The 133,814-nt window shown below is 43.9% G+C and overlaps 5 protein-coding genes and 2 long non-coding RNA genes across 35 annotated transcripts; 3 read left to right on the top strand and 4 right to left on the bottom strand.

Annotated features, from left to right (window-relative positions):
• Window positions 1-7,638: 7,638 nt before the first annotated feature.
• Window positions 7,639-10,055, top strand: LOC123579730. The gene is made up of 2 exons (XR_006702923.1): window positions 7,639-7,757; window positions 9,317-10,055. It is a non-coding gene; the product is annotated as an uncharacterized LOC123579730 (long non-coding RNA).
• Window positions 10,056-18,223: 8,168 nt separating this feature from the next.
• LOC123581154 (zinc finger protein 501) lies at window positions 18,224-40,683 on the bottom strand. 4 transcript variants are annotated; one of them, XM_045446936.1, is made up of 6 exons: window positions 40,573-40,683; window positions 37,131-37,382; window positions 33,218-33,306; window positions 29,472-29,577; window positions 28,886-28,972; window positions 18,224-24,902 (listed from the first exon to the last, which is right to left on the bottom strand). In XM_045446936.1, the coding sequence occupies exons 3-6, from the start codon at window positions 33,248-33,250 to the stop codon at window positions 23,632-23,634; spliced, it is 1,497 nt and encodes a 498-aa protein (XP_045302892.1). In that variant the 5' UTR covers window positions 33,251-33,306; window positions 37,131-37,382; window positions 40,573-40,683; the 3' UTR covers window positions 18,224-23,631. The 4 variants fall into 4 exon arrangements, with proteins under 4 accessions (XP_045302892.1, XP_045302890.1, XP_045302889.1 ...); XM_045446934.1 differs by lacking the exons at window positions 37,131-37,382; window positions 40,573-40,683 and adding an exon at window positions 34,351-36,414 and having other exon boundaries at window positions 33,218-33,389; XM_045446933.1 differs by lacking the exons at window positions 37,131-37,382; window positions 40,573-40,683 and adding an exon at window positions 34,351-36,414.
• LOC123581157 (zinc finger protein 2-like) lies at window positions 40,360-51,875 on the bottom strand. 10 transcript variants are annotated; one of them, XM_045446942.1, is made up of 7 exons: window positions 51,812-51,850; window positions 50,791-50,851; window positions 48,843-49,251; window positions 47,264-47,348; window positions 46,130-46,256; window positions 43,087-43,200; window positions 40,360-41,834 (listed from the first exon to the last, which is right to left on the bottom strand). In XM_045446942.1, the coding sequence occupies exons 4-7, from the start codon at window positions 47,294-47,296 to the stop codon at window positions 40,774-40,776; spliced, it is 1,335 nt and encodes a 444-aa protein (XP_045302898.1). In that variant the 5' UTR covers window positions 47,297-47,348; window positions 48,843-49,251; window positions 50,791-50,851; window positions 51,812-51,850; the 3' UTR covers window positions 40,360-40,773. The 10 variants fall into 10 exon arrangements, with proteins under 10 accessions (XP_045302898.1, XP_045302900.1, XP_045302905.1 ...); XM_045446944.1 differs by lacking the exon at window positions 50,791-50,851 and having other exon boundaries at window positions 51,812-51,875; XM_045446949.1 differs by lacking the exon at window positions 50,791-50,851 and having other exon boundaries at window positions 48,843-48,902; window positions 51,812-51,860.
• A 5,916-nt stretch (window positions 51,876-57,791) lies between these two features.
• Window positions 57,792-82,249, bottom strand: ZNF2 (zinc finger protein 2). 5 transcript variants are annotated; one of them, XM_045446962.1, is made up of 5 exons: window positions 82,094-82,249; window positions 64,381-64,452; window positions 62,853-62,979; window positions 60,241-60,354; window positions 57,792-59,711 (listed from the first exon to the last, which is right to left on the bottom strand). In XM_045446962.1, exons 2-5 carry the CDS (start codon window positions 64,411-64,413, stop codon window positions 58,705-58,707), a joined length of 1,281 nt encoding a protein of 426 aa, XP_045302918.1. In that variant the 5' UTR covers window positions 64,414-64,452; window positions 82,094-82,249; the 3' UTR covers window positions 57,792-58,704. The 5 variants fall into 5 exon arrangements, with proteins under 5 accessions (XP_045302918.1, XP_045302917.1, XP_045302919.1 ...); XM_045446961.1 differs by lacking the exon at window positions 82,094-82,249 and adding an exon at window positions 73,763-73,888; XM_045446963.1 differs by lacking the exons at window positions 60,241-60,354; window positions 82,094-82,249 and adding an exon at window positions 73,763-73,889.
• Window positions 79,336-92,349, top strand: ZNF514 (zinc finger protein 514). 10 transcript variants are annotated; one of them, XM_045446951.1, is made up of 6 exons: window positions 79,336-79,538; window positions 79,783-79,950; window positions 81,421-81,509; window positions 86,506-86,632; window positions 86,974-87,057; window positions 89,648-92,349. In XM_045446951.1, exons 2-6 carry the CDS (start codon window positions 79,932-79,934, stop codon window positions 90,631-90,633), a joined length of 1,305 nt encoding a protein of 434 aa, XP_045302907.1. In that variant the 5' UTR covers window positions 79,336-79,538; window positions 79,783-79,931; the 3' UTR covers window positions 90,634-92,349. The 10 variants fall into 10 exon arrangements, with proteins under 10 accessions (XP_045302907.1, XP_045302909.1, XP_045302908.1 ...); XM_045446953.1 differs by having other exon boundaries at window positions 79,347-79,471; XM_045446952.1 differs by having other exon boundaries at window positions 79,347-79,531.
• Window positions 82,294-102,100, bottom strand: LOC123581160. Of its 3 annotated transcripts, XR_006703645.1 has the most exons (5): window positions 101,943-102,100; window positions 87,853-88,036; window positions 83,458-83,550; window positions 82,655-82,774; window positions 82,294-82,337 (listed from the first exon to the last, which is right to left on the bottom strand). It is a non-coding gene; the product is annotated as an uncharacterized LOC123581160 (long non-coding RNA). The 3 variants fall into 3 exon arrangements; XR_006703646.1 differs by lacking the exon at window positions 82,655-82,774 and having other exon boundaries at window positions 83,462-83,550; window positions 101,943-102,096; XR_006703647.1 differs by lacking the exon at window positions 82,655-82,774 and having other exon boundaries at window positions 82,295-82,337; window positions 101,943-102,097.
• A 39-nt stretch (window positions 102,101-102,139) lies between these two features.
• On the top strand, window positions 102,140-131,754 carry MRPS5 (mitochondrial ribosomal protein S5). Of its 2 annotated transcripts, XM_045446937.1 has the most exons (12): window positions 102,140-102,401; window positions 106,271-106,351; window positions 108,595-108,732; window positions 113,231-113,356; window positions 115,006-115,239; window positions 118,212-118,246; window positions 119,938-120,028; window positions 122,039-122,085; window positions 122,792-122,849; window positions 123,134-123,196; window positions 127,931-128,067; window positions 131,385-131,754. In XM_045446937.1, the coding sequence occupies exons 1-12, from the start codon at window positions 102,344-102,346 to the stop codon at window positions 131,607-131,609; spliced, it is 1,293 nt and encodes a 430-aa protein (XP_045302893.1). In that variant the 5' UTR covers window positions 102,140-102,343; the 3' UTR covers window positions 131,610-131,754. The 2 variants fall into 2 exon arrangements, with proteins under 2 accessions (XP_045302893.1, XP_045302894.1); XM_045446938.1 differs by lacking the exons at window positions 102,140-102,401; window positions 106,271-106,351; window positions 108,595-108,732; window positions 113,231-113,356 and having other exon boundaries at window positions 115,022-115,160.
• The last annotated feature ends 2,060 nt before the right edge of the window (window positions 131,755-133,814 follow it).

Below are 133,814 nucleotides of genomic sequence, written 5' to 3'. Positions count from 1 at the left end.
CCACATACCCCAAGCCACAAAACCATCCCTTCTCCCTCATTCCTGCATCCAGCCACTCAAATGCATCCCACCTCCTGAGCATTTCTCCAGAATGGACCATTGAAAACGCGGATCAGACCATGTGACCCCTTGGCTTCAAACCCTCCCATGGCTCCTTCTCCAGCCTCAGGATGAAAGCGAATTCCTTAACTTGTCTCCCCAGGCGCCACCAGAGCCCTCGGTCCCCCCCTGGTGGTTCTCACAGTGCTCTGCTCTCATCTTGCACCTGCTCTGTCCTGTCCCTGCCCACATGGTCCCCCTGCTATATCTCATCTTCTGCTTTCACCCCATTTCTGTTCATCCTTCAAGACTTGGCTCAATGGGGGGCGCCTGGGTGGCTTAGTCGGTTAAGCATCCCACTTGGCTCAGGCCATGATCTCACGGTTCGTGAGTTCAATCCCCATATTGGTCTCTGTGTTGAGAGCTCAGAGCCTGGAGGCCACTTCGGATTCTGTCCCTTCCCCACTCATGCTCTGCTTCTGTCTCTCTCTCTCTCAAAAATAAATAAACTTAAAAAAAAAAAAAGACGTGGCTCAATGGTCATCCTCTCTGGGAGGCTCCCGGACTCCTCAGCCAGGCTCAGTTGGGGGTCCCTTCAGGCTGGCCCATATTTCCTGGTCATGAGTCTGTCACCCCAACATAGAAGTTGTATTTTATTCACCCTCATATTCTCCCCCTCCACCCTGGCCCCAGGCTCAAGCACAGAACCCAGGGTACAAAGTATTCTCCATAAATGTTTCCCTAGACTTGAGGAAAGCAGATTTCAAAACATGTAAAGATAAGACATTCTATATCAGCCAGAGAGTCTGCAAGTGAATGTGATTTAAGAATAGACGGGAGAGCCCCCAAGCTGAAATTCTGTGCGTGCATGGAGGTGAGTAAAGCGGGCAAGGAAGGGGTGGGGTGACTGGGAAGGGGAGGGGTCTCTTGGGTGAGTGGCACGTCCCTGGGAACATCTTCGTGAGCCTTGCCGAGCATTAAGGATGGTGTGCAGCCTGAAGAGAGGCCACAGGGAGCATGTGGGGTTTTCAGCAAAGCGTCTAGTGTCCCTGTGGTAACGACTGCAGGCCAGGTGCAGCTTTCAGCATGGGCGCCTGGGCACGGCCACACCCCAGAGGCAGCAGGTATTTCAGGACAGGCAGCTTGGTCAGAAGTAGTCGGAGTCAGGACGGCAGGGGCCCGGGCACACGGAGATGACTGCACTCTGGTCTGCTGTTACAGGGTGAACTTCTAAAGGAAGCAACCCCGTACCGAATAGACTCTCCAGAAGGACTTGCTTAGGAAGGATTCAGGTCAGCTGAAGACTTCAGTCCTTGCAGCCCAGGCCCCCTGGGCAGGCCATGAGCACTCTGCATGGCCAGGTGAGTCCCCTTGAAACGAGAGGGTCACCGTGTTCTCAAGACCCGTTGGTCTCTTTGTCGATTAGGAGGACAGCATCTTCTGGCTCAGGCCAGACCTCCTCAAGGGTACCCAGCATCCTCTTCCTCATTACTCACAGCCTCCTTGGCTACCTGTTCTCTCCAAGGCCAGGGGCAAGGGCTTATCTCAAGGTCGGGGCCCAGGCCACATCTGGCACTGACATCCGCTCCCTCCTCAACCCATGGCACTTGGGGAAAAGACTGAGTCTGGTTTGCAGAACCTCGGGAAAATCTGGGGTCTCGTGTTGTCCAGGAGTATCATAGAGGCAGGTCATGCCCCTTCTAGAGCCTGACTTAGAAATGAAACAGACACATGTTGGAAATGAGCTGCTGGCCCTATTGTAACATCCTCTGCAGTCCAGTCTCTTCCAGTCACCACATTAAGTGCAAAGGAAGGTTATTAATGTTCCCTCTTTGAGGGAACATTTGGAGGTGCCGTGTGTCCATTTCTTCATCCTGGGTGCTCGTGACAACACCATCGGCCAGACTCTCAGGAGCGCTGTCTGACCCCCAAGTCTCCTTTTTGGCATGTCCTGCCCAGATGCCCAGGAGCACCATGGCAAAAGCCTGAAGTAGAGTTTACACTGCAGCTAGAAAAAACTGGCTCCACCTCTTGTCCCCTTGAGAAGGCTCTGGAAGGACACGAGATGTAGTAGCAGAGGCTCCTCATGAGTGCAGGCCTGGAAGAGGGGGGCTAGGCCTGAAAGACGAGCCCACCCAACCACAATCAGGAGACTGAACTGCATGGTGTCAGGAGGGTCAATAAACAACATTCTCCTCTGTGGGAGAGTTTCAGGTGGTCTGTCGGGTCAGAACCTGTCCCTCTTGCCCAACGCTGACTACCAGGAGGATAGGTGCATGATCCTGTTGATGGAATGAGCAGTCGAAAGAATCTCGATCCACTGGAATGGTGGGTTCTAGCTTGCAGCAGGAAATGGAAGCAGGAGAAATGTGGTGGCCAATTCCCAAACAGATTTCCTAGCTTCGTAACTGTTTATGGAAACAAAAAGACCATAATGGATCAGCTGGCCACAAGTTAGCATATGTCAGTAATGAGGCCTGATATCTAAGATGGCTTTGTAATGCTAGACAGCCTGAGAGGTCAAAGGTCGTGCTGCAGAGGCCCAGGGGCATTGTCCTGTGCTGCTCAGCCCTGCTCTGGAGCTTTAGACAGCCAAGACCAGATGAGGTAGGGCCAGAGCAGCAAGCCGTGAGAAGCCACCTGTGTCCAGGACAGGACCACCTGAGGGTCAGGAAGGAGGGCCAGGAAGGGCAGGGGAAAGCCTCCATTGGATTCTGGTGTTTCCCACTGAAAGCAGCTGGGGACTTGCCCTGCCTGTCTCCTCCCACCACTTCTCACCTGCATTCTCTGAACCTCTACGGACCTGGCCACCAAGCCTCTGTCACAGCCACTGAAGGAGTCTAGACCAGCCCTCCCAGGGCTCTGTTCCAAACAGAGGGGCTCTGGTTCCCTGTCTCATGCACCCAGTCCGAGGATGGGGCAAAATGTGTCCAGGGTCCCCCTAGGCCGTGGGAGAGGACGTAGGAACACCTTGACACCCAGAGGTCACAGGCACACCTGCATCCCCACAGCCAGCCCCTCAAAAGTATTCTCCCAGGAGGCAGGGTGTTGTATGAAGGAAGCAAATGGACAGTTGCTTTTCTGGGTCTCTTTGAAAGGAAAGGTCTTTGCTCCCTGGGTGACCTATGGTAAGAACACTGCCCTCAGCCCCATTTCATTAGAGAAGGCCAAATCCAAAATGAGAGGCTTGTAGTGATAAGTGTCATGCAATGCCTTTATCCGATGCACAAGTACTGTTAACTGAATCACAGATACACAAAAACGTTAAATATACACACTCCCCAGAGGGCGGGGGGGAGGTGTGAATTATACACCAGTCTGTGTCCCTAAGATGTAAGGAGGCATCATCAAACTGTGGGAGGGGCTTCTGAACCACAAACCCTTACCCAAAGAAAAGCCAGCTTAAAAAAATTTTTTTTTTCTAATGTTTATTTATTTTTGAGACAGAGAGAGATAGAGCATGAACAGGGGAGGAGCAGAGAGAGAGGGAGACACAGAATCCGAATCAGGCTCCAGGCTCTGAGCTGTCAGCACAGAGCCCGACGCGGGGCTCGAACTCACAGACCGCGAGATCGTGACCTGAGCCAAAGTCGGACGCTTAACCAACCGACTGAGCTACCCAGGCGCCCCAAGAAGAGCCAGCCTTTGAGGAACAGGGACAACGGCAAAACTCTTCATTCCCACAGGAGACTTTCTTTTCCCGTTAAGATGCAAGTCCCCAAAACTTCAGTTTGGAAAACAGGTTTCTGGTGGGCTGTAAGGGAGCTGTCATCTGAGCACAAAACTTGCTGCTCAAGCAAGAAGAACAGGGAGAGAGCAGACATAAAGGCCTTGCACACAGCTAGCAGTTGAAGGGAGCCTTGATCTGGCTGCCCACCGAAATCACCTGTTGCACCCCCCTAAATGTGACTCTCCAGGGCCAGGTTTCAGGTATATGCAGGTTTCGTGAGCTCCCCACGGGTTCTGATGGGCCAGGTGGACTGAGAGCCACTGCCATGGGCAGACCTAGCCCCGCTCCAGGAGAGCAGCCCTTATCCTGAAGGGCAGGGGCACCCCCACCTCACGCACTCCTGAAGTTTCCTGCGGGGGCATGGAGTAGGGTGTCAGGATTCCACTCCTGCCTGTGGCCATCTCCAACCCCACCTTTCCCATGCACCATAGGCACGTCCCTCTGTGCCAGGCTTGGGGGACCAGATCAGTACAGGTCTGGGAGCGATACGTGAGAAGGAGGTGTAGGGAGAGAGCTGGGTCCCTCAGCTATTCTCGGGGTATGAGGGGCAGAAGGAGTGGGTCACAGGGAGGAGCCTGGGCCCCAGAAAGTCCCCAGAAGCTTTGGGGAAGCTTTCAGTTAGTTGCGAGTAGCTGGGATTTGGGGACACACACCTGTCCCCAGAATGTTTGGAGATGTAGAGAGCCCCCCGACAAGGTCCGGGCAGCCTCCGGGGTTGCCTGGGTCCCCAGCGGGGCCACAAGAGAGCTCTTGGGGATGGGCTAACGTGCCAGCAGGAAAACAGACAAGTGACCAGAGCAGTGAGGTCCCCGCCTTGCTTCAGTTGGTTCTTCCAACGTAGAGGACGGTGAGGGAAGGGCTTCAACATCAACACAATAAGGGGTGCCTGGGTGGCTCGGTCGGTTGGGCGCCCAACTTCAGCTCAGGTCCTATCTCACTGTTCCGTGAGCTGGAGCCCCCTCCGGGTTCTGTGCCGTCAGTGTCTCTGAGACTGAGAACAAAGCCAAAGCTCTGCTTTGGATCCTCCGCCTCCTCCTCTCTCTGCCCCTCCTGTGAGCACTTGCTTGCTCCCTCTCTCCCTCTCCCAAAGATAAACAAACATGTGAAAATAATGATGACATAATCGGACGATTGGAGCAGTGCCTTTACCTGGGGTCGCCGTTGCCGTGCTGGCTGTCAGCCGGGGCCGCCCTCTGCTCCTCGAAGCTGCTCTCAGCTCCCTGTATGTGGGCCCCTCCGCCCCTCAACCAGCAACGGTGCGTCCGATCCTTCTCACACTTGAAATCCCTCTGACTTCTCTGTTGTTTTTCTCTTGCCTCTTCCACCTTATCTCCCTGCTCTCTGGCCGACTCGTCTGCTTCCTAGACTGTGATTAGGGACCCAGTGGGGCCCACCTGGATGTTCCTGGATTGCCTCCTTGAGAGCCAGCTGATTGGTAACCCTAATTACATCTGCAAAGCCCCATCACATCACAGAACAGTATTTGAATAACCAAGGGACAAGAATCTTCAGGGGACATCATTGGAATTTTGCCTCCGATAGGTTTTTTTTATTGTAAAGCTTCTCACTGTCTTTAATGTGCTGATGTGAACTCTGACTCCCCCAGACGGAGGTGTTTTGTTTTGTTTTCTTTCTTTTTTTCCTATGTCAGGTGTATCTGTTAGGATTAGATTCTGTTGAATATTCAGAAAATCTAGGGGCGCCTGGGTGGCGCAGTCGGTTGGGCGTCCGACTTCAGCCAGGTCACGATCTCGCGGTCCGTGAGTTCGAGCCCCGCGTCAGGCTCTGGGCTGATGGCTCGGAGCCTGGAGCCTGTTTCCGATTCTGTGTCTCCCTCTCTCTCTGCCCCTCCCCCATTCATGCTCTGTCTCTCTCTGTCCCAAAAATAAATAAACGTTGAAAAAAAAAAAATTTAAAAAATAATAAAAAAAAAAAAAAAAAAAAGAAAATCTAAAATGACAGTAGGCATTCTCGCATGAAAGAAGACTGGAGGTTGGCCATTCAGGGCTCACCCGGCGGTTCCAAGAAGCAACAATAACACAGGCTCCTTCTCTGTTTTGTTTACTCCTACCCTTGGGATTGCTTCATGGTACAGATGGCGGCTGGAGGTCCAGCCATCGCATTCACATTCCAGGCTGGGGGATGGCCTGGACGGGTTGATATCCCTTCTGGATGAGGCACCACCTTCCTCTAAGCAGCCTTCCTAGAAGTCACTTCCAGACCTTGAGTGTACATTTCATCGCCCAGAGCTTGATCATAAGGCCACACGTAGCTACAGGGAGATTGGGAAACATGCTCTTTGGGCTGGGCAATCTGCTGGAATAAAGCCAGGGTTCTGTGGCTTAGGGAGAAGGGAAGTGAGACACTGGGTAGATCCAGCCTTCACTGCCCCCTGAGTATTTCAAGGACATTTGACTACAGATGGCTTTTTTTTTTTTTTTCACAGAGCACGCAGTTCAGAAAGTGTGGCTCTTTTCCTTTAACCTGTGGAGAAACGTATTACATCTACCTGCCCCATACATGTACACGTTCTACAGTGGGGAACCCAAAAGTCCCAAAGTGGGGAAAGTATTCTTTCTTTTAAAATTGAGATGATCTATTTATTCAGAGAGAGAGTGTGTGAGAGAGAGAGCGCTCACACAAGCGGGGGAAGTGCAGAGAGAGAGAGAATCCCAAGAAGGCTCTAAGCTGCAAGTACACAGCCCGACGTGGGGCTTGATGTCCCAAGCTGAGAGATCATGACTTGAGCCGAGATCGAGAGTCGGACACTTCACCGACTGAGCCACCCAGACGCCCCAGGAGTGAAAGTATTCTCAGACCAAGGTACATGGTACTGAAGAAAATATAAACAGAGAGTCAGAGGATGAAACCCAAGAGACTGAGAACATCAAGGCGTTGGTGGAAGGCGTTGGGACATCCCAGCAGGGTGTCCCATGGGATAAATTACTGCCATCTGAGGAAACAGACTCCCCTCGATGGCCAGGCCAGGAGAACACCTGGGTGAAGAAGGCGCTGGGCCCGGATGCAGGTTGGTCCCTTTAAAACTGTGATACATGGGGATCGTGGGTGTCAGCAGGATGGGATTCCCCAGGAGGGAATAAGCTGGAACCAAGGACCTAGGCTAAACCAGGGACCGGGCAGGAAGCGTGGGGTCCAGGTACACACTTAATCCAAGGTCAGTGTGAAGCAACGAGGTGGCCCGTGGCCCACCGGCGCGTGGACCAAAGTTTGGCACCAAGGGGAGGCAGCAGGCTGAGCAAAGCAGGGCTTAGGTGAGTGCAGATACCAAGGCACCCGACAGGGGGCTGCAAGTGTCAGCAGGCAGCGGGAGGTCAAGGGCAGGAAGGCCGAGCGGGGCAGCAGGAAGGAGGCCCCAACTCTAGTTTGTTGGGAGCCCCCCGGAAGGAGCAGGATCCGGGCATGCACGCTGGAGGCAGACGCTCCAGGGTCGGCTCAAGGACTCCACACTTCTCCACACCGAAGCTCTGATAGGGAGGCTCAAGCAGCTCTTCCTGGGGAGACGTCAGGCAGCTGGGAGCACCCTGGAAACTTTCGGGGAGAGACGGTTTCTGCTTCAGGTCGGTGGGTGGGCACAGCTGGCATCCCCTCTGGCGGAAAATCCTTGAGATTCAGCAGCACGGCCGCATCGTGGAGCAGCCCCGGGCCTCTGCACCTCCGTGTCAGCCGAAGGCCAGGGACGGCCTTCCCAGAGCAGCACCGCCTAGAACAGCGGCCCACAGATGGCCCCACTGGATCACAACGCTCCCCCACTTAAAACACCTCAGGGCTACTTGTGCCCCCTAATAAAGTTCTGCCCCCCCCCCAGTGTTTGTTAAATGCTATGACAGAGACAGTGTTCCGTGTTCACCCGGCCCCAGTTCAGCCTCCTCTCCCCGAGGTGGAGGAAGACTGCCTTTCCCAGCCTCCCTTGTGGTGGGGTTGGAGCCATGCGATGGATCCTGGTGGACAGGCCGGAAGCAGAGGTGAGGTGAGTTAGCCCCTGGCCAAAGCACAGCAGAGCACGTGTGAGGTCCCACAACTCTCTGCTCCCCTTGCATGGGGATGCTGAAGCCGCACAGCGGGATGGCGAGGTTACAAGATGGTGGGACGTCCATCAGCCTGGATCCCTGGGCCGCTTGGCAGAGACACAGAGACGAGGCACTGAGAGCTGTAGTTAATCTCTTCCTGAAACATAACCTAGACTATCCTAGCTAAATACAGCCACCAGATGGACCAGGGGTTCTCCCGCGTCTTCACATGCAACCCTCTCACAACCAACTGTTATCTCCAGCGCCACACCCTTCTATCCCCAGACACAGCCACCCTGAAGATGTCTCGGCCCCAACATGCCCTTCTGTCATGCATGTATCTCTCTGCCACGGGACATGCCATGCCATGACCCAAGTGCCCTCTTGTGGTTCTCTGTGGTTAAGCCTCCTGTGTTTCCCTGTGTTAAGCATTTTTAGGCAAGGGGTCTCAGGTTTCACCTCTATGCACAGAAGGAACGGCAACACAGAGCCTCTATTTGGGGGGTCCAAAGACTCCCTCAGCACCTTCTCCAGAGCACTTCCCATAATGCCTTCCTCTTTCCATCCAACAAGCTGGGGTCAGAGCCATCTCCCCACCACAGGTCATGATCTCCTCCCCTATCCTGAGACCTCTGCTTGTTTCTATGGTAACAACTTTCCAGACCTGACCCAATGGGGGACTGGGTGACAAGCCAGTGTGTGGGTTCCCTGTCCTGTCCAAGCTGCAGGAGTACAGAGTGCCCACAGGTGTCAGTTAGAAGCAGCCTGTCCCAAGCTGAGTAAATGGGTGTATTGAAAAGGAATGAAGGGGCCCCGGGGTGGCTCAATCGGTTGAGCATCTGACTTCAGCTTAGGTCATGATCTCGCAGTTCATGAATTCGAGCCCCACATTGGGCTCGTTGTTGTCAGCTCAGAGCCTGCTTGGGATCCTCAGTCCCCCTCTCTCTCTGCCCCTCCCCTACTTGCACTCTTCTAGAAATAAGTATGTTTTTTAAAAAAAGGAACAAAATATTTAAAACGTGTGTGTGTGTGTGTGTGTGTGTGTGTGTGTGTGTGTAAGGCTGAAACAAAGAGCTATAATTTGGAATCCTTATAAGAAACCTTGGATAAAGGTGTGCTTCCAAAAACTCAAACCAAAGATTCTGAATGTGACTTGAAGTTGTCCCTGGGGAAAGTGCATCTTTCCAAAACAATTAGCCCAACAGAGAACAGGATATGAGAACAGGATATGCCACATAATGAGGCAAACTGAAATTGGAACCAAAAAATAATTTCAGGTGCATTTTTCCAAGAGTTCAAAAGACCATTCAGTCCACAAACCTTCACTAAGCACCTGTTAGACGTCCACCACCATGCTGGGAGCACGGCTGAACGGAGGAATATTTCTGCAACTCCGTTCGCTTAAAAATAAAAAAGGAGCAAACCTAAATTAGTAGGAGCTATTGTAGGGATCAGGGTACAAAGATGTGCTAGACAATGACAAGAAAATAGAATCCTTTTTCTTGTTGTTTCTCTGCAGACAAGGCTTCTAAAGAGACAAGCCATCTTATTTTCTTTTGAAGCAGACAAGCTGGACGTCCCGGATCAAATGTCAGCAAAATCCATGGGATGTACTAAGACCGACAAACGCTGAACCGGTGAAGTCACTCCGGAGTTATGAAGACATGAAAAGCAAACTACCATCCTGGAAATGTCAACCCAAACACGTCTCCTATGGTTTTACTCGGCCGCTAGACCAGGAGAGTCCCAGGTCCCCTTGCCTTGCTTGTAACCCTGGAGTCCCATTGCCAGGGGCTCCCAGCTTCATATTTACTTGCACTGGGACATCACAGAACCCCTTTTAATCCGTTTCTTCGCTTGGAAACTTGGTGTATTCATAGCCCCTCCCTCCTAAAGAGGAGGTGATGTGATGAATATTCAGCACTTGAAGTCGTTCCTGCCACGTGGCAAATGTTCAACAAATGTTGGTCATTATCATCGGAACCTGGGGCTCATTAATACATCGAAAGTCATCGTGGCATGGCTCCGTGAAAGGGGAACCGTCGGAGGGAAATCATTTAGACTTCTCCAAACTCCTCCAAGGGGACTATGCCACAAGTCAGCCACTCTGGGAGATGACATTTCAGTATTTGGGGAACTCTTCTCCAGCCTAGCTTTCAACAGGGTCCTAAGCACATTCTCTTGAATACCTGCTGTGGTGGCACATTTGCACCCTAGATGCTAATTTTTGGAAAAAGATAAAAGTCGTTTTCAGCCAAGGTTGGTGAAGTGAATAGGCGACCGAGGTGACTCATGCCATCTATTCAAAAGTGGATTATGATGATGACGTAAGGAAACCAGTTCTCTTTAGCGGCTCCAGAGAGCACTGGGATTTCTAGGGACCCCTCCTGGGCACTCAGATGACTGGTGCAGCACTGCCACCTGGTGAAGCCTAGGGGAACTACAGGGCGGTTATTAAAAGGCCAATAAATCCTTAAAAGCACAAAACCGGAAGGCAGAGCTCCTAGACAGCAGCGTACTGGAGTCCAGCAACACTGCAGAGATCTCCTGCCCGCCCCCCTCTTCACCAAGTGTTCCCCTGAAGTTAAATTAATGCGATCTACTCAGCTAACTCTAAGCCTTTGCCAGGCAATTAGTATTTCCTTCCTTCCTTTTTATTTCTTTTTAAACCCAGAGACATGAATCACATGCACACACACACACACACACACACACTCACATATATTTAGACATTTTATATATACTGGATGCATAAATCTTAACTGTACCATTTTGACAAACAGATACGCACCGTGTAATCCATACCTCCATTGAGATAAGGAACATTTTCACCACCCTAGAAAATTCCCTTGTGCCTCTCCTCTAAGAGGCAGTGACTCTTCTATTGTCTGTCACTAGGGACCAGTTTTATTTTTTCTAGAGTTCCATCTAAATAGAATCACAGTCGGCACTCATTCAGGAACTCGTTCTTTTTATTGTAGAGTAATAATCCATTGTGTGAATATGCCATAATTTGTCTTTCCATTATACTGCTGATGGGCATCTGCACTGTTTCCACTGTTGGCTACAAGAACAGCCCTACATACGAGGAACATTCTGTGGAAGTCTTTTCTGGAACAAATGTTTTCACATCTTGGGCAAATACTCAAGAGTCAGCTTTCTGGGTCAGTGGGTAGGTATATATTTATCTTTATAAGACACTGCCAAACCATTTTCCAAAGTGGTGGTGGAATTGTTACCTTCCCACCTGCAGTATTTCCTTTTATTTCTAAAGTTCAATTTCTAAAGGAGTCCAATTCTATGGGAGCTGCAAAACAAGGCAGCTCACATAGAATAAGCCTTCATATAAACTATTGCGTCAGCATTAGGTGAAGCAGATGTTCTATAAAACTCACCATGCTTTGAAATGGAAACACTTGATTAAAGCATAATATGTCTACTCATAAGAATGTAACAGCTACCTCCAGATGTCAAAACCATAAAATAAAAAAAAATACATCACTTCTCACTAAAAAGAACCAAGGATCCTTGGAGAATGGCTGATTCCAGATTTGGTGCAAGGAAAGAATAAAATGAGGGGCACCTGAGTGGCTCACTCAGTTAAGTGTCTGGCTTTGGCTCAGGTCATGATCTCCCGGTCTGTGAGTTTGAGCCCCACGTCGGGGTCTATGCTGACAGCTTGGAGCCTGGAGCCTACTTCGGATCCTGTGTCTCCCTCTCTCTCTGCCCCTCCCCTGCTCATGCTCTGTCTGTCTCTCTCTCAAAAATAAATATTTTTAAAAAAAGAAAGAATAAAATGAGCCTGGAACCTCCTGCTAAGTCAGAAAACAAGGGCATACTCAAAGGAAAGGATAGAGGGGCCAGCCTGAAGGGCTCCCACTTATCTACATTTTGTCATAACAAAATGATGAGAGATAAAATTCTCAGTACAAATATCTTACAAAGGACTTGTGTCAAGAACATACCAAGAACTCCCACAAATGAATCAAAAAGATAGAATTATTTGAGGGGTGCCTGGGTGACTCAGTCAGTTAAGCATCTGACTCTTGGTTTCTGCTCAGGTCACTATCTCACAGTCTGTGATTTCGAGCCCCATGTCAGGCTCCGCACTGGCAGCGTGGAGCCTGCCTGGGATTCTCTCTCTCTGTTCTTCTCTTTCACTCTCTCTCTCTCTCTCTCTCTCAAAATAAATAAATAAATAAATAAATAAATAAATAAATAAATAAACAAACAAAAATTTAGGGAAAAAAAGAGTTAGTTTAAATGGACAGAAGATTTGAATAGTCACCTTCTAAAAAGTAGATACCCAACGTGGCAATGAGAAAGAATGAAATATGGCCCTTTGTGGCAACGTGGATGGAACTGGAGAGTGTTATGCTAAGTGAAATAAGCGATACAGAGAAAGACAGATACCATATGTTTTCACTCTTATGTGGATCCTGAGAAACTTAACAGAAGTCTATGGGGGAGGGGAAGAAAAAAAACCAAGAGGTTAGAGAGGGAGAGAGCCAAAGCATAAGAGACTCTTTTTTTTTTTAAATATATGAAATTTATTGTCAAATTGGTTTCCATAAGAGACTCTTAAAAACTGAGAACAAACTGAGGGTTGATGAGGGGTGGGAGGGAGGGGAGGGTGGGTGATGGGTATTGAGGAGGGGACCTTTTGGGATGAGCACTGGGTGTTGTATGGAAACCAATTTGACAATAAATTTCATATTAAAAAATTAAAAAATTAAAAAAAATAAAAAGTAGATATCCAAATGTACAATTAGCATTTGAAAAAGTGATCAATATCATTAGTTCTCAGAACAATGAAAATGAAAACCACCATGAGAGACTACTACCCGTGAACCAGGCAATTAAAATTTAAAAGACTAAAATTATAAAGTGTTGAAAAACTGGAACTCTCATACTTTGCTGATAGAGGTGTTGTAAATTGCTAAAGTCATTTGGACGCCATTTGACATTATCTTCTAAAGTTAAACATATGCCTTCTCCATGACACAGGAATTCACTCCCAAGTATCTATTTCCAAGAGAAAGACATATGCTTATGATGAATGTCCATAACAGTTGTATTCATTATGGTCCCTAACTGGAAACAAGTCAAATATCCATCAACAGTAGGATAGATAAACAAACTGCCATATATTCATACAACAGAATTTATACCATTAGTGAAAGACAGCAAATTGCTGATACATGCAAGATGGTTGGATTACACAAAATGTGGAGTGAGGAAGCCAGATTATATGATTTTTTTAAAACGATGATCAAAAATAGGTAAAACTAGTCAAGGATAGTAGAAACCAAAGCAGCAATTACCTCTGGGGACAGGGAGGTGAGACGATGGGAAGACGAGGTGGGATGGGGTGGATTGACTGGAAAGAGGAGGCAAGAAGGAGGCTTCTGGAATAATGGAAATGTTCTGTATGTTGACCTAAAGCTGGCCGGTGGTTACATGGATCTGTGTATTTGCCATCCGCGGATCCTCACCAGAGTAACCTCTAGAAGATGTCATTCAGGAAGAAAGAAAATGCCTCCAGAAGGAAGGTCTTCTGGAATGCAAGAAGGAATAGAGATAAACATGTGGGTAAATCCAAACAAACACTGATTGTATAAAACAGTGATCATGTTAGTACTTGTAAAAACAACACTTAGGATGGGGCGGTCAGTGCGGTATATCGATTGCAAAGACTGACCCAGTTCTTCGCCCCTCCCTGTGTCCACACCCTTTGTAATGTGATTGTTCAGCTCCTTTAATGCAGAGGTCGAGTCTGTTTTCCCCTCCTCTTGAATCCAGGCCAGCCTTGTGACCTGCTTTGGCCAGTAGAATGTGCTGAAAGTTTTGGTGCGCTAAATTTGAGCAGAGGCTTCAAATGGCCTTGCGTGCCTTTATTCTCTTGGACCTCTGGCACCAGGAGAGCATGTCTGAGCTAGCCCCCTGGAATAGGAGGGAGGAGAGCAGAGACATCCCATCCGAGGCCATCCTCCACCAACCAGCCACACAGCCAACCCATCCCTTGACTGTAGGGAGTGAGATCAGATCAGCAGCACCATCCAGCTGACCTGCAGATTCATGAGGAATCATATGTAGCTGTTGTTTTAAACCACTAAATTTTATTTAAAAAATTTTTTTAATGTTTATTTATTTTTGAAAGAGAGAGACAGCGTGTGAGCAGGGGAGGGGCAGAGAGAGAGGGAGACACAGAATCCAAAGCAGCCTCCAGGCTCCGAGCTGGCAGCACAGAGCCCGATGCGGGGCTTGAACCCATGAACCATGAGATCATGAATTGAGCTGAAGTCGGACGCTTAACCGATCTAGCCACCCAAGTGCCCCGAAGCCACTAAATTTTAGAATGCTTTGCTACGCACCAATAACTAACCGAGACAGGAGTGATTGAAGCTAAAATATCCCAAGGTCCTTACTGTCTTTGGAGGAATTACAATGAAATTGAATAAGAGTATGAATTAAGCATGCTTTAATATAATTCAGCTTGTTAAAATGTTAACAATAACCATGAAAAAGAATGGAAAGAGTATGTACACTTCAAACCTGTAAAGTAAAAACTAAAATTTGTTACTCAATCCGAAATAAAACAAGAAAGAAGAGGGGAACAGGCAAAAAGAAAGTACAAGACTAACCGGTATAATATAAAAACATATTAGTGTGACGGTTAATTTTTATAAATACTTCTTTAATGTTTTTATTTTACATCTCAAAATGTATTTATTTTGAGAGAGAGAGAGAGAGAGAAAGAGAGAGAGAAGCAGAGAGAGAATCCCAAGCAGGCTCCATGCTCAGCCTGGAGACTAACGAATGTGAGATCACGACCTGAGCTAAAATCAAGAGTCAGAAGCTCGACCGACTGAGCCACCCAGGTGTCCCTGTGATGGTTAACTTGACAGGGCCGGGGATGCCCAAATATCTTGTTAAACATTATTTGTGCATGGCTCTGTGAGAGCGTTTCCAGAAGAGATTAGTGTTCGAATCGAGGGGCTGAGTAAATCAGAGGGCCCTCCCCGGGGTGGGTGGGCATCATCCAATATGTTATCGGACTAAATAGAACCAAAAGCCAGAGGGTTAAATTGGCTCCCCCTGACTGACTGTTGAGCTGACACACTGGGTCTTCTCCTGTCCTCTGTGCTCTGGGTTCTCAGGCTTGTGGGCTTGGGCTGGAATTTACACAACCAGCTTTCCTGAGCCCTCAGCTTGCAGACAACAGGTCACGGGACTTCAGTCTCCATAAATGCATGAGCCAATTCCTTGTAATAAATATCACTATTTATCCGATAGAATATATATATATCTTATTGGTTGTGTGTCTCTGGAGAACCCTGACTGATACAGAATTTGGTACCAACAGTGGTTCTGGAAAAAACAGAATTTTAAGGATAAGTTTCCTGAATTTGTTCCAGGGGTCCTGGAATGGGCTCTCAAATCTGATTGTATTTAAAGACTCAGGGTGCCTGGGTGGCCCAGGCGTGAAGCATCTGACACTTGGTTTCAGCTCAGGTCACAATCTCATGGTTTCATGAGTTTGAGCCCTGCATCAGGCTCTGCACTGGCAGCACGGAGCCTGCTTGGAGTTGTCTCTGTCTCGGTCTCTGTCTCCGTCTCTGTCTCTCTCTGCCCTTTCCCTACTTGCGCTCTCTGTCTCTCTCAAAATAAATAAATAAACTTTAAAAATAAAATTAAAAAGCGGTGCCTGGGTGGCTCAGTCGGTTCAGCGCCCAACTTCGTTCAGCTCGGGTCATGATCTCACGGTCTCTGAGTTCGATCCCCGCATCGGGCTCTGTGCTGACAGCTCGGAGCCTGGAGCCTGCTTCGGATCCTGTGTCTCCTTCGCTCTCTGCCCCTCCCCCGCTCATGCTCTGTCTCACTCTGTCTCTAAAAAATAATAAATAAATGTTAAAAAAGATTTTTTTAAATAAAATTAAATTGAAAAGAAAGACACTAATGATTCTATTTCTAGGAGTAAAGAGAGACATGATCCGGCAATAGAGATATGCAAAATATCTGCGTTGGATATTCCGAACCAACCATTTTCTAAGAAGCAAGGAGCTAGAAGGAATATTTTTGGAAGACTAACTGTAGTCTAAGGGTCTGATATTAAGGTTTTGATAGCCAAGCATCCATTGCAGAGACATCCATCTCGAATACACATATTGCCAGCTGTGTGTCAGTTACTGGTAAAACAACTGGGTGAGAGACCCATGTTCCCCTTTCAGAAAGCCCTGGGTAACATAACTGACAGCTGGAGTGACCCCACTTTCCCCATCCTGTGCCCTAAGTCCTGCTCTTATGTTTCAAATTCACCAAAGAGTGAACCCGAGAAATCCTAGGCACCCAACCCTCAGACCCCAATAAAGGCAGAACCCCAGGTCAGCATCTTCTCTCCGTCTCTCTGCCCATGACCTATAAAGATTAGACAGAAACAAATGAACTTGAGAATAGGTAAACAATAGAAAAAAATCAATGAAACTAAGAGTTGGGTTATTAAAAAGTTCAATGAAATTGACGGGGGAGAAAGAGAAGGAAGAAACCGTACTATAAACCCACACACACAATTATAGTGGTGGTTAAATGGATATTACATCTGTAAAACTCACCGGACACTTGAAATGGGTGAATTTTATTTATGTAACGGATACTTCTTTATACAGTTAAAATCCCCAAAGTCCCAAAACTAGTCCTTTTAAAAGACTAGTAAAATTGGCAAACCTCTGGAAACACAAGCAAGAGAAAAAGAGGCTATGAATAAGCATTTCCAGGAATGAAAAAGACATAGCATAGTAAAACAGGGATTTTATTTTTTTTTTAAATTTTTTTTTTCAACGTTTATTTATTTTTGGGACAGAGAGAGACAGAGCATGAACGGGGGAGGGGCAGAGAGAGAGGGAGACACAGAATCGGAAACAGGCTCCAGGCTCTGAGCCATCAGCCCAGGGCCTGACGCGGGGCTCGAACTCCCGGACCGCGAGATCGTGACCTGGCTGAAGTCGGACGCTTAACCGACTGCGCCACCCAGGCGCCCCAAAACAGGGATTTTAAACAAAATACTGTAAAAATATTTGAAGAACTTAATGGCAAAAGAAAATTTTTTTAGGGTCACCTATGTGGCTTAGCCGGTCAAGGGTCCTACTCTTGGTTTTGGTTCAGGTCATGATCTCACGGTTTTGTGAGTTCCAGCCCCGCATCAGTCTCTGTGCTGACAGTGCGAAGCCTTCTTGAGATTCTCTGTCTCCCTCTTTCTCTGCCCCTCCCCTGCTCACCCTCTGTCTCTCTCTCAAAAATAAATAAACTTAAAAAAATAAAAATTTTTTTTAGAAAAACGCAATTTAAAAATTTTAGAAATAGTGGGGTGCCTGGGTGGCTCAGTAGGTTAAGCATCCGACTTCAGCTCAGGTCTTGATCTCACAGTTTGTGAGTTCAAGCCTGCATCGGGCTCCATGCTGACAGCTCAGAGCCTGGAGGCTGCTTCGGAGTCTGTCTCCTTCCCTCTCTCCACTCTGCCCCTCCCTTGCTCGCACTCTGTCTCTCTCTTAAGAATAAACATTAAAAAAATTTTTTTTAATTTCAGTAATAGAAAAATCTAAATAAGAAAAAAATAGAAGATCTGAAGAGCCCCTAAAACCAACCAAGGTACACACTCCACACGTAATAAATCCAGTTAACTAGGTGAATGCAACTAAACATTCAAGGAACACAAACTCTTCCAGAAGTGGGAAAAATCATGAAATTGGATAATCCCAAGAATGCAAGTATTCTTTGATATTAGAAAATCTATCATTGTAACTTACTACATTGGGGTGTCTGGATGACTCAGTTGGTTGAGTTTAGCTCAGGTCATGATCCCAGAATTGTGGGATCGGGCCCCATGCTGGGCTCCACGCTGCGCCAGAGTTGGCTTGGGATTCTCTCTCTCTCCCTCTGCCCCTTTGTCCCACTAGTGCTCTCTCTCTTTAAAATAAAAAAAAAAAAAAAAAAAAAAAAAAAAATTTTATTTATTTATTTATTTATTTATTTATTTTTAAAAAAAGGTTTTTTTTAACGTTTATTTATTTTTGGGACAGAGAGAGACAGAGCATGAACTGGGGAGGGGAAGAGAGAGAGGGAGACACAGAATCGGAAGCAGGCTCCAGGCTCTGAGCCATCAGCCCAGAGCCTGACGCGGGGCTCGAACTCACGGACCGTGAGATCGTGACCTGAGCTGAAGTCGGTTGAAGTCGGACGCTTAACCGACTGAGCCACCCAGGCGCCCCTAAAAAAAACATTTTAAATAAAAATTAATTAAATAAGTAAATAAGTCATTTACCACCTTAAGAGATGAAAGGAAACCATATGATCATCTCAAAAGATGCAGACTTTACTACTGTTTAAGAAAACTTATTTTTAAAAAAAGGTAAAAAGACACATTCCATCGTCATTTTTGACACATTGACATATTCATTGTCATTTTTATTGGGCTACACCATCATAAAGCATACATGATGGACATGTCACAAATGATTACATCAACAATACCTAATAGTTATGTAGCACTTGATAGCTTGCAAATTACTTTGCATCCATTATCTATATAATCTAGCCACTCTGAAGGAGGTATTACATTTTTAAAAACATACAAATGAGGAAACAGATTTAAAAGGATGAAGTGATTTGTCCCAAATCCCAATTATTTTCATTCTTTATTTTGTTGGTTCTCTATGATATCCCGTGTTATGTACCAAACAAAAATGAACAGATATCTACAAATAGATAATACATAATAGAAAAACACCACCAAAATTCTTAAGTAAATTCTCCAGTGGTTTTTACATGCTCTTGGAACAAATATAAAGAAAAAAATTAACCCTATAGTTTATATTCTTAGTCATATCTATCTTTCCTTCTGAAATTTGTAATCTACAATTAAATACTAGTGTTTCAACTTAAAAACTATAGTTCCCTAAAAGGTAGATGAAGCTTGCAGCCTGGTAGTTTCTACCTACCAACTTGCCAACTTACAGTTGAGGAACAAGTGAGCATTCCTCTTGGTCCTTAATCCTAACTGGTTGCAGATGACCTATCTACACCACAAGGCTTTGACAACTTGACCTGTGATTTTGGTGTCAAATGAAAGGATGTCATGGGACATGTAGTAGTATTTTCCCCTATTTCTCTAGAGTATGGATATTATGTATAAAACCACATAAGATGATTCTGAAAGGTGGAGAGAGTACAGACTGGTCCTTCTTCAAGACCTGGAGAACAACACAGCACTGAGTTCTTTGGGTTGTGGTTTTTGTTTTGTTTTGTTTTGCTTCATTTATCCCAGATCAGATTCTGACGAAGCTGGCAACTGAGAAATGTCAACGGGCACAGGCCAAAAAAAGGCCCAAGAAAAGTCTCTTCTTTCTAGACAAGGGAGGAGGAAAGGAGTGGCCTAGCAAGACAGGCAATTTTTAGACAATACCCATCCTACTCCAGCCAAACACTAAAGACCAAATGGGGAGCCTACACCTCTACCCTCTCCGGTCTGTGATAGGCTCCTCAATGCCCCAACCCCACACCACATTGGTGTCAGAGAGGGTCAAGTCAGGGACAGAATTTTCAAAACCAACCCCTTCCCCATTCTACCCTGGCAGTGTCATTGGAGACACTGTGGGGAGAGTAGCCCTCCAATTCTACCCAGAGACAAGATATTTCTCCCCTTCTTTACTGGTTTGGTGTCAGTAGAGGCCTAGTGGGGAGTTGTAACTCCCACCCCTACCCAGCAGTAGTGAGGACCCCGATCCAAGTGTCAGTAGAGGCCGGTGAACCTGCATTTCCAACACCAACTTATAGTAACAAGGCAGTCTCCCCTCAGCCCTTTCTTCACCAGTGCGGTGTCAGAGGAAGCCTGTCGAAACAGACGCTTTGAACAGGATGCAGAGTCTCATAACATAACACTCAAAATGTCCAGAGTTCAACTGAAAATCACCATCACACACAGAACCAGGAAAATCTGCACTTGCAGGAGAAGGTAACTCACAGATGCCAACACTGAAATGATACAGCTGCTAGAATTACCTGATAAATATTTGAAAACAGCCATCATAAAATGCCTCAATGGACAATTACAAACATGCTTGACACACGTTTAAAAAAGCCTCGGGAAAAAACAAAAACAAAAACACAGAATACAGAAAATCAAATGGAACAGAAAAATACACCTGAAATAAAACCCAGTGATGGACTCAACATCAGGCTGCAAGGGGCAGAGAAAGAATCAGTGAAGTTGAAGAGAGAACAATATAAAATACCCAACCTGAAGAACAGAGAGAAAATTACTATGGACTGAATTATATGTCAACCACTCCAAAACCACCAATTCATGTTGAAGTCCTAACCGCCCCCCACCCATGGGTGACTAGAGAAAGGGCTTTTAGAAGGTTGAGATTAAATGAGGTCATAAGTATGGGGTCTTAAGCTGATAGGATTGGTAGCCCTGTGAGAACAGGAAGAGAGGATTCTTTCCACACCACATGCACGCACAGAGGAAAGGCTGTGAGGACACGGCAAGAAGGTGGCCATCTACAAGCGAGGAAGAGAACCCTCTTACCAGAAACCAAATCAGCTGGCACCTTGGTCTTGGTCTTCCCAGCCTCTAGAACTATGAGAAATTAATTTCTGTTGCTTGAGCCCCCCAGTCTACAGTATTTTGTAATGGCACCCTCAAGCAGATTTGGGTACCTAGGAGAGGGGTGCTGCTCTAACAAATAACCTTAAAATGTGGACGCATCTTTGGAACTGGGTAACAGGTCGAGTCTGACGGTTTTGAGGTGCATACTAGAAATATGGATGTTAAAGCCCATTCTGATGAAATCTCAGAAATGAGGAACACATTACTGGACACTGGAAGGAAGGCAATCCTTGTAGTAAAGTGGCAAAGTACCGGGCTGAGCGGTGTTTTAGTGTTTTGTGGAAGGTACAGCTTGTGAGCAATGAAACTGGACGTTCAACACGGACTTCCAAGCAAAGTATTGAACGTGCAGCCTGGGTCCTCCTTCCTGCTTATCACAAAATATGAGAGGAGAGAGATGAACCGAAGAAGGAACTGTTAAGCAAAAACAAACAAACAAACAAACAAACAAACAAACAAAACAAAAAACAAAACCCTAGAACTTGGAGATTTGGAAAATTCTGTCCACCCATATTGCAAAACTGAGAAAACTGGTTCGGAAGAGGACACTTAGGGTGTGGCTTAAACAACCACTTGAAAAAGAGATCATGGGTGTGACTCATGGGTATGATTAAGTTCAGCCTTCTTCACAGAAGCCAGGAATAAAAATGGGATTATACCAAAAGAAACACTGCCAGCTGGGACTAAAGGGACAGGAAAACTAGACAAATGGAGGAAGACTGGGACTTCTTAGATCCTACAGGACCAGACAATAGGGCTACTCAGCTAGACATGCTCTATGCTTCAAAAAAACAATGACTCGAAAGCCAATTTCAGGATCATCAGTTTGAAACTACCTCCTCAGTTTCAGAGGGTGAGGACATCACCTCCGTTTCAACAGGCCAGATGGCCAACAACCAAAGTTTTGGAGGCAGGGATGCCCAACAGGGCCTTGGTGGTGGGACTGCTGTACCAGTGGGCCCAGAAAGTGGGATCATGGCCTCAGTGGGTCTGTAAGGTGGGCCATCAAGTCAAAGAGCATTGTTCTCAAGACTTAAGACTTCATGGAGTTTGTCTTGCTATGTTTTGGACTTGCTAGAGACCTCTCACTCTTTCCTTCTTTCCTATTTCTCCCTTTTGGAATGACAATATCTATCATATGCCTGTCCCACAATCATATTTTGTAAACACATAACTTATCTGGTTACACAGGTTCACAGCTGGACAAGAATTTTGCCTCAGGTTAAATTACACCTCAAGTCTCACACAGATCTGATTTATGTGATACTTAGGTAAGACTTCAGACTTGATGCTGGAATGAGTTAAGATCTGAGGGAATGCTGGGATAGAGCAAAGGTATTTTGCATGGTCATGAATTTGGGGGAGCCACGGGCAGAATGCTATGGACTGAATTGTGTGTCCCCCAAATTCAAGTTGAAGTGCTCTCAATGTGACTGTATTTGGACACAGAGCTTTTCAGAGGTAATTAAGGTTAAATGAGGTCATAAGGCTGGGGTCCTAACCAGATAGGACTTAAACCTTTACAGGAAGAGAAAGAGAAAGCTTTCCCTCACCTGTAAGCACAAAACAAACAGAAGAAGAAGAAAGAAAGAAAGAAAGAAAGAAAGAAAGAAAGAAAGAAAGAAAGAAAGAAAGAAAGAAAGGAAGAAAGAAAGAAAAAGAAAAAAGAAAAAGGGGAAAAAAAGGCTTGACACAGCAAGAACATGGCCTTCTGCAATCCAGGAAGAGAGCCCTCACCAGAGGCCAAAGCTGACACCTTGATCTTGGACTTCCCAGCCTCCAAAACTGAGAAATTCTGTTGTTTGAGCCACCCAGTCTATGGTGTTTTGTTATGGTAGCCTGAGAAGAGTGAGATAAAACATACTGGGGGGAAAAAAGGAAGAAAAACAGAGCCTCAGGAACCTTCGGAACTACAATCAAAGATCTAACATTCATGTCATCAGGGTCCTGGAAGGAGAGAAGGAGTGAGGGCGAAAAAATGTATTCGAATAAATGAGGGCTAAATGTTCCCCAAATATGGCAAAAGACATAAACCTACAGATTGAAGTTCATAAAACAGGATAAACTTAAAGAAATCCACATCAAGACACACAAACTTGTGAAAACTAAAAACACAGTACTCAAAATGTGTGCAATGACAAACCTTTGAAGTTTCAATGAAAAAAATATATATACAAAGACATCGTCTGCTTCTACGCAAGAGTAAAATGGTGAAAGGTAAGTATTTTGGGAGTCTTTTCAAGTCTTTCCCAATCCAATACGCAATGTCAGTTCAGGTCTACAACTAAATTTTCCTATGGTATGAATAAGCCTAAAGTACTAACTACAGACAATTGAGGTAACATCTTTATAAATAAGCACATTCTCAGGGAACTTAGCTTAAAATAGGTAGCTTAAAATAGACTGAAAACATCAAAGGTCCCTGCTGTACTTTCTAGGCTGTCAGTCTTGACCCTTGGAGTTAACGCGATTCTTAGCAGGCAGCAAATCAGCAAGCAAGATCTCAAAGACAGAAAGTGCAGAAGCAGACTGCCAGGCCAGTGTTCCTTGGCTTCAGGGTAGAAACTGCAACTGACCAACTGATGAATATTTCCCCAGTTGGGAGCACTCGTTTGAGCAGTTATCTCAATCAACATTTCTTGAGTTCATTCCCCCGGTTCTCTTTCTCTCTCCTTCCCATCTACCTCCTAAGTGCCCTTGTACTTGAGCCTAAGGACAACTTCCCTTTCACCTCCACTCTCAACCCTGGACAAACTCATTGTGAATTCTCAATCTCTTATTTCTGCCTCTGCAACTTCCCTAAAGAACCACTCATCTCTTTAAAACTCCATCTCCTTAGCATTAAGAGATGACCCAGCCCAGACAAGATGTCTTCTTTCCATCATCGCACACCCTGTTTCTCTCTCAAGGATTTGGAAGCTTACATACACATTAGGGTGCTGGAAATAATCTTCCTCTTTCCCCAGGGAAATTCAAAGTCCTCTGTTGCACTGAAAAAAATGTAAAACTCCTCCTTCACATTCTAAGTAAGCTATGTCCCATGTCAACAATGACTTCTCAATTAATATCTTGTTTGTGACACATTCTTAAACTCCTTTGTAGCGCTCATACCACGTTTAGTAAATGCTCAATAAAAATCTTCCAAATGTACCACATTTACATAGTCTTTATCCAGTATGAATTCTCTTTTGCTGGCCAAAGGCTGAATGCTCACTAAAGGCTTTTCCGTATTCTTTGGTTTTCCCTCCAGCATGAGTTTTCTGATGTTGAGAAAGGGATGAACTCTGGCTGAAAGCTTTTCCACATTCCTTACACTTATAGGGTTTTTCTCCAGTGTGAGTTTTCTGATGCTTTGTAAGAGATGAGCTCTGGCTGAAAGCTTTTCCACAGTCCTTACACTTGTAAGGTTTCTCTCCAGTGTGTGTTCTCTGATGACGAATGAGGGCTGAGCGGTCACTGAAGGCTTTGGCACAATCATTGCATTTATAGGGTTTCTCCCCAGTGTGAGTTCTCTGGTGTTGAGTCAGGGCTGAACAGTAGCCAAAGGCTTTCCCACACTCATTACACTCATAAGGCCTCTCCCCAGTATGAGTTCTCTGGTGCTGAATAAGGCCTGATCGATCGCTAAAGGCTTTCCCACATTCATTACACTTATAGGGTTTCTCTCCAGTGTGAATGACCTGATGCTGGGTAAGGAATGTGCTTTGGCTAAAGGCCTTCCCACATTCATTACACTCATAAGGTTTCTCTCCAGTATGAATTCGCTGATGTTGAGTGAGGTATGAGCTCTGATTAAAGGCCTTCCCACATTCATTGCATTCATAGGGTTTCTCTCCAGTATGAATTATATGATGCCGAATAAGGGCAGAGCGGTGACTGAAGGCTTTCCCACATTCATGACACTCGTAGGGTTTCTCTCCAGTATGAATTCTCTGGTGTAGCGTAAGATGTATACTCTGGCTAAAAGCTTTACCACATTCATTACATTCGTAGGGTTTTTCTCCTGTGTGAATTCTCTGATGCAAGACAAAAGCTGAGTAGTAACTAAAGGCTTTCTCACACTCATTACACTGCCAAGGTTTCTTTTCTGCACAAACTTTCTCGTGCCTCATTAGATCTGAATTTTGTTTTAAGTTCTTTTTAAATGAATCACAGTTATGTAGTCTCTCTCCTTGCTGTTGAACAAGTAATGACCTTCGACTAAAACTTCTCCCAAATTCATGACACTGGTAACTTCTCTCCCCAGAGGATTTCTTCTGAGTGACAACCTCCTGTATTAAATGTTTCTCATGGTTTTCCTGCTGACTCTCTGAAGAATCCTCGTATTCACTGGAACTTTCCTTTGGAAATCTTGCTATTAACACCCCAGGGGCTGATTCTTCTTCAGAAATATCCTGCTCTGGAGTTAGGTCCTTACTCTCTGGTCTTGTCTCCCAGTCTGAAAGAAACAAAAATACACATGTACCATTTCCTACACAGGAAAGAAAAATATTTGATGTGGTAGGAAAATAATGAAAAACAAACAAATGAAAAAATGCTTACAGGGAACACAGGAACTCGAAAGCTCTCAAAAATAGCTTTGCAATCTTGAGAGAACATGAGAAAACAAAGATGCGGCGGGGGGGGCAAAGAAGTTCAGCTGCACAAAAGGGAGACAGTGAGCAGGTACTCAAAATTCCTCTACCTAGTAGGGTAGGAGATGAGAAAGAATAACAGAGAAGACTAAACAGAGGTGATGTGGGGAAATGGCAGATAAGATTTTAGAAACCGGGTGTGGCAGAGACAGAGAAGACAGTCTTTCAGGGATTGCCCCCTATTACCCCCCCACTGGAGCTTCTGTGCTTCGTGCTTTGAGAATAGCCATCAGTAGCTGATCTCCTTGCCACCAATCCTTCCCCATCCTAGTATTTCCCAATCACTGCTAACAGACTAACCTTCAAAACTGTCGCTGTTAAACAAAAATCTCTGGTGGTTCTGTTGCCTCAAGATGAGACACAGTTTCTCTAAGCTGGCATTCAAAGTGGTCCAGATCGACAAATTTACACCATCACAAAGCTTGGTGATTAAGAAGTAACTGATTGGGGTGCCTGGGTGGCTCAGTCAGTTAAGCATCTGACTTCAGCTCAGGTCATGATCTCACAGTCTGTGGGTTCGAGCCCTGCGTCGGGCTCTGTGCTGACAACTCAGAGCCTGGAGCCTGCTTGGGATTCTGTGTCTCCTCTCTGTTCCTCCCCCGCTTACACACACTCTCTCTCTCTCTCTTTCTCAGAAATAAAGATTAAAAAAAAAGGAAGTAACTGATCACCTTTGATTGCCCAATAACAACAAACTATAAACAATTAAATGGAATGAAGTTTAAAAAAAAAATGAGGGGCGCCTGGGTGGCTCAGTCAGTTAAGCGTCCAACTTTTGATTTCAGCTTAGGTCATGATCTCGTGGTTTGTAAGTTCCAGCCCCGCATCGGGCTCTGCACTGACAGTGCAGAGCCTGCTTGGGATTCTCTCTCCCTCTCTGTCTAACCCTCCCCTGATCACATGCTCTTGCTCTCCCTCTTTCTCTCTCTCTCTCAAAATAAATAAATAAACTTAAAAATATATACGTTTAAAAAAATGAGCAGCATGTAGGGAGGAGAAGGCCAAATCTCTACATGCTCAGATTGGTCCCAACTTGTCAGGATACCCGCTCCAAATCCTAGGCTTCTGAGTAAGAATTTTGGGATTAAAGTTAAAAATGCTAAAAATGTTTATTTTCAGGCTTAAACGGTCTTTAATTTCTATTCCAACCATGACTCTACATAAAATAAATCAATATAGGGGCACCTGAGTGGCTCAGTCGGTTGGGCGTCTGACTTCAGCTCAGGTCATGATCTCGCAGTCTGTGAGTTCTAGCCCCGCGTCGGCCCTGTGCTGACAGCTTGGAGCCTGGAACCTGCTTCGGATTCTGTGTCTCCCTCTCTCTCTCTGCCCCTCCCCCGCTTATGCTCTGTCTCTCTCACTCTCAAAAATAAATAACTGTTAAAAAAAAATTTTTTAAAGGGGTGCCTGGGTGGCTCAGTCAGTTGAGCTTCTGACTTAGGCTCAGGTCATGATCTCACGGACTGTGAATTCAAGTCCTACGTCGGGCTCTGTGCTGACAGCTTGGAGCCTGGAGCCTGCTTCAGATTCTGTGTCTCCCTCTCTCTCTGACCCTCCCCCGTTCATGATCTCTCTCTCTCTGTCTCAAAAATAAACAAACATTGGGGCGCCTGGGTGGCTCAGTCAGTTAAGTGTCCGACTTCAGCTCAGGTCATGATCTCACAGTCCGTGAGTTTGAGCCCCGCGTCAGGCTCTGTGCTGACAGCTTAGAGCCTGGAGCCTGTTTCGGATTCTGTGTCTCCCTCTCTCTCTGACCCTCCCCCATTCATGCTCTGTCTCTCTCTGTCTCAAAAATAAATTAAAAAAAAAAGTTAAAAAAAATTTTTTTAAAAAGATAAATAATAAATAAATAAATAAACATTAAAAAAATAAAAATAAAATAACTAAAAAAATAAAGTAAATCAATATAATACAATGTTGTGAGCTACACATCATAATCAGGGAAGTGCCTGGGATTTTAAAAAGCAAATAGACAGAAATAAGTTAAAGGCAAATGGACTTTCAGCTAAGGGGAGTGGAGGAATTAAATCCCAAATATTTGGAGAACACACAGTTGGCGGAAGAAAATAAGAGACTGCTTGTCTGGTGTTAAGGGTTCGAGTTGGAGAATACAGAAGATAAAACGGTTAGGCAGGTAGTAACAAAAGCTTTAGAAGCAGGTAGAATAATAAAGAACTGGCAGAGTGGGGAATCTAGTAGTGATATGCTGCGTCAGTTAGATAAGGATAAGACCAAAGGAAGTAAAACTAGCTGGCAGTCTATTGCAGTATCTAGTTGGATAGAAATGATCAGGTCAAATTCATGGTATCTATCACAAAAAAGTTACCAGGACTTAATAGTTACCATTTACTTAGCATTTAGCTAGGTACTAGTCGAAGCATTTCTCTTGGATTACTTCATTTGATCCTCACAGCAAATCTAGGAGTTAAGTGCAATCATTATCCCCATTTTATAGCTGGGGAATTTGAGTCACAGAGAGGATAATTCACTTGTCAAAGGTCACAGGGCTAGTAAGTAGTTGAGACCGGCTTTGAACAAAGTGGTTTCAAAATCTGCACTCAACCACTATACTATGCTGCGTCCACTTACATAGAGAGAAAGGCAAGGGGAAACTCAGAGATTGATTTTTAGTCAATCTGTGACAATCTGGTCTGAGACAAAAAGTCACCTTATCCTGCAGAGATAAAAAATATATGAAAAAGCCTAGTTTAGAACCTAACACCCAAACATATAATTAACAAATATTAAAACGTTGATTTCATGGGAATGCAAGCTGGTGCAGCCACTCTGGAAAACAGTATGGAGATTCCTCAAAAAACTAAAAACAGAACTACCCTACGACCCAGCAATTGCACTACTAGGTATTTATCCACGGGATACAGGTGTGCTGTTTCGAAGGGACACGTGCACCCCCATGTTTATAGCAGCACTATCGACAATAGCCAAAGTATGGAAAGAGCCCAAATGTCCATCGATGGATGAATAAATAAGATGTGGTATATATATATATATATATACACACACACACAATGGAGTATTACTCAACAACCAAAAAGAATGAAATCTTGCCATTTGCAACTACGTGGATGGAACTGGAGGGTATTATGCTAAGTAAAATTAGTCAGAGAAAGACAAATATCATATGACTTCACTCATAAGAGGACTTTAAGAGACAAAACAGATGAACATAAGGGAAGGGAAGCAAAAATAATATAAAAACAGGGAGGGGGACAAAACAGAAGAGACTCATAAATATGGAGAACAAACAGAGGGTTACTGGAGAGCTTGTGGAAGGGGGGTGGGCTAAATGGGTAAGGGGCATTAAGGAATCTACTCCTGAAATCATTGTTGCACTATATGCTAACTAATTTGGATGTAAATTTAAAAAATAAAATAAAAATAAAAGACCTATAAAAAAAAAAAAAGAAAAAAGAAACAATCATGCTTAGTGAATTTTCAGGATACAATTATCCCCAGGTAGGAAATAAACACGGTTTCAATGGTGACTCATCAAAAAAAAAATGTTGATTTCATTGTACCTTATTTGGGTAAAAGAATTGGTCTGAAAGGGTGGAAAGTATTACTTTCTAAAAAAAAAATTTTTTTTTAATTATGAATTTCAATAGATGACCATCCACAGAGCTGGAATGTGGCATGGGAGAAAGGGACTTCACTTCAACTTTTTCATGGGTCTAACGAAATCTGGAAAGGCTCCTCCACAAGCACTTTGAAGATGCTTTGGTCCATTTGATCCCAATGACCATCTGGGTTTTATGTCATCACTCACCTGAAAGAGCTGCTTTTGAGACTTCTCTCTCCAGCTCCTTTCCGCACTCCAAAGGAGAGATCGCATCAGGCTTGGAAATTGGAAGCCCTGCTCATGGGAAAAGAAAAATTAGTTTGGTCAAGAGTTCGGTATGATTTCCTTGGTTGTTAGGAGAGACAGCATAAGAGAAAGAAAGAGAGAGGCTGGTTTTGGATTTCTCCCTCAATGGTGCTTAAAAGAAGGGAGTAAGAGGATATGGGGTCTATCTGAGCAGAACAACTGAGTCTCTATTAAAAGAATAGCTCTATTAAAAGAATAAGCATCCATTTCTTAAGAGGTATCTTCACTAGAATTTCATCTCAACATCCTTGGTCATGGAGTAGAGAAGAAGGATGCTACCACCTAGGCAAATATAATCAAAAGGTGTCCATCTCTAACTGTGGGAGGGTTAAACGTATATCCAGAAACAAAAGTAGACATTGCCTGTCTCAGGACTTACACGACGATGAAGAATCCTTGAATCTAAGAACCTCAGAACTCCTAGGAACTAAGGAAGCAAAGAAACCACACTGGGTAAGTTCAAAGTGGAGGAGGGAGCTGTCCTTACCCAGCAAGACCAGATTCCTGTGCTTCTCAGGCACATCTCCCTGAGGAGGGTTCAGCTGCTTCCACTGGGTGAGAGCCTCGGCCATATCCCTGATTACCAATGACTCCTGAAAAAGCAAACACACCAGTGCTCACCAAGGGATCTTCCAGAAGCCTTCCAGTGCTCTGAGCACTCAGAGCAGAAAGAGAGGATGGACACGAGGGTTAGACAAAATGATGTCTAACATCCCTTCCAACAGTAAGATTCTCTGGTGTATCTGTAGCCACAGACTCACTCCTTGCCTCAATGTATCAGAATTGCATGTAACCGGAAAGAAGGAAGGAACCTTCGTTGTAAAATCTGAAGGCACCAAGTCATTAGTTTATGCATTGGTAAGTTAAATTCTAGAACTACAGACATCGTTACCATTTAGACATGGGAAAGTGGAGAAAATATAATTATGAATTAACTATGTTCTTTGTGATATGGTTTTAAAATATAAGGGGTTCAAGAAATAGGAAACAGTTTTCTAATTCTCCTTTGAGAACACAATCAGTCCAATATGTATTAAAAATTAAGATGTTTGCTACACATCACAGAATATATATTTTTTTGTAAAACAGTGTCTCAAGCCCAAAGTATGAAAGTTCCTAACGTGTTCTCACCATTTCTCATAGTGGCCCTGATCAATCTGATAGCCCCCGTCCTTTGCTCCATCTACTTTCTAACCTATCTTACACGACTCCTCCCATGTTCCCTGTGTTCCAGTTGGTGGCTGCCTTTCAGCTGCTTGAAATGCGTGCCACATTCCCTTTTACCCCTTTCTACATGCTGCTTCCTGTTCTTGAATGTTCTTCCCCATCTGATCCTTTGAATTATTTAAAAAAAAAATTTTTTTTTAATGCTTATTTATTTTTGAGAGAGAGAGAGAGACAGAGCATGAGCAGGGGAGGTACACAGAGAGAGAGGGAGACACAGAATCCCCAGCAGGCTCCAGGCTCTAAGCTGTAAGCACAGAGCCTGACGCGGGGCCTTTCAGCTATTTTATTTTATTTTATTTTTCAACGTTTATTTATTTTTGGGACAGAGAGAGACAGAGCATGAATGGGGGAGGGGCAGAGAGAGAGGGAGACACAGAATGGGAAACAGGCTCCAGGCTCTGAGCCATCAGCCCAGAGCCTGACGCGGGGCTCGAACTCACGGACCACGAGATCGTGACCTGGCTGAAGTCGGACGCTTAACCGACCGTGCCACCCAGGCACCCCTATTCAGCTATTAATCCTACTCACACTTCAGATCTCAGCTCAGGTGTTACCTCCTCAGAGAAGCCTTCCCTGGGCTTGTAGGGTTGTAGCACCAAGTTCACTTCTCTTGGGTTTTGCACACACTGAGGGGAGTTTGTGATTAATGTCTGTCTCTCTCATTAGACAGTGAGCTCCATAAGAACAGAGGCTAACCGGGTCTAATTTTGCTCACCGAAGCAACCCTAGTTATCTGGCACAGCGCAGGAACACTAAGTATGTGTCAAACAGCTGAATGAAGGAAGGAACACAGGAAGTTTACACGGGATGTTCTATAAAAGTGTACATGGGAGGGGCGCCTGGGTGGCTCCGTTAAGCATCTGACTCTTGATTTCAACTCAGGTCATGATCTCACAGTTCATGAGTTTAAGCCCCACATCAGGCTCTGTGCTGATAGTGTGGAGCCTGCTTGGGATTCTCTGTCTCCCTCTCTCTCTCTGCCTCTCCCCCACTCACTCTCGCTCAAAAAAAAAATATGCGTGGGAACAGAGGTGGAGAGGGGAACAGAACATATCATACACTGAAAACACTGCAGGAAGGCAAGCCTAACCTTGATCTAGATGGCAGGCACAAAGTTCAGACTGTCTACTAAAATGTAGGGAAAGGGAACAGAGTGGGTAATGGTCCTCTGAATCTATAGCTGAATCGATTTCCTGCTAAGACAGATGTCTAATAATTTTTCTAATTCTACAGGAAAAAAACTTTCTGTACAACTTTAATTGTGATACATTAAAACAGACCAGTCTCTGGGATGCTAGCAAATGAAACAGTCTTGTCTTGCTTTGAACCACCACTTTTGCCATAGCTCCCTGAGCGCATAAATGAATATACTGGGTGATTTTGCTTGTAGTCAGCATTCTAACGTTTATGACACAGCCCTCTAAAACAACTGGTAAAATAATTCGCATAATAAAATAAAGTTAAAAGAACTACCTACTTGGAAAATCTCCTGCTTGAAATAATTTAACTCTTTATTTCCCACATTTCATGACCTGAGCTAAAGTCTGAGGCTTCACAGACTGAGCCACCCAGTTGCCTCTATTTAAGTTTCTGGTCCCTTAAGACCATATGCCTCGGGAGTGATCACACAGCGATACAATTTTTATGGTCTTCTCTCTTTACAAACAATGCTAACAGTAACAGACTAACTGGCATTCCTTTTAGACTTTAGTTCCCTGAGAGAACCGCAGCAGTCAAACTCGTTTATGGAGTTGCTGCCCTGCGTGCATGTGCTGGAGTTGGAAGACACAGGAAGATCAACCGGAAACTGTCCAGCAGATGCTACTTTCTCTCCCCTGTTTTCTGAAAGAGATCTACAAATTCAGATCAGAGTCCCCAGTGTTTCACAGTGCGCTGTGAGGCAGGTCTGAAGTTGTCAAACAGTCCCAGTGCCTTTCCCACAGAGTCTGCCATTGTCTCATCATCCGAGGCCAGATCCAGCAGAAGCATCTTGACTAACTTCCCTTCAATCCGAGAGAGGCGTGTTTCATCTTGCCGGGCCTCTACAAACTTTCGTGGGGCTTTATTTACCTTTGGAATGAGACCCAGTGTAGGTTTTCTTGCAGTCTGGCAATGGAACTAAGCTTCCCTTACCACACTTCAGGTCACTCTGCAGTGACACACATAGCCTTTGAAGACCTCCAACTCACTTATAGACTTTTGGCCAAAGCCAAAGCAATACAGAATAATTCTGTATTCTATTCTCTAATTACCTACTCTCATATTTTCCAAAGTGCAGCTTTTATCCTGGTATTTTTTATCCCAAGTTCTGTAGAGGATGGGGGGGGGGGGGAGGAAAACCTCTTCCAAGGCCTTTTAGGACTTGTCTGTACCAGTCAATTCTGTATGAAATGACTTTCATTTTTGCGGATTAGCTATCTTTTTTTTTTTTTTATCTCTACCTTATTTCCTCAGTAAATTTCATGAGGCAGGGAAACTGGCTTTTATCACTTTGCATCTGACCGTGAGGCCAATGACAGTACTGAAGAGCTAGTAAGAGTGAATCGAGTACTAAGTGGATCAAGAAGTAATGCTGAGGGGCGCCTGGGTGGCGCAGTCGGTTAAGCGTCCGACTTCAGCTCAGGTCATGATCTTGCGGTCCGTGAGTTCGAGCCCCGCGTCAGGCTCTGGGCTGATGGCTCAGAGCCTGGAGCCTGCTTCCCATTCTGTGTCTCCTTCTCTCTCTGCTCCTCCCCCCTTCATGCTCTGTCTCTCTCTGTCTCAAAAATAAATAAACGTTAAAAAAAAATTTTTTTTAAATAAAAAAAAAAAAAAGAAGTAATGCTGAAAGGAAAGTTCTGCACAAGTAAGGAGCATTTACTGTCAGGCTCGTCACTCATCATTTTATCAGGATGAACCCAGTGGTCTAGGAATCAGGGCTGAGCAATTCCATAACAATGGCAGAAACTGTATTCCTGTTCTGAGAACAAAAGAAAAAAAAAGAAAAAAAAAGAAAACTAAACCCACCTGGGATGCAGCGGTCAGCAACACAGTGATCATGCCATTTTCTTTAGGGTTTTCAGCACCGGGAAGGTCTGAGTCCTCAGAAAGCGACCCTACAAGTGGAGATAGGAGCCATGACGATTACTCTTGCCTTGCAGTAAACTTGCAGAAACTTCCATACACAGCTACTTGTCACCTAAGAAAAGTCAACACAGGAAATCAAGGCACAATCCCGCAACATCCCTGAATCAAGACAAACACGACCTCCCATTCCTCCTATCCTCTGCCCTTAAATTCTAGTAGAACTCTGCAGTGAACATCTAGACACATAAATTAAATACATTATTTCTATCTATCATCTGCTGAATGACAAAGTAATACTCAAGAGTCTGTCCATCCATTCCTCACTTAATGGTTCATTCCTGTCCTATTCCAGAATCACAGGCTGAAGGAAAACTAGTTAAATTCCTTTGAACACTGGCTTTTCAGATATAATACTGGCATTCTTAGAAAAGCGATGGGTCTTATGGGAGGAAAAAAATCCAGTCCTCTAAACAAATCCTGTGACTTCTAGAAACCTCACTTTCTGCATCTGTAAATGGGCACAACAATCTTCTTCCTACCACCTTACAGGGTTCTCATGAGGACAAAACGAAGTCATTATCAAAAGCCAAATTGTCGGGGTGCCTGGGTGGCTCAGTCGGTTAAGCGGCCGACTTCGGCTCAGGTCTTGATCTCGCGGTCCGTGGGTTCGAGCCCCGCGTCGGGCTCTGTGCTGACAGCTCAGAGCCTGGAGTCTGTTTCAGATTCTGTGTCTCCCTCTCTCTCTCTGACCCTCCCCCGTTCATGCTCTGTCTCTCTCTGTCTCAAAAATAAATAAACATTTAAAAAAAAATTAAAAAAAAAAAAAGCCAAATTGTCAAATCTGGTGATTTGGGGGACAAGGGAGGCACACATCATCCTAAAGTCGCGCAGGGCAATGGGGTAGCGGGCTCTCCCTCAAAACCCTAACGGGAAACCAACCAGTTGGAAAGGGCTGTCGTCTCACAGAGAAGAGGTGATGCTTCTCCTTCCAGAGCCTGCCCCAGCCAGAGGGCAGCCTTTCCCTTCTTTTCTCTCCAGCAGGCTCTGCGGCTGCATCCCTCCGAAATTCTCACCTCTGCCCCCAGGCTCCATGGAGACTCCCTCCCCTGGCCCGCGCAGGCGACGACGGCCGCGGAAGAAGGGCGCAGCGAACGCGCGAGGGACCCCGGGGGTCCGCCGCTCTGGTGCACTCAGAGGCCCGGGAACGCGCGCGCGACCCTCGCAGGGCAGCGTGGCGCCACCCCGGGGCCCTCCCGCCGCCCTCCTTCCGTCCACTCAGACTTGGAAGGACCCGCGCTTAGGCCTCCTCGACCCCAGGTTCGACCTTCCGCACCACGCAGAAGCAGCCCCGGCCTAGCAACAAAGGCATCTAAGAGCCGGCCGGGCCAAGTTGAGCCGGCCCGATCTCGAGGCTGAACTACGACTCCCAGAATCCTCCGCGAGGCGCGGCCTACGTCACCTGTGGCCGCTTCCCAGAGGACTCTGCGGGATGTTGGCCAGGCGGCCGTCTCCACTCCGGGCCGGCACTGGACCGCAGTCGCGCACTTATTGGGTCGCCGAGAGAGATAGGCCCCTGAGAAACCCTTCCAAGCGTGTTAGGCCCTCCTTCTTGGATGCGGACGCTGGGCCCCGGCTCAGAAGATGTATTCGGCCTTACTAACTCCCGCCTCGCAGAGGACGTTCACTGCCCCGCAACTGTGACGAGCCAAGGGCGCCACCCCCGACCTACCCTGGATTCCCTTTCTACCGGCGGTGCTCCCTCAGGAGGGGAGGCAGCCGCATCGCTTCCTTTCTGCGCCCATTATCAGTCCGCCCATTGTGGCGGGAACAGAGATGATATAAAGTGACCGCAGCCTCTAAACCAGTGGTTCTCAAACTGTACCATGACCGCCTGGAAGTTTTGTTAAAACAGTGCTAAACTCAACCCTTATTCGGGAATCTGGAGTGGGACCTGAGCATTTGCATTCCTAACAAGTTCCCAAGGGATGCTGAAGCTGCTCATTTGGAAACCAACTAAATGTTGGAATCCCTGGACCGCTCTTTTTTCTGTGAACGCTTCTCAGTAATCTTGTTCAATCTAGATGTTCTAAATACCATCCAAATGTGATCAACTCCCAACTTATATCTCCAGCATGGGTTTCTCCTCTGACCTTGAGCTGTCTCCTCAACTCCTTACTTGTTTAATGAATATCTCTAGTATAGGACGTTCAAAACTGAATTTTTGAGATCCTTCCTCCCCCAATGCCGTAACTCTTACTCCCGTCGTTTTCCCTACTTCAGTAAATGGCAACTCGTCCTTCTAGTTGCTCAGTTCAAACACCTTGTGGTCATCCTTCTCTTTATCACACAACCCACATCCAGTTCCTCTGCAAATCCTGTTGGCTGTACTCTCAAAATACATACAGAATCTGACCAGTTCTCACCACCTCCAGTGCTGCCACCCTGGTCTAAGCACCCATCATCTGTTGCCTGGATCACTACAAATGCCTGCCAACTGGTCTCACTCCTACTCTTGCCCTGTTTATCCTATTCTCAACACACTTGCTCTCCTATCTCCAAGCAAAGCCAAAGTCCTTACAATGGCCCACAGAGCCCTTCAAGATCTCCATCATCCACACCAACTCTCTGATCTCATCTTCTACCACTTTCCCCTTATTTGTTCTGCTGCAGCCAGACTGGCCTGCCATTCTTCAATTGAGTGAAGCATGCTTCCACTATGGAGCCTTTGTGCTTGTTCCTCTGCCTGGATAGACACCCTGGGTAGATACCCCCAGGTATCCACAGAGCTTGGTCTCTCACCTCCAGACCTTTTCCATAGCACTTTTCTATTTCTAACATGTAATTAATTTTGTTTATTGGGGGTGTCTTTCAACACTACAGATTAAACTCCATGGGAGGAGTATCCCAGAGTATTTACTGCTACTTAGATAAACAGTAACTGAGTATATTCTCTGTACTTGTAGAGAAGGTACAAATGCCCGAAACTAATACTGTCCTTGTTGCTTTTCTTGGCTTTCATTTGGGGTGATTTTGGAAAACTTGGACGTCCTTTGTAACCCTCCTTTTATTTACAGAGGCCCTACTTTAAAGTTTTGGGGATTTTTTTTTTTTTTTTAGAATTGGGGAGGGGCAGAGAGAGCGGGGGGGAGGGGGAGGAAGAGAGGGAGAATCCCAAACAGGCTCCCTGCTGTCAGCATGGAACCCCAACTGGGGCTCAATCTCACGAACCGTGAAATCATGACCCGAGCAGAAATCAAGAGTCAGATGCTTTAGTGACTGAGCCACCCAGGTGCCCCCAGAGGCCCTACTTTAGAAATAAGGTAGCCCTAGACACTACCAGCTGGCCCAAGCACATAAATTGGTGTCCCACAGTAGAGTGGAGCTGGAACACTTTAAGATAAAAATCCCCAATGAGTCCCCATTGTCTCTTAAGGGTAGATGGTCCTTGAGTTTTCCTAAATTTACTGAGGGCTTCTGTTTCCCTTTAGTCTGTGTTTGCCACAACATCCCACCAGGAACGCATCTTTGCATTCCTTAAGAAGCTGCCTTTAAAGGCCATTTACTTTGATGTGAAAGTTGATATATAGAGAGATATCAAAGGATATGCAGAGGATATAAAAGGAATCCTTTAGTGACCTTGGAAGAGGGCAAAACCGGAAATGTAAAGGTAGGATCTGGGTGGCAAACAGATGGAGGTTTCAGGGACATGAGATTCAACAGAAGAGAGAGGTGCTAAAGGTCTCGGGTACTGAGAGAGGAAGGCAGATGTGAGACAGGCAATCAAACTTGGGAGTGAAATAGCAAAGGCAATAAATCAGGCCTGAGTCATGTACCTAGTTATGTTACATGTTACCTTTGGGCACATATCCTCAGCTCTTTGCTCCAACTCAGCTGCCAGAACCTATGAACTAACTCAGACATTTGATTGCACCACCTCCAGCTGTACAGTTATCTGCTGGGAGTGCCAGTCTCTCCCCGTTGCTTGCCACAGCCCAGACAACTGCACAGCTCCAGTTTCCGGTTCCTTGCACCACTTCGAGGCTTGCTGAAGTGCCACACAATGGCTTGGGATCTGGCCTCTCTAGGGGTGGCTGGATGATGCAACCTGAAAGTGTGGGGTAAACAGGAGGAATCTGATCAGTTAAATTCCTTCTGCCCGTCAACTTTTAACAGGAATTTCCTTTGGCTGTGAATACAGTGGTTAAATACATAAGGGTTTATTTTCTCTCATTCAAGAGTAGGATTAGGCAGTCCAGAGCTGGTATGGAGTCTTCATAAGATCACCAAGGAATCAGAAGTCTCTTGCTTTTCTCCCTTCCCATCCTTCAGGCATGGCTTATATCCTCAAAGTCACAAGATGGCTGCTGAAATTCCAGCCACTAAATCCACATTCCAGGTAGAGAAGAAGGGAAGAGCAAAAGCAAAAGGGTTTTTTTTTTTTTTTTTAGCTGTCCCTCCCTTTGAAGGTGTCTCCAAAAGTCCTGTCCAACAAATTCCAATTATATTAACGTATCATTTGCTTGATATTTGACACATCAATACATTACTGGCCTGACATTTGATATATCAGTATTTCATTGGTCTAGCCATACCTCACTACAAGACAGGCTGAGAAATAAAGCTGAGCACTCTGCTGTGCTCAGAAGAGCCTTGGATTTCCTATTGTTAAGGACGAAAAAAAGTACAACTACAACTTACGCAACTAACAGCTTCTGCCACAGTAAGCATTAGTTAATGCTTATTATCAACACTAGCTATTGCAAGGTTGCTTAATCATGAGGTTCTATAAAGTGGCTCAGTAAGTTGATCCTAGTTTATTTGGTCAATTGCCTCTTCTGCAGACTTTGCATAGGTTTTAGACACATGTGTGAAGGGAAGGAAAGGAATCCACATCTTTACAGGATACTTATGGCATGTTTAGCAGGTTGGACATGAGATCTTTGATCATCATGGGGACTGATTCTTTTGTGGACTTTTGTGCTATTCTTTTGTGCTATTGGGCTTCACTATTAACTCCATTTGTCCTTTCTAAGGTTCCAGTTTCCTGCCCATTAACAAGATGAAAGAAGAGAGCGTCATGCTCATTCTCTATCCTTCATCGATTGTAATGCCAATATGGTACAAGAAATTAAAATAGGGGTGCCTCGCTGGCTTATTTGGTGTGACTCTTGGAGTATGTGACTCTTTTTTTTTAAGTTTATTTATTTGAGTGAGAGAGAGAGAGAGAGAGAGAAAGAGAGCGCAATCAGGGGAGGGGCAGAGAGGGGGAAAGAGAGAGAATCCCAAGCAGGCTTTGCACTGCCAGCACAGAGCTTGATGCAGGGCTCAAACTCACGAACTGGGAGGTCACGACCTGAGCCAACACCAAGAGCCAGACGCTTAACTGACTGAGCCACCCAGGCACCCCAAGTGTGCAATTCTCATCTTGGGGTTGTGAGTTCAAGCCTGACATTGGGTGTGGAGCCTACTTAAAAAGAAAAGAACTGGGGGCACCTGGATGGTTCAGTCTGTTAAGCACCCGACTTTGGCTCAGGTCATGATCTCATGGTTCATGACTTTGAACCCTGCGTCAGGCTCTGTGCTGACAGCTCAGGGCCTGGAGCCTGCTTTGGATTCTGTGTCTCCCCCTCTCTCTGCCCCCGCGTGCACTCTGTCTCTCTAAAAAATAAAATGAGGGGCGCCTGTGTGGCTCAGTCGGTTGAGTGTCCAACTTCGGCTCAGGTCACGACCTCACGGTCTGTGAGTTTGAGCCCCGCATCGGGCTCTGTGCTGACAGCTCGGAGCCTGGAGCCTGCTTCGGATCCTGTGTCTCCCTCTCTCTCTGCCCCTCCCCCACTCATGCTCTGTCTCTCTCTCTCTCTCTCTCTGTCAAAAATAAATAAACATTAAAAAAAAATTTTTTTAATAAAATGAAAACATTGAAAAAACTTTAAAAAATAAAAAAGAACTGTGCTTTTTAAAAAACACACCTAGGGGTGCCTGGGTGGCTCAGTCGGTTAAGCGGCCAACTTCGGCTCAGGTCTTGATCTCACGGTCCGTGAGTTCGAGCCCCGCGTCGGGCTCTGTGCTGGCAGCTCAGAGCCCGGAGCCTGTTTCACATTCTGTGTCTCCCTCTCTCTCTCTGACCCTCCCCCGTTCATGCTCTGTCTCTGTCTCAAAAATAAATAAACATTAAAAAAAAATTTTTTTTTTTTTTTAATAAAAAACACACCTAGACACGAGGAACCTGTCCTCATCTTGGTGCTCATGTTCTCTCAGCTGCTCCAGGGAATTACTGCTTTATTACTAAGCAAGAATTCTCAAGATGTAGGTGTGAGGAAGCCAATCTCTGCCTCCACTGTGTAGGCGTGGATAGGATAGTCTGCATTTTGGTTTCACAGATACTGATGTTGAGGGCAAGAAGGACATCATGTCTCATAGACCCGGTGGCCCGGCTCTCAGCTACAGCCTCATGTCTGCTGCTTTAGTACTAAAGGAGGACTGCTCATGGAGACCTATGCCTGGAGTTAACTTTGCTTTGGGATATTCTTTGAGATTAGACATAGCGCCATCTCCTGGTTCACTGTGGCTGACTTCTTCAGCCTGGAACCCCACCCAGCTGCCATGGCTGTAGCTGGCTTGCAACTGGACTGAGAACTTTCGGCATAAATATTCTTTCCCTTCAGCATTCATACACGAATACATTGTGAGAAAGGGAAGGTGTTATGTCAAAATATGGATGGAATGGCAGAGCTACACTAAGGAATTTTAGTTATCAATGAGACTAAACACATGTAACACAAAAACACAACCGCTAACCTGGAAACAAGGGTGATGGGTTAGTCTACTAGAGACCAAAGGTCAGGTTAGAGGGCAGAAGAGCCAAAGTTCAGAAGAGCCAACTGATGCTGGATGATGTCCCTAGTGAAGAACAGGGCATACCCAAACCAGGACTCCAGGAACCTCAAAGAAGAGTAGATTAAGAGCTAATAGCACAATTATCATGAAGGTATTTACAGTCCTACAGATGTATTAGCTTCATGTTAATTTTCTTACTGAAGTCTCTAGTTCTGGAAAGTGCTTTTGATTGAGGACTCAAGTTCTCATGACTAGACAGGTATTCATTCATTGAGAAAATATATAATAAGTGGCAGGCATCACACTGAGGACACAGCAGCTCACAGGTATGAAATAGTTCCTGTTCTTATGGAGTGGTCTAGAAATTAAAAAAATTAATTAATTATACATAAATAAATAAATAAATAAATAAATACAAACATACAATGCTTATCTCTGGGTCCCCTTCAAACACTTACAAAATATATTGATTGGAGAGCTTCTGACCAATTTGGGGATCCTCAGGGTATTATATTAAGTATGAGGCATCCCAGTGGAAGTCTATGGCACGGTCCATTAAGACTATTTATTGAGCCTCTAGGACCCAATGGAGACATGAGAATATGCGGTAGTTAGAAGGTGCTCAAACACAAATCTTCATTATCTTGCATAAAAGCATCTTAAGTCTCTGTGGGGGCCCCCTGCCGGGCTGGAGCACCTCTGTGACATTCTGACGGCTGCCTGGCATAACGTCGCTGATGTTGGATGATAGATGACTTACAACTGAACACCTTCCCGCACACGCTGCACTCGTAGGGCTTTTCTCCGGTGTGCACTCTCTGATGCTGAGTAAGTCGTCTTTTCTGAAGGAAGGCTTTCCCACATTCAGTGCACTCATAGGGCTTGTCTCCGCTATGAATTTTCTGATGCTGATTAAGGGACGAGCGGTCAAAGAAAACTTTCCCACACTCATTACATTCAAAAGGAGTCTCTCCAGTGTGTGCTCTCCGGTGGCGAATGAGGGAGGAGCGGTCAAACAGGGCTTTGCCACAGCCCTTGCATTCATAAGGCCGCTCTCCAGTGTGAGTGAGCTTGTGGCGAGCGAGGATGCTCTTCTGGCTAAAGGATTTCCCACATTCTGTGCACTCGTAAGGACTTTCTCCAGTATGAATTCTCCGATGGCGAGTAAAAGATGAGCGGACAAAGAAAGCCTTGCCACATTCGTTACATTTAAAGGGCTTCTCTCCGGTATGAGTTCGCTGGTGTTCAGTAAGGGTTAATCGGTCATAGAAAGTTTTCCCACATTCGTTGCATTCAAAGGGGCTCTTCCCACTGTGAGACATCAGATGTTTCTTAAGACTACTTCTATAGCTGAAGGCTTTCCCGCATTCTTTACAGTTGTAGGGCTTCTCTCCGGTGTGAGTCCTTTGATGGCGAGTGAGGGATAAGTGGTTATATAAGGTCTTCCCACATATGCTGCATTCAAGGTTTCTCCCCTTACTGTTGGTTTTCTTGGCAGGAGTGGATCTTTGCCTGGAGTCCTTCTCCTTGGGGGAGGATTTCTTCAAAATCTCCCCCGATAGATGTTCTTTCTTTGTGCCCCTGAGGTTTTCGGAGCCAAGTGCAAGACCCAGAGGACCATCTTTTCTGAGTTTTTCCATTAGTGTCTTTTGCAACTTTCCTTTTTTAGAAATATCCTGGCTTTTAGTTGAGTCCCAGCTCTCAAGTCTAGCATTCTGGTCTGAAACAAATAGAAAATATAGATATGACTGGGTCTTAGTGCTAGTGAAAAAGAGAACATTATCTTTGTTCAGAAAAGAATGAATACAAAATACTTCCTGGTTTATTGTAACTCCTCAAAAGCAAAGCATCAGAGAGAGGCTGAAAAATGGCAGAGGAAAACAGAGGAACAGAGATGGAAGTGGAAGGTGGTCATTTCGCCCACTAAACAAGTTTCTGTTATTCATTCGTTATATATTTTCTAGGTGCCTACAAAATGCGAGGCACAACAGAAGTCACTGGGACTCTAATGAACAAGACAGACATGGTCCCTGCCCTCATGATGCTTATATTCAACACAACAGGAGACAAAGAAAAAACAAATAAAACACCACAGATGGTGGTAAGTCCAGTGAAGAAAATAATGAACAGAAGTTGGAGTGGGGTCTTCTTTAGAGGAAAAACTTAAGAACGGTCATCTGGAAGTGACAGTTAAGCTGAGCTCTGAAAGATATGTTAACCATGAGAACAGCCAAAAGAAGAGCATTTCAGGGAGAGATCCATGCAGAAAAATAGGCTATACACAAAGAAGCATGGAAATGACTAGGCAGTTTATTACAGGTCAATGAGTTTAAACAGCAGAGAGTAAGTGGAGAGGCCAGCCTGGACCTGAGAAAGTGAACTGTCAATGACTACTGAACGGTTTTTAAAGGAAGAGGAAGGAGATATGGTAAAGGATAAGTAGGAAAGATAAAAAAGTGTTATCAGAGTTCATTATACATAGGTCTCAGCCTTCCCCCAACCCCCTTGCTACCTGTTCGTTCATCTGACAAATACCTGAGTGCGTGCGATGTACCAGGTACTATTCAAAACGTTGGGGATACATTAGTGAACGATACAAAACCTCTGATGGAGTTTACATTTTAATTAGTGGGCAGGTATGGACAGACAGTAAACAAAATAAAGAAGTAAAAAAAATACAGTATGTTAGGAAGACAGACTGGGAAGAGAGCTAGATAGTGCAGAGGCTGGGGAGGGGGAAGGTGATGGAGAGATTGCAATTAAAGATAGGGTCATCAGGGCAGGCCTGACTGAGAAGGCAGCACATTTGAGCAAAAACTTGAAAAGGGTGACAGGAAAGCCACATGGCTATCTGGGGGAATGAGTGTTCCAGACAAAAGCAGTGAACATCTCCACAGGCCTAAGAGGTCCTGAGGAATGGTCTCTGCAAGTGAACTGTCTATCGAAATCCTATCCGCCTAGTTTACACATACCTAAATAAGTACTTCCTGGGACTTCTCTTTCTTCATCTTCCTGAAAATCAAGTTTCCATGGCTCTTCACCTCTTTTCAACTGGAAAATCACATCCGGTTTAGGAACTAGAAGTCCTGCTCACAAAGGACAAAATGAGAAATGGCTGTTTGGGATGGAAATTCACAACCATCCCAGGGTTTAATAAAATCCCCTTATTCTCTAGATAGGAAAATGGCACTATCCAAAAATCATATGCTAATTTCTAAAATAAGATGCTAATTCTTCTTCTCTAAAGGGAAGTCGGTACTGACTTTCTGGAAAATCTGAATTAGATCTATTGAAGTAGTTCACGAATTTTTCTCTGATGTAGGAGGCACCTCCCCAAGATGGAACTAGTATTAAGAGTTGAGGGAGGGGCGCCTGGGTGGCGCAGTCGGTTAAGCGTCCGACTTCAGCCAGGTCACGATCTCGCGGTCCGGGAGTTCGAGCCCCGCGTCGGGCTCTGGGCTGATGGCTCAGAGCCTGGAGCCTGTTTCCGATTCTGTGTCTCCCTCTCTCTCTGCCCCTCCCCCGTTCATGCTCTGTCTCTCTCTGTCCCAAAAAAGATAAATAAACGTTGAAAAAAAAAAAAAGAAAACGGAAACTTTTTTTTTTTAAGAATATGCAGAAGCGGGGCGCCTGGGTGGCGCAGTCGGTTAAGCTTCCGACTTCAGCCAGGTCACGATCTCGCGGTCCGTGAGTTCGAGCCCCGTGTCGGGCTCTGGGCTGATGGCTCAGAGCCTGGAGCCTGTTTCCGATTCTGTGTCTCCCTCTCTCTCTGCCCCTCCCCCGTTCATGCTCTGTCTCTGTCCCCCCAAAAATAAATAAACGTTGAAAAAAAAATTAAAAAAAAAAAAAAGAGTTGAGGGAAAATTCTTAGCTTAGAGAAGTGGAATATGGAGAAGGTTCTGCACCTCAAGGAACTAAGGTGAAGAAGCTACCCCATCTTCTTTTGTAGTTTCTTAAAGAATAGATTTGTATCCTTTAATTATACTTCCGTGCAATTATACTGAATTTGAAGCAACTAACAAATCAAACTGGAATAGTTTAAGAAATATGACTCAACTAATGTGCAGTTAATACTAAACACTTAAAACTAAAGATATCAGTGAACAATTTTTTAGAAATCCTTAAAAAATGAATTATAATGGGGCGCCTGGGTGGCGCAGTCGGTTAAGCGTCCGACTTCAGCCAGGTCACGATCTCGCGGTCCGTGAGTTCGAGCCCCGCTTCGGGCTCTGGGCTGATGGCTCAGAGCCTGGAGCCTGTTTCCGATTCTGTGTCTCCCTCTCTCTCTGCCCCTCCCCTGTTCATGCTCTGTCTCTCTCTGTCCCAAAAATAAATAAACGTTGAAAAAAAAAATATTAAAAAAAAAATGAATTATAATGTCTTTGGTTTTTGATGATTTAAAGTAATGACATTTATAAATGTTATATAATATAAATTTATATGGTGACATACATACATTTTCTATATTTATGTTTTAAAATGCAATACTAAATGTTTAAGACATACAAAAAAGCATAAAGACTAAAACAAAAAGCTATGAACCCACCATCTAACTTGATATTAACACTAAAATTGAAGCCCCTCCTTCATCCCCTCTCCCTTCCCCTACTGAGGTACCCACCATACTAAATATGATGTAAATCACTCTATGCATTTAAAAATGTTTCCTCGGGGCGCCTGGGTGGCTCAGTCGGTTAAGCGTCCGACTTCAGCTCAGGTCATGATCTCACACTCTGTGAGTTTGAGCCCCACGTTGGGCTCTGCACTGACAGCCTGGAGCCTGCTTCAGATTCTGTTTCTCCCTCTTTCTCTGCCCCATCCCCGCTCATGCTCTGTCTCTTTCTGTCTCTCAAAAAATGAATAAACGTTAAAAAAAATTATTTTTTAATATGTTATGTTCAGGGCACCTGGGTGGCTCAGTTGGTTAAGCGCCTGACTCTTGATTTCGGCTTAGGTCATGATTTTACCATTCATGGGACTGAGCCCATGAGGAGCTATATGCTGACAGCACATAGCCTGCTTGGGATTCTCTCTCTCTCCTTCTCTCTCTGCCCCTCCCCTGCTCATGCTCTCTCTCTCAAAATAAATAAACGTTAAAAAAATATGTAATGTTCACTGTAGACCATTAAGAAATATAAAAAAGAGAAAAAGTCACTTGTAAGTCTACTAGTCAAAGACAATTAGGGGTAAAATTTTGGTGTAGATTCTTCCACTTTTTCTATGCATATAGATATATGTTGTGAATGTACTCAAGTTCCAATCATTTTGTAGCCTGCTTTTATCATTTAACAACATATCATGAATATCTTTCTAACTCTATAAATATCATTCATGGTCAAGGCCCATCCTATACTATAGCCCATTATGGATGTACAATGGTTTATTTACCTAAATCCCTACTACCAAGTACCTGTGCTGTTTCCATTGTTTCACAATTTTAGCCAAAACAGGGATACACATTTATCTGATTTTCCCCCCTTAGGACAATTCCCAGAAAAAGGGCTACCCATTTTCCATTTTATTTAACACAATTTTTTGCTTAAAGCTAGAGTCTCAGACCAAACTTCACTTATCCTTCAGACTCTATCCGGATCCAAAGGACCATTTACTGATAGTACTGACAGCCATTAGTTAAATACAAGCAAACAACGAAAGGTAAATAAATTCACAAACCACTTGTACCTTTGCTAGGGATCTATCTAAAGATGTACAATTCTGCCCCAGTAAGTAAAGAAGGGCCAGGGACACCTGGGTGGCTCAGTCAGTTAAGCGTCCGACTCTTGATTTTGGTTCAGGTCATGATCTCACAGTAGTGAGATGGAGCCCCATGTTGGGTTCCACACTGAGCATAGAACCTGCTTGGGATTCTCTCTCTCTCCTTCTCTCTCTCTCTCTCTCCCTCTCCCTTTCCCCTCTCTCAAAAATAAATAAATAAACTTTAAAAAAAGGGGGGGCGTATTCTCTACACACACACCCAATGGCAGATTCTGAGTCACTGAAGAAAGTCATACTTACCCAAAGAAACAAAACCCTGATAATTCTCCAGCATCACCTCCCTGTAAAGAGCCCTCTGAGTAGGCACCAGCTGCTTCCACTCATCCTTTGAGAACTTCACAGCCACATCCTTAAACTTGAGTGACTTCTGAAAAGACAAACATGTTCTTACTCACCTACGTGTCTTCTTTTATGTCTCACTGAGGAAGAGTAAAGACTACAGCACTGGAAGACATGGCATAAAAAAGAAACCGTTTTGATGATGTAAGGGCACTGGATATTTTAAGTAAGAGGTACAGGTCTGTGACCTGAGGCATGAAACTCTTGGTGATGGCCTCATGTCATCATATCCATGACAGAGCCTCCAAACTTCAGGGACACTGTTACTGGCCTCAATTTTTTAAACTATCAATTAAAGAATTAGATTAGATGATCTTTAAATTCCCTTTCAGCTCTAACACTCATGGATCCATGAGATCTCAGTTTGAACAACACGTTCTCAAGTCAAGGGAAGATCTATGATGAGTGTACAAAGAACAGAGGATACTTGTAAGAGCTAAAACTGAAGAAAAAGGATAAAAAATATGGTGTCCCTTTGAAAGGAAGATAATATTCCAGACTAGAGGATTCAGAAGTTTTATATTCTCATGAAAGTTCTCTAAGCACTCCCTGAGCCATGGCTAGGGGCAGAACTGCCTCAATTCTCTGCTTCCCCACCATTACAAAACACAGGACGGGGCTGGTCATCAAGGCCTTATGAAGGGCCATCTAGAAGGAAGATCCCGGGGCACCTGGGTGGCTCAGCTGGTTGGGCGTCCGACTTCAGCTCAGGTCATGATCTCACGGTCTGTGAGTTTGAGCCCCGCATCGGGCTCTGTGCTGACAGCTCAGAGCCTGGAGCCTGCTTCCGATTCTGTGTCTCTCTCTCTGCCCCTCTGCTGCTCATGCTCTGCCTCTCTCAATCTCAAAAATGAATAAATGTTAAAAAAAAAAAAAAAAAAAACAACTTTAGAAGGAAGATCCCTACAGCTTTGTTGTATGTTGAGAAGGGAGAGAATCTGAAGCCAGAAAGGGTACTAGTCTTTTCTCTAGAGCACCACTTCTACCAAAATGAGACCAATCTCAAGGCTCCGGACTGAAGAAAATCCAACTCACCTGCCATCTGGCTGTTAGAGGTACAGCTGCCATTCTCTCCTCTACTATGTCCTCTTGGAAAAGGCCCAGGTCAGAGTTGGCAGAGCTAGAGAAGGAAACATGAAAAGAGACCACTCCCATTTCATAGTTATCTGACCCAGACTAAAAATCCCTACATATCCATTAGGTGTGAAACAGTCCTTACGCTCAATACCACTAAGAGCAAAGCAAGCCTAGAAGTAAATTTACCCTTTCCCAGGAGATGGAAATTACGGATAGTGCACAACTCTGTTCCTGAGTTAGCAGCTTCCTGGGAACAGAGCTCTGTTCCCATATCAGAAAACTATTAAAAATCAAATAGTTTACAATGAAGTCAATTTTTACTCCGTTTTATAAATCTATAAATAAGCATTGTGCTCTGTAGTATTTTGACATAAATAAGCAACTTAATAAATAACTCAATCTGACTTTTAAATTCAAGATGACCAGACAGATGCTTATACTAGCATTTTTTTTAAAGGCTAATGTGGAGCCTATATGGCCAAGAATAAAAAAGCAAAAGCAAATTCGTGTATTAGTGTTATTAGTCAAGTTTTGTTTAGTTCTAAGGGCCAGAAATACGTTCAAGCAAGCTACGGTGTTATTTTTAGGATACAATGGACATTATAAGGATACTGTAATTAAACAGCATCTAGGCCTCATGACATCTGTCCCCTACTGGGATGAAGAGCACTGGCCTCCTGTCCTAATTCTTTCCTGATTGCTAAAGGTCCCAAGTAGAGGTTCAAGAAGTGACTGGGTCCTATCCAATCAAGAAATGGAGTCAGGGGCACCTGGGTGGCTCAGTTGGTTAAGCATTCAACCCTCGATTTCAGCTCAAGTCATGATCTCACAGTTCCTGAGATTGAGTCTTGAGTCGGGCTCAGTACTGACAGTGCAGAGCCTGCTTGGGATTCTCTCTCTCTCCCTCTCTCTCTGTCCCTCCCCCACTCACACGCACATGCTTGTGCTCTTTCTCTCTCTCAAAAAGAAACAAACTTAAACAAAAAATTAAACAACAACAGCAACAACAACAACACAAGAAATGGAGTCAAACACCAAATGCTAGAAATTCCAGCCAGTTTCTTTACGGTCATCTTTTTTTTTTTGTTAGAGTCCATTTTTTTAAGTTTATTATTTAGTAATCTCTATACCCAACGTGGGGCTTGAACGCATGACCCTGAGATCAAGAGTCGTATGCTCCTCTGACTGAGCCAGCCAGAGGCCCCTGTTGGAGTCATTTTTAAAGTTTCCATAGAACTAGGAGGCTATATGCAAAATGAAACCCAGCTATTCAATTCAGTCCAGAACTGAATACAATTGCTTCTCCAGCAAAAGGGGCAGCAGGACCAACCGGGATGGACTGACTGACCGCTGCCCCTACAGCACTGGCTGGCATCACAGAAGCCCATGGGAAATAAAGGATTAGCTAGAGAGCTAGGGTGTCCAGAGTGCAATGGTCACCTGCAGAGACAGACCCTACGCGAAGTTTGGTTTCAATATTGAGAATGATGATGCCACACGCACAAACACAGACCAAGTATATAAAAAGGTTTATTACTTATGTCATTGAGGTCTCTGGAGAGAGCAGAGCCAGTCTCTCAATAGGTCCAAAATGGCTCTAGAGAGGAGGAGGAAAGGAGGAAAGGAGACCAGCCTGGTCTTCATTGTGGTTAGGGGGCAGGGCCAGGGTGAGCATGCCCACATGCCCACAGGAAGGGGCTTGTGTGATTGGAATCCCCCGCCAATGCCCAAGGAGAGAGCATTCAGACTTCCTTATCAGCTTGTCCAGGTGTGAGACACAAGGGCAAGAAGGAGGGGTGAGTCTTAAAAGCCCAGCAGTCAAGTATCAAGGCAGACCGCACAGTGTAACTATATGTCTGAAACAGGAGGAAGAATCTCCGTCCTCTTCTCTCCAGGCCTTCTGATCTTTGGGCCTGATATGGAGACAATCTGTGACATAACAGCAACTGGAAGACAGGAGAGGGAATACTATTCTCAAGAAAAAGATTCATTTACCTAACAGAAGCTTTATTCAGAGGATCTGAAAAATCCTTCCAGGAGTAGAGCCGGGAACAACGATCTCCCCGAACTTCCCTGTCCACAGGGAATGCCAGAATAGCATTCTCTCAGGGTTTTATTACAAAGACTGTTAAAAATGTAGTCGGTATCCAGTAGGGAGGGCAAAAGACTAGAAAAAGAAAGAGGGTAAAGGGACCCAATAGTACTCATCCAAGGCTGACTCTATGTAATATAATCCCTACAAACCAGTAGGATAAGTCACATTTGGCACTATCTTCTGGACTCCAATTATGATGGTGATCCACTACCAATCAGATTTTTTTTTTTCATGAATAGACTTGTGTATCCTGCTGGATACTGAAGGATAATGATGGTGCCATACATCTTTATCTCTTGCTCTTGAGATCAAGATAGAGCAACGTATCTTGATAGAGAACCTGGATATACCATCTTGGACATTTAGAATGGCCAACAGCAAGATTACATTGATAATTTCTGTGTACGCAGGCCATCTGACATGTGCCTGGAGGTGACCACAAATGAGAATGGTGCTGGAACCAAGCCACCAAGGGCTACATGGGTCTTGCACCTCTTCATCCCCCAAGAGAATGTTCTGAGTTCTCAGAGGAATGTTCTCGGAACATTCTCCTCTGTACAGACAAGGTTCAATAAGGTCTTTCGCTCCCAGCCCTCCTGAGTTTATTGCTCTAACACCCACAATGAAGTGGCCATGGTCTCTGTGTCTCCTACTTAGAATTCTCAAGACCTTTGTGGTTGTTAGCCATTGAGAGGCTAATGACCTTAGATCACGTTTCCACCTCTTGCCCACTCAGCCATTGCCAAGGAGCACAATGAAGGGCAGTTCTCAGAGACATGAACTATGGCCAGGACAGGCCTACCACTCTTTACAGAGTGATTTTCTTAGTAGTCGTATTTCAAGGTGAGTGACAGGCAACAAAAAGCATCTACTGTTCTGTCTCTGGAGCTCTGCCAACACTTCACACTTTTCAAGGCAATATCTTTATTCACATCCATACATTACTAAAAACGGTCTCTATTTCCTGGCCAAAGCTGACTGGCATCTGAACCAATTAGTCCTTCCCCTGGCATTTTGGAAGTGGAACCAAGAAAAAGAGGTCAGCCTCTCATGAGGCTCCCCTTGAGGGCATGAAAACCCGGGAGCCCTTGACAGTCACATTTTGTCATGCCATCTGAGAGCAGAAAAAGCCAGTCAGCAGTGACAGGGAAATATAAAACATAAGTACAAACAGAAGTAAAGGCAAGGGGTTAAGAGAGGGTCCTGAATTTTTTTGTTCTGTCCCCAGTTGCAGTTTACAAGCACACCGCAGTCTTTTTCCTTGGGTTCCGTGACCTAACCAAGCATCCTCAAAATGAACCCCCCTTCTATTAGTTTGAGTGGGGTTTCTGCAGTTTGCAACCCAAAGAGACCTAAGACAGGGAGCAAAACCAATCTTCTACCTTCTTACCTGAGGTTTCATTGTTCACGTTCTGCTACCAGACCTCTCCTTTTAAGAGCTCTTTTGAGTCCTGGGGGTACATAGAGGACACAGCATCCAGTGTGGCTCACAGAACCAAAAGGGTGCCATTAATCTTAAGATGCCTGCCAGTATCATTAAAACAAGCTATGGATGTTTCCAGCCAAGCCTATAAACTCTTTTCCAATTCATAACCAAATTGATCCACATCACAAAACAAAGACTCAGGGTCATTACCTTCTTTGAACGCTCAGATTTCTGATTCAATCACCTGGTGTATACTATCTTATACTACAGTTATTTGTATCTTTATCTTTCCAAGTAGGTAAAACTTGGGAGTCAAATCTTGCTTTCCTCACACTAAGAAAGCTATTTCCACATACTTAGTACTCCAGAAATCTTTGCAGACTAATTGAAATACGAAGTTTTGCAAGAAAGTCTAGTTGGTGCTGGAAAGCAGCTCTCAAAGAGGGAGCGCCACTGGACAGCTCCAAGAAGCCGGATGCAAGGGGTTGAAACCCTGGCCCCGGGAACCGAGAGAAATGAGTAATTGAGGGGCTTTCCGGGAAGGATGGACCAGCAGGATTCAGCGGAGTCAGTTCAATCCTGGTGTACTGAGCCCCCAGCACTTCCCAAGCAGGGGAAGGACCGCCTCGGGAGGAAATGCGCCATTCTACCCGGCGGATACACACTGCGGAGCGCGGCCCTGCGCACCCCAGCGCACGTCATCTCACACTGCGGGGCCAGGCTACAGACGTCTCACTTCACCTCGCACCCATGTCGTCACCCTGAGTCGCTCCGGGCCTGCAGCTGGCGCCTCCTCCCCTTCCCCGCTGCAGGTCGGATCAAGGTCAGCCTGGGAGCAGCGGCCAAGGATAGTTCCAAACACCCCATTTCGGTTCCACCCTCACGTCACCGCGCCTCGCAGCCCAACTTCCTTCCCGGCCCGTTCTTCAACACCTTCCTCTCGCCGCAGCCACGGCCTCCACCACACCCTACCCCTGGTCCTCACCTTGGGCGCCAACCGGCTCCCGGCGGCCCCACGAGGAGCAGGACCACAGAGCGCCTGCGCAAAGTGCCCTCGGAAAACTACGATTCCCAGAAGGCCTCGGGGCGGGTTTTCGGAGGCCCCGCCTCCTGAGGTACCACAGGGGTAGTCGCGCGCGTCATTCAAAAGGTGGAAGGTGACACTTGTAGTAAAAATGAAGGGAAGAAATGTAGTAAATGTAGTAAAAAAGAAAGAAAATGTAGTAAAAAAAAAAAGTGAAGAACCAAGGCTGTCTCCTGGCCCTCCCTGTTCGCTTGCCCCCGGCGGACCCCTACCAAGGATGCCTCTGTTTCTTAGGCAGTTTTCTATCCAGGAGGATATTTGCAACCTCTACTCTCTTCAGGCACCTGCTGCTTCATTTCCCTCGCTTTCCGAGTGGGGGTGGAGCGGAGAAAGCTTGAGAGAGAATTCCCATACTTGCCTGTAATCAGAAATACAAATTTGCCTTTCTTCACGTTCATTCTACTGCCCTCTCCAATTAGAACAATAAACAGATATACATCTGGGCCTTGTAATTATGTTAGTTAATAAAGTCCCTTGAGGCTTAAGCAAGTTGAGGAAGCATTTTTTTTTTTCAACGTTTATTTATTTTTGGGACAGAGAGAGACAGAGTATGAACGGGGGAGGGGCAGAGAGAGAGGGAGACACAGAATCGGAAACAGGCTCCAGGCTCTGAGCCATCAGCCCAGAGCCTGACGCGGGGCTCGAACTCCCGGACCGCGAGATCGTGACCTGGCTGAAGTCGGACGCTTAACCGACTGCGCCACCCAGGCGCCCCGAGGAAGCATTTTCTATCTGCTGTACCCGAAGGCATCCTGATACATGTTCACATCTCTTACATTTTTTTTTTTACATCTCTTACATTTTAAAAGAAATATTCTCTTCGTTTCACATCTCCCTCCAGCTACCAATCTTAACCTCTCCTTTTTATCAAAGCGAAACTACTCAGCATTGAAGATACTTGCTATGTTTACCTTCCTCTCCACCCATTCCTTAACCAAATTCATTCCAATATGGCTTTGGCGCCACCGTCCAAGTTATTGACAAATCAGGGGGTGGGGGTGGGTAATGCTTTGGTTTTTTTTTTTTTTTTTTAATGTTTATTTATTTTTGAGAGAGACAGAGACAGAATGCGAGTGGGTTAGGGGCAGAGAGAGAGGGAGACAAAGAATCTGAAGCAGGCTCCAGGCCCTGAGCTGTTAGCACCGAGCCCCACGCGGGGCGCAAACTCACGAGCTGTGAGATCATGACCTGAGCTGAAGTCGGATGCTCAACCGACTGAGCCACCGAGGCGCCCCTAATGCTTTGGTTTTCTTGACCACTTGACAACATTGAACACTTTTTGACTATTCCCTTTCTTGAAAGTCTTTCCTGTTAACCTGCTCTCACCTAGTGTTTCTCTTACCTACCTAGTCTCTTCCATTTACTCTTCTTTTATGGACTCTTCCTCTTTTCATGCCCATTAAATCTGTGTTCCTCAAGGACCTATCCTAGATCCTAGTCTCTTCCAACACTCTACCTTCATAAGCTATTTCCCACCACCTATATGGTTTCAGGTATCATCCATATATATGAAATCACTCTTTTCAGGTTCAGTCTGCCTGCAGAACATTCCTACATATGTCTGGATATTTCACAAACATCTCAAGCTCATTATATTCAAATGGGCTCACTTTCTACCCTTATACCAAACACCTTGGGCACACTACCTCATATTCTCTTGGCCCAAATTTTACCCCAGCCATGCTGCAGCAACCACATTTGCACAAACATAATCAGATAACCCCTTGCCTTGGTCGTACCCCACACTTTTCACTTTCCTCCCTGGAGTTACTCTCTGACTCTGCCACAGGGGATGACTACAGCAAGCCTTGATGTTCATGCAGCAACACTTAACCAATGGGGGACGGGAGCCAGTAGATAAATGCTCCCCACTTCAAGGGCAGATAATCCTGAGGCTCATTCGACATGACTCCCCAGGTCCCAGCGGGACTGAACCAACTTAATTACACACTGTTTATTGGCTTTTTCTCCTTCCCTTATTTAACAGATACTGTCATTAGTGTAATGACTAACATCAGTATTTTAATTATTTAAATCTTGCTCTATCAGATTATTGTATAATGCAAAAATAATGAATTATCTCAGTGGCAGGACAATAAAAGCAAATTGCTAGTTTGTTAAGTGAAGTTAAATTTACACCGCTATTAGTGGATCAATTTAATGGGTATAGAAAAGAATGTGTCAACTAGATCGATGGCTACATATCCGTCAAGAGGCAACTGACAGCCATCTTCCAATATAGAAACAAGGCGAAGCACAAAACGAGCTACAGTTGACTCTTCTTCATTAGCTTTTCTATTGAGCTATCAGAGATAGTTAACTTCTCAGATCTAGCTTTTTCACCAGACAAGTCAAGGAATCAGAAAGGAAATGGTGGGACAAATCACTCCCAGGTCCTCCAACTTTATTGTCATGCCTTTAATTTTCCTCACTGTTTTATATTGACAGTTTTGGAGTGGTGGGGGAGCTCCAGTAGTTTCCACTGGGCCCATCCATTGCCAGCACCCATTCATGCTTTGCCCATTCTAATAGAATATTTTCCTCCCTCTAGAGTCATAATGAATGTATTCTAATATCCTGCTCAGAAAGAGGTGATGATCACACGAAGGATCGTTTATCTTTCACAACTGGCAACCTTAGATATTTCCTCTTCCATATCCTGATTGGGTTGTTAGAGGTCCGTAAGTAACATCTCTTCCCTACCTGAGATAACAAAAGATCCAACTCAGAACAAAGGAGTCAGGCACACAAAGATCCAAGCAGCTGTTTGAGATCTATTTATAAAAAAAAATGTGCCTGAGGGATGGTAACAACAGGCTTCCCAGGCTTGGACCTCACCCAGATGCTTGACCTACTGGAAGCAAAAGACTTCTTTCTGCAGGTGCAGAGTGCTTACCACAGGACCAGAAACAAACACCCCTCAAACATCTCCAATGATCAAAATAACCCCTGGAGTGCGTGGGTGGCTCAGTCGGTTAAGCCTCCGACTTTGGCTCAGGTCATGATCTCACGGCTGGTGGGTTCAAGCTCCGCGTCAGGCTCTGTGCTGACAGCTCACATCCAGGAGCCTGCTTCAGATTCTGTGTCTCCCCCTCTCTGTCCCTCCCCCACTCATGCTCGGTCTCCCTCTGTCTCAAAAATAAAGAAACATAAAAAAAAAATTCAGAGGCGCCTGGATGGCTCAGTCGGTTAGGCATCTGACTTTGGCTCAGGTCACGATCTCACAGTTCATGGGTTTGAGCCCTGTGTTGGGCTCTGTGCTGACAGCTCAGAGCCTGGAACCTGTTTCAGGTTGTCTCTCTCTCTCTCTCTCTCTGCCCCTCCCCCGCTCAAGCTGTGTCTCTCTCTCTTTCAAAAACAAACATTAAAAAAAGTTTAAAAATAAAAAAAACTCAAAATAGTCCCTTTATCTTTTACCTATAAAAGCCCCGATGGCTATCCGAAACTGTGCTGTACGATATAGTAGCTGCTAGCCACAGGTAGCTATTGAGCACTTGAAATGTGACTAGTCTGAACCTGAGATGTGCTGTAAATATAAAGAAGTCGAAGATTATTTAAATTTTTTGTTTCTTTTTTTAATGTTTGAGAGAGAGAGAGAGAGACAGCATGAGCGGGAGGAGGGCAGAGAGAGGGAGACACAGAATCAGAAGCAGGCTCCAGGCTCTGAGCTGCCAGCACAGAGCCTGAGGTGGGGCTCTGACCCGTGGAACCACGAGGTCATGACCGGAGCCAAAGTCGAGTGCCCAACCAACTGAGCCGCCCAGTCACCTCGAAAATTTAGTTTTTTTCAAAAAGGTTGTAACACATGTCAATAATTTTTGCGTTGATTACATGTGGAAATGACATTGAATGAAACATTTATTCAACTATTTTTAAATTAAAACTTAATTATAAAAATTAATCTCACCAGTTTCATTTTTAATTTTAAAACTATGGTATTTTTAATTTAAAAAATTTGACCAATTTCTGGTTCCAAGATTTGCTACTACTAATGATCATTTGGTGAAGCTAAAACCTCCAGCACTGTATGCCCTATTGGGAGATACCAGTTCAAAGGTAAAGTGGCCCTTCCCTCAGAATTTTTAGTAGGTGGAATAGTATTTCACATTAAAAAAAAAAAAAAAAAGCCCTCCAGATCACTAAATTTAAAAAAAGAACAAAGATGGGGTGCCTGGGTGGCTCAGTCAGTTAAACATCTGACTCTTAATTTCAGCTCAGGTCATGATCTCATGGTTTCCTGAGTTCAAGCCCCCTATTGGGCTCTGTGCTGATGGGTAGGGAGCGTGCTTGGGATTCTCTCTCCCTCTCTCTCTGCCTTTCCCCTGCTCATGCGGTCTCTATTGCTAAATAAATAAACTTAAAAAAAAACTTAAAAAACCCAAAAAGGTAACAAAGGGAAAGTATCAAATTTATATCCCCCTTCTGTTTCACTAACCACTGTAGTCCCAGGTCCATTAGTATTCTGAATTTGTTCTAGTTTTATCTTGCTGACAATAGCAGAATATCTTAGGAAAATACTTGATTTTCAATTTACTTATTTACGTCTTCCCTTTTTTTTTTTTTTTTTTTTTTTGTGTAGAGAGAAAGAGCAGGGGAGAGAGTCAGAGGGAGAGAATCTTAAGCAGGCTCCATGCTCAGTGTGGAGCCTGATGCGGGGCTCAATCCCATGAACTTGGGATCATGACCTGTGCCGAAATCAAGAGCTGGGCCTTCAACTGACTGAGCCACCCAGGCGCCCCTGATCCTCACTTTACTTCTAACAAGGGAATAAATTAAAAATTCAGAACTCTCAGATATAGTCATCAGTCAAAAGTCTGTCAATCGTCCCTTTTATTTTCTACTGGACATTAAATAATACCAGCTATTATCCACTCTGATAGATTCTGCACTCTGTGAAGTATTTTTCCTTAAGTTGCTTCAAGAGTCCACACATGAAAAAGCCTTCCCTGCCACTCGTCTGCTCTTAGAAAGGTGGACAAATAGGGTTGTTAGGAGGTGGGGGGTGGTCTGTTTGGCGATCCACCTTCTTGAATATGACTTTAGCTCCCAGGAGAAATGTTTCTTGGTCCCCTGGGATTCATGCTGGGAGAACTAAGTTCCAGACAGCCTTTCAGAATCAAGTCCTCTTCTGGGCTTCACCTCAAGCAACCCGGAAAGGAATGCAGACACCTGGAGTCGAAGTTGCCTAGCGCCTGACCTTTGATAAAATAAAAATATAGGACTGGGCCCAGGGCATACAGGAGTTTTTTGGGACTCAGAATTTCGGGAGTCAGAAGTTCAGAGAGGTGGAATCACATCAAGGCAGACCTTAAATATTCCGAGATTTCATTAAACAGGGAGCTATTTTAGGTCTTGAATAAGGCATTGATGGGCAGGAGAGAGTCATTTAGAAAGACTAGAAAGACTGGCCTAATAGTAGTATGCAAAATGTCAGTAATGTGCAAAATGTAATTTGCGACAGAGGCCGTTGATGTTAACCAAATACTGAGGTGCTTTCCTAGCCTCTGGTGCTGGGTTCTGGTTTATGAGATGTGGAGAGAAGGGATGGCCCTTAAAAATGTCCTAAAATACCTCCCAACTTTCTCTTTCATGATAACCCTAGAGGCGACAAGTTCTAAATGATGAGGATGGAGTAAGACAGACTTGACTCACAACAGATTTTACGTGAGAAAGAAAACTTTACTTGGGGGGTTACTTACTATGGCACCATAGCATAGCATTCCCCTGTTCAATAGTGAAGAGGGAAGAATTCAAATGAGGAAATGACTACTGCAGTAAGGGAGCTGAGATGAGAAAGGTGTAGGCTAGACTGAAAATTCAGAGAAAGGACGAACCCAAGGATATGTTTTACACAGAGAGAACTTGGTAGGTAGAAAAGTCATTAATTCCGATAAATATTTATTGAGCACCTATTATGTGCAAGGCACCGTGTGAGATACAAAGACACGTAAGTCATGCCTCCAAGTGCTTACAATCTAGTTGAGGAGAGATTACACGTACATAAATTATGAAACAAACTGTAGAGCATAATGCTTAAAGGAACAGACTTGGAAGGCAGACTTGTATCCAAGACTTGGCTTCACCTTTTCCTAGCTGTGTCACCTTGGGCAAATTATTCGACACCTCCAAATTTCAGTTTGCTCATCTGTAAAATGAGGATAGTAACAGTACCTACTTCTACTTGATAGGGTTGGTGAGAGGACCAAATAATCTACTCTTTGCCGAACTCTCCACTGAGTGCTTACCCCATAATGAGCACTCGGTAAGTGCTAGCTAGCTAGCTAGTCATAGCAGCAGCAGCAGCAGCAGCAGCAGCAGCAGCAGCAGCAGCAGAAGGGACCTACAAGCTAGGACACAAAGAACAAGTTCAGTGCCCAAAAAAGCTCCCAGGGGAAAGGGACCCAGCTATAAAAAGAACCGTTCTGGAAGCAACAGTGCGGCCCTGACACAATTCTGCCATCCCTCCCATCCTGGCCTCCGGTTATTAAAGTGCAGTGATACCTGGGGCCTCAGACAAGAGGCGTGCCTGCGGATCACCTCCTAACATTTATCCTATTGTCTGATAAGCTTCAGCAAAATGTCGACTCTCTAGAGTCACAGCCTCCTTTCCGGCATCCCACATCAGTTCTATAACACAGTAGGTAGCGAGTGTTTATTCACACCGTGGCAGCAGAGATGGAAGAGGGGAGTAGTGGCCAGAATATGTAGAGTGCTCAAATGAGGGATTTGCCTGCTGTGGGAAAGACCAGTCTTGGGTTCCTACGGTGGTCCGCTGACTGAAGCTTCCACCCAACTCAGTCTATTCCTTGTTTGGCATAACGCCGTTGATGCTGAATGACTGACGATTTCGAACTGAACACTTTGCCACACACGCTGCATTCGAAGGGTTTCTCTCCCGTGTGCACTCTCTGATGTCGCGTAAGCCGGCACCTCTGGCTAAAGGCTTTCCCACATTCGGTGCATTCGTATGGCTTGTCTCCAGTGTGAATCTTCTGGTGCTGCGTGAGGGACGAGCGGTCAAAGAAAGCTTTCCCACACTCACTGCACCGATAGCGAGGCTCTCCAGTGTGAGCTTTCTGATGTCTGTTCAGTGACGAGACGCCATAGAAGGCTTTCCCACACTCATTACATTCATAGGGCTTCCTGCCAGTGTGGATGAGCTGATGTCGAGTAAGAATACTTTTCTGGCTGAAGGCTTTCCCGCACTGATTACATTCATAAGGACTTTCTCCAGTATGAATTCTCTGGTGTCGAGTAAGGGACGAGCGGTCAAAGAAGGCCTTTCCGCACTCGCTGCATTTAAAGGGCTTCTCTCCGGTATGAATTCGCTGATGGACCGTTAGGGACGACCGGTCGAAGAAGGCCTTCCCACATGCGTTGCATTCGTAGGGGCTCTCCCCCGTGTGAGACATCAGATGTCTGCTGAGACTGCTCCTGTGACTGAAGGCCTTCCCGCACTCGTGACAGTCATAGGGCTTCTCTCCAGTGTGAGTCCTCTGGTGGCGGATAAGCGATGAGTGGTCAAAAAAGGTCTTCCCACAGTTGCTGCATTCCTGGTCTCTCTCCTTAGTGAGAATTTTCTTCAGAGGGCTAGACCCTTGCTGCAAATTTTCCTTCTGGGAAAGGGACTTCTTGCAGGTCTGCACCACAGGGCTCCCCTTCCCTGTTTCTAACTCACCCTCCAGGGCATGAGCTTCAAATTTAGGACACAGAGGAACTTTTCTTCCAAGCCTTTCCCTTACTATTCGTCCTGGTTTTTCTTCTTCCGAAGCACCCTGAGGCTCAGGCTTGGTCTCCCAATCTGGAATGGACAGAAAATACAGATGCAGTTTCTTTCCTGGGCTGGGAAATACTACATCAGAAAGAAGAGACACTACGATAAATCGGAAAAGTAGAGTGTGGTGACTGCCTCACTCGCTTGCACAGACACTTGTCCATGCTGGGGAAAGACTGAGACCTGGGAAGGCAGAAGAAAGTAGGGAATAGAACTGACAGTGGACATCTCAGAAAAGAGAAGACTTTCCATTGGAAGCATGGCCAGGATAACTAGGAGAGTACACTGAGTGGAGAGGGTGGTGGGGAATAGGAATATCAAAGGGTGAACGGGCAATGTGACAGATCTGAGAGAATAACATTTGGTGAATAAAGATGAGTAACACTTTAAGGTGTACAGAAAAAAAATCAAAGCTCGTGGGTGATAAAGAGTAAACACTAAAGCAGAAGATTTGAATGTGAGGAAAAACGTGGTACCCAAGCCTCCCTCCCAAACACCCAAATAACAACCACAAAACAAACCCAAACTCTGCCCAGCCCTGTTCATACACAATTACCTAGAGAGACATTCTCTGGACATTCTCTCTCCTCAGATCCATGAAGATCAACTATCCAAGGCTCATCCCCTCTCTTCAACTGAAAAATGACCTCAGGTCGAGGAACTGGGAGTCCTGCTCATGGAGAAAGAAACAAGCCAGGCACATGATGAAAATACGCCACTATTTCAAGGCGTAATCCCAGCCTCAGAGTGCTTCTGAGAGAAAATGCAAAAGGCAGAGGGCACACACCAGGAATACAGAGCGCAAAGTACTGGAAAAGAATGCTCAGAATGGAGGTTCTAAAAGGGACCAAGTAGATGGGGCCCCTGGTGGCTCAATCAGCTAGCGTCTGACTCCAGCTCAGGTCATGATCTCATCACTCTGAGTTTGAGTCCTGATTCGGGCTCTCTGCTGTCAGCACGGAGGCCACTCCGGTTCCTGTCTCCCTCTCTCTCTGCCCTTCCCCATCTCGTGCTTTCTCTCTGTCTCAAAAATAAATAAAAACATCAAAAAAATTTTTTTAAGTTAAGGGAAACAAAGTAGCACTTGGTCAAAAAGTTGATAAAATTCATTTGAATTATGTGTTTATTCTTCCCACTGAACTGAATGGGATGTCCCAGCTTTAGCACTGGTAGAATGCGGGGAAAGAGTCCTTGGGTCAGGGAAGATGAGAATCAAAACAGATCATCTTGAGTAAAAACATATAATCTTTTTGTTTACCCTTTACTACTAAGCTCTTATTTAAACAAGTGGGTCATGCTCATTGTAGGAAAATTAGGGGTAAGTTGAAGTAAAAAGAAAAATCACCTTTTGTACTTTGTATCTATTTTGAAACTGAAAGATACCTATAGATACATTCTGTTAAAAACTGGGTTATAGGGGCACCTGGGTGGCTCAGTTGGTTAAGCATCTGACTTCAGCTCAGGTCATGATCTCACAGTTTGCGGGTTCGAGCCCCATGTCGGGCTCTGTGCTCACAGCCCAGAGCCTGGAGCCTGCTTCAAATTCTGTGTCTCCCTCTCTCCCGTCCCCTTTCCCCACCTATGCTCTGTCTGTCTCTCAAAAATAAATAAACATTAAAAAATTTTTTTAAATGGGTTATAAAATAATCCTGACTTGTAAATTTGATTTTTTTCACATAATAATAAACTTAAATATTATTTTACTTCAATTAACACAGATCCATCTTAGCACTTTAATGGCTACATGAGGTTACATTGTATGGAATAATCTAATTTATTTAATCTCCTGCTGACAGACATTCAGACTGTTTTTAATGTTTTCCTATTAACAAACAATGATATGGTGAACATTTTTATATACCAGGGGCTGTTAATCCTATTACTTCCTTAGGACAAATTTCTAGAAGTGAATCTGTCCATTTTTGGTTATTTAAAGAAATAGAACCCATCCTAGAAATAGTCTCGAAGTCTAAACTTCTATTGCACTGGGGGCCCCAAACTGGGAAAGAGACACACTTTCTTACTGGGCCCACGGATCACCCATCTGGTTGTATGCTGATTCTCGGCTGATAAACTGGCCACATCCATGGCCTCCCTGTGGCTTCCTGTTTCTGACCTTTGCTAGGAATTCTATTTTCCCCAATATTTCATCCCACCAAAGCCTGTGACAAAGGCTCAGCAGTCTCCCTTAATGTTCCCTGAACATTTACCTGTTTTTTCCTATTTGGCCTATTTAAATTCTTGACATGCCTTGCATAAAATCTGTAATGGGACTCCTTTGGCTGCCACCTCCTGCTTATTTTATACTGGTTTCTGAATCTGTACACTCTCCCAGCCTCTTATTCTGGAAGCTCCTGAGAGGTTCTCACTACCTACAGGAGCCTAACTTTACTTCTCACAAATATATTACATCAGCTTCTTCTTTTTTTTTTTTTTTCCAAGTAAGCTCTACACCCAATATGGGGCTTGAACTCAACAACCCTGAGATCGAGAGCTGCAAGACGTACAGACTGAGTGAGCCAGGCAGGTGGCTCCAGGCAGTCATTCTTAATTTTCCCTTTGTCACACAGGTCTCTATAATTGCAAAGTGCCTTCTGTGCGCCTCTAAGATTGTATTTAAGACAAATATTCAAAATCAAACGCAGAGTAGTGACCTACTCTGAGGCACAGCCTTGTATTTCTGTGCCCATACTGCCCTCTTTTTAAAGGGAAACGCTTCTTCCTCCCCTTCTCTGCTTCTCTGAAAAGAAAATTTCCCTCAGTAAGATAGCCCCTGCCCCCCACCTCCCCCACCAACCCTTCATCCTCTGGATGGAGCTGAGAAAGTTACCTGCCTGATAAGCTGGGGGAAGGACGGGGCATATGTGACTCGGCTTCTTCTGTCTGCCCCTGCTCTGGGGAGGGGGCCCTCTGTATTGCAGGGGCAGGCTGCTGAGCAAGGGAGGCTGGGGTTCCCGTGCCTACGGCTCAGGGAACAAGTCTGTCCAATGCTGCGGTTCACAATTGAGAAGTCCACTGTTGCTGTACATCTTAGCCATAGCCTTCTACCCCTCCATTTCGTCTCTCAGTGCTTCAGAACTCAGGTGGGAGAAGAGGTATCACTTATTAGCCCACGACCCCCCATTAACACAGTACAGAGTCTAACTTCTTGTGGGAAGCTCTCCTTACCCAATGAGACAATGCTCTTATAGTTTTCCAGCATCACCTCCTTGTAGAGGTCCTTCTGAATAGGGACTAGATGCCTCCACTCTTCATCTGTGAAAATCACAGCCACATCCTCAAATGTCACTGATTCCTGGAAACACAATAACATTCTCCCTTACTCATAACCTTTCTTTTTTACATGGAGCAGACAAAACAGTCTATAAAGATGACAGCCCTGAGGTTGTGGAGGGAAGGTTAAGGGACATGGTTCTGATAAAGCAGGGCTTTGAAGCACTCGGGGAAAGTGGCATAATTCCCTGAGGCATGAAGTTCTTGGTCGTAATCCCTATACTCACAGCTCAGCCTGTGAATATCAGGGGCTCTTTTTTCATACTTACAGAAAACTTGCAAGGAAAGAACAAAGAATTCCTATGTACCCTTCACCCAGCTTCCCCAAATGTTAACATTTTCCACATTTGCTTTATCTTTCTCTCAGTACACACACATTCTATCTTTCTCCTGAACTTTTTTTTTTTTTGAGAGAAAGCGTGTGCATGCATGCAGGGAAGGAGCAGAGACAGAGAGAGAGAGAGAGAGAGATTGAGAATATTAAGCAGGCCCCATGCCTAGTGCAGAGCCTGATGCAGGGCCTGACATGGGGTTCGATCTCATGACCGTGAGATCATGACCTGAGCTGAAATCAAGAGTCAGACACTTAACCAACTGAGCCACCCAGGTGTCCCTTTTCTGAATGTAACTTGCAAACATGATGCTTCTTTACTCATATTTTATAAAAACAAGGATATTCTCTTGCATAATCACAGTATAATTATGAAAGCCAAGAAAACAGCATTGATATTACACTATAATCTACAATCTTATTCAGATTCCACCAATTGTCTTTTTTTTTTTTTTTTTTTTTTACAAATCCATAAAATGATGATGTAGATTAGGTTGTCCTTAGGATCCCCTCATTTCACGCTAATGCTTCGTGATTCTGCAAGACTGCATCTTTACCTCCAGTCCTAAAACTCCAGATGAGTCTCCAGTGTGCATGCAGACATTCTAAGCCAGAGCACAGAATTCAAGACATTGGGCCCTTGGGCAGGAATGGGGCAAGCCACATGTCTCTACCCACACTCATCTCTCTTTAGAACTCTTACCACCTCACTGAGATGCTCTACAACAGGTGTCATTGGCGTAACCCAACAATTCCTGGAATACTTGGGGTCTGCTCTCAGTCTATACACAGATGCACTAAAGGGAAATAAGGACTAGAACTGTTCCCCAAACCATCCAAGCAGACCTGTACCAACATTTTTTAGTCAAAATCACTCAGGGCAAAGGTCACAGTGTGCCTGGTGACAGGCATGTTCAAGGTTAAGAAAAGGTCACTGAAGGATACCACAGATCAAATGGGAAAGACACATTCCCTGTGGAGTCCTTCATTCACCTGGTTAGGTTTGATTGAAGAAGCTCCAGGATAGACACAGAAAAGTGGTTACATTCTGGAGACTAACAGAGTATTTCAGAAACACAAAGTCCACCTCACCTGGCATCTGTCAGTTGGAGACACAGCGGCCATTCCCTCCTGTGTGCTCTCCTTGTAGAAAAGGGCAGAGTCCTAATGAGGAAGAGGTACGGGATGAGAACGTCGGTATGAGAAAGACTAGTCTTGTAGTTTTCTGACCCATAAAGCAGGAAATCTCCAAATACTAGCGAGTCATATGCCCATTCTCATTCCTGATACCCTACAAAAAGGGAAGACAAAGCAAAGCAAGGCCAGGAGCAACCCCACCCCACCCCAGAACCGGAGCGAAAGACCACAGATATTACTATTCAGGGTACAATGTGGGATTTGTTTTACTATGATCCCACAGGAGAAGTTCTGTTCCTGGGAACCAAGAACGTATTAAGCTTATACTGTATTTATAAGGTCACATTCACTATTGCCCTGATAGCTACCAGATAAAAAGTCCAAGAAATTTTATAAATGATTATATGGATAAGATGTGTCAAGTAAACACCCATAGTCTCTTTAAGAGAAAAATAACCCATTCATGACCCTGTGCTCCAGGAGCAGCGCTTGGACAGCCATGTTTTGTTCTGCATGATGCTGCGTCTCACTCCGGGAGCCACACTGATTTAGGTCTCAGGTGGGCAATGTGCAGGTTGACCAGTAGACTGAGATGCAATCTAGCTTGAAAAGGTGACATCCTTCCTTGGGAATGTGAACTAAGAAATGTCAGGACAACAGGTGGGTGATGAGTTGAAAGGATATCATGAGGGACGCAAGTAGCCATGAGGATCAGGGGAGCCCAAGTAACCAGGAAGCAGAGCCAGTGAGTACATGGGAGGCATGATACGGTAAGACTAGACATGGGTCAGGGGAAGAAAAGCCTGCTCACATCAGCAGTGGAGTAAAGACCTAAGAGTTCTTTACTGGCTTTGAAGTCCCTCAATTCATGTAGGACCATCTCTGGGCTCCAGTTTGCATACAGACCAGCCTTATTTATTCTTGGATTTCCATAAGACTCTAAATCTCTTAGGCTTTGTGTGAATCCTTATCAGTAAACTCCCTTTACTTAAGTTAGCTGAGTAGGTCTCAGTTTCCCACAGTCAGGAGTCTAATTAAACACAGTTGAATCAAGCATTCTTGGGATTCATGAGTGGTATGGGAAGTGTGGTCCTGGGAAGAAGGAGGAAAAGAGATGGCCCACTGACTATTCTCCTGTAGCCAAGGGAATATATGTTCTGATCTTTGGTATTCATTCATTCGTCTACTAACTAACATTTATTTAGCACCAACTTTTTATACCAAAGACAAAAACTATAGGACACTGTCTTTGTCCTCCAAAAGCTTATAGTCTAGAACACAGGACAGAAGAGTAACCCAAATAATGAGTCACTACAGGATGGATATGTACTATAAAGAGATACCTGATGAGTGTCCATCAGGGGCTTGCCTAATGCAGATAGGAGGCTGTAGGTTCCTTGGCAGAAGCAGGATCTAAGATAAGTTTTGATCTGGGTGGGGAGGAGGTGGAACATTCTAGGTAAGAAAAATATCAAGTTTTTTAAAAAAAAAAAACCGAGGAGATGGGTCCTTACACGGAAAAGATGAACAACTGTAAGTAGTTTAGAATGGGAGAAGTCTAGGCTGTGAGTAGTGCTGTAAGGAAAGATGAGACTGGAGAAGTGGGCAGAGGCCAGGTAGATCAAGGACAATTTTGCATGGGCCCATACATAGAAGAAGGACCACAGCCATGGAGACCACTGAGGATTAAACATGGAAGGGTTATCATCAGATTTGTGTTTTAGAAAAATCATTGCGATTGGTATCACAGGCCTTGGAATACACATACTCTTTGGCTCAGCAACCCTCTCCTAGGAGTTTGTCCTAAGGAAATAAGTGAGAATATATGCAAAGTTTTTCTTAGTCATCATTAACACTAACCTTTACTGAGGTGTTACATGTGGTAACTTTTTAAGCACTTTACATGTAGTATCTCATTTAATCCTTAAAATACAGGAAAATTTTGAAATATCCTAAGTTTCTACAACAGAAGATATGATTAAATAATTTGTGATCCAGCCCATCCATACACTGTAATACCATTTAACATCATAGTAACCAGCATTTATTGAGCATTTGCTATTCACCAGGCACTGGGCTAAGCACTCTTTTTTTTTAAGTTTATTTATTTATTTTGAGAGAGAGAAAGCACACGCAAGTGGGGGAGGGGCAGAGAGGGAGAGAGAGCATTCCAAACAGGCTCCGAGCTGTCAGCACTGAGCCCAACGCGGGGCTCGAACCCATGAACTGTGAGATCATGACCTGAGTTGAAATCAAGAGTCAGATGCTTAGGGTGCTCAGTCGGTTGAGCGACCGACTTTGGCGCAGGTCATGATGTCAGGGTTCATGAGTTTGAGCCTCACGTTGGGCTCTGTGCTGACATCTCAGAGCCTGGAGCCTGCTTCAGATTCTGTGTCTCCCTCTCTTTCTGCCCCTCCTCCACTCACATCCTTTCTCAAAAATAAAATAAACATTAAAAAAAAAAAACAAAACTGACTGAGCCACCCAGGTGGCCCTGCTAAGCACTCTTTCTAAGGATAATTTAATTCCATCCTCATATATCAATAAGGTAGGTACAATATTACAGATTAGTGAAGTTAAGGCTTTGTAAGAGGCTGAAGTAGAATTTGAACCCAGGTCTGTCAATCAGCTTTTAATCTCTATGCTATGTGATTTTTATTTTCATGAAAAAATAACCACATAGATAACAGACTAGTAGACTAGAATAAAAAATCTGCAAACGTATCCAAACATGTAGAGAAGCTTGATCTACAACTGAGGTGGCATTACAAATCACCAAGGAAGGGCGCCTGGCTGGCTCAGTCACTAGAGCATGCAACTCTTGATCTCAGGGTTGTGAGTTCAAGCCCCACATTGGGCATGGAGTCTGTTTAAAACAAAAAGTCACCAAGGAAAAGATCACTAGTGATAAACTGCAAACGACTTAAATGTTCATCAGTAGGATAAACTGTGATTTTATGTGTGTGAGTTTATGTGTATAGGAATATTACACATTGATTAAGATGAATGGAGTAGAGCTGTATGTTAATGATAGAGATAAATCACAGAATTACTGAGCAAAAAATAAGAAAGCTTTAGAATTACTGTGTAGTATTTATACAAAACTTAAAAACAGGTAAATAATATCTACAAAAATCTATATGGGGGGGGGGCACCTGGGTGGTTCAGTTAGTTCAGCATCTGACTTTGGCTCAGGTCATGATCTCATGGTTCATGAGTCTGAGCCCCATGTCAGCCCCGGTGCTGTCAGCACAGAGCTTGGAGCCTGCTTCGGATTCTGTCTCCCTCTCTCTCTCTCTGCCCTTCCCCCCACTCGTGCATGCTCTCGCTCTCTCTCAAAAATAAATAGACATTAAAAAAGGGAAATAATCCTTAAATATTAAAAAAAAAGTTTATATGGGACAATAAGTACCAAATTGTGAGTTATCCCTGGGGAGGGAGGGATATGGGATTGGTACAGATAACCAGGAGAGTTCAACTTTGTGATGTTTATTTAAAAAAGTTTTTTTTTTCCTGTGAAAACATGCAGTGAAATCTTTATTTTTATTTATTTTTTAATGTATGAAATTTATTGTCAAATTTGTTTCCATACAACACCCAGTGCTCATCCCAAAAGATGCCCTCTTCAATGCTCATCACCTACCCTACCCTCCCTCCCACCCTAAAAAAGTTTTTCAAACAAATTCACAAATATTAAGAATGCACACTTAGGGGCGCCTGGGTGTCTCAGTCAGTCAAGTGTCTGACTCTTGATTTCTCCTCAGGTCATGATCTCAGTGTTTGTGGAATCAAGCCCTACACTGGGCTCTGCATTGACAGTGCAGAGCCTGCTTTGGATTCTCTCTCTCCCCCCTCTCTCCCCCCCCCCCCCGCCCTCCCCCACTTGTGCTCTTGCTCAAATATCAATTAACTTTAAAAGAAAAAAAGAATGCACACTTAAAATTACTTATTTGTGTATGCACATGTGTATAGAAAAAAGACTGAAAGAATATATACTAAAATGTAAATGGAATTTGACTGGTGGAATTGTAAGTGATTTTATTCTATTTCTTACAATTCTTTACATTCTAATTTTTGTTTTTACAAGAGTACGTATTTACTTTGGTGTACAGGGAAAATAACAGGAAGGAAAGGTGGTGTACAGAAAAGTTACAAAGCAGACCCGAGACTGCTACTCTTAGAAAGGTCTACTTGTGAGATTGACCCTTGGCTGGGGTCTGGGAACTTAGATTTTGGGAGGGTTCCCTAAAAGAGAAGGGTGGTCCTTTGCCTAAATGATTTGGGTCCACGCCTAAATGATTTGTGCAAACAATGCGGTTTATGCTGGATGCTTGCTTTCCTGCTAGACGCTCTGGAACTTTGGTAGGTGTTAGGCAGAGGGTGCCTACCTGACCTGCCCTCAATAAAAAATAACTTGGGCTCTGAGTCTCTAATGAGCTCTTTTGGGCTGGAACATCACACACATGTTGTTGCATTTTCATTGCTAGAGAGGGTGTGTTCTGTGTGACCCCTCCTGGCAGGGAGAGAACACAAGAAAGCCTGCCTATGAATTCCTCCAGATTCTACCTCTCTTCCCCTTACGACCTAGCTGTGCATCCTTGCAAGATCGGTCATCATCTTAGACATGAGTGCAACTATAGGCTGAGTCCCACATCCTTCCGGCAAATCCTTGAATGTGGGGTGATCTTGGAGACCTCTGACACAGGCAGCCATGCCACTCTGGAAGCTGCAGCAGAATGGGACCAGAGGAGGGCAAAAATAGAGGTAAGGAAGAACCAGCGAGGAATCTCATAATTGAGTAAAAATGAAGAAAAACTGAACAAAAGCAGTGGCAGCAGAAATGGAAAGAAGGGGAACTACTGACAAGACATGAAGAACAGACAATAGACTGACTGGAAGTGGAGGCCGAAGGTGATGGGAGAGGCAAGGATGACTTATGACTTCCAGGTCACTCATTTGCACAACGCTGTGCATAATGCTACCATTCGTGGAGATGTGCGATGGAAAAGGCGGTTTGGGGGGAAAGCTAATGAGTACAGCTTGGAGTATTTCGAATTTGAGCTGTTCCCACATCTTTGGATAGGAAAACTCAGGTGACTCTGGATTCACTGGCCAAGTTGTAAAAATTATTATCGCTAAATGAAATAGTTTGAATTTTGAAGGACGGTGAGTTAAACGCTCAAAATAGAAAAATTAATATAAAGTATTAAAAACTGGTTGTAACACAAACAGGGCAATGAGTAAGCCTTTAGTTATATAAATAAGTACTTTGTGTTTTTTTCTATTAATTATATGACTACTCACCAAGTACAGATGTATCCTTAGGATATATACTTGCACCCATGCATATAAGCATGAAAAAAGAAATGTAGGGAATGGAGGTAAAACCAAGTAATGCCAGAGAGAGGAACTACAAACCCTAAACAGACTAATCAGTACTGAGGTCAGGAAGAAGGAAGAGCATGTACCGCTAATAATGAATCCACTTTAGATTCTAAAAAGGCAAAGTAACCGTGCAGACTTAATCCTTCCTTCCCTAGATGAACCCTCCATCTTGCCTTATTAATGATAAGCTCCTAATGAGGTACAGTTTTCAAAAACTCTGAAAGACCAGATCAATATACATTTACTAGACAAGGGGTTACTGAACACTGGTTAAGCCAGACTGTAAAAGAATATTACCCTGAGGTGAACACCAGTTTGCATAAATGTGTAAAACCTATGCAAAAGGTAAAAACTTAAAAAAAAAAAAAAAGTACTGGAAAGACAAGTTTAATATAACTATAAAAAAAAAAAAAAAGAATTTGACCTGAGGAGAGATTGGGGTTTGAATCTTGTTAGGAGGCAGAGTGATATATACACAAATGGAAACAGATATGATCAGTAGCCTGCAAGTTGCGTTTAGACAGTAGTCTTTTCCTTGTTAAGATTCCTCCATTTCCAGGAGGATCTTAAAATATTACTCTTGGGCCCTAGTAAGAAGTCAAAATTAGTATTTAGAGATACAGGACAGTTTAGTCATTAGGTGTACGGACTCTGGCAGACTGCCTGAAATAAAATTCCAGCTGTGTCTTACTACCTGTATGACCTTAGGCAAGTTTCTCAACCTGCGTCTCAGTTTACCCATCTGTAAAGTTAGAATAATGAAGGTATCTGCCTAATACAGTTACTGTAATGCTTAAATAATACCTATAAAGCATTTGTGCTAAGTGTTAGTATTAGCTAAAAGTCATGTTATAATCCTAGGAAGGTAGAAATAACGAAAAGACTAATTACAACGAAATTATAATTACAATGTTTTTGAGTTGGTTTAAGTATAAGTGTAGTAATAACTTTGGAATCAAAGTATTTGAATGTTTCCAAAGCATTTGGGCTTTTCAAACAAATCAGTTGAACTACATCTGAAATTGTAGTTGAAACTGCTCAGTGTTTAAATGCTTAAAGATAATTTTTCAAAGTTTCATTTATTAGATTATTACTTTCATAAAGTGAGCATTGAAAAATTACAAATGATGGGGAGCATAAAAGCTCCCCCAGCCATTAAGCAACCAGTCAAAACTCCCCCAGGGTGCTCATTATCTGTGGGCTCCCTGTCAGACTGACTTCCCTCCTGGGCAGTTGCTTCAGTAGGCTCTCGGTGAAATTCAAGGCTCCCCAAATCCACCAAATTCACGTGGAGTTACTTCTGTTCTCTCTTGTCCTCTTCCCGGTTCTCAGAGTATTTCTGAAGAAAAAACCCCCCAAATTCTTATTCTAGATCTTCAAATAAGCCCTTGCCTGGAAAGCTTTTAGCGTTCCCATCCTTGCTCTGTAGCTATTCCAAACCTCCATAGCTACCATTCAATTTCAGTAGAACACTCACTCACAAAAGAGTTCCAGAAGAGGCGGGTCTGTGTGGTAAAAAAGCATTCCACAGGCCTTTAATTATTATCTGTAAAGGCTTGGGCATATCACTTAAGCTAAAAGTTGACCCCCAGTTGTTTAATACCTACTTCACAAAGTAGTTATAAATATTGAATGAGATAGTTAATGGAAAGCATTTATTTTTCTGTCTGTTCAACAAACGAAAGTTGCTTTCCTTGCTACTGCCCAACACCAACCCATTCATCCACTCATTCATCCTACTATTCAACAAATATGTCCAGGCACCTGCTATGTGCTAGGTAGCATGGGATGTGAGGACAACGAAACAGAAATGTCTGTCTCCGGGACTTTACCTGAGTGTCCCTCTGACTGTGTCCTACTTTCTTTCCACTACTGTTGCCTCTTAGAATCTGCTCCCTGCTCCCAGTCTTTCTTTCTCCACCATCTCCCACCTCACCAATAGCTTCAATTCCCACATCTTCAAACAGTACAACCCTTCATCTATCTGAAACTATCTCCACCAAATCCCATGGCCTCTCTGTAGCAAGGGTTCTCATTTGGGTTTTCCTTTCATGATCAATCTTGGTAACATATACCTATCAATGTCACCTACTCTTCTTGAATCCATTATCCTGCTCTTGCTACCCCTCACATCCTGAAACTGCACGCTCAAAACTTACTAGTGCATTTCTGACCTCTATTTCTGATAGTCCTTTTCTCCTTAACTTTAATTCTTCCAGCTTTTGACTGTCCTGACAAGTTCCTGCTTCTTCAAGTGGTGACTGTAGTTGCTGTGATACTGCATTAGCCTGACTTTCTTCCTACCAATAAAACTGCATCTCTGTGTGCCTCTTTTTCCCAGTCTTGCCCTGGAAACAAGGACACTGCCCAATGCTCAGTCTTTGTACAATGCTCTTCTTGCTATCCCTCAGAAAGTCCATCCAGCTGGCATTCCATTTTCCACCTCTACAGAGATGGCTCCCAATCTAGTCCCAATCCCTCTTCCAAACCCAACTTGCGTTTCCAAATGACTCAAATGTTGAATCTGGCATTCTGCCAGCACCTCAAAACCATCTTCCCCTATGCAACTCCCCAATCAGCCCCTCTCTTTCTATTGTGCCATTATTTTCCAGATGCCCCCAATTCAAACTTTTACCTTTCTTTCCTTTCAAATCAAGTTAGTCACCAGATAGATCCCTTGACCCTTCTTCTGCATTGTCATTTTTATCCTTTGCCCGCCACTGACACCATAATTCAGGTCCCTAACAACTTGCATCAGGATTACTTTGCATTCCTAACTGGCTCCCTGCCACTAGTCCCTTCCTCTCTCTAGTCCTAGATATGACCTCTAGAATTGGTGTCCCCAAATAGTTTTATTCCTGTCAGTCTCCGGATCAGAACCATAAAATCCACCCTGCCTACTTGGTTTTGTCCTGATTCTCTAGGTCATCACACCAGTATACTTTTCTCCACCCTTATCTCCCACTATTCTTGACACTTCACTCCAGTTAAAGTCAGTTCCCTCTCAAATCCGACTAATGATTTGCTACTTATTCCTTGTTTGTTTGCTTTTTTGCCACCTCAGATCCTACCTCCTCCATGAAAGGGCCCCTCTTCAAGGCCCCTAGCAACTAAAGAATGATATTAAAGCATTCATTTCGCCATTCATTCCTTTGAACTAAGAAAAGATTGTATATGATGTTGACACCTGAAACAGACACATTAGGCATTACGGTAGCTTTAATTATTGGTTTAATGGATAACCATATATGTCAAACCAAGAGCTTTAAGGACTGCATCTCAGACTCGATTCACTAATATTCTTCTTTTAAATCGAGGATATCTTAGAGGTGTACTTATTTCGAGAATTAAACTTGTCAATGAACTACCTAATAACCATAGGTTTCAACAATGGATTCCAACCGCTTAAAAGTTCAACTGCCATGGTTAAAATCAAGTAAAAATGTTCAATGATGTAGTCTAAAAAATGAAGTATCTATCCTTAAATGGGAGCCTCATACGAAGGCCCAAGGCAGGGGGCTAAACGAGACAATCTGAGACTCTTTCTGGGAAAGAGGGACGGGGAGGAGTGGGCGATTCTATGGATTTAGTGTCAATTTCCACCCGTATTTATTAAACACCCATTATGGGAAGAAGAACGAAAAGAGCGGAGGAAGGCTCCAAACTTCCAACCTGAATGTTGGGATCTGGCATAGTGGATCTATGCTGAAAGACCACTCGTAACAGTGCCCACACTCCACGGAACACACGCACACATAGCGGGCGAGGGGCAACTTTCCGTCCGCCCCTCTCCGAGCCGGGACGTCCACACACACAGACACACTCCTCAAGCTGGCTCCGTCCGCGTCACCCCGTTCTATTCCCACAGCACCTCCCCCAAGTTCTCAGGGTTCCCTTCTCTCGGCCGCTGCGCTCACTCCGCATCTCGAAGACAAACACCCCCAGCCCTCACCTCCGGCACAGAGTGCTCGGGACCCAGGAAGACGGCGCCTCTTCAGGTCCGGAAAACAATGCGCCTGCGCAAAGCCTCTGACGTTGGCGCTCCCAATGAATGTTCGGCCTTCTCACAAACTCCATTCCCCAGAAGTCTCAGCGGCCAGCGCGCTTCAATATGACGTATGAAATTCCGCGCAAGCGCGTGTTTCTGAGAAAAAGGCTGATGGCTCTGAAGGTGTTTAGTCCCAGCGTTCCGGGAGCCGTAGTCCGGGTCGGGGGAGAACGGTTGAGGATGTAAAGGAGGCTTATGGTCACCCTGGAAATACTGCCTACGTGTGATGTCACGTCCCTCCAGTCCTCCGATGGAAGGGCCGTCCGAAGAAAATGTGTGGGATCTTTGGGACCCGTCCCTACCCTTCGTTTTCACTGCCCGGGAAGACCAAGAACGAGTCTCCTGGCGCTTCGAAGAGGCTTGTTTCTGCTTCATCTTGTCCACTTTCAGGGATTTGGTTCTGAAATTTGGGCCGGAGAGATACAGAATTTGGTTCTGAGGACGAGGCTGCGCCTGAGGCAGAGGATGCACATTTTTGCGCCCTAAGTGGAGAGCCCAGGATACACGTCTATACAAACTGGGCACCCGGGCAGACTGCCGACAGTTTGAGCGCACACCAGCCTGCCTGCCTTGGTACTGCTAGAGGGCCCTGGATGGAGACGTCGTAGGGATTCTCAGCCTTGGCTGCATGTCGGAATTACCTGAAAAGCTTTGGACATATTGATACCTGGAATCCATTCAGGAGCGAGAGTTTACTAATAATAATAACTTCAGGTGACTCTACTGTGCAGCTAAAGCTAAGAACCATTGAGCTAGAGCTCCAGAGAAGACTGGAGATTACAAGAATATGATAAAATCCTACTTTGGGAACAAGTCTGTACTTTCACTCAAAAAGCCTAAAATGCCAGCTTAGGCAAGGCATTGTTACCGATATAAATAAGACACAGTCCGCCCCAAACGAACTCATGCTCCAAAGGAAAACCCAGAATGTAAAAGTATAACAACACAATGCAGTATGTTCTATATGTCACGTCTAAGACACTATGGGAGCACATGGAGGAAGCAATTAACTATGGCTGAGAAAGTTAGAAAAGGCTTCCTGTAACTGGTACACTTGAAAAAGAATAATTTGGGGCGCCTGGGTGGCGCAGTCGGTTAAGCGTCCGACTTCAGCCAGGTCACGATCTCGCGGTCTGTGAGTTCGAGCCCTGCGTCCGGCTCTGGGCTGATGGCTCAGAGCCTGGAGCCTGTTTCCGATTCTGTGTCTCCCTCTCTCTCCGCCCCTCCCCCGTTCATGCTCTGTCTCTCTCTGTCCCAAAAATAAATAAACGTTGAAAAAAAATTAAAAAAAAAAAGAAAAAGAATAATTTATTAAGAAGAAAAAGTGCAATCTATGCAGAGAGAATAACACCTGCAAAGGTACAGACTAGAGGATAAAAATGCGAAGAATTAGTAGCAAGATGACTGGCGAGTGGGTGTTTAGGGGCTGATAACCGTGATTTGGGGCCAGATTGGGGATGATTTTGTACCGTAGTAAGGGTTTGGACCTTGATTAAAGGTCCTTGATTAAAGTCATGATGTCTAAGACATATTTTCTTGCTCTTCCTTTCTGTGTGGTGTTTGTTTTAATTTAGCCTTATGCAGAGAGTGGAAATTTGGGGGTTCTAGATGAGTTTCCTTCTAGAACTCCCCACCCTTGGGCAGGCCCTAGGCTTTATCTCTCTTTGCTGACCCCAGTTAACTGTCAAAGTGGAAGCTTAAGTTCACTGGGGTTTAGCAGTGAAAAAGTCAGGTTTGCTGCTCCCTTCTCAGAGTTGTAACTCTCCATTTTTTTTTTTTTTTTTTTTTTTAAGTCTGCAAATTCCTCACTTTCAGACCTGGTGACCAGTGTGTTTATAAAGATGTTTTATAGCTTTTCAGCATTTTTAGTGTTTTCAGTTAGGAGAGTTGTTCAGGGTGTCCAATCTGCCATGTTGCTGGAAAGTTTAAAGAGAATTTCAGCTGAATTTCTTAAAAAAGAAAGGGCATATAGATGCTGAGCAACCAAGAAACAACACCTATCTTGTCTAGGTTAAGACAGATGTCCACTAGGCCCACCAACTCTGAGCTCTGACAAACTTCAGGACGTTATGGCTATCTACTGCTGTGTAACTACTCCAAACTTAGTCACTTAAAACATCTGTATCATGCGAATAGATTGTGTGGGTGAGGAATTTGGACAGGGCACTGTGGCAATGGCTTGCTTCTGCTTCACTGCTTCACAATTTCTGGACCCTCAGATGGGAGGACTCAAACGGCTTCTCCACTTGAGTCTGCTACCTGAACTGGAACCTGTGGCTGGGCTCACGTGGGGCTGTGGGCCAGAATTTCTACTGGCAGCCTCTCTTTGTGCTTGGACTACCTCACAGTAGGTGGTTTCGGGGTAATCAGGCAGGGTATATGGCAGCTCAGGGCTCCAAGAGGGTGTTCCAGTGAGCAAAATAGAAGCTGCATGGCCTTTTATGACCTAGCTTTGAAAATCAGTCGTGTCATTTCTATTGCACACTATTGGTTGCAGCCATTATAAGCTTGCCGAGTCAAGAGGAGGCACCATACAGCCCACTCTCAAAGGGAGGTCTATGAAAGAATCCGTGGCCATGAAAAACAAACTTGTGGTGCGTGGGTGGCTCACTCGGTAAGTGTCCAACTCTTGATTTTGGCTCAGGTCGCGATCTCATAGTTTGTGGGATTGAACCCTGTGTCAGGGTTCACCCTGGGCTTCCCAGGGCTCACAGAGCCCATGCTGACAGCATGGAGGCTGCTTGGAATTCCCTTTCTTCCTCTCTCTGCCCCTCTCCTGCTCATGCACACACACTCTCTCTCTCTCTCTCTCTCTCGAAATAAATAAATAGACTTAAAAGAAAACTTGCCAAAAAGGATTTTGACCTTCCCTCTTTTGTGGATGTTTCTCTATGAGAAGTAGGGGTGGGGGCGGAATGTAGAATGAAGACATGGCTCAACTCATAATTTAGGGACTCTGGCTGGTAGCTTTGTAGTGTCCCTATTTCAACCAACGTTTTTGCTTTCCCTCACAGTTCTGCTTGTTTATATTGCCTTCTGAAGTTGCTTCTACCAGCAATCTTTGCTCCTCCTAGGCCACTTCTTGCAGTTCCAAGACCTCTCTTCTTGAACACCTTTTGGCTTTATTTCTCTAAGCATCTCTCCTTAGCTGCTGCTACGTAGTACTCTGTGTCCAGATCTACATCTTACAATATCTATCTATTAATCAATCTATCTACCTCCATATCTGCCTGCCTACCTATCTCTCACAGAAGAAAGCATCATCCCTTTACATCATGGGGCCTTTTTAGAAGTGTTACCTTAGAGGAATAGCACAGGTCCTTAGTGGTATTTTCAGTTTTATCACTCAGTCAATGGGGGAAAGGATGGTTGGTCCCCTAGCAAAGAGGTTTGACTACTTAGTAATAATATTATTTATTTTCTACTACCAACTTTCTTTTTTGCAGCGCATGTGTATCATCAGAAGCTGGGTGATGGGGCGGAAAAGAAATATTCAGGCACAATTTCACACTATACCTGAAGAAACACTGCTGCTTCTAATACCCAGGTCTGATACCAGATTGGAGTAGTTTTTACTTCTATGTTTTTGTTTTTGTAATACCTTTTCTCAAAATGGCCACCATTGGGGCATCTTTAGTCCACCGTCAATGACCCAAGCCCTAATTGTGAACATGTTGCTGTTTTTACCAGGGGCTGCCAACCCAGGAGAGTTGGAGGTTGTGTGATGATGGATGTCTGACCACTCGGAGGACCTGTAGAAAAGTCTGTGCTTTGGGGCACCTGGCTGGCTCAGTTGGTAGAGCATGTGACTCTATCTCAGGGTTGTGAGTCCTAGCCCCACGCTGGGTGTAGAGATTACTTAAAAATAAAATCTTAGGAGCGCCTGGGCGGCTCAGTTGGTTAGGCGTCCAACTCTTGGTTTCAGCTCAGGTCATGATCTCATGGTTAGTGAGTTAGAGCCCCACATTGGGCTCTGCGATCTCTGTCTCCCTCTCTTTGCCCCTCCCCCACTCGCACTCTCCCTCTCTCAAAAATAAACAATTAAAAAAAATAAAATCTTGTGGCACCTGGATGGCTCAGTCGGTTGGGCACCCGACTTCGGCTCAGGTCATGATCTCACAGTCCATGAGTTTAAGCCCCGCGTTGGACTCTGCACTGACAGCTCAGAGCCTGGAGGCTACTTCAGATTCTGTTTCCCTCTCTCTCTGCCCCTACCCCACTCACACTCTGTCTCTGTCTCAAAAATACAAATAAAAGCATAAAAATTTAAAAATAAAACCTTTAAAAGATTCTGTGCTTCAGTTCTGCCTTACAAAAGCACCTTTCACGGTTTTTGTTTTTTGTTTTTGTAATTAGTTCTTAAAATAGGGTAAGCCACCTCCTTCAGGCTGATTTGATTTACAGATGCTCTTGCTCTCTGCTCTTCCTCTGGTAAACTGCAGTTATCAATACTGTTCCTAAAATCTGATGTTACCCATTATTTTTTTCTCTCCATCTTCCATGGTAATAGAATTCTAGCCAGGCACATGTTTAGAGAATACATTTCTCTGCAGCTAGGTGTGGTCAAGTGTCCTGGTAAATAGGATGTAAATGGATGTGCTGTGTAGCTCCTTAAGACAGCTTTCCATATAGGATAGCTAGACTCAAGAGTACAAGGGAATGAATTATTGGTCCCTATGACAACACAGATGGATCTTAAGGGCTTAATGCTGTGATAGAAGTGATAGAGTGTGATAGAGTGATAGAAGCCACTCTCAAAAGTTACATACTATATAATCTTGTTTATATGACACTCTGGAAAAGGCAAAACTATACGGAAAGAACAGAGAGCCGTCACAATGGGCTGGAATGGGAGAAACGTTTGACTACAAAGGAGCAGGAAAAGGGAATGTTGGGGGGTGATGCGCAAATATTTCTTTCAGGTCCTAAATGTTACTCTTTGTGGAGCAGGAAGGAGTCCATAGTCCTTTCTTCACTGACCCTTCACTGAATTCAAAACTTGGGGCCGTGAGGGAAAGGCGGAGAAACACGGCATGGCCTATAGAACAGCAGTTAGTAATTAATGAGACATGGGTATCTCCTGGGCGCCCTGTAAGAAATACGCCCAGAGAGCCTCCTGGAAATCCTTACTCGGTAGATTCAGGGTAGGACCCAGTTTCTCTTTTTAACAAAAAAGAGTGGTGGCTTCTGGTTGGAGAGCCCCAAACCCAGCTATCGCGTCTAAGGTGGGAGTTGCTCCCAGGTCCCAGCCGGCGCTGGGAGCCGGCTGGGGGAATCCTCCACTCACGTCAGTGACGCACAGAGAAGCTTCCATGAAACGCCAGCAACCTCACCCCGCTCAATTCTCTCCGGCCTCCAGGGCGCAGGCGCCGCTCGCCCCGCCCCGCACGCAGGATTGATTGCTCCGTGCGCGGTGGCCCGTCTGCGCAGGCTCGGGACTTATCTTGGGAGGAGGGGCCGGGGAAGGGGTGGGGTTTGTTCTTTGTGGGTTCGGAGACTTCGGGGCCGCCGGCCTGTTGCGAGCGCTGCGCGCCAGTCCGTGACATTGTTGGTAGTGTCCCTCCGCGAGGGGCTGTGGGGCCTGGAGCTAGGAGATCGAGTTGCAGTGTCCCCGTGAGGCTCTCTTTTGAATCCCTGCTAGCTCCGGGCCGCGGAGGCGCACTGGGTACCAAGGTAGCAGGTGTGGCTACGACCGTATCTCTTGGTGGTGTGGTCGTCATCATGGGTGTGGGTCTGCGGTGAAACTGGGGTCCAGAGTCCGGTCCCGAGGAGCAAGGCGACGGAGCGAAGCCAGGGGGCCCAGGCCCGGCTCGTGAGGGGTCTGAGAGCGCGCCTGAAAGCAGGGGAACCGCACCACCCCGGGCGGTAGCGCTACGCGCTCAGACAGGAGTCTGGGTTTGACTGCCCTGTTCTGGGCCTTGCAGGTCGCCTGGGCGTCACTGCGCGGAGTGGGAATGCCCGATGTCACCTAGCTTGCTCCCTGCTCTCTGAGCCGTAAGGGAGGACCGCAGGGCTGCGGCTGCAGGACAGACATTTGGACCTAGTGGAAGGACGTCGCCGCTTAGCCCCAGCTATGGACTCCACAGCATCAGGTTTGGCTCTCGAGGGTGGAGAGGGCCAGAAGCCCTTCTGGGGAGTTAGTCGCGGGCCAAGGAGGACGACGACCCTAGGAAGAGGCCGAGGAATCCAAGGAAGGGGCAGAGCCTGTAACCGCCTTCCCTGTGGCATTTCCTAATTATCCAAGCCCAGGAGCGTGAAGTCTCCGTATCCAGACACCATGGTAGAGGTGGAGGGGATGGCCACGGAAGACTTCCCAAAAGCCAGAGGAGAGCGGGGAGGGCTCTCCTGTGTGGGAGGGAGAGGGTAAATAATAAACCTGTGAAGGAGTGGCCTTGGCCAGGGATCAGAGGGCAGTGGGGCCATTTAGAGCCTTGCCACCATTTCCTTTATTGCTTCATTAAGTAATAAGATTCCTCCAGCCTTTCTAGCTCAACTGTGTAGAAGATTAGCAGTATACATGGGGGGTACTTCCTGTAGTCACCTCTTCACTAGTGTTGGGGACAGGGCAATCCAGGTGACCCATGAGTTTTTAAGCCATTTCGTTCTATGTTTAGAATCTCCTGTCCTTCACCAAGTGAGCATTTTAACTTTTCGTTCTTCAGCGCACATGCTCAAGGTCACAAGACTGGCCAGTGGCAGAACTGGGCCGAATCTCTGGGACTACCACCCCCTCTGTATTCCTTTATGCCTTGTATTCTGTAGACAGACTATAGCACAGGAATCATCTCAAACTCTTCAGAAATGCAGACTCTCAGGCCCTACCCCACATACACTGAATCAGAGTCTGTTTAACAAGATCCCCCAGAATCCATACACACATTAACGTTTGAGATGTGCTGACCTATGCTATGCTATGCTGCCTGCCATTTCCATGCTTTTGTTGTTGTTAGCTATGATAACTTCTTTGGCATGGTTGCGGCTAGTGTTTTGTTTGTTTTCAGGCTTTGAAAACAGTATGATATAAAAACCCTATTATAGTGGGACTTAAAAAGTATGCTTGCAGAGACCTATGCTTGGGAACTTCTCAGGGAGAACTGACCTTTGAGCTGGGTTCCCAAGGATGAGGGGAAAGGTGTAACTTCTTTCCCTTAAAGTGTATATATTTCTTGGCCTTGCCCTGGGCCTTGTTTTGTGTTCTTAATCTCATACCATAGGCTATATTTAAAGTTCCTTGAAAGTCTTCTCCATGTTTATATTTTTAAAAGGCCTAGTAGAGGAGATGCCCAGTAAGTAACTCTCCAGTGGAGTGGCTGGAATTTGGTGATACTTCAGTTACCTGAAGCCTGCTGTGGCCTTTGGACAGGAGAGGTGGGGGAGGGCTTGTGCAATTCTGTCTCCTGTAGGATAGCTAGAGGCTGCCCGTCAGCTCCCTTTGACCCAGCTCTGTCCCCAGAACCACTGAGGTGACATACTGATTCTTCAGGGGTTTCCAGCTTGGGGAATCTGGGAGCTGCAAAGGCCATAAAGGTTAGCCTTCCTTATGGCTCCTTTTACCTTCTTAGTTCTCCCTTCTCAGGACCCTGCTCTTTCTCCAGAGAGATACCCAGGAGAAAAGGGAACAGCCAGTTTATTCCTGAAAGCCAGGCCCCAGGTGAGTTGGGGTTCTCTTCATTATTCCTCAAATGATTGAACTATAATGTATTCGCCTCCTTTTCTCTGGAGCCTCTTTGTTCGCTCAAGGGAACTGACCCCAATTCCTGCTCTGCTGGAGGCTGAACCCATCAAGGTGGATGCTGGCCTCCCTGTCCCTTTCTAGGCTCCCGCCCCCCTCTCTGCTCAGTATGTACTCACACAGATCCTTTGGTTTATTTCTGTCATGAGCACTGCAGTGAGTACCAAGTAATGTGAGGGAGCCCTGAACTTGAAGGAGTGTCACTACCACAGAAAGGGGGGGGGGGGAGACTCTGGTACCCAGGACGCAGCCCCAGTCACAGTAAGGTTGTGCATGGTTTGATGACAGATGGAAGTGGCACTGATAGACCTTTCCATCAGGGTGTAGTAAAAGAACAATGAGCCTGGCGAGGTTCGGGAAGGCTCATGGAGAAAAGGGGGCAAGGACATTCTGAGGGTATGGACAGGTGGGGAGGCCGTTTGAGGCTATGTGCCTGCTCAGATGTTATCTTCCTGGATTAGTGAGAAGATAGACTTAACTTACCTCCGGGCTGGAACACTCACCTAACTTCTCTATGCATTGGGTTTGCAGTTGTGAAATGAGGATGGTAATCATGTTAATGATAATGATGGGGCGCCTGGGTGGCTTAGTCGGTCAAGTGTCCAACTTCAGCTCAGGTCATGGTCTCATGGTTTGTGAGTTTGAGCCCCACGTCGGGCTCTGTGCTGACAGCTCAGAGCCTGGAGCCTGTTTCGGATTTTGCGTCTTCCTCTCTGCTCTTCCCCTGCTCATGCTTTGTCTCTCTCTCTCAAAAATAAATGAACATTAAAAAAAATTTTTTTTAAATCATGTTAATGATAATGGTGAAAATAGTAATAGCCATTATGTACTGAGAACCAAATATGTATCAGGAGCTGTTCTACACAATTTACTTACACTAACTCATTTCATCTTTCAAACATTCTTATTTTGAAGAATGGCAACTGAGGCACAGAGAGGTAACTGAGAAAAGCAAGAGAGATAAAGTCACTTGTTCGTGGTTCTCTAGCACATAAGGAAGGCATCCTAGTTTCAGATCCAGGTTGTCTGGCTCTAAGATCTTAACCACTCAATAACGCAGTTACCTCATATCATTGCTGGAGTCTTCTGGTAAATGGTAATTCCTAGTCAGCTTCGGTTGTGAGGGGGTAAACGGGGTAATGGTGACCGACTCCAGAATTGGATTCAGGTTTGGCTATAGTAGGCTGGATGTGGAGAAAATCAAGTGGAAGGCTGTGGATGCCAGGCTGCCTCATTTCCTAATAGCCAACATGGTAGTTCCGTGTATTGTAGCCTAATGATAGACATTTGTATTTAATTTTCTAGCCAGTGGGGGAAATCCCCACCAATAGAGGATTCTCACAGATAACTAGTAGGATAATAAGTCGAGTTTCAACCTCTTTGGCCTTAATGTACACCATTCAGAGGTATATCAGAGAGCTTAATCTAGGAATGTCGTAGGAAGGATGGCCTGTAGATCTCAATGGCTCATAGTAACAAAGGTGTATTCTTTATGTTACGTATCACTAGTGGGCCAGCTCTGACTCCTCCACACCCTCTTTGCTCTGGGATTCATGCTGAAAGATCAAGTCTGCTCTGGGATGTTGTTATGTGGCAGGGAAAAGTACAGTGTCAGAACCAGGAGATGGTTCTTCTGGCTTCTGCCCACAACTCATTGGCTGAAGCAAGTCATGTGGCCAAGCCTAATGTCAGTGAGGTGGGAAGTATAAATAGGCCTTCCATAATGTGGGGCGTCAGGGGAGGGGCAGTGAATACTTTGAACAAATAATTAGTCTGCCACTGTCTGTTTTCTTACAAATATTCACTTCCCTCCCTCCACACACAATCTCTCCCCAAGAGAGATAACCCAAAACCTCTATTTAGTTACCTACTAAGAGCATTAAGATCAAAGTCTTGGATGGTGTGATGGCCTCAACATCAGGTCTGGATGTTTTTTCTCCGGATCTGGAGACCTCTGAACCTATGATGTAAAAGGACAAATTGCCTGAATCCATATATCCAATACAGTGGAATAATGCAGACAGGATAACCACAAGATAACCACAATTAAGAGTCCGGAAAGGGGAAGCATGGGAGGAGCCCAGCAATCTCAGGTCTGCAGCAGCTATGAAATTCCTCTGGGCAGACTTGGTGAGAAATGCTGACCTTGGGACCGGGAAGTCTTCTGGTTATGCCCTGCTTCTGCTACCTGGATGGAGCTCCTCAGGCCAGTGCTCTCCTTAGCTCTTGGCTCTGCCCCCAAGTTCCTTCTGCAGTACCCTCCTTGGTCACCTATGAAATGATTTTGGAGAATAAACTCACTTGAGGGCTAAGCAACTTTTTCATCCTACTTGAATAAATTGATGGCCCAAGGATTTTTTCAAGTCATGAACATTCGCTGTAACTCTTGAAAAGGTCATCAGCTTTTTATGTATTTGTTTTCTGTCACTTCCATGTGTCAGCAATTTTACCCACAGTTCTTTTTTGTGGAACTCTTGGGGGTTTTCTTGAGAAAGCCATTCCTTTAGTCACTAAGCACTTCAGCTGCCCTGAAAGGATTTACTGGGAGCCATCTTTGGTCCTTCCATTAGGTTGTTAACCATCCTTTGTCATGTAAAAGCCTTATCTACATTGTCTTTGACCAACTGGGAACCAGAATTGGTTAAATCTCCAACTCTGTAAGTTTACAATTTCTGGATCCTTTCTTTTGCCTTCCATTTTTATTTTGCAAACTAGCCAACTCTTGAGCTCATTTCTTTTTCTTGAGATATTTTGTCAACTTCTGCCAATAACAACCACCTCACACTACTGATGTTCCAGCCTCTTCTCACAGCACCACAAATTCATTCTTACATTGTTCGTCTTTCCAGTTATTGCAGACAACTGTTTTAGCACACAGTTCACCACCAAATTACATAGGTTGCCATAGCATCAATAACTTTCTTTACTTCTGGCTCTAAGCCAAAGTCACATATTTTAGGCTTTTTGTGATGGCAGAACCCTGCTTTAAGTACTAGTTTTTTTTTTTTTTTTTTTTTTTTTTTTTTAATGAGTCAGTTTAGGCTAGTTATGCTATATGAAGAACAGCAAAACTTCAAAGACTTCTATCATCAAAGGTTTATTTTTTGCCTGTATTACATGTTTCACATTCTGTTTGTGAAAAGCAGATTATTTGACTACACTTAGGTCAGTGGAACAGGAAATTCAATCCTACAGGGAGAGCCAGTGAATATTTTGAATAAATAATATAATCTATCAAAAGGGGTTATTAGAAGTGAGTTTTCCATATCTGATTATTTTGGACTGACTTATGTTAATGTAAAATTTTTACTTTGACTTATTCTATGGAATCAATGTCTAAATGGGATTTCTAAACATATTTTGGGAAAAGTATAGGAGTTTATGCTACATTTATCTGCATTTTAGTTCATGGTATGTGAATTATCATACAGTGTAAGTCAAATGGGAGGTTATCTCGTTGCTGTTATAGAGGGTGACAGGATACTTCTGGTTGGGACCCACAGAGCGTTTGTCCCTTGTGGAGACCTGGGATCCAGGGTCTGTCAATTTTGCACATTCAGGAATTGAATGAATAGGAATAGAAAAGTGATTAGGCTTTGGGGGAGAGGATTCATGGTAATCAAACTCATAAAAGACTTAACGATTCATTATAAGGCTACTTGGTACACGATCACTGAACTGTGTGCTGGGGTGGGGTGGGGGTAAATTATTATAAATCCCAAATTATTTGATTTGGATTTAGTGAAAATTGTCATCAAAATCATAGGTCACAAGTTTCAAAAATAGAAGACTATTGATACTAGTGCGTTTGAGAATGCAAAGCGTATAGCCTGTTATTTCTAGTTGATTCTAATTAAGTGCAACTAAGTTGAGAGTAGAACTTGTAGAAAATGAAGGAAATGGATTACATTTGTCTCCCTTCCTAAGCAGAATGTCTCTGTAGGGCTGATTCTCTTGAGACCCTGATTATATTTCTTTTTTTTTTTTTTTAACTTGTTTTATTTTTTATTTTTTTTTAAATTTACATCCAAATTAGTTAGCATATGGTGCAACAATGATTTCAGGAGTAGATTCCTTAGTGCCCCTTACCCATTTAGCCCATCCCCCCTCCCACAGCCCCTCCAGTAACCCTGTTTGTTCTCCATATTTATGAGTCTCTTCTGTTTTGTCCCCCTCCCTGTTTTTATATTATTTTCGTTTCCCTTCCCTTATGTTCATCTGTTTTGTCTCTTAAAGTCCTCATAGGAGTGAAGTCATATGATATTTGTCTTTCTCTGACTGACTAATTTCACTTAGCGTAATACCCTCCAGTTCCATCCACGTAGTTGCAAATGGCAAGACTTCATTCTTTCTGATTGCTGAGTGATACTCCATTGTATATATATACCACCTCTTTATCCATTCATCCATCGATGGACATTTGGGCTCTTTCCATACTTTGGCTATTGTCAGTAGTGCTGCTATAAACATGGGGGTGCATGTGCCCCTTTGAAACAGCACACCTGTATCCCTTGGATAAATGCCTAGCAGTGCAATTGCTGGGTTGTAGGGTCGTTGTATTTTTAGTTTTTTGAGGAACCTTCATACTGTTTTCCAGAGTGGCTGCACCAGCTTGCATTGCCACCAACAATGCAAAAGAGATCCTCTTTCTGACCCTGATTATATTTCTAAGCAGTGTGACTAAAGTATTGACAAGAGTGGGCACTTACTACTTCCAAGTAGTAAGGAAGATACATTTCCTGAAGCAGCTTAAAATATTTTTGAGATGACAAAATCCCAAACTGGGCATTGGGATAGCTAGGAATTCGTGGAATCCCTTCTACATCCTAAGGTTCTACTCAGACGCCCATCCTCTCTTCTTCCTGGGGCTGTTAGTGTGCTCCCTAAGGATACAGCAGTGTCTTCTGTGTTTCAGGATCTGATGACATTCAAGGATGTGGCTGTGGAATTCACCCAGTGGGAATGGGGGCAGCTGGATCCTGCTCAGAAGGACCTGTACAGGGAAGTGATGCTGGAGAACTTCAAGAACTTGGCCTCTCTGGGTGAGCTCAGCTCCTCCAAAGCCTAAAGCCTGCCCATCAGGCCTGCCATCTTTATTTCATTGTTGTTTAAAAGCTTGGGGTTTCTAGGCCTGTTGGCTGAGTTTTGCCCTGGGGTTCTGGAATCAGACATTTACATTTTCTCTGGAGTCCTCATTCTTCATTCGTAGGAAAAGTCTTGCTCGCTATGAAACCATAATAAGAAGTTTCGTGATTCTGCTCCTAATATTTTACAATGCCTATTTGTAGGCTTTCCACACCTATTTCTCCCCCAGAAAGACCTAGGGCTAAAGCCTTGGCCTCTAACATACCCAGTCATGATCCTTTTCTTTCTCTACCATCAGGGCTTCCAGTATCTAAACCATATGTGATCTGCCAGTTGGAGGAAGGGGAAGAGCCCTGTGTGGTAGAGGGAGAAATCTCAACAGGTGAGTGAGTGAGACCTAAGCAGCATCACACGTAATAAGGATCAGCCCTGGGTGGGAAGTTGCCCTGAAACCTTGGTTAGGGGACCATCCTCTGAGAGGTGAAGCTACTTGTCAGAAGCCCTCCACCCACTACAGTATTTTGAAAAATTTTTTTAATGTTTATTTATTTTTGAGAGACAGAGTGCAAGTGGGGGAGGGGCAGAGAGAGAGAGGGAGACACAGAATCTGAAGCAGTCTCCAGGCTCTGAGCCATCAGCACAGAGCCCGACACAGGGCTTGAACTCATGAGCTGTGAGATCACGACCTGAGCTGAAGTTTGACACTTAACCGACTGAGCCACCAGGCACCCCAACAGTATTTTGAATACTATTAGGCTTTTGTAATTATCTCTAGCGTCAGAAGAAGAGATGTTCATTTTCTTCTCTAGCACTTAAGCTGCTTATGGTACCCATCTCTGCCCGCCCCTTCTGAATTCTTAGTGCCACTCAGTATCGCTAGATATCACATGATCAATGTTGGATGGACTCTAAGGGTCAACAGTTGTAAATGGCCAGACTGTCTTATATCAGCAGGGTTAAGGGAGTTACTAAGAGACCAAACAGAACAGTTGAGTGGCCTAGAAACTAAAGGGTTACAGGCAAGGGCAGATGGATGATGTCAAGAAGATCAAGGTGAGGACACTGAGCTTCAACAGAGGTGGTTCCAGAAACAAAGACTACTCCTTGCCATCTGTTGATGTCATCTCTTTGAGACCATGTATTCCTAGGTGACTTGAGAGTACCCGATAGGCCTCACCTCTTGGAGCAGAATTCTGGACTCAGAGCTCTTCTTCTTGCCGTGTGTAGCCCAAGCACACTGGAGAAAGGTGACAGTCTATGCCAATGGTCATCCCTGAGGCAGAATCACAGCCCTGGGTCAGAGGTAAAGCTCAGGAAAGAAGTCCTCAAATCCCAAGGCACAGGTTGGGACTCATAGGAGCCTAGAATAGAGGACAGAGAGGGAAGTTGCTGATCTCTCCTATATTAGTCTTCTCTTAATCTTTTTTTTAAAGTTTATTTATTTTGAGAGAGAGAGGGAGAGAGGGCATGTGCATGTGCGTGTGCAAGTTGGGGAGGGACAGAGAGAGAGAGGGAGAGAGAGAATCCCAAGCAGGCTCCCCACCAACAGCACAGAGCCCAATGTGGGGCTCAATCTCATGAACCATGAGATCATGACCTGAGCCAAAATCAAGAGTTGGATGGTTAACCGACTGAGCCACCCAGGTGCTCCTTTCTTGTTCTTTTTCTGATTGGGAGCAAGGGTCTGACATCTGGATCTGGTCTCAAGATACATATCTGTCCATTTACAGTGCTCTACAAATATGGCCGTGCTTCAGAATCTCTCAGGGAACTTGTTGAAACATCCAGATCCCCAGGGGTCACACAAGACCCACTGACTCAGAATCTAGCCTTTGGGAGCACTGGCGTCACTAGTCATTTACCTTTTCAGACACTTTATCATTATTGTATTCATTTTCTATTGTTGCTGAAACAAATTGCCACAAACTTAAAGACTTTAAACTTACTAGTTTAGACTTTAGACTTACTATTTAGTAGTTCATAGGTCAGAAGTCTGGCATGGGTCTCACACAAGATGTCAGCAGAGGTGTTCCTTTTTGGAGTGGCTAGGGTAGAATCTGCTTTCTGGTTATTTGAGTTGTTAGCAGAACCAGTTTCTTGCGGTTGTGAAACCGAGATCCTTGTTTTCTTGCTGGCTATAAACTGAGGAATGGTAATAGCTTCTAGAGACTGCTACATTCCTTGGCCCTTGGTGCCCTTTCTCCACCATCAAAGACAGAAATGGTGGGCTGAGTCCTTCTCACACCACATCTCTCTGACCCAGCCATGAAATGCTGATTTGAAGGATGCAGGTGATTACATTGGTCCTGTCTGAGTAATCCAGGATAATCTCCCCATCTAAAGGTTTGGGCCCTTAATCACATCCGCAAAGTCCCTTTAGCCATATAAGGCATTTTTTTCTTCTTGTGCCCACATATTTACAAGTTCTTGGGATTAGGGCGTGGATGTCTTTGAGGGAGAATTAATCTTCCTGTCACAATTATATATAGTAATATAAACTGAAGTGCTGAGGGGACCTTGTGAGGGCATCTTCCTACCCTCTTCTCATCTTTACGATCTTTGGACTTACCTTGTGTACTGGAATCCAAACACTATTTTGTCAGGTTTTCCCAATCTCCATTCACTTGCTTACCACTTATTCTTGGTAACTCCAAAACCTCAGACATATACCATTCTTGGAAGAAACTGTACACATCTCAGATGATATTATTATTATTATTATTATTATTATTATTATCATTATTTCGAGGTGAAAGAATTCACCTGAGGCAGACAAAGGAGATAGAAGTTTATTGAATACACTGCAAGGAAGCAGTGGGCAGGACAGCAAAGGAGAGGCGACAGCAAAGGAGAGGCTGTCTGCCTCAGATATTATTTTAAAGCTTCATGATCTTATATCCATTATAGGATTTTACTTCCTCTTCGCCCATGGAACAGTTAATACAAGCATGTCTCTTTTTTCCCCCACCCAGACTGGGAGAAAAGGCCTAAAGCCAAGGAATCAAGACTAAATCAGGATATTTCCAAAGAGGAATTATTCCCCATAGCCTCAGTAGAAAAACACATCAGAGATGAACTCTCCTTCTGCAAACTGAAAGCAATCTGTGGTTGTGATGACCAGTTAGAGATACATCCAAAAAGACTGGAGAGACATCCGAAAGAACTGTCAGTCGCTCACAAATCTACTACCACCCTTAGGATAGATCGTGAATGGAGTGATTTTGGGAGAAGTTTAGACTTAAGATCAGTCCTTTTTAACCAACACAATGTTCCCATAGGAGAAGGATCTTATAAATCGGACACAGAATTCAGACAGACTTCAGGAAGAAGTAACTCCCGGAGAACCCATCCAGGGAAGAAGCCTTGTAAATGTAATGAATGTGGGAAGTCTTTCCATTTCCAGTCAGAACTTAGGCGCCATCAGAGATGTCACACGGGAGAAAAGCCCTATGAATGCAGTGAATGTGGGAGAGCCTTTGGTCATATTTCATCCCTTATTAAACATCAGAGAACTCATACTGGAGAAAAGCCCTATGAATGCAGCGAGTGTGGGAGAGCCTTCAGCCAGAGTTCATCTCTTGTTCTACATTATAGATTTCATACTGGAGAGAAACCTTACAAATGTAATGAATGTGGAAGAGCCTTTGGTCATACTTCATCCCTTATTAAACATCAGAGAACTCATACTGGAGAAAAGCCCTATGAATGCAGGGAATGTGGGAGAACCTTCAGCCAGAGTTCATCTCTCATTGTACATTATAGATTTCATACTGGAGAGAAACCTTACAAATGTAATAAATGCGGGAGAGCCTTCAGCCAGAGTTCATCTCTCACTCAACATTATAGATTTCATACTGGAGAGAAACCCTACAAATGTAATGAATGTGGGAGAGCCTTTGCTCATACTGCATCCCTTATTAAACATCAGAAAAGTCATGCTGGAAAAAAGGCTGTATGAATTCAGTGAACGTAGGAAGGCTTTCAGCTGGAGTACACACATGATTCACATGACACACATTGGCGAGAGCTCCTATAAGGGTAACGTATGTGCGACGACTTGGTTGGAAGACATCTTATTTAACATCAGACAGTACACGCTAAAGAGACACTCTGTCAGTGTTAAGAGAGAAGCTGGGCTTTGAATCACACTATCAAACAGCAGAGAATCCATCCTAGTGAGAAACCAAGTACGTGTGATGGATTTGGAAAGGCTTTCGTCAGAGGATACCCATTATTCAACGTCAGACAGTTTCTACTGGCCAGAAGCCTTATCCATGCAATGAATATGGCACAGCTTTCAGTCACATATTGTTCAATCAATCAATCAGCCAACCAGTAAGTAAATAAATATCAGATAACTCATACGGGAGAGCAACTACAAGTGTGGTAAAAGCCATCTGTAATACTTCTTCCTTTACTAAGCACCAAGAACACATATAAAAGGGAAGCCCCCTGAAAGCAGTAAATGTGGGAAGGTCTATCAGAGCTCGTCTCTTCAAAAGAATCAGAATCATTCTTGAGAAAAACACTATGGAAATGGTGAATGTGGGAGTGCCTTTAGCCAAACCTCTTTCCTTTATAAACATCAGTGAACTCACCCTACTGGTTAGAAATCCTGGGAATGCAATGCATGTGGAAAAGCCTTTGGCAGATTTTCCACCCATTTTGCACATCAGGGAATGTGTACTAGAGTTACTCTTTGAATTTGGTGAAACTAGGAAAACCCACTAGTATAGTTCGGGCCTCAGCACACATTAAGGCTTCACTCCGTAGAGAAACCTGGGAACTTAATGGATGCGGGGAAAATTCCTTTCAGACTTGAGATTCCTAAAACAAGAGCTGAAAGGAATCTGAGAAATCACCTAGTCTGGTGATTTTCTACCTGGTAGGGGCTCTTTATAACTGCAATGTGCTTTGCCTCCCCATTCGGTGAGCGGAGGGAGGTGTTACCATGTGGGCGAAGAGAATGGCGGCTGAGCGAGGTGGAGAGCCACCAGTGATTTAGCCCAACTGTAGTTTAGAGCTAAGGAAACTGATCTTCTGGAAGTGCCATGCCCTGGGCTGGGCCTCGTTCCTTCTGGTTCACAGCTGTGGTTTTGAGATTGAGAGACTGAAGATCTTCCTGTACAAAACTCCCATGCACTCATTACACGTTACCTTTCTCTAAGAGGCAATGGAGTGGTATTTTTAAAGTTTGAGCAAAAAGCAATTTTTGTTAGATCATTATGCTACTAGATTTGGGATTTTCAAAATAAAATAAAAAATTTTTAAACATTAAAATCATTAAATATGGGCATTGTATAAAAAGATCAAAACTTCAAAAACATTATTCCAAGTGAAAGTAGCCAGATGCCAGATACCATGTATTGTATAGTTCCTTTTATAGGAAATGTCCAGAAATGGCAAGTCTTCGGAGGCAAAGTACATTCCTGATTTCCTGGTGCTGGGAGAGGTAATTGGGAGTGAATGCAAATGTTACAAGGAATCTTATTGGAGTGATGCAAATGTCCTAAAACTGGATTATGGTGACGGTTGAACAATTTGGTAAATATACTAAAAATCATTGAATTGTGCACAGAATATGGGTGAAATTTATGGTATGTAAAATACACCTCAATAAAAATTGTTTTTTAAAAATCTCAAATATACAAATATACCAACTATTGCTAAACTACTTTTCCTGTCTTGTCTGTTACTTCGGTGTGTCTGTGTATGTTTATTTTCTGAAATAGTTACCCCTAAGCTTACTGAGTCTCAAGTTCATATCATGTTGCCTCTGAAATTTATATGGAAAAACCAAAAGCAGGAGCTGGCATAGACCAGAATAGTCTTGACTAAAAGATTAGCTTAAACTAAAAACAGTCCTTTAACCATTTTAAGTCCAGATTAGGAAGCTGAGCCCAGACATCAGGGGATCAGTTCAAAGTGGGTCCATGCAGACAGGCAGGACTAGGGGTCCAACAGGCTGGCTAAGACAGAGGGGTGCAGGCAGATAGGATGAACAGGAGGCATCTGGACAAATGAGATCAGAATGCCAGTCTAGGAACCTAGAAATCATGGAAATTGCTTCCCAGAGAGCCAGGTTGCACAGGAAAGAAAGAGCAAATTTATTATATTAGTAATAGCTTAGTTTGCTCTATCTGTTCTCCCAATGCCCTTCTCTAACCCCAACCTAAGTCCCTTTATATACCTGGATACCTGCGACTTTATAGCTGGTCTTTGCTTGACGTCTGTCCCTCCTGTGTATCTTTGCCATGTTAACCATTATCAGTGTGCACCCATTGCCTCATCTGAAAACCTTTGTGAAGAAGACATTTAATGCCAAACTGAGTGAGGATCTATCTTCACTCAGTTTGGCATTAAGTGTCCTCTTTGCTCTGCCTTAACCTCCTGCTGCTCCTGACAGAACCTCTAGTACAGACAAACTAGTTAGCTTGTCATACCTCAGACATGCCTCCACACTCCCCTGCCTGTTCCACCAGGCTGGGATGCCCCCTTCACTTATCTGAAGCCTGATAATCGGTCATAACCCTGTTCAAACACCCCCCTCCTCAGGGAAGAATTCTCTTGAACATTGATGTGAAGTCATAGCTTACTGATTTGCAATTGTAAAAGCATTTGTGTTTGCTTAAGGTTTTTAAAAACAAAAAGTATCTTGTCTTGGGATAGTTCTTACTACTGTTTTGATCTATTTAAATTACTGGTTGTTTATCAGTTTCCCACTTTCTTGTCTCCTGAACCAGATTATCAGCTGCTTCGGGTAATTTCTCATACTTCCTCTCAAATGAGCAGACAGTAGGTCATTACTAACCATGTGTTAATTTGAAAAACTTGTATTACCCACTTTTTCTCACTGCTTCTGAGTGAAATACTTTTTAAAAAGTATTTTAGTGTTCAGATATACCACATTAAAAATATTTATTTTAAGTGATCTCTACACCCAATGTGGGGCTTGAACTCACGACCCTGTGATTAAGAGTCGCGTGCTCTTCTGAGTCAGCCAGGTGCCCCTGACTTCACACTTTTGTACTAGATGAAAAACTCCTAGAAAACTACCAGTTAAATATTTTCTTCGAAAAATACAATGTTGCTTCCTGTATTTTTCAATTCAAGTATAGATTGGCATTGTTCCATCTTTTGGAGGTGGGTTGGTATGTGTGTACATAAAAACTCATTGCTGTTTTGTAGCACTACAGTGATTTAACACACCAACTACCCAGAATCAGGCCAAACTTCACAGGTTAAAGACACAGTACTCCACAAGACTGTTCCACTTCAGCCATAAATTTGGGGGTCCCTAGGCTACTCTTCTGACCAGCTGGCTACAAATTTGGGAGTTGCCACACTTTTTAGGCTTGATAATTCTCTAGAGCAAATCTCAGGACTCTGGAAAGGGCTATATTATGATAACTTTATTATAGCAAAAAGATACAAATCAAAAGCATCCTAAGGAACAGGCACATAGATTGAGGTCTGGGAGCATCTCGATAGTGAGGCTTTCTTCTTCCCTGGAACACGTCACCTGCGGGCATATGTTTAACTATGCAGAGTACTGCCAAGCAGGGAAGCTCGCCTGACCTTCGTTGCCCAAAGTCTTCACTGGCGTTTCATTATGTTGTCATGGCTGGTTGACCACACAGTTGAACTCAAGCTTCAGTGCCCCTTCCCTCCTTGGAGGTCGGAGCCATGGTATCACATGGCTCAAAATTCCAATTCCAACCACAAGGTTGGTCTTTCTGACTTGGTCAGCCCTCACCCCTAATCATCTAATTAGCATAAACTAGGGGTAACTAAGAGTCCCCTCATTAGCATAAACTATCAGGTGTGGTCTCAAGACCCGCTATGAATAACAAAGACACATCAGAAAATTCCAAGGATTGAGGGGTTACCTCCCAGGAAGCAGGGACAAAGACCAGCCAAGTTCTTTATGACACAAGCACACACATTCAAGTGGATGTGAAAACGTGAAAATGCTTCAATTCTTTTTTTCTTTTTTTCTCCTTTCATAAGTGTACTCTTTAATCCCCATCACCTATTTCCCCCATTCCCCCATCTCCCCCTCTAGTAACCACCAGTTTGTTCTCTACAGATAAGAGTCTGTTTTTTGGTTTCTCTTTTTTTCCCCCTTTGCTCATTTGTTTTTGTTTCTTAAATTCTACATGAGTGAGTTCATGTAGAACTTCTTTCTCTTAGTATTATATTCTTTCTCTTAGTATTATATTCTCTAGCTCCATCTATGTTTTTGCAAATGGCAAGGTTTCATTCTTTTTTTGTGGCTGAAAAATACATTGCACGCACACACGCACACCCTGCATCTTCTTTATCCATTCATCTATTAATGGGCTCTTGGGCTGCTTTCATAGTTTGGTTATTGTAAATAATGCTGCAGTAAATAATGCATGTATCCCTTTTAATTAGTGTTTTTTTTGGGGGGGGGGTAAATACCCAGTAGCGTGATTACTGATTATAGGGTAGTTCTATTTTTTTTTTTTTTTAAGTTTATTTATTTAGTTTGAGACAGAGAGCAAGGGAGAGCGAGTCGGGGGAAGGGCAGAGAGAGAGGGAGACAGAGAATCCCAAGCAGGGTCTGCAGTCGTGTAGAGCTGCAGTCGTGTAGAGTCGTGTAGAGCTCGTCTTGGGGCTTGATCCCACGTTTCACTGACTGAGCCACCCAGGTGCCCCTGTTTTTAATTCGTTTGAGGAACCTCAATACTGTTTTCCACAGTGTCTGTGATATTATTTGGGGTCTAGGAGCAAAAAGTCAAGAAAGAATTTTTGAGATGTTTTCACTGCAAAAAGGTGGTTTTACAAAGCATGGGGACAGGACCTGTGGGCAGAAAGAGCGGCACTGGGATTGTGCGGAGTTTTAGTAATGGACCTTCTTTCTTCTTCAATTCCCAAGGACTGTCCCCTGGAATGCCTTTTTTTTTTTTTTTTAACGTTTATTTATTTTTGAGACGGAGAGAGACAGAGCATGAACAGGGGAGGGTCAGAGAGAGGGAGACACAGAATCTGAAACAGGCTCCAGGCTCTGAGCTGTCAGCACAGAGCCCGACGCGGAGCTCGAACTCACAGACCGTGAGATCATGACCTGAGCCGAAGTCGGACGCTTAACCGACTGAGCCACCCAGGCGCTCCCCTTGGAATGCCTTTTAGCCCCCTGGGAACAATTTGGATTGCAAAATTTAAGAAAGGACTCATCCTATGGTGCCTGGGTGGCTCAGTTGGTTATGCATCCCACTCTTGGTTTCAGCTCAAATCATGATCTCACAATTCATGAGTTCAAGCCCCACATCGGGCTCTGCGCCGGCAGTGGGGATCCTGCTTGGGGTTCTCTCTCATCCCCTTTCTCAATCTCTCTGGAAGAAGAAAAAGAAATGACTCAACTCCTGTAACACTGCATGATCTCAGTATGACCTATCAGATCTCTGCTGCAGGAAATAGGGCAAATGGATGGAGGTACACTACATCCAGGCCTTCATGGCTCTAAATCAGGACTCAGACCTAAAGACCTCTTGCAGAATGTGTCTGGCCACTTAGCCAGGCCAATAAACTCGCTCCTGACATATTGGAAAATGTTCTAAATAGGCCTCCTTCTAAACCCAGGTTGGTGGAGGAAACAGAGGCCATTCCTAATTAAGGGGATGGTAACCCTCTCACTGTTCCCTCCTAATAGATGTGGGGGCTTCTTCTCATTCATTTCCCAGCTCCATGGCGATAATTAGAGCCAACTGTGATTAGTCTGCCTTGGGATGGGGACTTTAAGGAATATTCCTAGGCAGCTGCTGAAACTCCTTTTGTTTTGGGAAAGTACCTTGTATTCTCCAACCCAATGTGGACTGCATATTTCCACTTTGGTGGAAAAAAGACAACCACAAAAATATGGTATCTGCTCATCTGTCTGAGCTGATGAGGTTTAGAGCCAGGAACTCTCTTTCTCTGCCTTCTGGCAGCACATCACTTCTTCTCCCACTCCTCCCGTTTCTGCACCACCTTGGGTGTGGCCTACATAGCTGGTTCCTAGAGCATCCTCTGGCCTCCAGCACCAATGGCTCCTCCTCCTCCCCTCGCTGTCCAGGAGCAAAGAGCACCCCTCAGACTTATCATTGCCCACTTTAGATATCCCCCCTGGTGCCCCAAGTAAAACAAACAACAACCAGAAAAAAAAAAACCCAAAAAACTGACAATGGGGAACAAATCTTAAGTGGACCCGAGTGGAACATAATTCAATATTCAAAGTAATTGAAACTTTTATTCTACCAAGGATTACTGAAGGTTTAATAAGCTTGTGTTATCTCTGTTGCAATTTGTTAACAAAAAGATGACTTAAAATGATGGTTGGGGCACCTGGGTTGTCAGTTAAGTGTCCAACTCTTGATTTGGGCTCAGGTCATGATCCCAGGGTTATGGGATTGAGCCCTGCTTTGGGCTCTGTGCTGAGCATGGAACCTGCTTGGGATTCTCTACCCCCCACTCTTGTGCACGTGCTCTCTCTCTCAATCTCTCTCAAAAAACAATGATGGCTAATTCTATTTCAAAGTTTTCATGGATAATTGTTAACTTTAAAGTTTTGCTTGGATGACAGATTGAATTAAGTTCATTGAACATCCTTCCTTAGAGATTTATGCTATCTCTAATATATAATTGAAAGTATATAATCAGCCATTCCTCATGACCCCGACGTAGCTCTTTCTGCCCATTGGTCCTGTCCCTGTGCTTTAATAAAATTACCTTTATGCACCAAAGATGTCTCAATTCTTTCTTGACCTTTCGCTCAGAACCTCTACATTTCCACATCATTTTGGTTCCCAACGTGGGGCCCAAATCCTCTCATCTGGACTTTGAACCGTGGTGCAAACTTGGTGAGTCCTTTCTCTTCTCTTTCTTTAATTTCAGGGGCTTTTCAAGGAGTATGGTTTTTTTTTATTTTAAAAAAAAATTTTTTTTTTCAACGTTTATTTATTTTTGGGACAGAGAGAGACAGAGCATGAACAGGGGAGGGGCAGAGAGAGAGGGAGACACAGAATCGGAAACAGGCTCCAGGCTCTGAGCCATCAGCCCAGAGCCCGACGCGGGGCTCGAACTCACGGACCGCGAGATCGTGACCTGGCTGAAGTCGGACGCTTAACTGACTGAGCCACCCAGGCGCCCCTCAAGGAGTATGGTTTTATTGGAATACTTTTATGTCAATTTCTCAGGCTGCAATCCTCTAGCCTGCGGCTACTCTATGGGGAGGAGAACGCCTGTCTTTTGGCTGGAAATTAGTACCTTAGTCAGAATGGTAGTAAGACCCAGAAACTTGATGTCCTCTTTTTCATTGGATTTCTAGGTCTTTTCCAAATAGGAGAAAGTGCTAAAGCACTGACAACTGAACACAGGTTTGTACTTTTGGCTTCTTACTGCAGAAAAACTAAGGATATTTGAGTCTGTTGGTAACATGCTTTATGCTTAGTTGATTCATAAATTTGCCATCTAAAGAATTCTGGTATAACAGCGCACAATTTGTTACTACTTAGTTTTCACTGGAGACTAAGGTTTCTAAGAGTTCAAAATTCTGCTAAGTGTAATTAAGACTGATGAAAATAAAGGAAGCAACTCTGTATGTAGGAAAGTAGATGTGTAAGAAGGATATAAGGAATGGAAATACATTTTTGTTGGATTAAAAGAAAGTAATTTTGTCCCTAACGAGACTGGTTGTTTGGAGAGAAATGGCTTGGGACAAAATCTAAATGCAAAGTAAAGTTGTAGAAGGTTTGTGAAGGAAATCTTTGGAAAGGAATTTTATGTGTGGTCAAGACAGACTAAGGTTGAAATGAATGGATTTTATTTTTTTTTTTATTTTTTGAGAGAGCAAGTGAACATGTAAGTGGGGGAGGGGGCGGAGGGAGACAGAGAGAGAATCTTGAGGAGGCTCCATGCTCATTGCAGAGCCTGATGCTAGGCTTGATCTCACGACCCTGGGATCATGACCTGAGCTGAAATCAAGAGTCAGATGCTCCATCAATCGACTAAGCCACCCGGGTGCCCCTGAAATGAATGGATTTTAAAAATACACTAGTATAAAATTAAAATTCTACTTCCAAAAATGCCTGCTAGGGTAGGTGTCAAAGTGACTAGAGGTCTCCCTCAAATGAAATTGCTGTTGATCACTGTCCTACCATAAAGGCCCTGTAGGAGGGATGCTAGCTTCCCCCTGCTTCCCTACTGTATCCTACAAATGGGTGCCGGTGAATGGACTGAAATATCATGCCATGCTGTGACAAACATCCCATTTTAAACCCATGGAAAACATTAGAAAAGATTTACAAGAGGAATTTATCCAATTTGGTAATTTAAGTAGTTAGTAGAGGACATTGACAGAAAACCCTCAAGATAGAAATCCATCACGGTCTAAGTGGCTTTCCAACACAGGAAGTCTTTTATAGCCAATTTCCCTAGGAAACAGTCCCCAGTTGGGTTTTAATTCAATTGGGTATGGGTTTTGGTGGGCTCCAAGCAGAGGTCTCACAGCCAGAAGAGGCTAGACCAGAGATGTGAAGGGGATCACATTAGACCAATGAGGAGGAAACCTCACACACGAGTCTTAAGACTGGCAACCATGCTAGTGACTTAGGTGGCTGTCCCATGCCCAAGACAGACAACTTTGTATAAGGACAGGAATAAGGAGAGGTCTGTTGGCTCCAGACCCCCATCACTCTAAAACCTCATCACAGACTCAGACATGACCAGACAGCTTTAAGGAACTAAGGCTGACTTTACGAAATATGGAGCCATAAAGCCCCTTGGAAATGTTGGCCTTATAGAGGCCAGCATTACATATTATAGAGTGCCCAGCAACTTTATCAGGTGAGTAAAGAAAGCCACTTTCTGGCAGGTGCAGGAACCTCAGGATGTTCCGGGGGGGTCTTCACGAAGAGGAATTTGCCCAAATCTATAGGTATTGCAGGCTTATCTGATGGCAAGTATGTGGCTTGGCTTCTGGCCTACAGAGGCTACTAATATTAGATTCATTATGAAAAGTTCCAGCAAAGCAGATTTTAAAAGATCTGGATGGTCAATTGCTATTCTTACTGAGCTTATATAAATAATCCAGCTAAATTTGTTAAAATTGGTCTTGTTTTTCAAATGAATTAGTCTTGATTTGGCTATCTCTGGAAACATGGGTGATTTTAGAGAGAAAAATTATGTTTCAATAACACATCTTGGTGGATATTAAATTCTCGTTGATTTTTGAATGTTTGTTGTTTGCCTAAGCTAGACAGCTTGAGGTAAACTTCAGAGAAATTGCCATCATAGCTCATATATCAACAATCTTCTTGCTTGTTATTCTGTAGGGATAAAGAAGGACCCCATGGGCACATGATTTTTAAAAAATATTTTGAATGTTTACTTATTTTTGAGAGAGAGAGAGAGAGAGACAGAGACAGAGTGTGAGCGGGGGAAGGGCAGAGAGAGAAGGAGACACAGAACCCGAAGCAGGTTCCAGGTTTTGAGCTATCAGCACAGCTCCAGGCTCTGAGCGTCAGCACAGAGTCTGACATGGGGCTCTAACCCACAAACCATGAGATCATGACCTGAGCCGAAGTCAGATGCCTAACCATGACTGAGGCGCCCTGGGCATATGATTATTTAAACAGCTGGAAAATAGGATGGATTCCTCAACAATTGTATAACTCAACTATCACCTTGACCAATTCTGTGTGGCTGGGATGACAAAATTGTTCCTTAAAAGCCAGAGTGTATCCCACTCCAGGGGGTTAATTATGGACTTGTGGAGATAATGGGTAACCCCACTTTCCTTATGCTTTTAGATTGGATGATGCACTTGGGGCCCTACTTGTCTATTCTAAAGTCTTGTCTATTCCTAGACAAGTCTTGCCCCACTTGTCAGTGACTCCTTGTAATTAAGATATTGTTAAGGCTAGACCTCAAAGAGCGCTTCTTGATGGTTTTATCCCTTAGCCATATTTGTTCTAGGAACTACCTCTATTGATGTGAAATTGCAAATAGTGCTTTAGCCAAGCATACAACAGCCCTCCTGGTGGAAGGAGCCTCAAAACTTACTGTGGGACAGTTCCTGATAGTAATGATTTCACATCAGGTCCAAAGTGTTTTAGAAACTAAAGGCCACCAATGGATGATGGGGGCGGGGGGTTCTTACTAAACGCCAGGCTATGCTTTTAGACACACCTGAGGTGGTCCTTAAGACCCATCAGACCGTAATCCCAGTTACTCTTATGCCTGGACCTGACCATCATACTTCTATAAAGCATAGCTGTTCAGAGGTTATTGATCTTGTTTATTCTAGCTGATCAGACTTAAAACATTCTCCTATTGATGATGCAGATGATGATTTACTGACCGCAGTAGTTTCATGAAAAGGGGGATATAAAAAGCTGGGGACACAACAGTCAGACTCAGACTGACTGACATCTGCCCAAAAAGCAGAGTTAATAGTGCTCATGCTTTACAATTGGCAAAGGGCCTCAAACGCATGGGGCAACCTGGAGACAGAGAGGGAGAGACAGAGAGAGAGAGAGAGAGAGAGAGAGAGAGGGCTGTTATCAAATCATAACTCTCCTATTAAATATGGACCTGAAATAATAGCTGTCTTGGAGGCTGTGCATGAACCTAAAGAGGTGGCTGTAATTCACCTGGGAGGCATCAAAAGGGAGGGTCTATAGAATCTAAAGGAAATAACGGACTATGCAGCCAAGCAAGCTGCACAAAGTCTACAAATATTAAGTCTCAATACTAGTCCTAACACCAATAAAAGATACATCCCCAGTATCTTCAGATCAAGAAATTCACATAGCCCAGGAACGAGGATATTCAAAAAAGGCACAGGACTTGATTGTTAATAATGAGGGAGAAAGAACAGGTGAAGCAACCGTGTCAGTCTTAGTTTTTGAACTCTAACTTGTCACTATTTTTGTTTTTCTGTGCTTGAAAATTTTTATACTAAATTTGAAAATCAGAGGTCAGCCTGAGCAGGAATACTAGCTTCTTACAAGAATTCTGTCCGTGTCTTCTCTCCGTCTACATACTTGGGTAATGCGGGCAGGCCCAGATGGTATGAAGCCAGGAGTGGGGCTCGTGAAAACCCGTAGCATAGGTCTAGGTTACGAGTGTGTGACCAAACGTTAGAATCAGAACACACAAATGCGTGTGAAGTCCAAGGTAACAGAAGTGCTTAAATAAATCTAACCAACTTCCAAGCTTTACTGAAGTTGGGTATGAACACTTTATACTCCTGGTCTTATTCACCTATTAGTTCTAAGCCTCTTGGAGACATCAGCCTTGGACCTTCACGTAGACCCTTTTCGAGCTCATCTGTACCTCTCACTCCTTGCTGCGAGCGGCCCACAGCACCAACTCACTGCGCCGGAGCGACCCGCCGCCTTCTCGGTTGCGCCCCCACCGGCAGCCAGCCCAAGCCCCGCCCCCGGGTCTTAATGCGAGGACCCTCAGCGGGGCTGTCCGCGGCGGCGCCGTGCTCATTCTATCCTGTTGCCGGTGCAGACAATCTCCCACCTCGGCGTGCGCTGCGCTGCGGCATTTTGGCCTCGGGAATTCAGCCGCAGGCCGTGGCCAGCCGTTTGGCGAGAAGCAGTCGCAGCAGGCGGTGGAGAAAGCGGCCTGGACAGAGGCTCTCTCAGGGCTCCACCATGGCGGCCGTGGTACGCGCTGCAGGCTGCCTCCCTGCGCTGTGTGGCTTGCCGGCGGGTGAGAGCCGGGACGCCGGGAGAGGGGCTCTGAGCGGGGACGGGAGCGGGGGCTCGCCTGCGGCCAGCAGATGCACGGGCAGAAAGAAGCGGCCTCTGAACCCATCATGCCGGGCTCGGATCCTGCCCGGAGCCGCTGTGTGACCTTGCACGCTTCCGCGCCCTCTCTGGATCGCGGGGCTTCTGTCTGTAAAGTGAGGGTGGACTGGACGCTGTCCAAGGCTCGTTCCACTTCACCGGACTCCTCCTGCGTGCTTGGCTAACAGGCGCGGGAAACTGGGGAGCAAGCATCGCCTTCCCGGCGGGCGTGACCCACAGGTTCCTTTGGTGAGGTCGATGTGGGGTTCGAAGCCGTTGGAGGCAGTCCTGCAGCTTGGGTCGGATAGGATTAGTGTCAGTCATTTTAGATCCCGGGCTGATCAGTGTCATTACTGAAAAGAAGAATGTTTTGAATGTCCTTAGTTTTGCTGTTACTGTTGTCTCCCCCCGCCCCTTGTTGGTTTGCAGCCTGAGGAGGGTCAGTCTGCTGTATCCTTTAGCATAAGGTCTACCACTGTGCTTCATGACTAGGGCTTTTTTTCATCCTTCTATTTTATTGTAAACCCACAACCCAACATTCGTAATTCCAAATTCTAAAGACCTCTGAAAACGGAAAAGGTCTTGTTTGTTTCTTTTTGGTAACTCATTTTGTTGGGAAACTTAACCTGAAATGATTTGGCAGGAAATCTGACCTGAACATTCTTTACTTTTGTTCATGTTGTGACCACCTCCTCCTTTTTTCAAGGCTCCATTCAAATAACACCTATAGCGTTTGTAGCTTTCCCTCATGAGTTCTTACTGTGTTCCAGGAACTATCTTAAAACTATTTATGCTTTTCCTCACTTGATCTATACAGTGCCTTTGTGAGATAGATGCTTTTACTATTCTTATTTTGCAGACCAAGAATTAAGACACATAGGTTGAGAAACGTGTTCAAAGTTAACACTGGGAGGAGGTCAGGTTTTTGCGCCCACACCATCTGGCTCCAGAGCCTGGTTGTGTTTTGTTTTGTTTTTTCTTCTGGTGCATTATAAACTTTTCTTTTGGTAGCAGCTTTACTGAGATGTAATTTACACACCATACAATTCATCCTCTGAAGGTGTATGATTCAGTGTTTTTAGTATATCTGCAAATCTATACAACCATCACCATAATAAATTTTTAGAACATTTTCATCTCCCCAAAAACATACCCTTTTGCTCTCATCCCCCCGACTTGCTCATTGCCCCCAGCTTTAGGCAACCACTGATCTTTCTACCTCTATAGTATGCGTGTTCTGCATATTTCATATAGACGGAATCATATACTATGTGGTCTTTTGTGATTGGCTTGTTTCACTTAGCATAAGGTTTTCAAGATTCATTCATGTTGTAGCATATAGCACTACTGCATTCCATTTTATGGCTGAATTTCTGTGGCATGTATCCGTTTATCAGTTGATGAACATTTGGGTTTTTCCACCTTTTGGCTGTTATGCCTGATGTTGCTATAAATATTTGTATGCAGTATTTTTGTTTCTGTTGTGTATAGACCTGGGAGTGGAATTGCTCGATCAAACGATCAAACGGTAACTCCATGTTTAACTTTGAGGAATGGCTAGACTGTTTTCTAAAGTAGCTGCACAATTTCACACCGCCAGCAGTGTGTGAGAGTTCTTCCTTCTCTACATTCTTGTCAACGTTTGTTATTATTTGTCCTTTTGATTATAGTTATTTTAGTGGGTGTGAAGTGGTATCAGTTTGTGGGTTTGATTTGCATTTCCCTGGTGGCTTATAAACATCTTTTTTGTGTGTGTTTATTTGGCCATTTATGAATGTTCTTTGGAGAGATGTCTATTCAAGTATTTACCCATTTCTTTTTTTTTTAATTTTTTTTTTAACGTTTATTTATTTTTGAGACAGAGAGAGACAGAGCATGAATGGGGGAGGGACAGAGAGAGAGGGAGACACAGAATGGGAAGTAGGCTCCAGGCTCTGAGCCATCAGCCCAGAGCCCAATGCGGGGCTCGAACTCACGGACTGTGAGATTGTGACCTGAGCTGAAGTCAGATGCTTAACTGACTGAGCCACCCAGGCACCCCTATTTACCCATTTCTAAATTGGGTTGTCTTTTTATTAGTGAATTGTAAGAGTTCTTTGTGTACTCTAGATATAAGTTCCTTGTCAGATAGATAATTTGCAAAAATGTTCTCCATTTGTGTGTTGTCTTTTCTCTCTGAATATAGTTTCCCTTAAAACACAGTTTTAAATTTTAGTGAAGTCTGATTTATCTATTTACTCTTTGTTGCTTATGCTTTTAGTATATCTAAGAAACCATTGCCAATTTGAAGGTCATGATGATGTACCCTTATGGTTTTTTTCTAAGAGTTTTATAGTTTTTCCTCTTACCTTTAGGTCTTTGACCCATTTTGAGCTGATTTTTATATATGGTATGAAGTAGCACTCTAACTTCATTGTTTTGCAAGAGGATATTCGTTTGTCCTAACACCATTTCTTTTTTCTTTTTTTTTAATGTTTATTTATTATTGAGACACAGAGAGAGACAGAGTGTGAGCAGGGGAGGGGCTGAGAGAGAGGGAGACACAGAATCTGAAACAGGCTCCAGGCTCTGAGCTGTCAGCACAGAGCCCAATGCGGGGCTCGAACTCACAAACCGCGAGATCATGACCTGAGCCGAAGTCGGACACTTAACCGACTGAGCCACCCAGGCGCCCCTGTCCTAGCAACATTTCTTAAAAAGATTGTTCTTTCCCCACTGATTTGTCTTGGTACCCTTTTCAAAAATCACTTACGAGTAAATGCTGTCAGAACCTGTTTGGAAGCACTGTGCTATATGAAGTGGCACATAATACGGTTACAGCCTGAGACTGCGGGAGTTTCAGAGTCTTGAGAGAGGGGGACTCTCTCCCCCAGAGTGCTGGGGGGGCCACTTTGGGAACCAGGAGCCTTCACCAAGAGTGATATTTCAGGAGAACGTGTCAGAGACACAAAGGGATTGAAGAGCACAGTGTGTTCAAGAATGACTACAAGTTGGAGGTGCTTGGGTGACCAAGTGTCCAACTCTTGATTTCAGCTCAGGTCGTGATCCTGGGGTCATGGGACTGAGCCCTGCTTCGGGCTCTGTGCTGAGTGTGGAGCCAGCTTAAGATTCTCTCTCTCTCTCTCTCTCTCTCTCTCTCTCTCTCTCTCTTTCTCTCTCTCTCTCTCTCTCTCTCCTTCCGCCCTCTGCCCCTCTCCCTAGCTCACACGCTCAACCTCTGTCTTTAAAAAAAAAAAAAAAAGAATGACTACAAAGTCTGGTGTAGTCAGAGAGGGTGGAGGGGAGAGTGGTGGCAAGTGAGGCTGATATGGGAGGCTGGGTCCTCGTTGCGGTCACGTAGGCTATGTTGAGGAGTTTTGAATTGGTGCAGGCAGTAGGGAGCCAAAGAATGATAAATCAGAGCTGGGAGGTGACCAGACTTGTTATTTTAGGAAGAGCTGCCTGACGGCCGATGGGGAATGAGAGGGGTAGCAGCAAGACCTACTAAGGGACTGTTGTTACTTTGTGGCTGAGGGATGGCACCTGAATAAAGAGGGGGCAGTGAGACCATAGGGGAGGGCGTAGCTGATAGATTGTTGCAGAGAATTAATAGGGCTTGGTAACTGGTTAGACGTGAGCATGAAGGAGAAGGTGATGCTGTCTACTTCACGTGGTCATGGAACCTGGAAATTATTCACTTCCTTCTCTTGGTTCTTTTATTCTATAGATGTTAATATTCTTTGGGTGTTAAAATGTTCCTTTTAATGCAGAAAGTATCTTAAAAGATTTTTTTTTTTTTTTTTTAATTTACAGGTCACATATGGTCCAGGCAGCTTTACCTAAACACCTTTCCAACAGCTTCCATTTTGGCATTGAAGACTGTTCTCAGCAATGGTGAGATTCATTTATCCAACTACTGTTTCTTTTTTTTTTTTTTTTTTTTCAACGTTTATTTACTTTTGGGACAGAGAGAGACAGAGCATGAACGGGGGAGGGGCAGACACAGAGGGAGACACAGAATCAGAAACAGGCTCCAGGCTCTGAGCCATCAGCCCAGAGCCCGACGCGGGGCTCGAACTCACGGACCGCGAGATCGTGACCTGGCTGAAGTCGGACGCTTAACTGACTGCGCCACCCAGGCGCCCCTATCCAACTACTGTTTCTTACAGGATCTAATGCTAGAGTGCTTCATGTAACTGTAAATGAACAGAGCACATACTTTTTTTTGGGAGGGGGCATTCTTTATAATGGAAGTACATAAGGTCTAGAGTATTTTTCAAATTTTTTATGATTACAGTTGTTATAGTTCAAGGCTTTAAAAAATAATAGCTACAGTTTTTGACTAATTCCTATGTGCTAGGCTTGTAACACGTTATATTGGTTAATCGTCACCAGTTTTTATGAGGGGGTTGTCCTTTCCATCTTGCAGACGATGGAGTGAGTCTGTGAGAGGCTAAGTGACTTGCTCAAGATTGCACAGCCAGTAAATGGCAGGACTGGGTCCTGAGCTGTCTGGGGACTGTGATGCATCCTCGTAATGCAGGGTCTTTGCAGAGGCCTTTGCTTCTACGCTGCCATAGCGCAGGGCCCTCTCTTCAGTCACTCTCCAGAAGGGAAGGAAGCCGACCCTTGCCTGGTCCATGTTGTGTTTACGGTCCGTGGAACCCCCTTTCCCTATGGTTAGGGCGGAATTGAAATCTCATTGTTTTCTTGGCCTTTTGGAGCTTTACTTTTAGTCTTCTTCCCTTTCATATTATTAACCCCACTTGTCAAGATGCTGTCATACCTTGCTTGAGGGGTTCAGAAGAGGGTGGTGACCTGAACTCTTCCCTTTATTTGTTCACTGACTAGTTGGGTGACTCATTCATTCGTAAACTACTGACTCTGCCCTCTATTGTGAGCCAGGTATGTCCCCAACCTGAGCTGATATGGGGCCTGCAGAAGCCTTCGTGAGGAAGGCCAGAGACTGGCCTAATTTCTCAGAGACTCGAAAATAGCTGCTTTCACTCTTCGGCTTTCTGTTCAAGCCTGTTGCCCTTAAATACACTTTATTCTCTCGAGGGCTGTTTTTTTTTTTTTTTTTTTTTTTTTTTAAATTTTTTTTTTTCAACGTTTATTTATTTTGGGGACAGAGAGAGACAGAGCATGAACGGGGGAGGGGCAGAGAGAGAGGGAGACACAGAATCGGAAACAGGCTCCAGGCTCTGAGCCATCAGCCCAGAGCCTGACGCGGGGCTCGAACTCACGGACCGCGAGATCGTGACCTGGCTGAAGTCGGACGCTTAACCGACTGCGCCACCCAGGCGCCCCTCGAGGGCTGTTTTAATCCTCCTTTTCACTTTTCTCACAGTGACTAAATTCTCCGCTGAAATGCAAAGCTGGAGTGTGTACGCGGTTTTTGTAATCAGTATTCCCATTTCCTTGAGTCCACTAATTCCTGTCACCCCTGCCATTGCCCTCACTGGACACCACCATCCATGGGATTGGTCAAATGGCTGCCTCTAAGACATGGTTTTTCATAAAAACTTTATGTGATACATGCATGTAGTTAGAAAAATTCCAAGAAACACAAAAAAGCAAATCTCTCATTCTAACCCCAAACGCATGAGTTTTCTTCCTCAGAGGCAACCGCTGTTACCGGTTTCCTTTATGTGCTTCTGAAATTAGCCTATAAAGTATATTCATATCCCCTCCTGGTTTTTTCAACACGAAGGGCAGGATGTTCTACTACTCTTCTGCACCTTGCTCTTCTGAACAGGTCATTTATAGGACTTTCCACACGGGTACATGGCCCTGCTCATACAGCAGAGGTCACCATTTGCCAAGACTAGACTGTTGATTGTGGGCTCCTAAGGGCAAGTAGCAACCCTGGTAAGGACAGATCTCCATCTTTCTTTAGATGGCTACATCCGTTGTGTGGACAGACTGTAACTTCTGTAACTAGGATGGGCATTTAAGTTAGCAGAATAAAGTTTTGATTTATGTTTTAAAGGAAGACTGTCCTCAAAATATGATTCTTAAAAGTTCAGGATTTTAGTGACTTACTTTCATTAGTAATGATTAATTCTTTGGTGCTGGCAATATTTTTCCACAGGCGTGGAACATCTAACTCAAAGTTTTATTCCGTCTACCTACAGGCCCTTTGTCATCTCCAGGAACCAGAGGCAGCCGTCATTTTGCCAGCTTGACCCGTGCGCTGCAGGCACAATGCTGTATTTCTTCTCCCAGTAACTTGATGGGCCAGCAGTATAGATCCTATAGTTTCTTCACTAAATGTACGTAGACTGGCTACAAACTTCCCATTTCGTGAAACAGAAAAATAAAAGGTGCTTTCGTATCTTAATTTTTCTTCTTTTTCTTCTTCCTTTAGTGAATGAACACTTTAGAGACTAGTATATGATGTGCTATTAAAATAAAAATATTCCTTAGAGTACCTCCTGGGATTATGTCGCATATTACCAGCTGTATTTGTACTGTTCTTTGGGGAGCACTCGTTTACTTTTATCCCCTTGGTTGGGTACCTGAGACCTAAGGAGTATTGAATCGTGGCCCAGATCCCTGCTGATGTAGATTCACACCAAGAATATAATCAAAGTCTGTTTTTTTTTTTTTTTTTTCAACGTTTATTTATTTTTGGGACAGAGAGAGAGCATGAACGGGGGAGGGGCAGAGAGAGAGGGAGACACAGAATTGGAAACAGGCTCCAGGCTCTGAGCCATCGCCCAGAGCCCGACGCGGGGCTCGAACTCACAGACCGCGAGATCGTGACCTGGCTGAAGTCGGACGCTTAACCGACTGTGCCACCCAGGCGCCCCAATCAAAGTCTGTTTTTAGTTGCACTTCAGTTGAGGAGAGAGTACAAATCAGGAAAAGTTAATTTTAAGTAGACATTGTTTTGCTAACACTGCTCTGACTTGCAGTAGTGTTTGAAATAGTCGAGTCTGAACTGAAATTATCTTGATTCGTAATAAATGGAGATTGATTTCAGAACTCAGCATTAGACAAATTAAAAGAAATTAGAATTGGAATGCTTGGCTGGCTTACTCGGTAGAGCATACAACTATTAATCTTGGGGTCGTGAGTTCATGCCTCATGTTGGGTGTAGAGATTACTTAAAAAAAAAAAGAAGAGCTTCTGTTTAAAAAAAAGAAATTAGGATTATAAAGCCAATTCATTTTAGATTATTTGGTAAATACAGAAAATCAAAAAGAAGAAAATCACCTATAATTCTACTACCTTAAAATACTGGTCGGCTACTTTTTTCACGCAGCAGTGTATTAGATGTTTTTCCATGTCAGTACATAGACTTCTTCAATGCAGTGTCGTGACTACAGAGTATTTAATTGTCACTTTATCAAAGATTGCTTCACTTTGGAAGTCTCATAGTAGGCAGGTCATTTGTGTAGCAATGCAGAAATGAGGACCAGGCTGTAGGGGGATTGCAACTAACACAGGCTCAGTTGTATCTGTGGATTTTGGTGCAAAGAGAAAAGAGGAAAAGATCAAAAATCAGAATTCGAAGGACGGTTGCTACTGAATATATGTCATTTTGCACCATTGTAAAGTCAAAAAATTGTAAGTCAAGCCATCATAACCCAGGGACTGTCCGTAGTTTTTCCCCTGCCCTAGAAGTCCTTTTCTCTAACTCTTCTTGTTTTAGAGGTGCCCCTTGCCCTTTGACACCCCTGTCCGTGCACTGTTGTCTCGTATCTGCCTGACTCTCCATTAGCCTGCGTTCTTCCCCAGTTACAGGACTCTGAACCCTTATGAGTTTATTGCTCCCAAGTCACACTAAGATTAACTTTAAGAGGATGAACTCAGTTGAAACTAGCATTGAGCTAGCTAGCTTTTGCTGTTTCAGTAAAAAATAGTCTTTGATTTTGTAAATTTCCTCCAAAAAAACCCCCACAAAAACCAAAAACTATAATTTATCAAAACTCATTAAGATTTCCTAAGAGTATTTAACATTGTACTTGTAAATCTATCCCTCTGCTATGGGTGTGTGTGTGTGTGTGTGGAGGGGAGGAGATCTACCATTTAAATACCTTTGATCCAAATTAGCAAGTAGTTTACTTAGCATGATTGTCTGAAATAGCTCCATGTATCAAATTGGATGTAATAGTGGATTTTGCATGTATGTATGTGTGTGTGTGTGTGTGTAAAACATGAAATATATTTTACGTAACTATGGTAGTTAACAGGTATATATGTTAATCTACCTAAGCCCTTCCAGAAATGACAGAAAGAGCTGAAATAATAGTAAATCTATTCTAAATAACATCTCAGGTTAATTAGAATCAGACCAGTATGTTCTGATGTTAAAATAGTAAAATCTCTGTCAAATAACTTAATTCAACTTAGAGCCATTGAAAAAATTATGTTTGTGAATAATAGTAAGAATATGAGATAAGGCTCACAATGTAATATGTAAAAAAAACCAGGATGCAAAATTGTACATGTAGCATAATTTCAGTTTTGTCTAAAACAAATGAAATATGTATGTACACTTATGTGTATATGCATGAAGGAAGAAAAAAATGTATGTTCTGATTTAACAGTGGGATTATGATTAATTTTTGTATGCTTGTCATAGTGTTTATATTTTCCAAATTTCATTTTTTACTTCATTTTATTTTTTTTTAATGTTTATTTATTTTTGAGAGAGAGAGAGAGAGAGAGAGAGACAGAGCGTGAGTGGGGGAGGAGCAGAGAGAGGGAGGGAGCTGTCAGCACACAGCCCAACGTGGGGCTCGAACTCCCGGACTGTGAGAAACGGCCTGAGCCGAAGTCGGATACTTAACTGACTGAGCCACCCAGACACCCCTATATTTTCTAAATTTTAAAAAGTAACTATTTCTGTTATAATCTGAAAAAAGACTAAAACCAATTTTAATAGCATAATGGCATTCAAGAGTTGACATATGACTCACTGTCTTTTCCCGATGTAGTTCGAAATTTTATTTTCCTCTTAGAATATGTAATAAAGAAAATGAACTAAACCTTTTAGTCTTTTACATCTTTGTCTCAATATCAATTTCTTTTTAAAATCAGATCCTTTTTAGTATTTTTTTTTTTTTAGAAATAAAGAGTGTACCCTTTTATTAAAAAAAAATTTTTTTTAATGTTTACTTATCTTTGAGAGAGAGAGAGAGAGAGAGAGTACAAGTGGGGGAGAGCTAGAGAGAGAGGGACACAGAATCCGAAGCAGGCTGCAGGCTCTGAGCTGTCAGCACAGACCCTGATGCGGGGCTCAAACCCACGAACCATGAGATCATGACCTGAGCTGAATTCAGATGCTTAACCAATTGAGCCACCCAGGTGCCCCAGATCCTTTTTAGTATTAATGAGTGATTTGCTTATTCTAAGTGAAGAAAAACTAATTGACCTCTTAATATGCCCCCATTAAAAGTGCTTTCATTGTGAACTTTCAAGTTTTTGATGGCATCTATAGGTAGCACCATTTTTAAGCGGTTAGGAAACAAAATCAAATGTTGAGTGAGAATTTAGTTTGGGGTTGGTGATTTTATTTCAAACTTGTGTTCTTTTAAGTGAATCAGCGTCAAAGTTTGAGCTCAACTTAAAGCCTTTGCTCTGATCAGGGTGCAAAGCAGCATGTGATGTGGAATCTCAGTTACTTTTCTGAGCTTCAGTTATGAAGACCAACTCTAATATGTATGTGTTTAGATAAATGGGATACCGAACAGATTAAAGCCTTTAAAAATATAAATCCAAAACATTTTTCCCTTTCCATGCTATCTATTCAGAAGATCAAGGGAAGACCTTTCAGGAAGCAAGCAGGTAGAACTTTTAAACCCTAAGGGTAAGAGAATGAAGATACTCATTTGTTTTCCAGAATATGTTTAGTATTTCCGGCATGTAGATAGATGTATTTTAGAGTTTTGAGTGCTACAACATTTGTGTGGCTGTGATTCTTTATTAAATAAATTGGTAATGGGACAGAATCTATGACTGTAAAATCAATTGGTGATACTGTGAAAGGCTGGAAGTCCTTGGGAAGATAGGACTTAAATTGACTACATCAATAGAATTCAGTAGTGTCGAAAGTAATGAATCTGAATATTCCACAAGTACAGAGGGGTAAGTACTGATTGAAGTGTATGGTAGAAAAAGATTTGGGAATCCTAGAAATTCACAAATGGAAATAAATCAGCAGTGTAGGGGTCTATACATCAAGTGAAAGGCAAGCATGGTTTGAGAATACACACACTGTATGCAAATATTAACTATCAGACTCCTACCTCCTCGTTCCTTCCTATGTATTGTTTAGATCTTAATTAGAGTTGAAGGTGCATGTGGGCATCTTATTTTGAAGGATGCACAGAGGTATTTAAGGCATTCACAGAAGAATAGAGCAAACAGTTCACAGTATTAAGATTTATGAGTTCAGATTGCAATGTTGATTCTTGTTTGGGCTAAGAAACCTTTATTTAAGGATAGGTATTATCTCAGGGGTTATAGTGGTGGCAGGAGGGCAGGGAAGAGACCTGTAACATAGTTGATGAGATGTCTGGGAAATGAACTACCGGCAAATGGGATTTAAATGTTGGCTGTCTTTTGTGGAGGGAGGCCATGCATCATCTCTTGGGTTGTCCACATGTAACCATGTGTTTGATATGTATAAAGAATGATATAATTTTACTTTCATCACCTCAGTGATACAAGTGAGCTGGCCTCTTTGGGCCTTTTTATTCAGCAGGGGACCACAGATCATTGCTTGGTAATTAAAAAACCAAAAAACCTGTTTCATTACAGTGACAGCAGATGAGCTATGGAAAGGCGCTTTAGCAGAGACTGGTGCAGGAGCAAGAAAAGGAAGAGGCAAAAGAACTAAGAAAAAGAGAAGAAAGGATTTGAACAGGGGTCAGATCATTGGTGAAGGTAAGCTTATTTATAAAAAGTCTAATGTGCTTTTTAAAGTTTCCCTCCCAGTTTTGTAGAGATTTTTATAGCCTAGAAGCCTCATACATTTCTCCATGAAGGGCATTAGGTTTGCAGTTTTAGATTTAAACCAAGTGGCTCACTTAATGCCCCACGATTCTGGGGGAAGAAAATCCCATAGAAAGGAATTCATTCGGTTATTCATTCCGCAAGCCTAAGTGCCCTTGCGTCACATCTTCTGTGACAGTGCCCTCAAGGATCTTATGATTCGGTGAAAGTTGGCAAACCTCTGCAAAGGGCCAGATGGTCAATATTTTTAGCTTTGTGAGCCACATGGACTCTGTTACAACTCTTCAACTCTGCTAAGGGGGCACAGAAACAGTCCTAGACAATATATGATCTAACCAGGAGAGCTGTGTTCCAGTAAAACTTTATAAAAACAAGTGGTGGGCAGGATTTGGCCCCTGGGCCTTAGTCTGCCAACCCCTGGAAACATAACTGTTTATACTTGTGTTTTTTAAAGAGTAAAAATTGTATAGTGTACTTGGATCAACATTTTGTGCTATGGTTATTGACCAATTATCCTTGGTAATAATAGCCTTCAGGCATAAAGAAAACACCTTTCACTGCACTTACGTGTCTACTTGAATCTTTTTCTCTGATGACTCACCTTATATCTTATTTTATTTTTTACCTTTTTAAAAAGTAAGCAATCATATATGTATACTTTCTCAGTAAAAAAATTCAAAGATTGTAGAGAAATCTAAAGTCCCCTTGATGCCCTTTCTATCTCCCCACCAATCCCAGTTGCTGCCCCCCAAGGAGGGCACTGATCTCATTTTGATGTGTTTCCTTCTGACCTTTTTTATTTTTTATTAAAAAACAATTTTTTTTTTTTTTTAACATTTGTTTAGTTTTGAGAGACAGAGTACGACCAGGGGAGAGGGAGAGAGAGAGGGAGACACAGAATCTGAAGCAGGCTCCAGGCTCTGAGCTGTCAGCACAGAGCCCGACAGGGAGCTCAAACCCATGAACCATGAGATTGTGACCTGAGCTGAAGTTGGACGCTTAACTGACTGAGCCACCCAGGCGCCCCTTCTTCTGACCCTTTATAATGTTTTTATATACATAAATACCCTAAAAGAAATACATATTTTCTTTTTAAAAAAGTAAATTCTATCATATGGTACATTCTGTCCTATATTTTACTTTTTTCACTAATATTAGGTCTTAGAAATTGTTCCACATCAGTATCTCTATAGCAACCTCATTCTTTGAATTTAGTGTAGAATATTTCACAGGTTGAAGATGCCGTAGTCATTTAACCAGTCTACTATTGCTGTACATTTAGATCGCTTCCACTCTTTGCCTTTACAAGTAACACTTCAGTGGACCTCCTTGTCCAAGCACACTTACGCCTCTAACTGTGTGGGAATGTTTCTGTAGGTAGCATTAAGTGGGATTACTAGTTATTACAGTAGGTACACTTAAAATTTTAATAGATGGTGCCAAGTGGCCTGCCAAGTGATTGTTAGTTTAAGCTCCCTCCGGCAGCATCATTATCTGTACGCCCCTTGCCTACCATTTTAGCACGTAAGAAACGAATGATTTTTAAAAATTCTTATTGATGTATGTTTTCAAACCTCCAGGGCGTCATGGCTTCCTATGGCCTGGTCTCAATGTCCCTCTCATGAGAGACGGAGCTGTGCAGACCATTGCCCAAAGAAGCAAGGAAGACCAGGAGAAGATAGAGGCGGAGATGGTCCAGCAGAGGGAAGAGTGGGACCGGAAGAGGAAGATGAAGGTTAAACGGGAGCGAGGATGGAGTGGAAACACGTGGGGAGGCGTCAGTCTTGGCCCCCCGGACCCTGGTCCCAATGGAGGTAGCCGAGTCCTGGTGTTGCTTACCTTTGTGATGGAGAGAGTACTTGTAGTTCTAGAATTCCTTAAGTGGATTTTACTTGTCTGTTTAGATTGCCTTTTTCCAAAAAAAGGGATTTGAGCATTATTGAAATAACTTCGTGTTAATTACTCAGTTGTATTTTATGGAACACTAGAGGCCCATACGCAAAAGTAGTCCACACACAGGATGCAAAGCATTGGCTTCTGGAATCCTTACTGTGTGGCTTCTCAGAGCCTTGAATGTGGTGGTCTATTTTAGATCTAGACAGAGCTACTTGTCGGGTGCAGTTCCTCAAACACAGGTGCTCATGGGGTACCTATGGAGCAGCGTGGCCTTGGAGTTCTGTTTTGATAACAGAAGATAGACCAGAGAGTTGTCATTCAGTGTCATAAAAGCATACATGAAATAAAAATTGCTAATACTTACCAGGCCAAATTAGAAAATGAAGTCCTCCCCGCACCACCCCATCCCGAATATGTAAAGAAGTAAAACTCATGTGAAAAATTCAACTGTCAATGAGCAGGAGATGAAGAAATAGACAAGTTTGGCTACTTTGTTAAATTTGGCTTAGAGAGGAGAGAAGTTGAGACGGAGAGATGCAGGTAAACATGCTTAGAACGGAGCAAAATGCTTCAGTTGAGTGGATGAAGGTATGGGAGGGAGAGAAAAAAACCCGTAAACTAAAACCCTAATGAGGACCCAGACCCAGGGTGGATAAATGGATTAACTCGTGACTATGGGTTCAGGTGGAGCCTATGTTGTTGGTAGTGGAAATGTGGGCCTGTTGGGGGTGTGGTGGGTGAGTGGTAGCTGTCTGGTGGCTTCAGTTAGTCTGTGAGGAGGAGATGGGGTCATCTGCTGAAAGTAGGATGAGCATTGATGAGCATGGGCACCAGAATATTTTGATGAAGAGACAGGTATCTAGGACTGGCTTCAAAATTACCCAATGGCAGCAAAACTAAAAGGCAACCGACAGAATGGGAGAAGGTATTTGCAAATGACATGTCAGATAAAGGGTTAGTATCCAAAATCTGTAAAGAACTTATCAAACTCAACACCCAAAAAATGAATAATCCAGTGAAGAAATGGGCAAAAGACATGAGTAGATACTCTTCCAAAGAAGACATCCAGATGGCTAACACACATGAAAAGATGCTGAACGTCACTCATCATCAGGAAAATACAAATCAAGACCACAATGAGATACCGCCTCACACCTGTCAGATGGCTAACATTAACAACTCAGGCAACAACAGATGTTGGCGAGGATGCGGAGAGAGAGCATCTCTTTTGCATTGTTGGTGGCAATGCAAGCTGGTGCAGCCACTCTGGAAAACAGTATGGAGGTTCCTCAAAAAACTAAAAATAGAACTACCCTACAACCTAGCAATTGCACTGCTAGGTATTTACCCAAGGGATACAGGTGTGCTGTTTCGAAGGGGCACATGCACCCCAATGTTTATAGCAGCGCTGTTGACAATAACCAAAGTATGGAAAGGGCCCAAATGTCCATCGATGGATGAATGGATAAAGATGTGGTATGTATATACAATGGGGTATTACTTGGCAATCAAAAAGAATGAAACCTTACCATTTGCAACTATGTGGATGGAACTGAAGGGTATTGTGCTAAGTGAAATTAGAGAAAGACAAATATCATATGACTTCACTCAAATGAGGAATTTAAGATACTAAACAGATGAACATAGGGAAGGGAAGCAAAAATAATAATGAAGATAGGGAGTGGGACAAAACATAAGAGACTTTAAAAAATTTTTTTTTAGTGTTTATTTGTGAGAGAGAGAGAGACAGACAGAGCGTAAGCAGGGGAGAGGCAGAGAGAGAGGGAGACACAGAATCCAAAGCAGGCTCCAGGCTCTGAGCTGTCAGCACAGAGCCCGACTCAGGGCTCGAACTCCAGAACCATGAGATCGTGACCTGAGCCAAAGTCAGACACGTAACTGACTGAGCCACCCAGGTGCCCAAGGGACTTTTAAATATAGAGAACAAACAGAGGGTTGCTGGAGAGGTTATGGGAGGGGGGATGGGCTAAATGGGTAAGGTGCTTTAAGGAGTCTGCTGCTGAAATCATTGTAGCACTATATACTAACTACCTTGGATGTAAATTAAACAATAAATAAATTAATTAAAAAAAATTACCCAACGAAGTAGGAATTGGACAGAACTTAGAGGAAAGAAGATTGGCTAGGAGTTGATAATTGTCGAAGCTGGCTAATGGGTGTGTAAGACTTCATTTTGCTGTTCTATCTTATTTTTTATGTGAGTGAAATTTTCTATAGGACAAAGTTAATAAAAATCAGAGAACCCAGAGTGTTTGAAATGGCTGCTGTGGTGAGTGGAAAGAGACATAAAAGGCCAACAGGCAGCAGGGAGGACTTGACTGAGTTGGAGACCATGACTTTTTCGTGGCTCACGTGTGTACTCTGCTTTGACTTCTCTCTAGCAGCGGCACCCCGTAGGTCAGGTGTGGCCAGAGAGTTGCCTTGATTCTGGCCTCGGTGGTATGGTGGGGAGAGAAGAGGGGGAGGAAGTTGAGGCTATTTGCAACGTCTGGTGGAAGTGATGGCTTATGGTGTCTTGGCTGAGTGGCAGAGGCTGTGAAGACCTTAGGGGGTCCGAGGGAAAATAAAGAAGGGGTCAGGAGTCTGGTGGTGCTGGGGAGCTCCAAGAACCACCACCTTGTGAGTTGCTGAGTGAGAGAGCTGCAGGGGTAGGAGGATGCAGTCAGGGAGATGGCCGAGTTTTCGGAATTTAGTGGTGGAGCAGTCTGGTGATCATGGAGGACTAGGGTGTGGCCTGGGGAGTGACACCAAAAGATCTGAGATTCCTTCTCACTTAAAAATCAGTGATGGTGCCTGGTTTGAGAAATGCTTTCGTGCACTAATTGTAGAGAGCCGTTTATCTACATGCCTTCTTCTTTTCTCTCCACAGAAACATATGATGATTTTGATACCAGAATACTGGAGGTAGGCGTGCTGCATCACATACCCAGTTGAGCCTTTAGAGAAGTTGGTGTGGGTAGAGCGGGAATAGTGCGAGTGGAACCATGAGGAACAGCCTTTGGTGCGTGATTTTTTTCTGAGACACGGAGCTGGTTCGGATAAGGGCATAACGAAACTTTAATTTCAGTTACTTGATCCTGGCTGTCCTGACTGCTGCCCTCTTTTGGGGGCTACCAGTTGCGGTCTCATAACAAGGCAACTTCAGGGGTACGGTCAAGAACAGAATTTGGAGATTACTATTGAAACCCTCCCTTCTAAAGCCAGCATTAGCAATCTGTCCTGGCACTCACTTCATGGGGCAGGGTAAGAAAGCTTTGAGTTGCTGTGAATGCCCAGCTCTTGACGGGGAAATAATCTTTTGGGCTGTTTGCAGGCCGTTGAAACCGAAGCCTGTGTCAGGGAAATTTCAGTCACTCTTTCCAGGGTGATTGAAAATCACCAAAGTAGTCCACTTCCCTTTGAGCTAGTGCTGCATACTTGGCCAGTGTTAACTATCATTTGGAATAACCATTTATTGATTTTGTGATTGAATATGTATGTATATGTATGTATATGTATGTATGTATGTGTATGTATACATATGAATATGTATATTGTGATGAATATGTATGTATATTATGTATATTATTTCATCAATATCAGTACTTTATGTTTACAAGCATTTTATGTCTTTGGGGCCCAGTTTATATCTTTTGGAAGTTAATCCCTTTGAAGAATTCTTATATGTGGATGATTACCTGTAAGATTGTCCACGGGTGTGGACTTGACCTTTTCCTTTAACCTTACTTTTGGGAAGGGACCTGCCATGTAAGCAGTTTAAGGTAACAGTTTCATAGATCCTGGCCTTTTAAATATGCCAAAACAAAACAAACAAACAAAACACAGATTTTCCTGTAGTTTCTAGTAAGCAGGTATTTCTAAATTTTGTATTATCCAGTGAGCCTGTGAGCCTAAACCTTAGCATAGAGATTCAGTCCTGTGCTCATTCTTTCTGTAGACTGCATTTTCATTTCTAAGATACACATCTTCTTTGTTTTAACATCTCTGATCACCGGGAATATGTCTTATAATAAGTCCGTTACAAATTCTTTCAAAGTTTGGTCAGCAACTTTCTTCCTTTGTGAAATTCACTAAAATAGTGTATATTGAGTTGTATGGTTTCTCTTTTTTTTTTTAATTTTTTTATTGTTTATTATTTTTGAGAGAGAGAGAGAGAGAGACAGAGAGCAAGCAGGGAAGGGGCAGAGGGAGAAGGAGACACAGAATCTGAAGCAGGCTCCAGGCTCTGAGCGCTCAGGACAGAGCCCGACGTGGGGCTCAAACTCACAGATTGTGAGATCACTACCTGAGCTGTAGTCAGCCGCTCAACCAACTGAGCCACCCAGGTGCCCTGAGTTGTATGGTTTCTAATCCGTTCAAAAGTTATCTCCGTTCAGCCTTCTAACAACCTTAGGCAATAGGAAGGGAAAGTTCGATTTTACTACTAGAGAAACTGCAGAGAGAGGTTTCCTTTGGAGAGTTTGCTGTTGCTACTCATGACTTAGAGGGTGTTGTAGCTACTCAGGTGGCGCTGTGTGTGTGTAAGGGGCTCAGTCCAGTTCCCTACTTCAGAATTTCCTTAAGGTGTAATATATATGAAACATTTTGTGTTTTAGGTAAGAAATGTTTTCAACATGACAGCAAAAGAGGGAAGAAAGAGATCAGTCCGTGTCCTGGTCGCTGTGGGGAATGGCAGAGGAGCCGCAGGTGACCGGGGTGTGATGAGCATGGTGCTGGAGGTGGGGGCAGAGGACAGGTGTGGCCTGGGCTCAGCCCTGGAGTCTGCGGGTTCTTGCCGGTGCCCAGCCCCTTTGTACAGATTAAGCCTTTTAAGTGGTTTGGGCTCATAAACCTTGTGGTAAACACATAAAATTCCTTGGAGGGAAAAGGAACAGAAGTTCCTCTATCTGCTTTTTTCTATGAGAACAATGGATATTTTAAAAGGCTTAAGATACTGTTGTCTTATGTATAATGAAAAATTAGGGAGGGAAAGCCACTAAATGTTCAACAGTAGGGGCGTAGTTACGAAAGGAGTATATCCAGGGCGCCTGGGTAACTCAGTTTAAGTGTCTGACTGTTGATTTCAGTTCAGGTCATGACCTCACAGTCCTGAGATTGAGCCCTATAGGCCCTGTGCTGGGCATAGAACCTGCTTAAAATTCTCTCTCTCTCTCTCTCTCTCTCTCTTTCTCTCTCTGTCTTTCTGTCTCTCTCTCCCCCTTTCCCTCTCCCTCCCTCCCTTCTTCTCCCTCTCCCTCTGCCACCCCTCTCCTGTGTGCATGTGAGCACTCTTTCTCTAAAAAAAAAAAAAAAGTATAGCCACACATTGTAATATGCTGTAGCCATTAAAGAATATATTAGAGGGGCGCCTGGGTGGCGCAGTCGGTTAAGCGTCCGACTTCAGCCAGGTCACGATCTCGCTGTCCATGAGTTTGAGCCCCGCGTCAGGCTCTGGGCTGATGGCTCAGAGCCTGGAGCCTGTTTCCGATTCTGTGTCTCCCTCTCTCTCTGCCCCTCCCCTGTTCATGCTCTGTCTCTCTCTGTCCCAAAAATAAATAAACGTTGAAAAAAAAAAAACATTAAAAAAAAAAAAGAATATATTAGAAAATTATTTATAAAATAATGCTAATTAAAAATAAAAAAACTTCATATAAGACTGTATAATACAATCCCAATTTTTCGTTTTGTTTTTTTTAATATAAAGTATGTTTATATGCAAAGACTAGAAGGATATACACTGAAATGGTTAATAATGTTTAATCTGTAGGTTTGCCAGTCATTTAAACTTTCTTCTTTATACTTCTCTGTAAAATTTCTCCAGTGAACATCTGGTTTTGAAATGTATACACGAACGTGTACAGGAGAGAAAATTGGAAAACTGCCTACTGACACTTTTTGTCTTTAAGTTTATTTATTTTGAGAGAGAGACAGTGCGCAAGATGGAAAGGAGCAGAGAGAGAGAGAAAGAGAGAGAGAATGAGAATCCCCAAGCAGGCTCTATGCTGTCAGCGTAGAGCCCCACGCAAGGCTTGGACTCACAAACTGGGAGATCATGATCTGAGCTGAAATCAAGAGTCAGACGCTCAACTGACTGAGAAACCCAGGCGCCCTGCTTTATATTACTTTCTTATATATAATTTAAAAATAAAATACATTCTTCAAAATAAAGAATTAATGGTGATAGCAAATAATGGCGGCATTTCCATTAATTTGTGATAAATTTCATTTTATAGAGTTAAGCATTCACAAACTTAAGAATTGTTGATTTTATTTCCTGGTTAATTGAAATTTGAATTGCATTTGTAAGTTCCAGGGAAGTCATGGTTTTTCTCTATAGCAGTGTATATTTTTCCCCAACCTTTCTGGTTATTTTAATCTATTTTAAAAAATGTTCAAAACCATTTATCTTATTAGTTTAGAGCATGATTAGTTTTTGTTTAAGTATATTTCGTTTTATCTAGAGACTTACAAAAGGTAATGTTATACACCTAACCTTGGATTTCATAGATACTTTCAAATGTAATCTTTCCAAAATGCCCCAAAACAGGCAAATCTCAGTAACCTCATGTTTTATGGTTTGTTTTGGATAGCAGGTTTTCTGTGGGCAAAAGACAAATGAAATGCACGAAATATTGTAGGAACTGAAACTTAAAATGTAGTGAAAGACAGTATGTGCCAAATTTATGCCCCTTATTTTGTCTTTTTTTTTTTTTTAAGGTTTTGCCATTGGGAAAGCCACTGAACGAGCAGATGCTTTCAGAAAAGTATGTACATTTTTCTTTTGTTGATACTAAAAGTTCGGTGTGCTAGGTACCATTAGAACCACACACACACAAAATAATAAAAATAAGAACCCTCCCCGGAGGCTTACTGTCAATAGTTACTTAACTCATACATACATAGCCTAAGCAGTACCTGTTTTCTTTTGCATCATTTTTAGCAGACTTGTGATTGCTTCGCAAAAGTATGAGACAGCTGGGAAGGCTTGAACTCTGACAGAATGTTCGAAGATACTAAGGAATTACTGTTAATGTTTTTTAGATATGATAGTGATACTGTGGTTATAAGTTTTTTTTGTTTTGTTTTGTTTTGTTTTTTAATTTTTTTAACGTTTATTTATTTTTGAGACAGAGAGAGACAGAGCATGAACGGGGGAGGGTCAGAGAGAGGGAGACACAGAATCCGAAACAGGCTCCAGGCCCTGAGCTGTCAGCACAGAGCCCGACGCGGGGCTCGAACCCACGGACCGTGAGATCATGACCTGAGCCGAAGTCGGCTGCTTAACCGACTGAGCCACCCAGGCGCCCCATAAGTTTTTTAAATTAAGTCTTTTTATAAGTATATAATGAAATGTTTAAGTTGGAAATTTTCGGTAATAAAATATTTTCTGCAAGCTATTTTTTAACGTCTCCAAGAAAATGTAAATTCCAATAGTAGATTTAAGAATAGTGTTTTCCTTCTTTCTTTCAGGCAAAGAACAGAGCAGTACAATATTTACACTATGTAGAACGGTACGAAGACCATACAAGTGAGTGTTAATCATTTGCAGGATTACACTTGTTTCATTATATGTGACAATATATCTCTAAGGCCATCTTCGCGTTTCTCTGCTTGTTACCATGTTCTGGAACAAATAATTATATAAAATGCATAAACAAATTGTCTTCCCTAGCGATGAGTGAAATCAGAATCTTGTCACTCATCCTTGGCCAATGTGTGCTGGCTGCTTTGGTAGCATTAGTTCTGTGGTGGCATTTGCAAGGGCATTAAAGCTACACACCTAATCCTTATGCTTATGTTTTTATCCTCCAGTATTCCACGATATTTCTTTAACATTTAAAAGGACGCATATCAAGATGAAGAAAAAACCCAGAGGTAACCGAAAACACTCTTATAATTTGTTAAAGATAAAGCAGAGTAATTATCACAATTCCATCCTGTCCTGTATTTTTGATCAGTTGTATTGAACTCATTTTGAAAATATCAAAATGGAAAGGCCTGAGTTTGATTTAAGAAGGCCGAGGCTCCCAGGGAAATAAAATGTAGTCAGCACACTCAGGCTCCTGTGAACACAAGCGTGTACCAGGGGTAATTCTAGGTGGGAAGAGCATACTCTGAATAGGAAATAGTAACGGAATGAATCATTGGGTTTGGATAAGTGCGAGCATTCATTTCTCCTTGAGAATTCATCGATATTGTTAGATGGCCTACTTACAGCTTCTTCAGTTCCAGTCATTTATTCACATCGTCAAATATTGATTGAACATCATCTGTGAGCTGGGTGCTATGCTAAGCTCTGGAAGCAGAGGTAGACTTTCTTCCTGTTGCAAGCAAGGAGGCAGAGTTCAGGGTCACAGAGCTGTGGCAGTCATGCCCAGTGGACTTTGGGTATAGAATTCTTGAGCACTTTGATTTTGTTTAGCTATGGTTCTACAGTAAAAATGATACTCTTGGTATATCTTTATTTTGTTTTCTTTTATTAAAAATTTTTTTTTAACATTTATTTATTTTTGAGGGAGAGAGAGAGCATGAGCAGGGGAGGGGCAGAGAGAGAGAGGGACACAGAATCCGAAGTAGGCTTCAGGCTCTGAGCTGTGAGCACAGAGCCTGATGCGGGGCTTGAACTCACAAACCATGAGATCATGACCTGAGCCAAAGTTGGACACTTACCTGACTGAGCCACCCAGGCACCTCTATCTTTATTTATTTATTATTTTTACAGTTTATTTATTTATTTATTTTGAGAGAGAGAGAGAACAAGTAGGAGAGGGGCAGAGAGAGGGAGAGACAGAATCCCAAGCAGGCTTTGCGCCATCAGCCCAGACCTTGATTCGGGGCTCGAACTCAGAGACTGTGAGATCATGACCTGAGTTGAGATCAAGAGTCAGATGCTTAACCGACTGAGCCACCCAGGTGCGTGCCCCTCTAGGCATATCTTTAAAAGTTTGGATCAAGGGCGTCTGGGTGGCTCGGTCGGTTGAGTGACCCACTTCAGCTCAGGTCATGATCTCGCGGTCCGTGAGTTCGTGCCCCGCCTTGGGCTCTGTGCTGACAGCTCAGAGCCTAGAGCCTGCATCGGATTCTGTGTCTCCCTCTCTCTCTGCCCCTTCCCCACTCATGCTCTGTCTCTCTCTGTCTCAGAAATAAACATTAAAAAAAAAAAAAATTAAAAAAAAAGTTTGGATCAGAAAAAGAATAAGACACCTAAATTTTTCATGTCAAAGCTAGGACGTGGAAATCAATCAGGAGGAAAAAACATCAAATTCGGTACTAATTGTGCACCAAGAGAACCTGCCTATTTTTAAGTGAACTTACCTTCTGCTTTAAAATCACAGTCATTCATATGCCTAATAAAAACCTTTATTTATTATTAGAAAGAGTATTAAATTGAACACTTAGATGTCAAGCTTATACTTGCACTATTCCTATGATAGCTACTACCCTGAGTGGCTATTGAGCACTTGAAATGTGGCTACTGAGATCTGTGAAGTACAAAGGCGTAGTATGAAAAAAAAAAAGAATGTAAAATATCTCAAAATTATTGTATTGATTACATGTTGAAATGATAGTGTTTTGGATATATTAGGTTAATACAATATATTACTAAAAATAATTTTACCTTTTTTTTTGAAATGTATCTGTGAGAAAATTTGAAATTCCATGTATGGCTTGCATGTATGGCTTATGTCCTATTTCTGTTGAACAGCGTTGGTTTAGATACATTTATATCCAAATGATTTTTGAAAGATAGCTACAGTTTTCATTAATTGCCGAAGTTACCTTTTTTATCTTCCCTGCCTCCTTAAGCTGTATCTTTCAGGTTTCTGTCTAGTTGAACACATTCCCTGTGCATTGAGGTTAAATATTCTGATTTTGAAGCTGAAACAGTGTGATACATTATAGACAGCATTTCCTGTACTATGTTCCTGTGCATCACTATTTCTATGAGCAGATACTAATAAGTGTGAACTCCAGAACGAGTGTCATGTGGGAAAACGATAAAGGAAAGTAAAAAAAAAAAAAAAAAATGTTTGTACATCTTTGTGATTGTCACAGTCTTTTTTTTTTTTTTAATTTTTTTTATTTTTTCAACGTTTATTTATTTTTGAGACAGAGAGAGACAGAGCATGGACGGGGGAGGGGCAGAGAGAGAGGGAGACACAGAATCGGAAACAGGCTCCAGGCTCTGAGCCGTCCGCCCAGAGCCTGACGCGGGGCTCGAACTCACAGACCGCAAGATCATGACCCGAGCCGAAGTTGGCCACTTAACCAACTGAGTCACCCAGGCACCCCTGATTGTCACAGTCTTTAATGCACTACTGTGCAATGTGAATCCCCCAGAGGGGGATAGAGAATGTAGCGTTTTCAAACTTATTTAGTTATGGGACACTTCTTCCTTGGCTGCAGCATGGTGTCTGATTCCTCACACAGCACTGCTAAACATTTCCTATCTTGCATCCGTGTTCATCAGGGAAATGGGTCTATAGTTCTCCTTTTTAGCGGGATTTCTATCTGGTTTTGGAATCAAGGTAATGCTGGCCTCATAGAAAGAGTCTGGAAGTTTTCCTTCCATTTCTATTTTTTGGAACAGCTTCAAGAGAGTAGGTGTTAACTCTTCCTGAAATGTTTGGTAGAATTCCCCTGGAAAGCCATCTGGCCCTGGACTCTTGTATTTGGGAGATTTTTGATTACTAATTAGATTTTTTTACTGGTTATGGGTCTGTTCAAATTTTCTATTTCTTCCTGTTTCAGCTTTGGTAGTGTATATGTTTCTAGGAATTTGTCCATTTCTTCCAGATTGCCCATTTTATTGGTATATAATTGCTCATAATATTCTCTTATTATTGTTTTTATTTCTGCTGTGTTGTGATCTCTCCTCTTTCATTCTTGATTTTATTTATTTGGGTCCTTTCCTTTTTCTTTTTGATCCAACTGTCTAGTGGTTTATCAATTTTGTTAATTCTTCCAAAGAACCAGCTTCTGGTTTCATTGATTTCTGCTGTTTTTTTGGTTTCGATAGCATTAATTTCTGCTCCAATCTTTATTATTTCCTGTCTTCTTCTGGTAAGCATTTCCTATCTTAACACACACACACACACACACACACACACACTTTCATTAAACAAGGAGTTTTTGACACAGTGTGTACCTGAAAGACTTCACAGTCAAAGTACATCCAAATAATTCCCATGGGACTGTGACCACTATTATCTGGGTATTTGTATATGTACACAACTGGCTCCCATTTGGGGAGGGCCGTGTATGGTCCAGGTGCTGTGCGGTATTCACACCTTCCCTTGGGAGCTCGCCATCAGCTCTGCCACGTAGGTGTGGAGGGCAAGGGAGGTTCTGGCCTAGGATCATTCAGTGAGCGGTCGCAGGTTAGAGTCTGCCTTCTAGGCCCTTCCAAGGATCTGCCTTGCATGGGCACCAGTCTGCAGGTGTGTGTGCATCTATACACATCTACGCGTGCATACATTTGTTCACACGTGGACGCATGTTCTATGTGTATAACTCCACGCATGGAAGAATAGACCACCCCATTGTTGCCTGTCTTAGCTACCCTCTGAGGTCCCCGGTTCTTATGTGATCTGCCATAGCTATGGGGTCCACTTTAATTGGCTCTTTCAAGTAGAAGGGATGGAACGTTAGTTGCTTGTATCCGAATGTAGTTTTTACACACATCTATTGAATTACCATTGAAAATTGGAAATTAGAGGGGCGCCTGGGTGGCTCAGTAGGTTGAGCATTCGACTTCAGCTCAGGTCATGATCTCGTGGTTCATGAGTTCAAGCCCTGCAAAGGCTCTGTGCTGACAGCTCAGCCTGGAGCCTGCTTCAGATTCTGTGTCCTTCTCTATCTACCCCTCTCCTGCTCATGCTCTGTCTGTCTTTCTCTCTCTCAAAAATAAACATTAAAAAAAATTGGAAATTAGAAAGACAGTAACATGTAATATCTAGAGTAGATCCTCTGCCTTAAAGCAGGGAGGCATGTGCTAAGTTTGATGTCTGGCTAATCAAAATGAGTCTAAATTTGGGGTGTCTTTCTCTCACTGCCGCCTGCATTTGCTGGCTATTGATTTAGGGTCTGGGGATACAGTAGAAACAAACAATATCCTAGCCTTCACAGAGCCCACATTCTAGTGAGGGGAAGCATCAGATAAACAAGTTCCACTAAGTGCCTGAAAGCAGCAATTAAGATGCTGTGTTTTGTGGGGAGCCGGGGAAAGGGTGCATTACCAAAGCCAAGAGAGGAGTTCTTCCTGGAAGAGGAAATAGGTATCTCTGCTCGGTGCAAATGAGCAATTGAGGAGGGGGAGAATAGACATGTCCCTCTGCCCTTAGCCAACATGGGCGTGGGGGGGCCTAGAACTTTCACACATTTCTGTTAATCTTTATAATATTCCTGTTTTTTTGCCTACATGTTTAAGAAATTTATATGTATTGTTTTTTTAGTCTTTATAACATCTCATTTAAATCAGTGTCGTTATGGAAATTAAGGAAGCTGTCCAGGGAAGCGATGAAGCCATAATATGAATCAGGGCCTCCTAAGCCCAGAGCCCAAAGCTGTGTGAAGGCCAGCAGGGTGACTGCGTTTTTCCTTTTCTAGGCTACGGCCTCCGCTGCCATCGGGCCATCATCACCATCTGCCGGCTCATTGGCATTAAAGACATGTATGCCAAGGTCTCTGGGTCCGTCAACATGCTCAACCTCACACGAGGCCTCTTCCGTGGGCTCTCCCACCAGGTAACCCTTCCCTAGGCTCTGAAACAGAAGTCCTAGTTTGTTTTTCAATTGTGTGCATTTAGGCCATGATGGCCTGGGGCCACCAGGGGACTTGGGCATTCTTTGTTGCCTGTGGCTGCATCAGTTTAAAGTTAATCCAACTGGAGAATTAGTTCATGAAAATTACCCTTGAAAAATACTTCAGGGGTATTTTGAAGTTTCAAAATTTAGTATTTTTCAAAGCCAATAATTATAATCTGTTTTTTTACGAAAAGAATTTATGCTTGTTCTATAGCTCTAACAATATAGACATGTAAAGTAAAAACAGGAAGGCTGTTTCCTAATTTAGTTCTTTCAATTGGGACTAGAGTGAAGCCTCTAGGGTACCTCTCCACTCTAGAGTGCTGTCTTCAGTAGAAGCACAGGCGGTTTTCAAGTTACCTGCGTAGGTCGTTTAGACAGACACCTGCGTTAGTAGGAACCATGAATGTTAATATGCCAAGTTCTTTCTCTGCAGAGCTGAAAGCCCTGGGCCGCTACCCAGCCTGCCCACTCAGCCTGGGCTAGGCTTGCAATCACTCTACTCCCCAGTGAAGAGGCCCCTCCTCCTAGGTTGCCCTCTTACCTGCTCCAAGGGATGGCGTGTTCTTGAAGGGATGGACCTTAGCGGAGGGGAAGGGTCCTTAGCTAAGGGTAGACCTTAGCGGAGCTGGATGAGCAGAAAACTGGATGAGCTGGTTCCAGAAAACTGGAGAACCTGGATGAGCCAGGTTCAAGAGACTCCACTTGCTGAGCTATTAAGGACTTTGACAGGCTTCCTGACACTTAAAAGTGTGATGGCCAGGGGTGCCTAGGTGGCTCAGTCAGTTAAGCGTCTGACGTCGGCTCAATTCATGATCTCATGGCTCGTGAATTTGAGCCCCATGTCGGGCTCTGTGCTGACAGCTCAGAGCCTGGAACCTGCTTTGGATTCTCTTGTCTTCCTCTCTCTCTGCCCCTCCCCCGTTCGCTCTCAGTCTCTCTCTCAAAAATAAATGAACATTAAAAAAAAAAAAAAAGAAAGTCTGATGGCTAGGTTTAAATAAAGTGGTCCCTGGACTAATTATACATGCTCTGTTTAAAATAGGAAAGTTAATTAGAAGAAAAAGCTTTAGAGGTGCCTGGGTGGTTCAGTCAGTTGAGCATCCAACTCTTGACTTCAGCTTAGGTCATGATCCCAGGGTGTGGGATCAAGCCCTGTGCTCTGCACTGAGCGTGGAGCCTGCTTGGGATTCTCTCTCTCTCTCTCTCTCTCTCTCTCTCTCTCTCTCTCCCTCCCTCCCTCCCTCACCTCTCTCCTTCCCCCTCCCCCTTTCCTTCTCCCTCTCCCTCCTTCCTTCTGCCCCTCTTTCCCCACTCTCACTCTCTCTTTGAAATAAATAAAATGAAAAAAAAAGTTTTAGGTGAAGAGATCCTTTTTGAACAGGTGTGTTTGTGTGTGTGTGTGTGTGTGTGTGTGTGTGTGTTGTTACTGTCTAAAATATGCTTCAAAAACACTTCTAGGAGGGTCTGGGTGGCTCAGATGGTTAAGTATCTGACTTCAGCTCAGGTCATGATCTTGGGTTTTGTGTGTTCGAGCCCTGTGTTGGGCTCTGTGCTGACAGCTCAGAGCCTGGAGCCTGCTTCAGATCCTCTGTCTGCTTCTCTCTCTGCCCCTCTCCTGCTCGAGTTGTGTCTCTCTCTCTCTCTCTCTCTCTCTCAAAAATGAATAAACATTAAAAAAAATTAAAAAATAAAAAGCACTTTTAAATTCAAACTGTTAGACGTTTAATTTTTTGATGTAGCTACGGTATTGGTTTTAGATAGGTCATATTTATGATCAAGTAGACTTGTTCTTTTATGTAATATTTTTGTTTTAAGTTAGTACTTTGGATTTTCTGATATGATTACCAGGTATCATCTCTTCTAAGATGCTGTCAACTGTAAAATGTTGCATTATTTAATGTGCTATTCAAAAAGAAAAAGAATGTCACCAATTTAAGCAACATGCCATTGATTATAAGATCTACCAATTTAAATTATTTTGTTTTTATGAAGCAGCTCATCTTTTTTCTAATTTCAAACTTCTGTAGGATTAGAGAGAATAGTACAAGATGGCCATAAAGTCTGGAAACAGGATATTGGCATATCAGGTATTTTAATGCACTACCAATAAACTAACTGTATTTCCTTTTTCCAGACTTCTGTGGCTACTGTCCATGATGAGTCCCCTTGGCCCTCTTACCCAATGTCAGCAGTGAATAGCTCATGGCCAATCTTTGTGTCTCAGTACCACCCCCATGCAGCCCAGTCATTTTGAACCAGGCCTCAGACATCACTTTATGTCATTTGTAAATATTTCAGTATGTATTTCTTTTTTTTAAATTTTTTCCCTTCAACGTTTATTCACCTTTGGGACAGAGAGAGACAGAGCATGAACGGGGGAGGGGCAGAGAGAGAGGGAGACACAGAATCAGAAACAGGCTCCAGGCCCTGAGCCATCAGCCCAGAGCCCGACGCGGGGCTCGAACTCCCGGGCCGCGAGATCGTGACCTGGCTGAAGTCGGACGCTTAACCGACTGCGCCACCCAGGCGCCCCTCAGTATGTATTTCTAAAAGATAAGGATTAAAAAGTACCCGTTGGTACTATTATACCTAACAAGTAACAGTACCACAGTATCTCGAGTTACCTAGGTAGTGTTCATAGAAATGTATCCATTTGTATATTAAAAAGAAGTTTGTTACATCATTTGTTTTCCTGAAAAGGTCTGTAGATTGTAAATTCTTGCCATGTTTTTTAAATCACTTCTAATCTGTAGGTTTCCCTCTTCTTTTTTTCCTCTGTGTGTGTGTGTGTGTGTATTTGTTTTTATTTATATTATATTATATTATATTATATTATATCATATCATATTATATTTTTTAGGAAACTGGGTTGTTTGTCTTGTAGCTTCCCAGTCTGGTGCTGACTAAATACCTGTGGTCCTCAGTGCAGGTCTCACCCTGCACGTCCTGTAAAACATTAGCTAGAGCTAGGGGCTTGATGAGATTCAAGTTCAATTTTGGGCACAGCGTGACACATGATTGGGAGGGTTTGGAAGGCAAGAGACCAGAGGCCAACGCCCTTCCTCCAGTCCAGTTGGGAGCGGGGAGATGATGCCATCCACCCCAAGTCACTGTGGTGTAGCCACAAAACACATTACCCGGAATCGACTTTGAAATGGTAAGTCCCCCAAGTGGTACGTGGGAAGTTCCCGATCTTTAAGTTACAGATGTATCTCATAGACCTAACGTGGCCTTCTCCATTTGGTCTTGCCCAGGAAACCCACCAACAACTGGCTGATAAGAAGAGTCTCCATGTTGTGGAATTCCGGGAGGAATGTGGCCCTCTACCCATCGTGGTGGCCTCCCCCACGGGGGCCTTGAGAAAGGATCCGGAGCCGGAAGATGACGTTCCAGACATCCGACTGGACTGGGAAGAAGTGAGGGCGGCGCAGGGAATGAAGCGCTCGGTGTGGTCAAATTTAAAGAGAGGTGCTACGTGAGCTTCCCTCTGGCCTTGCACGGTTGCCACGTCTGGTACTGCCTGGCACCGAGAAGAGACTCAGCCCTTCACATTTTGGAATCTCACTTTCTTTTTAAAGGAAAGGTCAACCTTCTTTATTTACAAATAATAAAGAGCTACAACTTTAATTTATTGAGCACGTGGTATATACCAGTCACTGTGAGAGGAGCCACGCGTACATATTTTAGTTCAAGACTGCCTTAAATATTCATTTCAACTAGCAAAAGCAGGGGTACCTCGGTGGCTCAGTTGGTTAAGTTTCCCACTTTGGCTCAGGTCGTGATCTCGCGGTCCGTGAGTTCGAGCCCCGCGTCGGGCTCTGTGCTGACAGCTCAGAGCCTGGAGCCTGTTTCAGATTCTGTGTCTCCCTCTCTCTCTGCCCCTCCCCTGTTTATGCTCTGTCTCTCCCTGTCTCAAAAATAAATAAAAATGTTAAAAATAAAATAAAATAAAATAAACTAGCAAAAGCAAATGGACTAGGAAGACAGGGCTTATAGCCTGACCTAAGCAAAAATAATATGCCAAATAATAATTGCTATAATAATTAAAGCTAATATATATTAACTTTGATTTGTCCAAAATGAGTGTTATTAACTTCATTTGCAGTTAAGTACTTGACTAGAGTCACACAGCTAGAAAGTAGAGGAACATGGACAAACCCTGTTCTTTTTGACTCTAGAAATCCTCTTTTTAAACCTTTTTGTATGGCTGTTTTAGCAGTCGCTGTATCGGTGTTACACTGTGCGAATGCCACTCCTCACCAGTCTGCTGGTGTTGACATTTAATCACTTGCAAGTGTAGAAACTTTCAATCCCTTACCTTCCCCTGTTTCTGTAATTGTGTTTAAATTTACTCCACCTACGTTTAGAACCATAGTATTCTATTTTCTGCTTTAACCATCAAACGTAATATGGAAAACTCAAGAAGAAAAAAAAAAGCCTATTGTATACCCATGTTTTAAAATTTTATTATTTGTTTAAAGTAAACTCTGTCCCCAACGTGGGGCTCCGGCTCATGAACCCAAGATCAAGAGTTCCATGCTCTATTGACTTAAGCCAGCCAGGAGACCCTTCCCAAATTTTTATTCTTTCAGTTGTTTCTTCTTCTTTTTTTATTTTTTATTTTAGACACAGAGAAAGCATGAACAGGGGAAGTGGGGGGAGAGAGAGAGAGAGAAAGAAAGAATCTCAAGCAGGTTCCATGCTCAACACTCAGCACGGAGCCTGGGTGGGGTGGACTCTACCCCAGGACCCTGGGATCATGACCTGCCCTGCAATCCAGAGTTGGGCGCTTAAACAATTGAGCCACACCCAGGCGCTCCTCGATTGTTTTTTTTCTTCTTTCCTGAAATTCCAAGAGTCTTTCTGTTACCACTCTGAGGAGGGCAACACCCAGTTCTCCTGTGAATCCCCTTTACTGCCATAGTCACAACACTTCTGACGCCAGACGTGGGGTTTTCCTTCCCCAGGCAATTCAGGTGTCCTGCAATTTAACACGATCCTGATACGCTTTACCCGAAGATGGGGTCAGAGCTCACAGGTTAGGGGCTCAGGCCCACAAGGCTGCCCTCACCCTACTTTAGATGCCAGTTGCAAGTCGGGTTGTCACCTGTGTTTCTGAGTGATCAGCTCTAAGTCAAGTTCCTACGATACTGTCACTGAGTGATTAATTTGCTCGAGCGGCTCACAGAACTCAGGAAAAGTTTCCTTACTGTTTACCAGTTTATTGTAAAAGGATATGATAACTGGTGCAGCCACTCTGGAAAACGGTGTGGAGGTTCCACAAAAAGTTAAAATAGAACTACCCTACGACCCAGCAATTGCACTAGTAGGTATTTATCTAAAGGATACAGGTGTGCTGTTTCGAAGGGGCACATGCACCCCAATGTTTATAGCAGCGCTATCGACAATAACCAAAGTATGGAAAGAGCCCAAATGTCTATCGATGGATGAATGGACAAAGAAGATGTGGTATATATATACAATGGAGGATTACTTGGCCTTCAAAAAGAATGAAATCTTGGGGCGCCTGGGTGGCTCAGTCGGTTGAGCGTCCGACTTCGGCTCAGGTCACGATCTCGCGGTCCGTGAGTTCGAGCCCCGCGTCGGGCTCTGGGCTGATGGCTCAGAGCCTGGAGCCTGCTTCCGATTCTGTGTCTCCCTCTCTCTCTGCCCCTCCCCCGTTC

Source organism: Leopardus geoffroyi, chromosome A3 (assembly GCF_018350155.1).
Source record: "Leopardus geoffroyi isolate Oge1 chromosome A3, O.geoffroyi_Oge1_pat1.0, whole genome shotgun sequence".
Classification (NCBI taxonomy): domain Eukaryota; kingdom Metazoa; phylum Chordata; class Mammalia; order Carnivora; family Felidae; genus Leopardus; species Leopardus geoffroyi.
This window is presented reverse-complemented; position numbering and strand designations above follow the sequence as displayed.

Excerpts from the sequence above, each read along its gene's own strand:
- LOC123581157 (XM_045446939.1), bottom strand. The coding sequence starts at position 47,383 with ATGGGAGTGGTCTCTTTTCATGTTTCCTTCTCTAGCTCTGCCAACTCT. Across the intron at positions 43,201-46,129 it reads TCAGGGTTTTGTTTCTTTGG|GACTTCTAGTTCCTAAACCG; the intron begins GTAAGTATGACT and ends CTTTGTGAGCAG. Across the intron at positions 41,835-43,086 it reads CCCAGGAAGTACTTATTTAG|ACCAGAATGCTAGACTTGAG; the intron begins GTATGTGTAAAC and ends TATTTGTTTCAG.
- ZNF514 (XM_045446951.1), top strand. Across the intron at positions 81,510-86,505 it reads TCCTGAAAGCCAGGCCCCAG|GATCTGATGACATTCAAGGA; the intron begins GTGAGTTGGGGT and ends TCTGTGTTTCAG. Across the intron at positions 87,058-89,647 it reads AGAGGGAGAAATCTCAACAG|ACTGGGAGAAAAGGCCTAAA; the intron begins GTGAGTGAGTGA and ends TCCCCCACCCAG.
- MRPS5 (XM_045446937.1), top strand. The coding sequence starts at position 102,344 with ATGGCGGCCGTGGTACGCGCTGCAGGCTGCCTCCCTGCGCTGTGTGGC. Across the intron at positions 113,357-115,005 it reads GGGTCAGATCATTGGTGAAG|GGCGTCATGGCTTCCTATGG; the intron begins GTAAGCTTATTT and ends TCAAACCTCCAG. Across the intron at positions 122,850-123,133 it reads ACGGTACGAAGACCATACAA|TATTCCACGATATTTCTTTA; the intron begins GTGAGTGTTAAT and ends TTTATCCTCCAG.
- ZNF2 (XM_045446962.1), bottom strand. The coding sequence starts at position 64,413 with ATGGCCGCTGTGTCTCCAACTGACAGATGCCAG. Across the intron at positions 62,980-64,380 it reads CTCCAACTGACAGATGCCAG|GAATCAGTGACATTTGAGGA; the intron begins GTGAGGTGGACT and ends TTGTGTTTCCAG. Across the intron at positions 59,712-60,240 it reads TCCAGAGAATGTCTCTCTAG|ATTGGGAGACCAAGCCTGAG; the intron begins GTAATTGTGTAT and ends TGTCCATTCCAG.
- LOC123581154 (XM_045446933.1), bottom strand. Across the intron at positions 29,578-33,217 it reads TGCTGACCGCTGCATCCCAG|GAGTCATTGGTAATCAGGGA; the intron begins GTGGGTTTAGTT and ends TTGCTTTTTCAG. Across the intron at positions 24,903-28,885 it reads CTCAAAAGCAGCTCTTTCAG|ACTGGGAGACAAGACCAGAG; the intron begins GTGAGTGATGAC and ends TGTTTCTTTCAG.